Source organism: Lissotriton vulgaris, chromosome 1_1, assembly GCF_964263255.1.
Source record: "Lissotriton vulgaris chromosome 1_1, aLisVul1.2, whole genome shotgun sequence".
Taxonomy (NCBI): domain Eukaryota; kingdom Metazoa; phylum Chordata; class Amphibia; order Caudata; family Salamandridae; genus Lissotriton; species Lissotriton vulgaris.
In genome coordinates this window covers 645827273-645971451 of record NC_141685.1, presented here as the reverse complement: position 1 = coordinate 645971451, position 144179 = coordinate 645827273, and positions in this window count along the sequence as shown.

Below are 144179 nucleotides of genomic sequence, written 5' to 3'. Positions count from 1 at the left end.
TGTACAAGTGCACTACATTCCTAGTGTATTATACATGGCCATGTCTGAATGAAATTATTCTGAATGTAACCCCTTGTGTTACTGTCATTCCCAGGTTGCCCTGCCTGTTGTCCGTTGTTGTCATCTTAGTCCTCCTGCTATTCCTCATGAAGATAGTAACGTCAGCCGAATCAGCGGTACATGCACAGACACGTTGAAATGTCAGTTTGGGTAAAGATCCCAAACAGGCTGTTTTTTGTAGGTATGGTTTCAATTGTGTGGTAAATGTTCATGCGCATGTTGTAGGACCATACATACATGCCACATTACCATGTCTCAAATTTCATGTTGCCCCACTCCCATAACAGGACAGTCACCCTTCTTGACAGTCATCTGTAGTTGAGTTTTGGCACTGGTGAATGCATCAATGTGTGTTAACCTTGACCCTGACACATTGCAGATACCACGGTTTGACATTGTGTGGGACATCACAACCACGGCCTCTGTAGGGAATTGCAGCCTCACTGTGTGCAGCAGGATGTGCCTGGATCATCCCCTCAACCTTGTGGGCCAGTACAGTTTGATTTCCAAAAAAACATGTTGTGTAGGTGTGGGCCAGTGTATGTCCCACATGTACATTCAACTGTCCTGTGAGTCTGTTTTCATAGATGCATTGCCCCTTGTGCCAGTATGGCATGTCACTGTCATGTCGTTACCTCAGTGTCAGTGGACAACCCTGCTTTGCTAGCCTTCTCTGTGAGTTGATGTTAACTTTCCATTCCCATGATGCCAGGTATGTTGTCCTCATGTCATCACAACCTTGGGCTGCAGTAAATGTTAAATCTCTGTGGCACCAGTCGAGTGAGGTTATTCACAGGATTATCTTGTGCCGTGCAGCATCTCTTGGTCACGGTAGGCTCATTTTTGTGGCTTGTTCCTCATTACTCGCTGTTGAGTTTGGTCCCACCTGCTTGTCATGTTTAGCATAGTGGGGCACAGTTGCAAGAGCCAATGACTGGCTCCTGCGGGGCTTCCTTGTGTTCAGGTCATTCCCTTCCTCATTGGAGGAGCTGCTAACGGATCTTGCGGGTGATGTCTATTTTCCCGTCATGGCCCTTACGGATTCACAGGGCTAAATACGGATTGTTGGCTTTGTGTCAGTGGCACTGCTATACATTAAATTTTCTGAGATTAGGACCCTCAATCATACACTGTGACTTAGTTGATGGCCGCATGGATCTAATTGCATAGTAGCAGCCTTGTGAGCGTTACAAATGCTTTGTTTAGGTGACAAACTGTACTACCTTTCATGTGTCCGTGTTCAAGCATCTGATTTAGTCTCATTGCAAAATATGTGATCACACATAGGGTACAGTGGCAGTGGTTACATTTCAGAGGTGTGACTGGTACAGTGTGGGTCTGGAGGTATTCTGTGATTCTGTGACAAAAGTATGGAATCCTTATGCTTGTTTTCCTTTGTTTCAGATCTCCCTCCCTGCAGTTCCCATCCTCATTTCCTTCGCCTGATCTCCCATTTGTGTGAGTCATTTGTACTCAGACCACGGGGCTATTTGGAGATGGAACCCTTTCAGCTTCGCCCCACTCTGATGATCAAAGGTACGGACAGTCCCTGGCAGTCGTGCGGAGAATCTTTCACCAGCATTACAAGTAACACAATTGTTATGTTATGTTATGTTAGGGTAAGTTTTATATAGCGCTCAGCTACTCCGAGGAGTGTCCTGGCGCTTCAGACCTAAAACGGAAAAGGGACAGGCAATGGATGACAGGACTACTGAACAAACAGCCAGGATTTAAGATCTTTCCTTAAGGCTAGCAGATTGACATTCCATCTCAAAGGCACTGGGAAGGTGTTCCACAGCTGTGGCGCCAGGCGTCTGTATGAACGGCCTCCAATGCGCGCTCTCCTAATACCAGGGACAGATGCCAAGGCCAGCGAAGCTGACCTAAGTGATCTGGAAGGCTGGTAAAAAGCCAGCCACCTTCTGATATATTTAGTGCCAGTATCATGAAGAACTTTGAAGGCAAGTGTGAGCGCCTTAAAAACTATTTGTTTCCAAATTGGGAGCCAGTGAAGAGTTTTCAAAAGATCAGAGGCTCTGGCTCTCCGATGGAGGCCAAAAATGGCTCGCGAGGCCGAATTTTGGTCTATTTGCAAGCGTGAAAGGAGATACTCCGGAAGTCCGAGGTAAAGCACTTTGGCATAGTCCAAGCGAGAGCCTATTAGTGCCTGCACAGTAATTTTTCTGTGGGCCTGAGAAAGCAAAGGAAGACATTTACTGAGCATTTTGAGGAGGCCAAAGCATTTACTTGCTCGGCCGAGAATCTGGGGCTTCAAGGAGAGGCCATTGTCGATATTTACTCCAAGGTTCTTGGCCATGGATGAAGAAGCAGAGGGAGGGAACATGGCCGAAGGCCACCAAGACTGCCACCTAGGGTCAGAAGGGCAGGCAAAAAACAACACACCGGATTTATCAGAGTTGCACATGAGGCTATTAAGCTGAAACCAATCAAACACAGCCCCAAGGCAGCTTTTGATACTTTCCCCATTTAAGTCAGACCCCTTTCCACAGGTGAAGAGGAGCTGGGTGTCGTCAGCGTAAGACACAATCTGGGCACCATACGACTCTGCCAGTGCAACCAAGGGAGCCATATATACGTTGAAAAGGGTAGGGCTCAAAATTGAGCCCTGAGGGACTCCTACCTCTAATGGCGGCACCACGGCAGAGAACGGAGGGGCCCAGACTGTTTGACGCCGGCCTGCTAGAAAAGACTTGAACCAGCTGAACACCGCCCCCGCAGACCGACCTCACTAAGTTTTGAGAGGACACCACTGTGGGGGACGGTGTCAAAGGCCGCCGACAAATCCAGCATTACCAACATCGCCTTACCCCCCAAGTCCAAGACCTCCTTGATTGCCTCCATTACTTCCAGCAGCGCTGTCTCCGTGCTCATATTAGCACGGAATCCAGACTGAGTGCAGTGCAAGATGTTGTTAGTCTCAAGGAAATTGGAGAGGGAAGAGTGAACATGTTTCTCCACGACCTTGGCAAAAGCTGGAAGGAGAGAGATAGGCCTTTAATTCGTGTGTACCAAAGGGGTCCATATTAGGCTTTTTCAGAAGCGTTATGATAAGGGCCTGCTTCCAGACAAGGGGGACCACTCCCGTGCTAAGTGATAGATTGAGCACAGGATTAATTAGGGGGTTGATCACTTGTGACATTTTGGCCAAAAATTTGGCCGGACAGGGATCCAGAGGGGAGCCTGATTTTAGTTTTGTGAGAAGATCCAATGAGGTTGGACAGGAAAGCAGAGGGAATTCAGAAAGAGTGGGGCCCCCACCATTCAGAGGCGGAGAAGGATGGGCACTGATGCAGGAGGCTACCACAACACCAGAAAGCAGAAAAGAGTCCTGAATGGACTTAATTTTATTGGCGAAGAAATCAGCAAGTAGGGTGACCCAAGATTCGGAGTGAGAGCATGTAGACGTGCTCATCAAGGGGGAGGTGAATTCCTTCACAATCAAAAAGATTTCTTTGCTGGTGTTAGTAGCAGCCTCAATTCTTCTGGAAAAGTAGGCTTTCTTCTCCAACATGTCACTGTGGTATGATTTAATAGATACACTGTACGCCATCCTAGCTGTAATATCATAATGGTGAAGCCAAGCCCATTCAGCTTTCTTACACTGCCGCCGCTTCTCAGACAAGGCTGCAGTGAACCAAGGGGCTGAAGCCCGGCAGGCGAGTTTATGGGAGGTGGTCACAGGGGCTAATTCGTCTAGTCTTTCCACAAACCAAGTTTGCAGGAGATCAAGATCCTCCTCTAGACTGCCTGACAACAGGCACGGATGGGATAGAAAAGCTTGAGCTAGCATGTTGGGGGAAACTTGATGATAGGCTAGTGAAGTCTGAAGAGGGCGACCCAACATACTGGACGAATATTTGTCAGAGTGAGAGATTTGGCAGCTCACTAGAAAATGGTCCGACCACAGGACCGGTATTGGGGGGGAGATGCCTATTGGAATAGTGGAAAAAACTTGATCAAGCGTGTGATCTTTGTTGTGCATGGGGACGGAGAGATAGGGGATGAGACCCAATGGAGATGTGGTGTCAAAGATCTTGATAGTGTCAACATCAATCCTTGTGTCCATGTGAATGTTAAAGTCCCCCAATAGGATACAATGCTCAGTTTTTAAGCAAAGTGCCAAGACCACTGCGTGGAGTTCTTCATGGAAAGAGCCGATGGGTTCAGGGGGTCTATAGGTCAATAGCCCTGCGTAGGATTGGTGAGGAGACACGGATAAGAAAAAACCCCAGGGCCTCACACCCATGAATGTCGTCGGTTTGAATGATGGAACAGGTAAAATGCTTATCCACCACCATCGCGACACCCCCACCCCTTCTGTTAGCCCTATCCTTCCTAAGAATAGCATAGTTGTCAGGGATTGCAGCGGCTATGTCCGGGCCAAAGCATTCACCTAACCATGTCTCACTGAGGAAGTGACAAATAGGCTTAGCCTCCACCAGTAGATCATGGAGGTCTAAGGCATGTTTACAGGGCCAGCTCCTCTACAGCTTCCGACAGGTGCACTTGGAGGTCCTGAGGTCTTCGGTGAACCATGCGTCTATCTTGTTGTTGTGATAGGTGGCGGAGGTCATGAGTGTGGTGAGGGTGTCGGCGCAGTCGTTAATCTACTGTTTGAGGTTGATGGCAGGGGAGTTGGCGGGTGGTACCAGGGCGAGGGTGGCGGTCAGTTAGTCCGCGGTGTCCTTGCACCAGCAGCGGCGTAGCATGTGCTGTGTGCGGGGTGTTGTGGTGGGTTTACTGAAGATAAAGTGGAGGCATCTGTGGTCTGTCCAGTAAAGTTCAGTGGTGTGGTTGAAGGAGACGTGTGGATTTGCGGTGAAGATGGGGTCCTATGTGTGTCCAGCGGTGTGGGTGGGTGTTGTCACGACTAGTTTAAAACCGAGTTTGATGAGGTTGTGGATCAGGGCAGTGGAGTTTGCATCATTATTGTTCTCAAGCTGGAAGTTCATGTCCCTAAGGAGGATGTAATCCGTGTATCCAAGGGCGTACGTGCTGATGAGGTCAGCGAGGGAGTTGATGGATTGCGGTTGGGGTCCAGGTGGTCTATCGATGAGTGTTCCTCGGAGGGTGTTGTTGGCGTCAGTGTGGATCTGTAAGTGCATGTGGTAGGTGGTGGGCAGGGTGTCATTGGTGTTGGTAGTGACTCTGGGAGTGTTCATGTGGATGATGGCAATTCCTCCTCCCACTCTGTTGGTGCGGTATCTGCGGGAGATCTTATAGCCTTCTGGGATGGCTATGGCGATGTCTGTTTAGGAGGTGGTGTTCAGCCTGGTCGCCGTCAATGACACCAGCCAGCCCAACTACAGAAACAACCTCTACACAGGTACATGAACCAGACTCCAGGAGTACTTGTGAAAATCCAGGGTGCATGCACACACCTCATCCTCAACATCCCCTGCTACTGCCACATGACCATCCACCTGAGATCCCTACAATTGTCCCACAGTCAACTGCAGGTTCACCTTCATACTCCTCAGCCACACTCAGTAGGCACTCCACAGGCCCAGGCCAATAAAGTAATATGGACGTCTACCATCCGACACCCCGTTGCCCACAGTCCATCCTGCCACCCTTGTCCTGGGCACCATTCATCACAGCCACAGTACAACTGCATACGAATGAAAGTTCCCATACCTCCAAACACAGATCCTGGTACTCCCTCCGTGGACACCTACGTATTACCCATGATCTGTACACCTCCAAGTGACTCTTATGTACCTGTCTGTAATTGCAGTATTGCAAGCCAACCCCCCTTCAGCATTTTGGAACCATCACAGGTGTGTATTGCCATCCATGTATATAGTTGTTGGAATATTGTGACCTATGTGTGTCCTCAATCGGACTCCGAACCCAGTGTGTGGATGGCTGCAGTTTGTTCAACACTCTGGAATTTTATACATGTCCCCACACATATGTTTTGGTTTCTGGGTACAAAACGTCTCCATCAATGCGTATTATGGTATTTCAATTTATTTTGTGATCTTGTACGTGAAACGTGAGTAGGTGCTGAACAAAAAGTGGGGGAATCCAAAGTTCACAGCTGGAGATGTGATGCCTTACAGTTTGAGTCAACAGAGTCCAGGCCACAGTGCTTGGCATCATTGGGCACACTGCGACCAGAAAGTCCATGTGGGAGATTCAATTAGGTGATGCCGTTGCATACAAAGGCAAGATGCCAGACCAGGTGATTTGGGAGTTGTGCATAGCCCACTGCCTCTCGACGTCTTAGCCGTGGATGACCCACCTTCCATGTGGGTCCCTCATGTGCAGACCTTGACGATGCCTGGGACGCTCCGTCAGACAATTCCTCCTCCTCCTCCTCCCTCCCTGTGGCTGGTGTTGGTCTTTGCCTAGATTTTTCGGGTCTGGTGACACAGGGAGGGTGCTGCATGTTGACAGCAATCTGACGGAGTGATTGGCTTATTTCCCTATGCACCGTCAAGAGCTCATCCAGTCTTGCCTCCATCCATCCCTGGTGTCGTTGTTGACTGGCATGTTGCTCGACCTGATGACTTTTAATTTCGTTGAAGGCCTCCACTACCTGGCTGAACTCCCTGGTGTCCCGCCGGTATGCCTCCATGATGTTTCGGAGTTCTGCCACACCGGGCCCTGCAGTTTGCTGGTCAGATTCTTGCCTCCGCCTTGCGACACTCCCACCACCCCTACCAAAACGAGCCTGGCCTGCACTTGTGGGCACATTGGATCGACGGGACCTATGAGTGATGGCAGTGGTGGTGTTGTCTGCCACCTCCTGGGTGCCAGGCGAACCTTGTCCCTCATTGTCAGACTGGCTCTGTTGGGAATTATGGGCAGGGCTCCGAGCTGTCTGCTGGGATGTGGTGGGAATGGGTGTGGTGGTTGTCACAAATGTATCTGATCCAGCTGCTGCACAGGTTTGGGATCCAGAGTGGCCAGGTTGGTTGGGGTCATTCACGGTGTGTTGAGAGGCGTCGCTGTCGGTGGGGTCAGGGTCCTGCTGAGCCTGGGAATGGGATCCATCTCCCCCCTGGTTGGGGGTGGTTTTCACACGTTGACCTGTGGGTGTGAGAGACAGACACTGGTAATGCACTATCATGCAACATCCAAATTTGATATCCATTGTTGTTCGCACTGTTCCACCTGCTTTGGATTGTTGTCATTGTTCACTTGTGTATGGGTATGTTGTGGGATCATATTGACATGTGCTCAGGGGTCATTGACATGTTCAGTACAGTTTTCGATGACTGGGACAGCCAATGCTGTGGCTTGTGTCACCAGCACGACACAGATCAAGCTGTGATCTGTGTGCCCCAATCTGCACAATGCAGTGTCAATCCTTATGCCTGGTTCAAGCATGCACAGGGTTTAAATGCAGCATGTTTATGATACAGACTGAGTGGAATTTTTCTGATTTCAGTCAGCAACTTTTGTGAGGTGTTGCTGTGCCGTGATGGCCACCCACTGCCAACCCCCCTGGACCAGTACACCTACTTCTGGCACAGGGCTTTAGAACGTGGCACTTCTCCAAGATGCATCACCTTGTCAATGCCCACGTCCATGGTGCTACTTAAGTGCATCCACAGCGTCCAAAAGCTGTGGCTACAGTATAGTGTGAGAGGCACAATTGACTTGTGATTCAGCACTGTGCATTTTTTGCTTGGATGCGTCATCAGATCAGTATTTGTTTTGTTGTGTTACATGACGATTGTGACAGTGGTGCACTCCATTGTCTGTGCCCAGAGGCTCTTTTTCTGTAAGGGGTGTGTGACAGACCAGGCTAGTAGTTTGAGTGTGATTTGCAAGTGGCCGTCCCTCATGGTGTGTCTGCCTCCCCATGAAGCATGCTGCCATGATGGTGGTTGTGAGTTCCTGTGCAGGATATCTGACCTTGTCCTGGTGTTAGTGTGTGCACTGGTCACAGGAGAACCTTGTGATGCCTACACCAGGGCCCAGTGTTAGCTATCTTGTCAGCATTTTCACACTCCCTGGGCATTGGCATGGTGCATGGGTGTGTACCTGGGCCATATGGGATGAGTGCAGCCTCTCACCCTCCTCCTTCCAGCCTTCTGGCACTCCCCTTGCACCCACCCCGTACTGTTAGGCAATGCTGGGAGACCTCTGCACCACCCAAATACCATCCCCATACTGTTCAGCACTGCTGGGAGGCCTCTACACCCACCCATGTACCACCCCCATACTGTTAGGCACTGCTGGGAGTCATTGCCACCCACCCACATACCACCCCCATACTGTTAGGCACTGCTGGGAGTCCTCTGCACCCACCCACATACCACCCCATACTGTTAGGCACTGCTGGGAGTCATTGCCACCCACCCACATACCACCCCCATAGTGTTAGGCACTGCTGAGAGTCATTGCCACCCACCCCATACCACCCCCATACTGTTAGGCACTGCTGGGAGTCATTGCCACCCACCCACATACCACCCCCATACTGTTGGGCACTGCTGGGAGTCATTGACACCTACCCACATATCACCCCCATACTGTTAGGCACTGCTGGGAGTTCTCTGCACCCACCCACATACCACTCATACTGTTAGGCACTGCCAGGAGTCCTCTGAACCCACCCACACCATACCACTCCCATACTGTTGGGCACTACTAGGCGTCATTGCCACCCACCCAGATACCACCCCCATACTGTTAGGCACTGCTGGGAGTCCTCTGCACCAACTCACATACCACCCCATACTGTTAGGCCCTGCTGGGAGACCTCTGCACCCACCCACATACCACCCCCATACTGTTAGGCACTGCTGGGAGTCATTGCCACCCAGTCACATACCACCCCCCATACTGTTAGGCAATGCTGGGAGTCCTCTGCACTCACCCACATACCACCCCATACTGTTAGGCACTGTTGGGAGTCATTGCCACCCACCCACATACCACCCCCACCCACCCACATACCACCCCCCTAGTGCAAGGCACTGCTAGGAGTCATTGCCACCCACCCACATACCACCCCATACTGTTGGGCACTGCTGGGAGTCATTGCCACCTACCCACATATCACCCCCATACTGTTAGGCACTGCTGGGAGTTCTCTGCACCCACCCACACACCACCCCATACTGTTAGGCACTGCTAGGAGTTCTCTGCACCCACCCACATACCACTCCCATACTGTTGGGCACTGCTAGGAGTCATTGCCACCCACCCAGATACCACCCCCATACTGTTAGGCACTGCTGGGAGTCCTCTGCACCACCCACATACCACCCCCATACTGTTAGGCACTGCTGTGAGTCATAGCCACCCACCCACATACCACCCCCATACTGTTAGGCACTGCTGGGAGTCCTCTGCACCCACCCACATACCACCCCCATACTGTTAGGCACTGCTGGGAGTCATTGCCACCCACCCACATACCACCCCCACACTGTTAGGCACTGCTGAGAGTCCTCTGCACCCACCCACATACCACCCCCATACTGTTAGGCACTGCTGGGTGCCCCCCCATGTTACATGAGTTGTTTGCATACTCACCAGGCTCCACGGCTCCTTTGATTCCGTGAACTCCCACCAGTGGTAGCAGGGCCATGACTTTCTCCTCCCAGGGATGGTATTGTGCAGGTCGGCGGGGACCACCACCTCCAGTGTGGTGTGCATGGGCGTAGTCTTCGTCCATCTTCCTCTTGACCATCCTCCGCAGATCGTTACACCTGGCCTGGCAATCCCTCCTGGTGTGCCTGATGGGTGCAACAGCATTGACCTTATCGACGATCCTCTCCCACGGGCGTGTTTTCTCTGCAATGCTGGTCTGTCTGACCAATGCACCAAACAGCTGTGGCTCAACTCTGATGACTTCATGTGTAAGGACCTCCATCTCCTGGTTAGTGAACTTTGGATTCTTTGGTGTGGTCATGGTGTGGGGTGTACGTGATTGGGGGGGTGATGGTGTGTATGGATGAGGGTGTGTGGGTCTGATTGTTAAGGGGGTGGTGTGGGTGTGAATGAGATAGGGTGTATGTGTGAAGGTGTATGGGTGCAGTTGTTGGTATCCTGTCAGTGTCTTTGCGCAAATAGGTATATTGCAAAGGATGATGGGTTGTATGTGTGGGCCCTTTTATTGGTCCATTTGTGGGTGTGGATTATTTTGAATTTTTGTTGGGTGTGTTGTAAGGGGTGGATGTGACTTGGGCCCTCTGTTTGCCTGTTTGGATGTGGCCAGGACACTGTTCTCAAATGGTGTGTACACAGGAGACATGTTTTGTGGTGTTGCGTGACTCATTTGCACCCTCCTTCTGCTGGTTTTGGGGTTCGCGTGCGCTTTATTAGTGGGGGGTGTGCGGTTCGTATTTGTTGGTGCTGCTGGCTCATACGGGACGTTTTTGGGGTGTTCGCGTAAGCTTTATTGAGTGGTGTGCGGTTCGTATTTGTTGGTGGGGCTGGCTGATACGGGCCGTTTTCGGGGTGGGGGTTCGCATACGCTTTATTGAGTGGTGTGCGGTTCGTATTTGTTGGTGCGGCTGACTGATACGGGCGGCTTTAGAGGGGGAGGTTCGCGTACGCTTTATTGATTGGTGTGCTGTTCATATTTGTTGGTGCGGGTGACTGATACGGCCCCTTTTAGGGGTGGGGGTTCGCGTACACTTTATTGAGTGGTGTGCGGTTCGTATTTGTTGGTGCGGCTGACTGATACGTCCGTTTTAGGGGTGGGGGTTCGCATACGCTTTATTGAGTGGTGTGCGGTTTGTATTTGTTGGTGCGGCTGACTGATACGGGCCGTTTTCGGGGTGGGGGTTCGCGTACGCTTTATTGAGTGGTGTGCGGGTCGTATTTGTTGGTGCGGCCCGCTCATACATGATGTTTTCCGTACGAATCATGCTTCAGGCGCGACTACGTTTGCCCGTACAAATCGCGTACTCGGTCCCCGGTCTGGATCGTACTTGTTTGGTCGTACGGCATGTTTACAAATCGTACGGTTATAGTTCCGACCCCATTTCGTACAGGTATTCCATTATGGTTTGTATGGTTCGTTGATATTCGGATGTATTTTCAGGATACGGATGATACTACGCAATTCGGAAGGTCTTTTTTCATTCGTACGGAGACGGCTACGAATACGAATCGTACAACATTTTTTTCTCCCGAATCGGAATCGGCCCCATTGAGAATTAAATCAATATTGCAAATTGAGAAAATGTAGTGAACTGTGCAACATGTTTCCTTTATAAAAGAAGAAAAATTACTTACAAAGGAACAACTAGGCCCCTACTGAAACTTAAGGCCACCCACCACAATAAATTAAAAAAAATTGATGAAAAGTACAAATAAATCTAGGTGCTAGGCCCCTATCAAACAAACACACTAGTTTTCCAACTTAGGGCCCGATTCTGATGCAGTTTTGGAAACTTCCCGATGGAAAGGGTTTGAGAATAGTTTCCAACCAAATTTGATCAGGAGAGACTAACTGACCGAGTAAGATGCATTCGGATGTTTCCAGATACGATTTGGTTGGACTCCCATTGACTTCAATGGGAGCCTTTGTTCGGACCAAATGCATATACTCCCATTGAAGAAAGGGGTGGCTGGGGAAAATCAGGCACTCTGTGGCGGGCCCCCCATGGTGTCTGCCACAGAGTGCATGGCTGGTAAGGTGGGACCCATGGGTATCCCCACTGGCCTGATTGGGAATGCTCTAGGTGCAAGGGGGACACTACAGGACCCCAAAGTCGGATTCTGACTGCCGATTTGAGTCGGACGGCATGATTCAGAAAGGCTGTCCAAATCCAGCATTGTACTCTGTTGTTCGGAAACGTGGCCCGCAGAGACGTACTATTCTGCTCCGTACAACTCGGTCATTCCAAATACCACCAGATTGGGTTAGGGATATTCCTAATGCCTAACTCGCATAATACTCGGTCAGTTGGGCACCTTTCCGAGCTCGTCAGAAAGACACGTTCCAGATCCTATTTGGACGGAGAAAATTTGAGAAGTTTTTCTACTCTAAAATTTCATTTTGAGAAGGTTTTGATGTTGCTCAGAGTGAGAACCTTCTCCAGATTGCAGTTGCGGTAGATTATGCGTGAAAATGACATTTTAGCAACCGCAAACTTTCGGCCATTCGGCTGCCTAGCAAATCTCCTGGCTCTCACGAATTGCTCAGAAATCTCGTCAGCGTTTGCGGGCACCCAGGAAGTTGCTACGGTGAAGAAAACTCAGTTTGGGCATGCCAACACAAAAAAAAACTCTACTCCGTTGTCTGGAGACAGTTCTGATGTCCAAGCAGTGGGCAATGATCCTTGAACAGGTGAAGCGCATGTCCTGCAGTGCCCACCTGAAGTTCACTCAGTTGAACTACCTCCATCCCAAATATCTTACACTGCAACAGGGGGTGGCACGTGTGTTCCCCGATGTGGTCATCAAGACGCAACCTTCTTAAATATGGTGTGGGAATGCCCCCCTCAGCACAGGTGTGGACACAAGTGATGGACCATACTTCAGGAGTGATAGATGTCAGCCTCCCTCCTGACTAACCCTGGGCGTACTTTGCTAAGCAGCACAATGCGTAGGTACGCGAAGTGCACTTCTCACCGCGCAAGCTACGCGTAGCTACACGAATTGCGTAGTGCACTGTGCAAAATGCTGTTCGCACTGATTGGACAGTGCCGGATGCTTGTCCGCACTGTGCAATCAGTGCAAACTGCATATTGCACAGTGCAAGAGGTCGTTTTCTGCCGCTCGAGTAGATTTATACTCGAGCTGCAGCTTTCTCAACGCAGACTGGTAGTTTCTCATCGCGTGCCGTCGCGAGCATACGCGACCACTCGCAATGAGAAACCTGACCTCCCCGCATTGAGAAGCTCGCCAGGAGGTTTATTTTCCACCCTGGCGATCTCAACTTGATGTTGCTGATCCAGAACGAGGAAAAAGTCTCACCGGGATGTAATTTTGCTTGCCCTCAGTCGTCAACTTGACATTGAGGATGCGAGCAAGCAAAAAATTACTGCTGCATTACGCTAGGTGTGTTTGCACTGTGCTACGTGCAATTCGCGCAGTGCGAGCATAGCTTAGTGCTTTGCCCAGGCTTACTCATGACCATCTGTTCTGCTTGCTGAAAATCACCAAACCTACAAAATGCACTAAGTATTATCTAAGACTTGCTGATCTAGCCATGGCCCTCTTTAAACCCCTGATTGCCATGTCTTGGAAGACGGGCCAACAGTTGTCGATTAGCTGCTGGCTTAGGGTTGTACATAAGTGGGTGACTGCTGAGGCTGATGCCCTGGCCCATGACTCCCAGGTGCGAGAGATTGAGGGTGCTGTCACCCTTCGGAACACCTATGTGCTCAAGTTACAAGAAAAGGTGGATGCCCTTCAATGATCAATGCCACGTTGTCGGGAATTCATAGGGTTCTTCTGCCACTGGGCTCGCCATTGGTGTATGAATCTTGAGAAGCAAACCCCCTGGGTTTTGACTAGACCCTTCATTAGTCTCTGTAGAGGACCCCTCTTTAGGCGTCATGGGGACATGCTGGGTAGATAGTGGACTACCTCACAGCCACACTTTGGAACCTCTGACACTAACCCCCCTGTGCCCCTTTGTTACCTGTTCATACTCAACTTACACTGTCAAACATTTTCTGATGACACAGAACTCTCAAATAGTTTTTTATTTCTTTCACCTTGTTCAGTGTTTATGCTGTTTTTGACTATTTCTTTACAGATGGCAACACCTTGAGGGATGTGCTGCTTTAGCCCACCTTCCTTGTCCGAGGACTATAATTTTTGGTATACGTCCGCAAATATGTACCACTCGATATTGGTATATATTCCTTCACTACTGTACCTCAATTGTCATTGATTTAGGTACTGAAATACTCATTGTCATCTACAAGTGCCTTCATTATTGCTGTAATGTCTTAAAAATGGCAATAAAGAAATGTATATATTTTTTAAAAATGCATATATCTGTATGGTGTCTATAAGAATAAGTTATGCAAACAAAATTGACGGGGCTGTTCCTAACGGGGGCGGGGAAGTAGGGAAGGGGGTGCAGGGTTGGGTTGTACAGGTATCCTGGTCAAGGAAACAGTGGTGGTAATAAGGTATTGACCTCCCACTGGGTATCCATTATGTTGGACATGTTGGCCTCACACACCCTTGCAGGTGTCATGCTTCATCATCGGCGGTTGCTCCTCGTCGGGTAGGCGGTGCAATTCCCAACGGGCTCACCTCATAGAGGGGCTCTTTGTCGGAGATCTTTTGGGTCCAACTGCCTATTGGTGAAGTGCGGGTATGGGGCCAGTAGGTTTAGTAGACAGCAATGTGTGGTTAAAATGTAGCATAGGGTACCTGAGACTAATGTATTCGGGCGGTCCCTAGTTACAGTTAAAAACGTGTATCTAGACTAGAATAGCTAGAAAAATGATGTTTCTTTATTCTAGACTAGGCTAGAGATTGGAGAGGTTGGTCGACATGTTTCTCGCTATGTACAGTGACTGCGATTCATCAGGACCTATTATTTGTTGTCTACCTTAAGAGTTGCCTAAATCAACAGTGTTGAATTATTAAACAGCATATGGGTAGAAGTATTACCTCACTGGTGATAAGTCCTTGCCTAAAGGTCAAGAATTAACTGCCTCATCAAAACTCGGCGGGTTGTATAGCGCGTGAGCATGCCTCTGTCATAGGAGGCTATTTGACTCCGCGTGGTAGGCGTGTGTCCTACCCCTCTTACCGCCGAGCTTGTTAAGAATAACACAGTCTCTAATTTTCTTCTGCTTCCCTCATGACAGCTGGTGAAACCATAAATTGAAAAGGAATATTTGTGAAAAACATATTTTTTTATTTCATTTTTATGGATGTGCCTTTTATCAAAGAGCTGTCAATATTAAGGGGGTCACTACGATAGCGGTGAATCTGCCACCAGCAGCCTGCCGGTGGTGGATTCACCGCCATTGTGCAGCCATTCCCTGCCCACCAGATGAGGATGGCGGGCGGTTTGCTGGCAGATGGAAAGTCATGGGCCAGGGCATCAGCCATGGGTCTGACACAGGCAATCATTATGTTTACCTGTTGGACCAATATGCATCCACAAAGTGGTGGAAGTGCCTAGCAGGCACCGTCTACCAGAATAGGATGCTGCATCCTCGCCAGCCTGTGTATGGCAGTACAACCTCCATTTACAGGCTGGTGAGATGTGCTTTGGGGGCCCGTTCCGGGCCCACCTTTTGCAGGGGCATTTTAGTTGTGCACTTGGGGGTGCACCCAAGTTGGTGGTGGAAGAGAGAGATGACGCCTCCTACCCAGGCAGGCTATTACTGCCTTGATGTACCATTTCACTACGGACCAGTCGGTCTATTTTCTACTAAATGGCCCATGAGTAGAGACCATATGTCCTCCATAAGGGTAGTCTCCTGGGCGGACCATGCGAGCTACCCCACAATAACCAACCAGTGGGGAGTGGGTAGGACTGACGAATTCACAAAGGGGCATAACCTACCCTTTTCTACTTGCAAAGACAGAATATTTCTATTTCACGTTGTTTGCAAATAGAAAATACCTCAAACGAAACAATTCCTGGGACAACAATGTCCAGGCAACCAACCAACCAATGGGGAGAAAAACAGGCATGACGGATTACAACGGGGACAAATGTCTGCATTACCTGCCCTTCGCTATCCATAAAGGGAACAGAATATTCCTATTCGTCTCTGTTTGTGGACAGGGAAGATCTCAAAGAACAACAATCGATTATTAATCGACTTCAAACAATTCAGTGGGGAGAAAAGTAGGCATGACGAATTACAACGGGGGACAAAAAGTCTGCATTACCTACCCTTCTCTATCTGCAAAGAGGGACGACGTTCCTATTCGCCGCTCAAAAGAGAACCAATATGTCAAGTAGCCTTCAAAGCTAAATGAACCAATACCAACAATATCAGTATACAAATACCGACTTTCAATACAAACAATCAATCAATCAGGTGGATAGAGCCACCCTACCAATCAGGCGTAAAAACACCCTACTTAATCTTACCCGGACCGGACCATACGGACAGTTCTTCGACTCCCTCCTCCAGCGCCCGATCGTTCTCTTACTCCATGTAGCATTCCTGTGGGATTCCAGTCAGGACAATAGGTCACTCAAGAGAGGTCCGTTCAGAATTGGTGAAGTTCTGTCGATCGGCAGCCGGGCTAGGGCCCTCTCAAGGCAGGTATACTCCGATCATTTTAGACGTTCACTTCTTCGTCTGGATCTCTCTTACCGAACCCTATGTCACTGATGGACCCCGCGTTGGGACGCCAATTGTGGAAAGTGAGCCCATAATTCTATCGATGCCCAGGCTGCTGGCGCAAACCGCCTCTTAGTTCCCATTCTGAATAGTTACCAAATAAAGAGACGGGCGCTGGAAGCAGGAATCAAGAACAGAGTTTATTTCTCATGAGGAGAGCCAGTCATTTCGGACACGAAACACAGTGTCTTTCGGGAGGTGCTCTAACAAGTGAGCTTGAGACTCTTGCTTTTATACCTTGCAAAACATTTGATGGTACAATCAGGACAGTATGACGCAAAAGGAAGACATCCCTATAATCCTCGTGATGATCCTACTCCACATACGTTCACAATGGGGACCCTTGACCTGCTGATAAGAGGGGAGGGCAATCACGCAGCTGAGTGTTTCGTAGGATGTGTACGCCTGATCATGGCCCAGGGGGTGGGGTGGCTAGGCATACAATAAGGGCAGTAAATGGTATCTCCTGGCTTAGGCGATGGCCTCGGACATGTGTGGTCAGCCGGACTCGGGGGAAGGGGTCATCAAAGGAGTGGTATTCATGCCTGCGTGGACAATCGAGCGTGGAGGGAGGGCTTGTCAGTAGAGGGGCATTCATGGAAGGGAAGGAGGTGCTGGTCAGGCGCGGCCGTGACTCTCAAGGACAGGGCCTTGCGGAAGAAGAGGGTTTATGACTTGCTCATATGAGGAGAAGGAGGGGGGTCAGGGTGCGTGCAGGGCCAGAGTCGCGCAGAGAGAGAGAGAGAGAGAGAGATCTTATGACCTGTACATGAGAGAACAGGGGCAGTCAGATACAACTGGGGGGGGGGGCTATGTCAGCTGAGGCGAAGGATGCTTCTTCGAGAGGGAAATGGGGAAGGCCTGGGTCAAGCAGGAGGGTTACCTTTCACATCAGGATCGCGCAAAGGGAAAGGGTTTCATGGTCTATACATGAGAGAGGGGGTGCAAGATGCGCGCAGGAGGGAAGCTGGGGATTCCAATGGGTAAAAAGGCCATGGTGCCTAGAATGGCTGTACATATGCATAGGGGTACGGGTTCTTACTGGCAGGGTGATACGGTCAATAATTTACAGTATCCATGGTGCCCACAGGGAGAGGAGTGGGAGAAGAAGGGAAATGAATGCTGTCTATGTACATCAATTTCGTCAGATTTCACAGGCAAGCCTTTGTTTCTGACTCCGGGGAGTGTTCATACCTCCTGGCAGGGGATGAGATTCCTGTCTTTGTGGCAGCTGCTGCAGGTTGTCTGCCAGGGCACAGGAAAGGATGTGGCAACCATGTGGGCAACCTCTAAGGTAGCCACCTGGATGCAAGCTACATTAAATCTGACTATGGAAAAAAATTGGATTTGATTAGACAAGTTGTTTGATGTCAAACACAACACCTTTCAGTGGGACCATAATGGAGCTGACAACTTGAGAATGCCCATGTATTTGCCCATTTTATCCTATGGCCGACTAAACACATATAGTAGCCTCTAATGGAAGATGGCTACTATCGGGCCTTATAAACTTGCACTGATATGTCCACAGCGTTAATGTAATGCACCCTGCCTCCTGGGCTCAGGAGGCCTACATTAGATCTGACTGACATATATTAAAAATATTACTGCAACCTTGCCACTCATAGTGAGGGCCAGGTTGAGTTTGAGCAGTGTGCACTGCTCCTGCAGTCTGCAATTGCAAGCCTGCTGTCATGTATATACTTGGGTCACTCAGCTTGGCGCAATCAGTGCTGCAAGCCATGGTTACTCCTTTAACTCTCATGCCCAGGTTCTACTGGCAAAACTTATCAGGGACTTAAAACGAAGGTTAAAGCCCTTGCCAATCTGAGTTACCAATTCACATGCATCCTATTTTAGGAGAGGCCACTGGCACTGTAGCCTGGTTAGCTGACTTCAGTGCCCTTTCAGAGTCAAAAACCATTAATAATGGAGATTAGAGTAAGGGGGTGACCATACAAAAGGGACACTCTCCTACAGGTAGCTAATCCTCCAGAAGGTCTGCCAATTTGAAGTTTTTATTACTGACATACAAAACACTCAAATCCTGATAATGTAATGTCCTCTTTGCACCATGTTGCTTGTGTACATATGATATAAAAATTATAAAGAAAATAATAAAACTCGTTTTTTCAGAGGGAGTTCCAGCTAACAATATTTTATGAGCATCACTGACATATATGTTAATTTGCTTGCTTATTCCACATTATTAAGGTTAGGCAGATGGCAACATGTGTGCATTGCAAGGGACTAGTTTTTTGCTTGTCTATCGTGCTCCTAGAAACAAGACTAACTCTGTTTATTAGAGTTTCCTTTGGTCCTGAATGTGCAACTATCAGAGCCCAACGTATTCAAGGTGAACGTTTTTTGATCAGCAATAGAAGTAATTTCTTTTGAGTCTCTACTTGGTGTTACTAATCTTATTCTTTTAGCTCCATGAGAACTGTTATCAAGGTTTTGGGGGACCAAAGAACTGTATACTGCTCAAAAACATTGCGGGTGACTACAATTCACCAGTTAACAAATGAAGATTTTTTCATAAGCATCACTTTGCTTCTGCCTTTGGCTGCAAACATTAATTTAAGATATTCCTGCTTATTAGCCTCTGACAAATGAACTACGACAACACTCAAGAATACATTAGTAAGTATTGATAGTTCTGGAATAAAGCTTAACAATTTAAAAATATTGCCTCTGTTTAAGATGTCAAAAGGCCAGTTTGGATGATATTGTGAAATTTAAATTGAGCTTCTGGAGAGTTAATGTGATGTTCCTAGGAAGAAGTCATGAGTAAGACAACTGTGCTAGATTTCTGCATGTTGCTGCTTCCTTGACATGGTCTCTTATGACTTTATTTAATGATGGCGTTTAATTACTGGGTGCTACAATTAGTATAGTTTGGTTTGCCTTGAAGAAAAGTTTTGGACCAGGCCCTTTCTTCAGGGTCACCCCAGATGTTTGCCTTACTCTGCCTTCCTTTGCTGAATCCATGGTAACATTGGCCTACATCTAATTGTTTATTTAAGTTACTTTGTTTATCCCTAGTACATAGTACTACAGGTACCCAGGACCTGTAAAAATAAATGCTACTAGTGGGCTACAACACTGATTGTGTCACTCACTAAAGTAACCTTTTAAAACATCTGTCTCAGGCCTGCCACTATATCCTCCACTGCAGTTTTAAAATCTCATTTCAACCTGGCATAAAACTTTTTTCCTGGCCTAAACCTTTCTTCCACGTACACAAAAGAAACCTTCGCTCTGCCGACCTCACCCTAGCAGAGACCCAATGCATCCGCAGAACAAGAGCAGGAGAAAGACCCTTCTCATACGTCACAGCCAAGGCCTGTAAAGAGCTCCCAGTCAAAATTAGACACTCCCCCATGCTGTACACCTTCAGGAAGAACCTCAGGACCTGGCTTTTCGTCTGACCCGGAGCTGCACCCCCCAGTGCCTTGAGACCCTCACAACAGGTGAGTAGTGGGACAAATTGGCCTGGCATATGCTGTCTACTATTCTAGTGGGTAACTTGCACCTGTACAAACGACCCTTTATTGATGGGAGGTTAAGACAACCTTTATTGAAAGCTACCCGAGTGGTAGCTGTGGAGAGCAGCCTTCAGGCTAAGTCTCGGAGGTAAGTAAAGCATCCTATTTTACCAGTCTATAATCTTGTGAATTACCAAATGAAAGGAGAACCACACCAGGTATAGATATAAAATATATGTATTTATTCTAAACACATCCCACTAGACTTCAAAGAGACTGAAGGCAAACGCACATAAGTAAAACTTAATAGCACACAGTAAATTAGCACAATATATGTTGATCCCTAGGGGCGTACCAAACCATACATTAAGAAAGTGGGATAAGAACCACGACTTGCATAGACACAAGATCTAGAGCATGTAGAACTGCTGGGGCCACCAGGAACCACCCAAGGTAGTGACACAGGGGACCCACGGGGGACGCGTGCAGTGTGTGAACACAACTGCAAATCACCTTTAACTTCCATGGGAAAAGTCGCAGTTGGATTTTTAAAGATAAAGGACACTTAGTAGAGGACTTGGAGCAAACCCCTTTAGAACTAGGGGGTTCTAGAGCACACACCGACAGAGCAGTGGAGTACTCGTATTACCTCACCCAGGGAAGCCAGGTGCATAGGTGTCTTCTGGTATCAGGTTTCGTCGTAGTTTTCATGGCTATCTGCTGCAAAGGGCTGCTGGCGTCCAAGCGGAAAGTGTCCGGTGTGATTCAAGCCAGGATAAAAGTTGAGAAGAACCTGAAAGCAGAGGAGACAGAGTCTGGGTCACTTGCCAGTGGCCAGGAGCATGATAGGCGGATGTATGACATCACAACGCATTCTTTTACATCGCATGCTTTTACATCGCAAGTTTTACAACGCATGCCTTTACAACGCATAGTGTTGAGGGGTGCTGGATAGTGAATAGTTTAATTTACTAATCTAACTCCAGTCCCCGTGGATAGTAGGGAAGGTGTTGGATAGTAAATTAAATCTATTCCCTATCCTAGAGTGCCCCCCAGCACAATGCGTTGTAATGGTTTGCGTCGTAAAAATTGCGATGTAAAAGCACTGCATGGTAAAAGTTGCATTGTAAAGGATGTTTCCCCGATAGGCAGATGCCCACCAATGTCGGGTGGTTTCAGGTGAAGAAGGTGAAGCTTTACTCTTCAGCCACGAGGGCTAGGATGCGTCAACGATGACCAGGATCTGGATTCAATCTGTCCCACAAAGGATGTCGAGTGCTGTGGTGTCGGTTTCTGGATTGGACCATAGAAGCCTTGGCAACAGCAACCCTATCAGGAATCAAAGAAATGCTTTGGCGCAGACCAGCAAGGTCTGAGGGACTCACCAAGTGGTGGAGAGTCAGGGCACGTCTACCAGGGAAGCCCAAGGAAAAGTAGAGTTACCTTCAAGGAGACCCACCAGTCGACGGACCAGGGATCGTGAAGGAGCCTAAAGCAAAATGCAAGAAGCAGGCTCACGGAACTCTTGTTCAGTGTAGGCCCACAATCTTCACTGCAGATGGTGCTCGGGGCTTGAGTTATAAGTACCCCAAAGCACAACTTCAAGAAAGCTCAGGAAGGTAATGCACTTAGCAAATGTGCATGGTGTCTAGAGGTTCTGGTTCCACATCCCTCGTGAGGGCTGCGGGTCTCAGCTTTGCTGGGGACTCATGTCGGCCTCTGAGAAGTCTGGAAATCCTCTTTCTGGGCTGAAAATACTTCGAAGTCCGGTGGGAGCTTCGGAAATGCAGACCGGCAAATGCTTTGTTGGTGCCTGCATTACCAGGGAGTCACTCCTTGACCCGAAGGGAGATTCTTCCATCCTCTAGTCTTTAGTGGAGCATCAAAGTTCCAGGATTCAGTTTCAGAGTTTCTCCCAGGTTTAATCTAAAGTCCTTTTGCAAGGGGTCCCTTACTTGTACTAAGAAAGGGGGTTGGACATAATTTGGGGACCCACCTATGGGAGGGTTTGGAAAGAGGGGTGGCTACTCCCATTTCCTTTGTCCAATTTCACACCAGAGCAGGGTGTAGTGTAGTTCCTATTTTCCCAATAGGTTCTGCGCATTGGCATAACATAAACAGCAGTGTAGACATAGGACTTAGGACATCTAAGTCTCTACTGACTATGTTAAACTTAATTTAGGTTTGTGCCAGCTAGCTCAGAGGTCACTGTAAACTTTCTTGAATGAATAGGGAGGGACAAGCTCCACTGGCTCAGACAAGAAGGGATTCAGTTTCCGACAACCGCATAAAGATGACAACTTTGCTCCCTCCGAATAAGAGTGTATCTCTAGAGTCGTGTGAAAACAATAGACAGCTATTTCACTCAGTCAGCAGTGCATACTTAGTTTCACCAGAGTGCAGAGAAATAGAGAGACGGGCATTTTCAATAAAAAGGTGTTATTTATTGAGCAGTCTTTTTTCTCATGCAAGAGAAATGAATTGCCACAATTGCAATACTTAAAGTAAAGTAAAATGCGTACAGTAAAAGTAGTATTATGAAATAATACTGTAAAAGCATTTATATGGTTTCTTAGCCATATGATACTTTAAAATGGATAAAATATATACATACATAAATACATTGACAAACGTACTCAACTGGTGCTTCTAACTAAGCCTACCCCGGTGTACCTAACCTAAGCCTAATACGTGGGAAGGGATGAGTAAGTAGCAGTTTTAAGTTAAGTTGGTCAAGATTATTTTGCCAGGAATTCTCTTAAGGTTTTAGTCAGCTCCGTACCTTGGTAATAGAATGTGGGAGGTCTGGTATCTCTTTTCCTCAGGACTCGATATTCCAGCAACCCGCAAGGGTAGGCTGGAAACACCGGAGCTGGATTTTCTTGGCTGGAGAAAAAGACAGCGTCTCTCTCAGTGCGCCAAACAGGAGGGGCGACTTCCGTGGGCTTCTCGCATCAGCTGGGCTCTCTGGCAAGTAGATGGCCGCTCTGCTCCAAACCACAGTGTGTTTGCTTAAGGCAACTGTTGGTATTTTATACCTGGAAGGTGCCGGGTTTGACGTAAGGTTGGACATAAGATGTCACTAAGAACTAACAATTCCTTCTGGACTTCAGGAGTTCTTGTTCAAATCAAAACAAAAGCAGGGGGGATTTCCCAGGCTGCTGGAGGCTTGGTTTGTTTAAAGAACGTGTTGTGCTTTCTAGGAGTCGATGGGAGTAGCCGTGCTGTGCTTTGGACTGCATGGGCTATTACTGAATTTGGATCTGATTCTTATGCCTTTATCAGGATATTATTGATTATAACCTCACAAGGGCATAAATCGGGAATATAGAATTAGGGTCCTAGATATAAACACGACACCCACTCCACGGATTGATGTCCATCTTACTAAAAAACTAAGCAATAGTAAACATTCAATGATGCATGTGTGTTTTCCAACCCACCCCAAAATATATATTTCGCATTTGAAATGGTATAAGGTAAATACACAAAAAAATGAGTGTTGGTACTGTACGCTTTTCAAGCAGTGTCATCATTCAGATAAATGCATATATATATCAGCTGAATGAATTGCGAAAATTACACATGAAATGGCTCTAAATACAGAAAAGAAGGTCGAGACCATTTCATCACATATTTATACAAATTGCTGTATATGTGCTAGAGGTTGAGGTAAAATATTGTCTCTAGTATCCTAAAATAGAAGCTCTGTTCTCTAAGAATAGTTCTACTTTAAGCAGAGTACCATGTGCCAAAATAAAGGGTAAATATTTTGAAAAATGGGCAAAAATAATTTCGCTTTCAGGGGAAAAAGTTCCAAATATTTTCTGTAGCTTTGTTTATCAAAAACTGAAGGCCGAATTCAGAGTTTAGGGAACGCTGTGTGCTCATTGTTTTTATTAAGAGTTATTCTCGTTGATTGGAGAGAACATTATTTCAGACAGACCTGCAAAAAATTGGTCTACCACATCAGGTGAAAGTTTGGCTAAGTTCGAAAATACTGCAACTGCGCAGTACTCTGTGTGAGTGCTATCATCGCTGGTTGGATCAGCAATGCTCACAGAAGACTGTACCTGTTCGGTGCTGCTTTCCTCTCGTACCTCACCGCCACCTACTCGTAGAGGTGAAGTCTCAATGAATGCCGTCATCAGAATCGGTAGCCGCTGGGGACAACACGGTGCATGAGTCAATACAGGACCTAGCAAAGTATCGATTTCCATTGGTACTGCTGATTGTAGTGTAAGACAGACGTCCAACACGCATTCTTCTCCGCATAGCAGACATCGAAGCACAGGTATGATGCAATCTTGCCAGATCGGTCTGAATGAAAGAAACCAGGTTGTACTCTCTTAGCCGGGTCAATACGAGGACCTTAGTGATACGGTCTCGGTATCGTATTGCTAGGACCGTTTCTTCCATCGTTGCCAGAGTCTTGTCTGTGGATTGGCTTGCCATATCGGAGCAGAAGGAGCAAAAATAAAACTCCTGCCACGAGTCCCAAGATTAAGGGTAGCCCGCCGAAAACAGAATGGAAAAAAATCAGGAGATGCCCAGAACTGTTTCAAAGGGTGCTAACAGTCCCAAAAAAAATGTCTTAAATACATGTGCGATGCCACTGGTATCAGACATGTTTAAGATTTGGCTTAGCACTTCTACGAAATCTACGGGGCAATTTGTTGATAAAAGGGTATGTATCTCTGCTGCTGTCTTGGCAACTTGCAAATTATATGTTTCTTTTGATGACGTTAAAGGCACAGTTGTTTGTAAAAGAATAGACTTCATTCTGCTTAAAGTATCAATTCGAATAGAAGAGATATTCAACCGAGGCCATAACGCAGCCCCCATATCTGGATTGCTGTCTGGATACAATACTTGCATACAGCAAATGGCCCTAGAAGTTACAGTTGTCAGATAGGCTTTTCCTGGCAGCATGCCACAACAGCTGTGGTCACTTATTAAAATGTAACTACCGTTAGAAAGTGGTCTAAAAAATGGCTATATCTGCTTTGCAGGCGTGCCATGCAGGTGACATGAAAGGTTGTTTGAAGACCCTTCGCAGGCTCCATGCAAATTAATACCTTGACACAGAAGTGTACCGCTTAGTGATTTTTTACAAATTTTACCACTAAGAAATACCTTCTTGTTTCCTTCACTATAACATCTGTGTGTATAAGGTAAATCCCAGGTTGATTTGATGTATTCTTTACCCAACCTTTCATACTGGCCTGCTGGTATATACTCTTGGCAGTATTTAAACTGGAAAGTTGTAATCGGAATTGTAATTGTTCCATGTATTATCCATTCAATGATAGGTCTCTCTGACATTGTCAATGGTAATCTCTCGAGTTTTTCAATGCTCAGAATCGTGTAGTCTGCTCCTTTTTGTGCCAAACTGATTTGTTTATCAGTAAGGTTAAAGACAGAAAATAATGACGTTGTATTGAAAAAACGCCATGGTACGTAGCTTGAACGCAGACTTTGCAACGTCCAGCCAAGCTGTATAATAGAACGTAACTGAGACTGACCATGTTGTAACATTAGTAAGTCCTGCTCTATTATATCAAAAGCAGATGATACAATGCTGTCCAGTGAATATATTCTGGAAGACAGAGTCGTTATCCCATTGTCCACAACAGAAAGTGATGTTTCCAAGTTTATACGATCAATTTCTCATATTTATTTTTGCTGTTTCAATTTGCATTACTTTCAATGCTTCGTTGTACGCAGTGTATATACCGGCCGCTATGAAACGTTTTTGACGCTGTTTGCGTGGCCCCATTATGAAATCACGCAAGTCAGCACCGTCTTTAAGTAAAGTCAAGTGTTGCTTAATTTCAGCCAGTGTGGATATCTGTAGCACTCAAGGCATAGTTTCCCTAGACTGTATGTTGTAACTATCCCTGGATGTTGTCTCTGGGAGTATCTAGGGTCTGGTCTGGTAATTTTGAACCCCTGTGTTTTGTTCAGGAATCTATCTTGACAGTTATTCGTGTCTGTTGGCCAGATCAACCACTTTTTCCAATCAGTATGTGTTCTGTTTTGGTGTAAAATATGAGATACGTCAATCTCCACATCAGTAGTGCTGTCACTATCAGGTATGGGTTTCGGAATAGACGGTGTATTTAAGTCTTTTATCTTAGCTAGGCCAAGACAAGTAGTTTGTTGAATTGTGTCATTCAAGAATATTATTTGTTCTGGGATCATGCAGGCCCTAAATAGTGCTTCTAGGCCTTGTACTTGCCAATCTTTGGAACCCCAGATTTTTTTTGTTTCAATGGTGTTTTTCCAAAATTCGAAACCTAATGTAGACATTTTGTCATAAACTTTTTTCTGAATAAATCAATTTAGTATTTGTCAACATTGTTTTCATTCCTGTTCTAATTAACATTTTAAAATAAAATGTTCCTGGATCACTGTTATTAAACCCTGAGAAGTATTGGAATTTCTCAAAAAATGTTTTCGAACTGCCTTTTGGTGGAGTTGGACAGTGTTCCCACTGGTTATAAGATAAAACATTTCTAGGCTGAGCAGTTTTATGCAAATAGTGATCACCATAATGGTTGTAGCAGTATAGCTCTTCATAATTGGATGAACCCTGTAAGTAATCATGTTCTGTAAATTTGGCTGACATTACTAAATCTGACATCATATTATTAATGTTTTCAAAGTCCCAGTCATCAGAGAATGTACTAAGGGCTCCATTAGGATGACGGGCGGACTTTGCCCGCCCGTCATCCCATCGTGAATCGGGACGCCCACCATAAGGGCGGGGGTCCCGGGGCTGCCATTAGGATGTGCCCGCCACAGTGGCGGGCACATTCTCTATTTTCAGCATTGTTTCGGGCGGTGCTCTCTGCACCGCCCGCCACAATGCTGAAAATGCACTTTAACATTGTCATGTGCGAAGCGGCAGGCACCGCCCGGTGCCTGCCGCTTTGCAAATGACAATGAAGGGGGGTACCACAGGTACCCCCCCACGTGCACCCCCCACCTGTACTTCACTCTAGGGGCCCGCATGCCTTTCCGTGGCGGCATCACCGCTGCGGAAAGGCACTGCACACCAACCATCATAATATGTCTGGCTGTGTCTATTAGACACCGCCACCATATTATTCCTTTTCTGCCCAGGCCGCAAGGTGACCAGGGCGGAAAAGTGGCGGGCGGTGTTTTCCTCCGTTGCATTCCCCCCGCCATTGTAATGTGGCGGGGGAGAAAAGGGTGGCGGGCGGGCATTTCTGTCGGGCGGATCGCCACCGCCACCATGGCGGTGGCGATCCGCTCGACATCCTAATGGAGCCCTAGGTGTCACAAAGTCACTTAATGAAATCTTGAGCTGGTGGGGATACTTCAAGAGCTCGACCGGGCCAAAAATGTCATAATCAGTTCTGTCCCATGCTACCCCACCAGGTATTGGATTGGCTGTGATGTTCACTGATGACAGTTCTCTTTTCTCGATGTGAGAGGATGTGTGAGGCTTTAGGACCAAGTTGATGTTCTGACTTGTTGTGTCCATTGACCTATATTTCCCTTCAATGAATTTTCCCAAACATAGAACCACGATGAGCCAAAGCAGGAGGAAAAGTACACCTAACACAATCCAAAATTCAATCCATGGTGAAATTAGATATGTTTCTTTTAGTTGGTGAAAAAGTTCAATTACTTTGTTTTTAAAGGTTTTTGTTGGAGGCGTTTCTTCATGCTCGCTTGGATCTTCAGAGAAATCGTCAAAATTAATGAAGTAGCCTGATGCAGTTCTGTAAATTGTAGGAATTGCTTCCGGATTTTCCTTTGCTTTTGCATTTTTATTTGTCTCATTTGTATAGTCTGAGGCTACATCCTTGTAGACAGGTGTTTCGTGACGAACTGTAGTTATTTGGGTTTAAAGAGCCACTAATTCCATGGCATTATTGCATAGTCCTTTTGATGCACTATAGGTTTATCAAATGTGATTAGTCTCTCAGTTTGAACCTCTTGGATTGTAGCAAATTTCGGTATTCTGCTATTTCTTGGGAGTCCACTTGGCCTACTACTTATTATCGGCCACATGATTGCGGTTTTACCAGGTCGATGGATACAACTCGGTTCTCCTTTTTACCAGCAAGTGGTGGTAGTACGACTAATCTTGTCGGTTGATAGCTAAGACAGGTACTGCTTTTTTATAAGAAGGCCCAAATTCCTTCTTTACCACGATCTTCTCTCTGACCAGATCCCCAATCTTTGGAATCCAGACAGGTCTTGCTGGGACAGGTGGTTTGTCTTCAGTTGCTGTCGACTGTTGTTTCAACTTCATGTTACTCATGTTTTTTCTTGTTTCATTTAAATCCTGTAAAACAGCCAAACGATCTTTGATATCAAAGGTTTTTTCTTCTACCACTGAAGTGTGACTATCAAGGTCCTGAATATGCATTCTAGTTCCGAACAATAGTTCGTATTGAGTGAGACCTTTTAGAGAGTTTCTTGGCAGATTTTTTTTTTTTATAGTGCTTTATTTGAGTAATTACTCAAAAAGCAGGACATACACAAAATGTTAAAATACAATTAAATTTACAGTCAATCACAAGGACAGTGCACTAAAACATTTCTCACAGTATTTGATGAATAATTAAAAAAGAGATTAATACATTGGTAAAAATAGCAAAGTTATAAAAACATTAATAGTCTAAAAAACAATATTAACAATTTCATGGAGACAAATTTTACAGACAGAGAAAAGGTAATTAACTAGCAGTCTCTGTCTGATCGCCCATGCCCATCCAATATATTTTGCTGTGGCTATTGATATCCATGTAAGTGGGCTTGAACATATGATACGCAGGGCAACAGAACTACAGGTGGTCCCAAGGTTCCTGCACATAGGTGCTAACCAAACACGTCTTGGAGCACAGTAAGCTTTACAAGAAAACAAAAAATGACCAAGTGTTTCCCTCCCCATTCCACAGGCTGGGCAGGTGTCACGCCCCCCTGTTCCCCATTTAGCGGTCAGAGATCTTATGGGGAGGGCTCCAGCTCTCAGTTGCAATAGGAGCTTCCTATCTTCCGGCTTTGAAATAATATCCCAGTACGACTCCAAAGGGGGATACAGTTTGACCTCAAGAAAACCCGCAGTCATAGACCCATTGCTAGAACTACACAGACTCCTACTAGCAACATTTTCCCGAAATATATTTTTTAGGACAGATTTTGTCGGAAATGTTGCACCAGCTGGATCTAGCCATAACAAGCTTAACCCAAGCTCAAACAATATTGCTTTCAGTGATTTGAGCCAGCTAATTTTATGAAAGCAGTCCGCCTTAATGACATCAATAAAACCTTTAAACCTTTAGCATAGTGAAAAAGCTCGGGAGTGGTCCAGAGCCTTCGCCAATACAGAACTGGTCGTAGTCTAGCTAGATCCATGATTTGTTTCCTACCAAGATCATATCTTAAATGCAACAATGGAGTGCTTTTCGGGGTACCAGTGAGTGACCGTAAGAATTTGTTCTCTGGGGCTTGTAGGGTATTCAAATTTTCGAATCCCCACATCTCCGCACCATAAAGTGCGGACCCAATTGCCTTTGCTTCGTAAACCAGCAATGGTGGCTTGACGGGTTTGGTCAAAGACTTTCTGTATTCTGAATTGATGGCACCAGCTAATTGCTTGTGTCGCAGAGTAGCAATGTTTATATGCTGACACCACCTGTTGTTATCCGCAATATGAATACCCAAGTACGTAAATGAATTTACTACCTCAAGAGGCCGTCCACTCATGACAATTTTTGACTTAAAACTGCGGTGCGGCTTAAAAATCATGAGTTTAGTTTTAGTTACATTCACCTCTAGACCGTGTTCCCCAGAAAAAATTTCAAAAATGGACAGAGCACCCTGCAAGCCACTGGGAGTTTTAGATAAAATAAGCGTGTCGTCCGCAAACGTTAAAATAGGAATTTTTAAACCTGAAAGTGAAGGAGCATCTACTGACGCTGATACCATATGAGGGACAACACCATTTATGTACAAAGTGAACAAGGTTGGGGCCATTGAACACCCTTGTCGAACCCCTCGCTCAACGGCAAAGTCAGTTGTGACCATCCCGTGACCGCCCCACTGAATTTTAGCAAAGGTAGACTCATGAAGGCGCATTATCAAGGTCATTAGTTCCACAGGGACCCCCAAACTCCGTAAGACTTGCCACAATTTGACCCGTGGCACCAGGTCGAAGGCAGCCCTTAGATCGACAAAAGCTGCATATAGGCTACCTCCTCCCAGCACCACAGTCTTCCATTGCAGCAGTTGAAAGCGGAATACTTGGTCCACCGTGCTTGTTGCCCTTCGAAAACCCGCTTGGAAGGGTGATAAAATGTTATTGTCCTCTGCCCAGTCAAGGAGCCTGTTTACGACCACACGACCAACTATTTTTAGTACGGTGTCGATAAGGCTTATTGGCCTATAATTGCCTGGGTGTGCACGGTCTCCCTTTTTAAACACTGGGATAATCACAGCGCCCCTCCACGATGCCGGGACCTCAGCACCTTTAACGATGGAGTTAATAAGTGAGTTAATATATTTGCACCATCGCTCTTTATCTTTTAAAAAGATATCGGCGGGGACGCCATCTAAACCAGGAGCACGCCCTCTGTTCACTGTATTTAGGAAAGACATAATCTCTTTATAAGTAAAAAGATTACCTTGGGAAAATGACATAGTAATACTGTCCTCCCCTGTAATCTGAATGTTAACCGCATACTTTGAGCTAAAAAATTGTACCCAGTCCTCTTGTGGTACGTTGTTATTAGGGAGTTCCTCGACTCTCTCACTGCCCCATTTGACGATGTTCCAGAACACTCTGGAATCCTTTCTGTCACTAGCTTTTTTCAGTTTACACCAATGTTGCTCGTCCCAGGATCTCTTGGCTTTCGCTATACAGGCTTTGTAACCCTTTCTGGCTAGGCTGATGGTCTCGGGCTCCCTCATCTTAATGGCATGACCCAGAGCAAGTCGTGCCACCCTACATTCCAAATTATACCATTTTGCACTTTTGCAAGCTCTTGCCCCATTACGCTTAGCAGGTTTCAGAAAGTGTTTTTTGATCTTGCCAAAGAGGGTATCATGGATGTTGACCACATCCCCCAAGCCAGAGGGAGAGACGCTAGTCAATTCCAAAGCTAATATAGCTTTATCAGTTTCTTGGTTGATGTTGTCGATGGCCTGTTGGTTGGTCACTACGCTAGCCCATCTGAGCCTGCGCATATTATTTTCTGGGATGATCAAAGGTGGAACAAGTATATTATGGCTAGTTGAATCAGTCCCAGCGGGCCATCATTTGTGCTCCACACATAGGGGATTGTGGTCACTCTCAGGTCTCACAACAACTTCCATGTCGCAAACAGATGGCCATAGCATCATGCTACACATTACATAGTCAATTCTGCTTTTATGTCTCCCGTTGTCAAAAGTCATCGAGCCTTTTTTATCCAATGCTGTTCTTCCATTCAAAGCTCTCAGACCTTTTTTGAGACACATGGCGTTCAGTTCTATTATGTCCGCAGTCCAACGTGTGACTGGCTTCAGTTCTAACTCAGGGATACCCCAGTGGGAGTCCTCTTCAGCTCCAAGAAAGGCCTCGCCCGTGACCAAAGGCTCAAAAGTCCGATTAAGGTCACCTGCTATAACAATATTATTGTCATGAAAATATGTGTCAAGAAAGTTACCCAAGGCAATTAAAACTTCAGATCGATCAACCTTAGCCCTTCTGGCATATATATTATAAATGTCGAGTGACCCTGAAATATCATTAGTTATCCTGATCAGCTGGATATCATTATGGCTAGTCACTATACTTTTAATTGATCATTTAAGAGACTGTCGGACCCAAATTGTGAGACCCCCATTGGTCTCCCTTTTGGGCCCTTTATTGCTTTCACAGAGAAATTTAAATATCCCAGCACAAAAACAGGTTCACACGCCCAAGTCTCCTGAAATATGCATACATCAAATAAACTAACAAAGCCAAGCCAGTCCCCACAATCTAATTTAGAACACAGCCCGGCCAGATTCCAAGAGATTAGGTTCCCCGTCCCACTCGAAGAACCAGCTAACACTTTAGGAGTAGGGTTCGAATTACTAGCCTCACCCACTACTATCACTGCAGGACTTGCCTGGGCTACATTGCTTATAACATCACTATTACCCGCACACTGCAAGCCACCTACAAAATCACAGCATTCAGAGGATAAGGCCATGACCGTTTGAGGATCCGTCTGGCCGAACCCAGATCTAGGCACCATCATATTTCTATAACAATTGCCCTTCTGGGCAGACAAGCTGCCTATACTCTGATCGGTTGAAACTAATAGTGCGGAACTTTTGCCCCCAGGAAGTCAATCACAATCGTTCAAATTAGAGAAAGCTGAGAACCTGTTCTCAAGATTTAGTCCCCACTCAGTAGATTGGGCACCCCTCCTCTCCTTGGTTGACACCACATTCCATTTTGTCCTTAGTGTACACCGGTTAGGACCCCTCCCACTCCGATAGTAGAAAAAGTCTAAAGTGAGTGGAATAATGTCGGTGGATCTTCGCTGTGGTGGTAGAAGGTTGGGCAGTATGTTGGTTACTACATCTGGGTCTGAAAAATTCAAAACAACACAATCACCCCAAAATCTTTTTGGACTACTTCCAATCCACTCCACCCTCCTGGCCATGACTAATTCTTCTGCCAACTGTTGCTTACCCCAGGGAGTTATCACCATATTGTCAGTCAGCCAGTGTAGGGCCTTGGACAGCAGGGATGTGGTAGTTTCATCCTGTCCTGGAGCCAATGTGGGGACATTGGTTAAACAAGGACTAGAGGGGAAGCCTCAACAATAAGCTCAACCGAGCCTTTCACGGGTTTCGGAGCAGTAGATACAACTGGAGGGGCATCTTCCCCTGACTCACCATTCGCTATGGCTACCTGAGGAGCCACCGGTTGATTAGACAAAGGAATAACTCCCCCACCACCCTCAGATCTAGGGGTTCCCTTCTTTAGTTCCACTCTAGTTGCGACTTCATCAGGCAGTTTTTCTACTTCAACTAGAGTTTTATTCAATGAATCCCCCAATCTGTTTACCTCATCAGTAAGCTTCTCGATCCTGCGTACGAAAGGCTTTACAATGCCCTTAATCTTCGAATCTATCATACCCAACAGCTTCTTAAATTGCTCATTAGTTAAAGACATGCAAACTTCATCAATTGACCCTTCTTCCTCCACCACAACAATGTAGCTAGGTGGAGAAGCAGGCCTTTTCCGGCTCGATCGTAGCCCTCCGCGCTTAGGCTGGCCCTTTCTTACTCCTCTGGTAGTCCGCGGTGCAGGCACTGGGGTTGGGGCTTTTTCCTCAATTGGGTGTAGTTCGACCTCCTCCCCATTATCACTATCTTCTGCTACATAGTTAATCTGAGCCGAAATGGCCTTATCAGCAGGGTCAAATATTGCATCAGTGCTACTACTGTTGTCTAAATCAGGGAGTTGAGCCAGATCAGGGGCCGGCAAGGTGGATTTAGGAGATTTAGGGGATACACCCAACCCCTGTGAGGATCTCCTCTCGCTATTGATTTTAGCTACTACCTGGACTAGGTAGTTGTCCATGGTATTTTTTGCCGGGGATAGCTTTTTACTAGACATAGCTCACCAGTGTACAGTACACTCCCAAGTACACTATGTAGATGCGTGAACAGTGTCTGTCGCAGACCCACAATACAAATTAGCCACAGTTCATATAAAGTCTATAACATATTGAGTCCAAGTTGGGCCTCGATCAATGGCAAAGTCTCACCTTGAGGTTACAGACAGGATAACTGGCCCAGTCCAGTCTCTGACAGTCTCGGACTGTCTAAGACTGTCCACCCTTTGTCCGGGCTTCGTCCGGCGCATCCCGCTCGCGTTCTCGCGGGACGAGGGACCTGCCGGTGCTTTATGCGCCTCCTGGCGCGCTGGTTACTGGCGTCGTCAATTCCCCCTAGGGATGCTGGGGATTGTAGAACGACCGGCGGAGCCAAGCCCGGCCGGTCGATTGCACTGAAGATATGGCGGAGCCAAGCCCGGCCACTGGTGTGGAGGTGAGGTGCCTCAGCAAGTCTGGCAGCAAGCAAGGGACAGAAAAAGAACGGGGAACTCGGCCCCTGCCGGAGCTTTATGTGCCTCCTGGCGCACTGGTTACTGGCATCGTCAATTCCCCCTAGGGATGCTGGGATTGTAGTACGACCAGCGGAGCCAAACCCGGCCGGTCGATTGCAGCGAAGATATGGCGGAGCCAAGCCCGGCCGCTGGTGTGGGAGGTGAGGTGCCTCACAAGTCTGGCAGCAAGCAAGGGACAGATAAAGAACAGGGAACTCGGCCCCTGCTGGTGCTTTATGCGCCTCCTGGCGCGCTGGTTACTGGCGTCGTCAATTCCCCCTAAGGATGCTGGGGATTGTAGTACGACCGGCGGTGCCAAGCCCGGCCGGTCGATTGCAGCGAAGATATGGCGGAGCCAAGCCCGGACGCTGGTGTGGGAGGTGAGGTGCCTCAGCAAGTCTGGCAGCAAGCAAGGGACAGAAAAAGAATGGGGAACTCGGCCCCTGCTGGTGCTTTATGCGCCTCCTGCCGCGCTGGTTACTGGCGTCGTCAATTCCCCCTAGGGAAGCTGGGGATTGTAGTTCGACCGGCGGAGCCAAGCCCGGCCGGTCGATTGCGGCGAAGATATAGTGGAGCCAAGCCCGGCCGCTGGTGTGGGAGGTGAGGTGCCTCAGCAAGTCTGGCAGCAAGCAAGGGGCAGAAAAAGAACGGGGAACTCGGCCCCTGCCGGTGCTTTATGCTCCTCCTGGCGCGCTGGTTACTGGCGTTGTCAATTCCCCCTAGGGATGCTAGAGATTGTAGTACGACCGGCGGAGCCAAGCCCGGCCGGTCGATTGCAGCGAAGATATGGCGGAGCCAAGCCCGGCCGCTGGTGTGGGAGGTGAGGTGCCTCAGCAAGTCTGGCAGCAAGCAAGGGACAGAAAAAGAATTGTTAAGACTACGTTGGACACTTGTTAAATGTTTGACCCACCCATCACCCGAACCTAATACCCTCTCCGTTATAGATTGCTTTATGTCCCGGTTTTTTCTTTCCACAACCGCATTTCCCTCAGGATGGAAGGGAGAAGGGTACCGAAATGCGATGCCCATACTGTTCATGGCCTCTTTGTAAGCTCGAGAGCTAAACGTAGGACCCTGATCAGAATGTAGCATGCCAATTGCGTATGTGCCGATAAAGACTTGCAAATCTTTTATAACAGTTCTGGCGTCAGCCGAGTGCTGGGGTCTACATTTTTAAGTGAATTCAGTCTTAATTATTATGGGGACGCATTTCTCCGAATAGATTTCTGCGCTATAGATAGCCTGATGCTATCTAATAGTGGTATCTGGGCTACAGGCTGGGCCGCTTCACAACTGCAATCTCTGTTGCAGTCCTTGCAATTCTTTGCAAAATAGTAGATATCTATGCTCGTTCCCAGCCACCAGTACTTCGATTGTAGTTCCATCAGAGATTTAGGGATCTCTTGGTGCCTCAGACCCAGCCCCATATGTGCTTCTTGTAGTAAGAAGATTCTCCAGTTCGTGTTTGGAATTACCCTATCCCCCACTCCAGGGATTCGAGCAAACGGAACGGAGTTTGCATCAATTATGTATGTATTACTGAGTGGATAGTTGAGAGGTAATGCTGCATAATTGCCTTTTAATGAGGCTTTTACCGCCAGCATGGTTGCCCAGTCTATGTGTTTTTCTGAACGCTTTTCGGTGGCTACGGAAGCCGGTTGAACCGCTTCTGCTGTGGCTGTGTTAGCCAATGAATTTCCTGCAACGTGAACGCCATCACGTCTATGACACCGGAGATGGATTTTCTCAGCTGGAGAAACAGGAGGGGCGGCTTCCCTGGGCTTCTCGCATCAGCTGGGCTCTCGGGCAAGTAGATGGCCGCTCTGCTCCAAACCACTGTGTGTTTGCTTAAGGCAACTGTTGGTATTTTATACCTGGAAGGTGCCGGGTTTGACGTAAAGTTGGACATAAGACATCACTAAGAACTAACAGTTCTTTCTGGACTTCAGGAGTTCTTGTTCAAATCAAAACAAAAGCAGTGGGGATTTCCCGGGCTGCTGGAGGCTTGGTTTGTTTAAAGAACGCATTGTGCTTTCTAGGAGTCGATGGGAGTAGCCGTGCTGTGCTTTGGACTACATGGGCTATTACTGAATATGGATTTGATTCTTATGCCTTTATCAGGATATTATTGATTATAACCTCACAAGGGCATAAATCGGGAATATAAAATTAGGGTCCTAGATATAAACATGACAAGGGGATGTAGCCCTTGCAACTGGTTCAAATGGGACTATGCACAGGGACACCAAATGTGCCCCCAGTGCAGACTTTCTGGCACTCAGAGAGTGCCCCCACCCAGCCCCATTACACTAAAGCCTGTCTGGCAGGTGGTTACAACTCCCTGTGACAGGAAATCTAAGGTCCAGGCCTCCCCTGCTGGAGTTTTGTCCAGCAGCATTAGGTCAGACGCTTAACTGTGGCTACAGCATTCATTTTGTGATGCTGAGGCTCGTTTAAACTATTACAGGGCAGACCAGTGTGTACATGTCTTTCCCTCTAGAAGGGTAGAATTCAAACCCCGCTGCCAGGACTGGCGGGGGGTAGGATTCCAAAGTGTTTGACACCAAACACAACATATTTCCAAGCAGCTATTACAAAGTTAGCAGTTACCGCGAGGTTATAACACACTTAGGAGTATATGGTCTGGCTGCATCCCAGAACAGCTTCAGAGAATAGATTCTCTAAGCTACAGAGGGGTCCTGCTCATTCATGTGCACCCTCTCACACAAAACCAAGCACTCTGCCTTCAGGACTGATAAGGCCTGCCATAGGAGTGAATGATAGGTTTATATGTGTCAGTGATTAAAGGTAGACACAGGTAACCTATATCTTTAGTAAGGGGTGCATGCACTACCTTACCCAGGCTGCAGTAGCAGTCCTGTAGTGTCATTTTTGAACGCTTCCTATGGGTGGCATAATACATGCTGCAGCCCCTAATAGGCCTCTGGGGTACCTATGCCCTTTGTACCTAAGGTACCATATACTAGGGACTCACAAGTGTACCCCAATAACCAAACTGGAGTGTACCTAAAGTACATGCAATCATTTTAGAGAGGAATCAGCTAGACTGGGATCCTGGATAGCAGGGCCCCAGCCAGACTAAAGTTGAAAAACAGTGAAACACTAGCAAAAAGTGGGGGTAACCATTGTAAGAAGATCCTACTCTCCTACAGGTAACATGCTTTAGAAGCCCCCTGATTAATTGATTGATTGATTGATTGATTAACTGAATAATTTTAAGACTCTACTAAGGTAGGCCCAAAAGATTCAAGTGTCTAAGAACATTCCTGGTTCTGTAGAAGATTGTGAGGAAGGACTGCTCTGCTGCCGTAAGGACCGTCCTTCTGCTTGAAGTATTGCCTTGTTATCTGAAGAAGAAAGATTAGATTTGTTTGCCTTGATCCTAAGCTGCCAAAGATCAGTTGACTGAAAGCCTTGTGAGGTACAGGGACACAACAAGCTTCCAGAGGTCTCCCTGCAAATGGGTAACAAGACATAATATCGAATACAAAATATAGAATGGACAAAATATCGAATGGACACAATATAGTGGTGAAAAATATCGAATTGAAGGTTAGTAATATAATATCGATTTTCAAAATATAGAAAGTCAAAATATCAAAGTATATAATATAGGTATTAAAATATATAGAATTTTTAATATTATTGAACTTTTTAAAGTGTTTTGTATGTTAGTATATGTGTGAAAACTGTATAATATTTTTGTAATTTATTTTAAGTAATGAATTTTATGTTATTTAATTTTTGTGTAATTTAATTCTGTAGCGGGTTGTGTGTTTATAGGGGAATAGGGTGGGAAGTAATTAAATTATATTAAATTAAATATTAATTTTTAGAAATTACTAATTATTTTTAATTTAATTTTGCGTTTTAGTTCTGTAGCGGGTTGTGGGTTTATAGGGGAATAGGGTGGGAAGTAATTTTTTTGTAATTAATTAAATATTTTTATGTATTTATTGGTATTCATTTCTGATTTATTGTTAATTAATTTTCAATTGGTAATTCATTTTTATTAATAGATTTATTGATAATTATGTTCATTTTATTATTGGATTTTCTGTAGCGGGTTGTGGGTTTATTGGGGACTAGGGTGGGAAGTAATTTAATTGTAATTAGGTAAATAATTTGTTTTTATTCATTGTGTTGATTTTTTATTTATTGTTTAATAATTTTTATTTGGTAATTAATTTTTATTAATTGGTATTTAATTTTCATTAATTGATTAATTTATAATTACGATAATTGTAATAATTTATTTCCTACAGCGACTGTGGGTTTATAGGGGAATAGTGTGGGAAGTAATTTAATAGTACCTAATTACATATTAAAAATAATTTTTGTGTATTGATAATTAATTTACTGTTAATTAATAAATAATTGGTATTAATTTGTATTATTAATTAGTTTTTGATATTGAAAATTAATTAATTGTTAATTAATTAGGAATAGGTAATTAATTTTAATAACTAATATTTATTTGTATTTCTTACATAATATTAAATGGTAATTAATTTGAATTAATTTTTTATTGGTATTAATATTAAATTTCTTTTTATTAACATTTTACATCATTACTTTCCCTACTGTTAAACTCACTAGCGTGGGAATAATAATTTTTTCCCCAAGGCTATCCAATGTTTTTCCTACTGTTGCACTCTTTCCCCCTAGGCAGAAAGCCATCTAAACGCCAGGGATTTTTTTACACCATTATTTTCAAGGTGAGGGCTGCCAAAATGGGAATGCACATGCCCCCACCCCTTCCCCCATTACAGCCTTTTTTTTAGGGTGGGGGTTGCCCAAAACGGGCACACTAATGCCTGTTACAAGGAGAGTCACATAGGTTTTTGGCCCTGTGCTCGGCGGTCACATTAGGAAACCTACCAAACCCACACATTTCTGAAAATTAGACACCCCGGGGAGTCCAGCGAGGTATAGCTTGCATGGGTCCCCTAACCATTTGCTACACAGAATCCCCTGCAAACCACAAATTTAGCTGAAACAAAATCACTTTTTTCTCAAATTTCTGTGTGGGAAAGTTCTGGAATCTACGTGGATCCACAAATTTCCTCACACCCAGCGTTCCCCCAGGTCTCCCAATAAAAATTATACCTCACCTGCATGGGTGGGTCAAGTGCCCGCGACAAGCAAGGGCCCAAAACCTATTGATTCAGAAAAGGGGGTGGTGATGAGCAGAGTGTCTGAATTAAGCAGACCACTCTTACCTAGTCCAAAGATCAGGGCTTGACCCATCACCGTTATTTATCTCACTGCACCATCCCAGCTCAGAACCTGGCTGTATGCAAATCAGTCTGTCCCTGGCCCAGTGCATCATGGGAACAGGGCAGACTAAACTACCAAGCCAATTCTTCACCAAAAAGGAGACAAGCTACCGGGGACCGGTTTCTTGCATTTCAGCCTTCTTCGGCCCGGCTTGCTTGAATCCAGATGGTGCAGTGAGAAAGGGAGTCATGTCTGAGTATACCCTGCCACACCTATAGTGGCCAAAAACGATTCAGGAAAGGGGGTGGTGATGAACAGAGTGTCTGAATTAAGCAGACCACTCTTACCCAGTCCAAAGATCAGGGCTTGATCCATCACCGTTATTTATCTCACTGCACCATCCCAGCTCAGAACCTGGCTATATGCAAATCAGTCTGTTCCTGGCCCAGTGCATCATGGGAATAGGGCAGACTAAACTACCAAGCCAATTCTTCACCAAAAAGGAGACAAGCTACCGGGGACCGGTTTCTGGCATTTCAGCCTTCTTCGGCCCGGCTTGCTTGAATCCAGATGGTGCAGTGAGAAAGGGACTCATGTCTGAGTATACCCTGCCACACCTATAGTGGCCAAAAACGATTCAGAAAAGGGGTGGTGATGAACAGAGTGTCTGACTTAAGCAGACCACTCTTACCCAGTCCAAAGATCAGGGCTTGATCCATCACCGTTATTTATCTCACTGCACCATCCCAGCTCAGAACCTGGCTATATGCAAATCAGTCTGTCCCTGGCCCAGTTGTCCACCATAAGCGTGGAAGGGTATACTCAGATGTGAGTCCCTTGCTCATTGCACCATCAGGATTCAAGCAAGCCGGGCCAAAGACGGCTGTAATGCCAGAAACCGTTCCCCGGAAGCTTGTTTCCTTCCCAGTGAAAGAATTGGCTTTGTAGTTTGGTTTGCCCTGTTCCCATCATGCACTGGGACAGGAACAGACTAATTTGCATATAGCCAGGTTCTGAGCTGGGATGGTGCAGTGAGCTAAAAAACGGTGTTGGATCTAGCCCTGATCTCTTGACTAGGTGAGAGTATTCTGCTTAATTCAGAAACTCTGTCCATCACCACCCCTTGTTGTTTAATCAAAACCTATTGAGGCAACATCAAAGTTACATATCACAAAACAACCTGGTTTTGCAAGGGGGGTCCCATGAGTTTTTGGCTCCAGGTTCGGCGGCCGTCTAGGAAAACCTCCCAAAATCTCACATTTCCTCAAACTAGACACATGGGGGAGTCCAGCGATGCATGGCTTGCATGGGTCCCCTACCGTTTTCCTACCCACAAACCCTAGTATCAAATTTAGCAGGAAAATCAAATTTTCTCAAATTTCTGTGTGTGAAAGTTCTGAAATCTATGTGGATCAACAAATTTCCTCCCACCCAGCGTTCCACCAGGTCTCCTGATAAAAATGATACCTCACTCGCGTGGGTGGGTCAAGTACCTGCTATTGGCAAGGGCCCAAAACCATAGTCAACATGAAAATTACCCATCAGAAAGCAATCTGGTTTTGCAAGGGGGGTCACCTGGGTTTTTGGCCCCGGGCTCGGCGGCCATCTTGGGAAAATTCCAAACCCACACATTTCTAAAAAGTAGACACCCAGGGGAGTCCTACGAGGTATGGATTGTGTGGGACCCCAAACATTTTCCTACCTAGATTCCCCAGCAAACCTCAGATTTATCTGAAGTAATCACTTTTTTTCTTAAATTTCTGTGTGGGAAAGTTGTGGATTCTGCATGGATTCACACTTTTCCTCACACCCAGCGTTCCTCCAGGTCTCCCAGTAAAAATGATACCTCACCTGCATGGGTGGGTCAAGTGCCCGCGACAAGCAAGGGCCCAAAACCTATTGAGGCGACATCAAAATTACATATCACAAAACAACCTGGTTTTGCAAGGGGGGTCACCTGGGTTTTTAGCCCCGGGCTCGGCAGCCATCTTGGGAAAATTCCAAACCCACACATTTCTAAAAAGTAGACACCCGGGGGAGTCCTACGAGGTATGGATTGTGAGGGTCCCCCAACATTTTCCTACCTAGATTCCCCAGCAAACCTCAGATTTATCTGAAGTAATCACTTTATTCTTAAATTTCTGTGTGGGAAAGTTGTGGATTCTTCATGGATTCACAACTTTCCTCCCACGCAGCGTTCTCCCAGGTCTCCCGATAAAAATGGTACCTCACTTGTGTGGGTAGGCAAAGTGGCTAAAACAGGAAATTGCCCAAATCGTATTGTGGAAACTTCAAATTTACCTATAACAAAACTCCTGGGTTTTGGGGGGGCACCTGTTTCTAGGGCCCCGGGCTTACCGACATCTAGGGAAACCTACTCAACCCACATGTTTCTAAAAACTAGACACCCTGGGGAGTCCAATGAGGTAAGGCTTGAGTGGATCCTCCAACGTTTCCCTACCCAGAATCCCCTGCAAACCTCAAATTTAGCTGAAAAATATATCTTATCCACATATTTTTGCATAGAATCACCGTGCTGGTACAAATTTCCTACCATCCAGCATTTCCCCTGTTCTCCCGGGTAAAATGATAGCTCACTTGTGTGGGTGTCCAAAGCAGAGCTGGCTAAAAACTTATTTTAAAAAAAAATTAGTGCTTAGAATTCTCAGTGCTATAATCTAAATCCCTATGTTTTGGGCTCTTCCTAGTCACAGGCCTTTGGTCCACTCACACAAGTGAGGTATCATTTTACTCGGGAAAACAAGGGGAACGCTGAGTGGTAGGACATTTGTGCCGGCACAGTGATTCCACGCAAAAATATATGGAAAAAATGATTTTATCATCTAAATTTGAGGTTTGCGGGGATCCTGGGTAGAAAAACGTTGGGGGACCCAAGCAAGCCATACATCGCTGGACTCCCCCGGGTGTCTAGTTTTCAGAAATGTTTGGGTTTGGTAGTTTCCCAGGATGGACGCCGAGCCCGGAGACAAAAACCCAGGTGACCACCCTCGCAAAACCAGGTTGTTTTGTAATAAGTCATTTTGATGTTGCCTCAATAGGATTTGGGCTCTTGCATGTCGCGGGTACTTGACCCACCCACACGAGTGAGGTATCATTTTTATTTGGAGACCTGGGGGAACACTGGGTGGAAAGAAATTTGTGGATCAACTTAGATTCCAAACTTTCCCACTCAGAAATTTGAGAAAAACAGTGATTTTTTTTCAGCTAAATTTGAGGTTTGCAGGAGATTCTGGGTAGCAAAATGTTAGGGGAACCATGCAAGCCAAACCTCTCTGGACTCCCCCAGGTGTCTAGTTTTCAGAAATGTGTGGTTTTGGTAGGTTTCCGTAGATGGCCGCCGAGCCCTGGGCCAATAACTCATGGTTTCCCCCTTGCAAAACCAGTTTGTTTTGAGATAGGTAATTTTGATGTTTCCTCAATAGGTTTTGGGCCCTTGTCTGTCGTGGGTACTTGACCCATCCATCTGAGTGAGGTATCATTTTTATCGGGAGACCTGGGGAAACACTGAGTAGGAGGAAATTAGTGGATCCATGTAGATTTCAGAACTTTCCCACACAGAAATTTAAGGAAAAAAGTGATTTGTCCGCTAAATTTGAGGTTTGCAGGCCATTCTGGGTAGGACAACTTCAGGGGACTCACGCAAGCTATACCTCTCCGGACTCCCCCGCGTGTCTAGTTTTCAGAAATGTATGGGATTGGTAGGTTTCCCTAGATGGCCGCTGAGCACTGGGCCAAAAACTCATGGTTCCCCCTTGCAAAACGAGGATGTTTTTTGATAGGTCATTTTGATGTCGCTTAATACGTTTTGGGCCCTTGCCTGTCGTGGGTACTTGACCCACCCACGCAAGTGAGGTATCATTTTTATCGGGAGACCTTGGGAAATGCTGATTGGGAGGAAATTTGTGGATCCAAGTATAGTCCAGAACTTTCCAACACAGAAATTTCAGAAAAAAGTGATTTTTTTCAGCTAAATTTGAGGTTTGCATGGGATTTTGGGTAGAAAAGCTTTAGGGGACCCACGCAAGCCATACCTCGCTGGACTCCCCCGGGTGTCTAATTTCCAAAAATGTGTGGGTTTATTATGTTTCCTTGGTTGGTCGCCGACCCAAGGCCAAAAACTCATGGGACCCCCTTGCAAAACCAGGTTGGTTTGTAATAGGTAATTTTGATGTTGCCTCAATAGGTTTTCGGCACTTACCTGTCACAGATCCTTGACCCACCCATGCAAGTGAGGTACCATTTGTCTCGGTAGACTTTGGGGAACTCAGGGTTAGTGGAAATTTGTGGGTCTATGCGGATTCCAGAACTTTTAACCACAGAAATGTAAAGAAAGGGTGTTTTTTTGACAATGTTTTAGGTTTGTAAGGGATCCTGGGTAACAGAACCTGGTGAGAGGCAGTCAAGTCTCCCCATCCTGTATTCCTCTGGGTGTCCAGTTTTCAAAAATATATAGGTTTGCCAGTTTCCCTAGTGCCGGTAGAGCTAGGGTTCAAAAACTACAGCTAAGCACTTTGCCCAAAAAGGGTCATTTTTCATTGTGAAATTGTGGCATCCACGTTGCGTTTTGCGCCGTTTCCTGTTGTGGGCACTAGGCCTACCCACACAAGTGAGGTACCATTTTCCTCCGAAGACTGTGGGGAATGCAGGGTGGTTGGAAATGTGTGTATTCACGCCGATTCCAGAACTTTCCACCACTGAAATATGAGGAAAATTTGGTTTTTTTTAACAATTTTTTAGGTTTGCAAGGGATTCTGGGTAATAGAACCTGGTGAGAGGCAGTAAAGTCACCCCATCCTGAATTTCCATGGGTGTCTAGTTTTAAAAAATGTATAGGATTGCTAGGTTTCCCTAGATGCCGGCAGAGCTAGGGTTAAAAAAACTATAGCTAGGCACTTTGCCAAAAAAAAGGTCATTTTTCACTGTGAAATTGTGATGTGTCCACATTGCGGTGTGTGCCTTTTCCTGTTGTGGGCACTATGCCTACCCACAGGTATGTACCATTTTTATCGAGAGACTTAGGGTCATTCAGATTTGAAAAGCAAATGTTATTACCTATTGACTTTCAATGCATTTCTGCCTTCCAAAAGAAAAACAATGTGCAAAAAATAAGTCCTTTTAAAAAATGACCGATAATTCTCATGCTACTATGAGTATTCCCAATTTTGGAAATGTGCAAATATCTACTGTTTCTAAACTCTATATTTTGTTCCCAATTCAGAAATACATAGGTGTCTTTCATACCGATTTTTCCATGTATACATTTTCCCAGAATAATTGCTAAATACTCGGTACATAATAAAAAACCATTGCAAGTCGCAAGAAACCTTGGATCTACACAAATGACCCCTTGCTGAAATCAGGATTTTGTCTACTTTTTAAAAATGTATAGCTTTCCAGGATCCATTATTGCTTTCATACCCATTTCTACCATTAACTGGAAGGAGGTTAAAAGCACAAAAATTGCACAAAAATAGGCTATGTCCGAGAAAAAGGGCAAAACAGTGTAAAACAATTTGGTTTTCTGACCAATGTTTGTAATTCCTTAAAAGCTGGGGAAATTGTGATTTCAGCCCCACAAACCCTTTTTTATACCATTTGCAGGGAAAATACAGACGCTTTAAAGTGCAGCAGTTTTTTCCCATTTTTCCCAAAAAAAACATAATGTAGCTGTATTTTGTCTAATTTCTGGGTCCCCTCCAGAGGAATACACAAACCATGGGTACCTTTAGAATACCCATGATTTTGGAAGAAAAGGACGCAAATCTGGCATGAATACCTTATGTGGTTAAAAACTTACAGGGGCCTAAGCGCGAACTGCCCCAAATAGCCAAAAAAATGCTTAGAGCAGGGGGGAAAGGCCTAGCAGCAAAGGGGTTAGTTAGACCAAAACAACACACTTAAAATATGAGTTTTTTTCTGTGCGCTTTTTTGCAAATGATTATAGCATTCATGCTCTGTTATTTCACCTTCACTCATCAGTGCAACTGAATGCCACTCATCAGTTTAGTATGAGCTACAACATGAAAATTCAAGAATGTGTAACCTCAATGAACAGTTTTTGCACAATAATCCACGTCCCACAACTTCTTTATTTAGCAAAAAAGCCACTTTATTAAGACAGGTGCATAATATCTTATTTTCTAAAAACATCTTACAGGTAAATCATGAATCAATCCCCAAACTTATTTTGACATATCTTCAAATCATAACCCCCAAAATTGATGATCCAAGCCAACCCTGAAGAACTGACTCCTTTTGAGAGATCCCCTTCATTTGATTTTCCTTTCCCCGTGAACTGTATACCCACCTCCCCCCTTTGAGGATAGACAATCCCGCTCAAGACTGCCCACCCCCCCAGAAAAATTCCGCCCTTCAATCTACCTAACTAAATTGAACCTGTCTTAACGTGGCAAAAAGGGGTTTGGACATCTTGGGGCATATTATCAAGGGGTTTTATCTTCGCTTTTTTGGCTTTAAAAGCCAAGAAAGGGGAGATTATATTATCTCCCTATTACCTAGCTGTCGCTAACACCAGTTAGCGACAGCTAGTAGGAGATAGCGACCATCTTGGGCCCCACTTTACATGTCAGTGATATTTATCACTAATGACATGCAAAGTGGGCGTGCCAAGATGTTAGCGACTGGAAACAGTCGCTAACATCGCTATCTCCTATTACCAACTTTTGGTTATATTTGCGCTAAGCGCGAATATCTCCAAAAGCTAACACCTGCCCTGAGCAGTTCTTAGCCATGTTATCCAATGGGAGGTGGATAACATCGCTAAGAGCATTAGCTCGGTAAGGCATGAATATCGCTGACTTTTTAGCGATATTCATGCATTGCGGCCGTTTTTTATCGCATTTGCGATAAACCTTGGTAATAAGCTTTATCTGCGATAAAAATCGCCGCAGCTCAGCGGTAATTTTTTGTCTCTAACCAAGCAATAGCGATAATTATCGCTATTGCTTGGTAATATGCCCCTTAGTTATTAACTAAGGCTGGAAAAAAGGGGGGAAAAGCCTGGGAAAAACAAAATAATAAAGGGAAGGGTGGGTGGGACAAACAAACTTGCCCCTCCACCCGCCACCGTCAGGTACAGAGAGTTCCCGCCCCGCCTCACTTCTATTTATAGCCTTTCCCACGCGCTCACTGTCTCCTAATTGCATTTTACAGCACCTGGGTGGCCGTTCCTATTGTGCAAACCAGCCCAGGGGGAGACCAGCAGGCGCCCAGCTCCCCCTGGGTTCCCCCTTCATCATTACTTACATATTAAAGTAGGGAAATATTGGCGATGAATGTCCACTTATCTGTCAACAAATATCAGACTGACATACCAACGCCCTACTTCTCTTAAATATAGCAATCTGAGCCTTAAGAACGAGCTTTCTTTCCTAAGTGATGTAGTCGGTGCCAACCATACATTAAGACCATTCTATGGAGCCGTCTTACTGTGCTCAATCAACAGGATACCATATTGCAGTTAGTAGCCGCAAATTTGGCCTTTTTCCTAGAGGGAAGGTAGCGGGAAAACGATCTCAAAAGCCCACGGGGAGGCCTTTCGTGTAAGGCCTTACCACGTATTCAGGTACGTGAATTAAAGCCGTTTGCAAGCTCCATTGAGCCACAGTGCATTACTAAAGTCTTTCATTGTTGCAAACCAGATAGGACAATGTCTGCTAATGTAAAATATGTATGGTAAGTCCCATTGAGGGCGTCACAGATGTGGTTGTTATTAGAGGGCAGTGTATCTGGATAGTATCACACGTGATTTTTGGCAGGCTTGGGACTTCCAATTGTTGGCAGATGGAGCCTCTTGGACTGCATGGCTTGTAGCGTGATAAGTGGAATATACAAGGCTTCCACTGCTCCTGAGGTACAATATAAGCTTTTAAACATATTAAAGTACAAACTGTAGCTTTTACATTTGCCTTGCCAAACTTCTGCTTGGATAATATTACTTTTGAAACTGATGACGGAAGTATTGAATTTGTATACATTTAGAAGCATTACTCGGCTTCCACTAAGCATTTATCCACATACGATTCTACTGGCCCCTTTCCAATTGTTTTTTCACGCTATATTTGCGGAGAGCCATTTTTTAGAGGCGTTATAAATCGTAAATTAAGCACAAATAATCATTAGAAGCATGGGAGACTTCCTTACCGATTCTTTAAATTTCACGCTGGTTTTGAGCGTATTTTAGAATCAAGGGTGTGGGGGGGGGACTCTAATACTTATTTCAAAATCTCCTAATGGCGGCACAGCATTTTCGTCATATCACGGTGGATCACAAGACGTGTGGCATTACTTTCTGATCTGAAGAATTGTGCAGAATTTTCCAGGGGCTACGACAACGTTCTCCTGATCACAAAAGCTGCGCACATGCCCCCTGCCTGCGCCGCGCGCTGCCTCCTGACCGGCCACGCTCAACGTTTCTCAGTAATCATTAAACAAACAAACGGGCCCCCTCGAGCTGATTAAGCGTCAGAGCAGGAGCTGCAGGTTAGTATTTCCCTTAATCGGTGCATCCCCTGCCCCGCCTCGTGATGGGAAAGGCTGGCAGTGGTCCAGTGAGAGTGAAAAATACTTTCAAATTAGCCAAGGGCTGATGATAATTGTTAATGACTGGACGTGAACAGGCGAGGACGGAAAATCCATGCGGTGGGAAATGGACGGTTTGCTGTGAGAGGAAGCTGCCAGCCATAGAGCCCACAGGATAAGGCATGTTTGTCTCTTCTCACATTAAAGAGGAAATCCGAGTGGGCAGAGCTGGTATTTTCGTATAAATACGATTAAGATAGGTCTTTATTTAAAGGTAGCAGATAAATACGCATTATTTTGTTAGAAATGTACATAGTTTTGCAGCCGTCTCATAACTTCATCGAAAGGCTTTGGGGGTCCTCTAAGCGGAAATGTTATTTTTTTTTTTTGTGCAAGTCGACTAATTAAACCCTTAAAGTGCGTGTGGCCAATATATAAATGCATTTTTGGCAATAAACGGACGTTTATGGGGGGAAATACTTCCATCTGCGTTTGAAAGGAATTCACAAAAGTATTTCTGGCAGGAGTAAAGGGGTTTACTACTGCTGAAAAAGCTACAATATTTATCTACTTTGTTATTTTACTTTTAGATATCAAGCACACGGCCCACGTGAATCAAAATGCTTTACACACGCGCGTCATACAAATAAAAACGATTATAAGGGATTATCTAAGCAAGTAATGTGTCCGTCTGTAACTCAACTAGTGCACATGTAAAGCGCTCGGATACCTTCGGGTCTAGTTCGCATTATATATAACTCCCCCCCCCCCCCCCCCCCCAAGAAGAAAAAGAAGTCATGACAAATCCAAATGATTACAAAACGAGTATATACATTTGAAAATAGCCGGCTGTTCAAGTCTGCCATTTATGGAAAAAGTTGTTAAGCAGTCTTCGCAAAGGCAGGTGCTGATTAAACTTAAATATTTTAAGCTTGTTTTAGAGCAATCCACATGCAGTAATTGCGAATCTGTGGGAGAATGGCATTCCATTGTCTAGGAACATTGCCTCAGAAGGGTTGTTTCAAAGTTTTAGATGTTCTCATTCTAGACGAGATCTTGGGGGCATATTACCAACAACTAGCGATAATTTTTGTCTCTAACTTGTTTAGAGACAAAAATTATCGCCGCACATCGGCGATTTTTTCCGCAGATAAACCTTGCTATTAGCAAGGTTTATCGCAAATGCGATAAAAAACGGCCGCAATGCTTGAATATCGCTGAAAAGTCAGCGATATTCATGCATTATCGAGCAAATGCTCTTAGCCATGTTATCCACCTCCCATTGGATAACATGGCTAAGAACTGCTCAGGGCAGGTGTTAGCTTTTGGAGATATTCGCGCTCAGCACGAATATCTCCAAAAGTTGGTAATAGGAGATAGCGATGTTAGGGACTGTTTCCAGTCGCTAACATCTTGGCACGCCCACTTTGCATGTCATTAGTGATAAATATCACTGACATGCAAAGCGGGGCCCAAGATGGTCGCTATCTCCTTTTAGCTGTCACTAACTGGTGTTAGCGACAGCTTGGTAATAGGGAGATAATTTTATCTCCGCTTTCTTGGCTTTTGAAGCCAAAAAAGCGGAGATAAACCCCCTTGATAATATGCCCCTTGATTCCTTAAGTTGCACTGGCTTCCTGCGATATGGAGTTGTTTTGCTAAGACGTTGAGAGAACCTTCATGTATGACTCTGCGGGTGAGAAAGGCTAAGTGGGCCTAGCCTCAGAGGAAGTCAGTTTAAAGCGAATAGGATGGAGAAAATATGGCCAGATGTCCTGGTGCCAGTGTCTGAGACCATTCGGCAGCTGCATGTAGGGTTGCTTTCATTGGTTAAGAGTTTTTGGCACCCGCCGCACCCCTACAAGAAAATAATTGCCACAGCCTAGTTTGAGAGGAGGAGAGCCTGTATGCCTAGACGCCACAGCCCCTGACGTTGCCTTCCTCACGGAGACCTGGATGAACGCCTCTTCAGCTCCCGACATCGCCATCGCTATCCCAGAGGGCTACAAGATCGTCCGGAGGGACCGCAACGCCAACCAGATGGGAGGAGGCATCGCCATCATCCACAGGAACACCATCCGTCTCACGACCAGCACCGACAACACCCTGACCAGCGCCGAACACCTGCATTTCCAGATCCACACCAACCCGAACACCACCCTCAGAGGCACCCTGATCTACCGACCCCCTGGACCACGCACGCAATTCAGCGAGGACATCGCCGACTTCGTCAGCCCGCATGCCCTCCCCTCCGCTGACTACATCCTCCTGGGGGACCTGAACTTCCACCTGGAGAACAACAACGACCACAACACCAGCACCCTGCTCGACAACCTCGCCAACCTGGGACTCAAGCAACTGGTGTCCACCCCCACCCACCTCGCCGGACACACACTCGACGCCGTCTTCTCATCCAGCACAGACATCAACTTCAGCCACGCCACAGAGCTTCAATGGACGGACCACAGCTGCGTCCACTTCACCTTCAAGAGAACAACGACCCACCAACACCAGCAACACACCGCCCGCAGAAGCTGGAACAAGATCACAGCAGACCAGCTCGCCACCTCCCTGAGCCAACACCCTCCTGCCAGCTCAGCGAACCCCAGCCAGGCCGCCGATAACATCACGAAGTGGATCAGCAACTGCGCAGACGAACTCGCCCCGCTGAGGACCCCGCCCAGCAGACCCGGCAGCAAGAAGGCCCCATGGTTCACCGACGAACTCAAGAGCTCCAAGAAGAACTGCCGAGCCCTCGAGAAAGTCTGGAAAAGGAACCCGACACCGGACAACAGGACCTCCTACAAACTGGCCACCCGGAAACACCACCAGCTGATCCGCGCCGCCAAGAGAACAGCATTCAAGGACCGGTTGGACAACAACGCACACAACAGCAAGGAACTCTTCAACATCGTGAAAGAGCTTTCCAACCCCAGCGCAGGAAACAACGACATCACCCCATCGCAAGACCTCTGCAACTCCCTCGCCTCATACTTCCACAACAAGATCACGGACATACACAGCAGTTTCAACAACCAACCAACGCACACCACGACCGACCTGCCACCCCCCCACCACCACCACCCTCCACGCCTGGACCCCGATCAGCACAGAAGACACCATCCGCACGATGAACTCCATCCACTCCGGATCACCAACCGACCCCTGCCCTCACCACGTCTTCAACAAGGCCGACGCTGTCATCGCACCCCACCTGCGAGACATCATCAACACATCCTTCGACACCGCCATCTTCCCCGAAAGCTGGAAACACGCCGAACTCAGCGCTCTACTCAAGAAACCAACAGCAGACCCCACCGACCTCAAGAATTACCGCCCCATCTCGCTCCTCCCGTTTCCAGCCAAAGTCATCGAGAAGACCGTCAACAAGCAGATGGCCGCCTTCCTCGAGACGAACGGATCCCTCGACCCCTCACAGTCCGGCTTCCGAGCCAAACACAGCACCGAGACCGCCCTCATCGCCGCCACAGATGACATCCGAGCCCTGATGGACAATGGAGAAACAGCGGCCCTCATCCTCCTAGACCTCTCCGCGGCATTCGACACGGTCTGCCACCGCACCCTAACACGGCGCCTCAGCAACATCGGTATCCAGGACAAGGCGCTGGAATGGATCATCTCCTTCCTCGACGGAAGAACACAGCGAGTCCGCCTACCACCGTACAAGTCAGAGGCCTCTGAAGTCATCTGCGGCGTCCCCCAAGGATCATCACTGAGCCCCACCCTCTTCAACGTCTACATGAGCCCCCTCGCGGCCATCGTACGCAAACACCACCTCAGCATCATCTCCTACGCCGACGACACCCAGCTGATCCTCTCCCTGACCAACAACCCCGCCGCCGCCAGAGCCAACCTGCACGAAGGGATGAAAGAGGTAGCCGAGTGGATGACGACCAGCCGCCTGAAACTGAACTCGGACAAGACGGAGGTCCTCATCCTGGGCTCTTCACCCTCCGCCTGGGACGACTCCTGGTGGCCTCCCGCCCTGGGCACCGCACCCAAACCGACAGACCATGCACGAAACCTGGGCTTCATCCTGGACTCCTCCCTCTCCATGACCAGACAAGTCAACAGCGTCTCCTCGGCGTGCTTCAACATCCTACGCATGCTACGGAAGATCTTCTGGTGGATCCCCTCAGAGACCAGGAAGACCGTCACCCAGGCCCTCGTCACCAGCCGACTGGACTACGGCAACGCCCTCTACGCCGGGACCACCGCCAAGCTCCAGAAGAGACTCCAGCGGATCCAAAACGCCTCAGCCAGACTCATCCTCGACATCCCACGATCCAGCCACATCTCCGGACATCTGAGAGACCTTCACTGGCTCCCCATCAACAAGAGAATAACCTTCCGCCTCCTCACCCACGCACACAAAGCCCTACACGACCAAGGCCCGAGCTACCTCAACAGCCGAGTCAACTTCTACGCGCCCAAACGCCACCTCCGATCAGCCAACCACGCCCTCGCCGCCGTCCCCCGCATCCGAAGAGCGACTACAGGAGGAAGGTCCTTCTCCTACCTGGCCGCCAAGACCTGGAACTCCCTCCCGTCCGACCTGCGCCTGACCCAAGACCACCTCTCCTTCAGGAAGAAGCTGAAGACCTGGCTGTTCGAGCAGTAGCGGCACCCCCCCTCCAGCGCCTTGAGACCCTACGGGTATGTAGCGCGCTTTATAAGTGTCATTGATTGATTGATTGATTGATGTTGGGAATTATGTTCTGGTAGGTACTGTTTGATTCCTTTTAGTAGTTTAAACTGGGACTGTGCACATTCAGTAGTTTTGTTGATATGTTCTTGTAGGTTCAAACGCTACAGTAGAAAATACAATGCAATGGGTGGGAAGTGAGCATTACACGGCTTGGTTAGCATTGTAAAGTTGAGGATGCTCACAAATGTGTATGTTTAGGGGCCCTCCCAAACTTTGATCCAAATCTTTTTTACCGTGGAAATGGCTAGAAATGTATTCCTGACAAGGGCTGAAATAACTCCTCTACCTGATTTCGTTAAGGTAAAGGGGAAGGATTTCTCCACAAAAAAAGAGAAAACATGCTGGTTTGCACAGTAGGCTATATTTCTCCTGGGCTTACCTCTACACTATGTAGATTTCAGCACGAGCAAATAGGAGCCCATGGTATATGTCACATGATATTCCCAGTATACACCGGAAATCTTTCACCTGGCGCAACATTCAGTACTGCTGGGAATTTTTGTGAATTGGATAAAATGTAAATGCACGTGCATGTCCTGTTTTTCGTGAATCAGCCCCAAGTATTCATTTCACAGCTTTAAGGCTCATCGGCTATTGCATCATGCAGGTATGCCGGATAAACTCCCTGGGCAAGATCACATAAATTATACCAGTGCAGGATATTATCTCTCTTGTCCGTCCAAGCAGGCAATTATGCAATTTTACACCGGTTTTGGCCATACATTTTTACTGACGACTCGCGCAAGGATTTTCTTTTGCACTCGTAAGTTTTGTGTAAATGAAATTGTTCATGCACTGTTTGTGCAAATGCCAGTGCAAAATTGCTCGGGATCTGTGGAAAAACTTCCTGGCAGAGTGCAAAGTTCACTAGAGCAAGTGCAATTTATGGGAATTTGCTCCATACCTTTTGAAATACAATACTCTTCAAATACCGAAACCAATATACTTCAGTTTTGTGTGACGTTTGTCAGCCGAGCCTCACTTTAATACTTTTCTAAACCCCCAACCAACTCTTCGAAAGCACCTAGATAAATGGTGTGCTAAGTGCAGATCAAGCATGACTTTTACATGAGTTCAAAAAAATCTATAAAATTACAAATTTCGAGCATTAACTATGTATTATAAAGTGATTGTGTAGCTTGAAGGGTGTTCCTTTTTTAAGGATAGTTTTGCTTTTTGCATGAGTGTTTTCAAATATACTTTGAACTTTGTCTCCACTTCGAATTGGTAACTGTGCGTTTTCAGTAACACCATCGGATAAGAGAATCTAATTTCACGAAAAATGCTCGACCAAATCGTAAAACCAGTTTGTAGCACATTTGGCAGCGCTGGATATTCTCCAACAACTTTCATCTCTTAAACTGATTTTAAATTGAATATCCTGTCTACTGTTCCTATGTACTGTTTCTTGGAATTTTAAACAGATCCTCCTAAATGCCATTAGGGCGCTTGGCTAAGGAAGGGACACATACTTAGCCTTAAAGGGATCCAAAAGCTGATGTTTTTCCACATACCAGAATGTGCACTTTTACCGAACCTTGGGCAGGTGATATATCTCCACCTATAATGAATTTGTCAAACATATACTAAGTTAAGATTTTGTCTGCATATCACAAATATGTAATACATTTGAATTCCGCATTAGTGTAGACATTCTACATTTGATATACTTGCAGAAACTGAACTTCTCATGCATCTTTTGTCATATTTGTGTACAACGTATATAACATCCCTTTCTAGACTGAAGGAATATGTTATAAGGATACACATGATATCACTCTCTCTCTCTCTCTCTCTCTCTCTCTCTCTCTCTCTCTCTCTCTCTCTCTCTATATATATATATATATATATATATATATATATATATATATATATATATATATATCTATAACCTACTGGCGGTCGCCAGTAGGTATATATAGTTAGGATTTTTTTGAATAGGGATTTCTGAAAATTCTATGTTGAATAACTTTGACGTTGATGGACGGAATTGGCTGAAATTTTCAGGAAAATGGCACATTTTGTTTCTGAGCGTCCCCTTAAAGTTTAGGGGGGTTTCGTCAAGTGGGGGCCGAGAAAAAAGGGGGGTCCCAAAACGTGTTTTTAACATTGAGTTTTCTATAGGGCGGTTGGACTCACTTTTAGCTCGAACGGCTGAATGGATTTCTATGAAACTTGGCCAAATTGTAGAGACTGTTTGCCCGATGTGCCTTTGCTAGGTCTCAAGATATGTGCTCCAGTGGATTTTGAGAAATTAACGTTCCAAAAAATATATATATCTGTGACAGCGTCCCGGTTAGTGCCCCGGTTCGTGTACCAGATGCGTAACGGAACTTCGCGAGGAGAAGCGGATTGGCTCTCCGGTGACTGTCAACATTCTAAACAGTCCGGAGCGGCCGCCATCTTGTCTCTCGGTAGGATCGAGAGACAAGAGGTGGAAATAAACGAAGGGGGAAATGAATGAAAGGGGGCAAGGTAGACCCCTCCTGACCCTCTAGGATTGATGTGGGGGCTATTAAAGGGCCCCGCGGGGCAAAAAAATAAAATTAAAATATTTTCGATTTTTCGCGGTGGAAGCGCTACCCGGTACGCGAACCGGGTAGCTCACCGGTAGCGTAACGGGAGTCCGCCATCTTGTGTTTCAGACGAATTTAGTCACAAGATGGAGGATAAAAAATGTTGGGAATGGGTATAAGGGGGCACAGGAGACATATCCTGACCCCCTAGGTTTTCTGAGGGTGGCTGAGGACGCCCATATATGCAAAAAAAAACCCCTTTTTTTTCAAATTTTTGCACGGTTAGCGCCCGATCCGCGCACCGGGTAGAGTTCCGGAAAGTGTAACAAGGGGAAAACCAAGGGAAACAGTAAAATAATATTGGTGGGTTATCCTGGAGGTGACGCACCTCAGCAACGCTATATTTGATTGGATGCCACCTCTGCATGTGGCGGTGCATAGTATAGTTTCCAAAACTATACTTTTTGTCTGTGCCTCGGGACAGAACTGCATCGCAAATGAGGCATGTCACCAGCCGGGCAGTGAACTTTTTTTGCCCTCGAGGGTAAGAAAAAAATTGCCATATAAAATGGTCTAAGCGGTGGGATTGCCGGGGCTCTTCACGCAAGAACTGCCTCAGCTCTACCTCCTCTTCCTCTTCTTCTTCCTCTTCCTCTGGGTTTGGAAGGAACTGTGCAGGTGGTCCTTCCTTCCTAGGTGGTTGTGGTGGTGGTGGGGGTCCCACGATTTATAAAACTCAGGAGAAGGAGCTCTGTTTTTTTATATGGTGGTGGGGGTCCACCAGCTGCAGCTACTACAGATGCCATGACTGAACAAGCAGAAACAGGTCTTCCTCTCACAAAGATGAAAGTCAGAGTGAGGAAAAAAGGTGGGGGCTTTCATCATTTGGGAAAAAAAATGTTCTAAACCAATGAAAAGTGTTATTTTCAGGTCACATGACGTGTTACGCTTACGTTACGCGTCCCGCTCGGCGCCCGGAGCGCTTCCGGGGGGCTGCGCTCTGCGCCTCGGGTCGCGCTCCGGAGCACTTCCGAGTGCGCTAATGCGGCGCGTTATAAGACGCATTACGTGGCAACGCGATATGCCGCGCTTACGCGACGCGTCACGGTGTTGTTTTCGAATGCGGCAGTTGCGCTAACAGAACGTTTCCCGGTGCACGGATCGGGTCGCAGCACCAAATTGAGCTAACGGAAAGCTACCCGGTGCGCGGACCGGTAGCGAAAAAAAAAAAATTATATACATAAAAAAATTATATTAAATACATATAAAATATATTTTTCCTTTAAAACAAGAATACATTTTGCAGCTTTTGATATTTGCAAATAAAAAAACACTGAAATTCACTGAAAAAACCATAGGTTATAGACCATATATAGTTAGGAATTAGCATTTACAAAACCTTGAAAATTCACTGAAAAAATCATAGGTTATAGACCATATATAGTTAGGAATTAGCATTTACAAAACCTTATTTTACTCACACAAAACCATTGAAATTCGCATATATAGTTAGTTGCACTAACTATATATCGCGCACCCGCAATCCACTGCTGATGATGCCACATATTACATCATTCATGACATGGTCAGTGACATCACTGATGACATCACTGATGACATCTCAAATGACATCACTGATGACATCACTGATGACAACATCCAGGGACTGTATTGTTAAACGATAAGGAATAAATAAATAAATAAATGAATAAATATTGGTTTAAATACCCATTGGTAACAGTTTTTACAAAAGTCACAATAAAATGTCAATATCTTGTAAACATTAAATACGTAAAAACCTGTAATTTATAAAATATAATTGTAAAGTGCAAAGTATGCACGTTTCACACAGTACAGTTCAGAATATTTTAGGCTTTCAGAGTGAGCCCACTCAGAATCCCAAATAAAGTGCTTTTTATTAACAGATATCTCCACTCTTGTTTCCATGTAAACAATAGCCACTGTAATGCAAATACGCGTAAGTGCAGAGAATTTAAAGTGCACGTGCTGAATCAATTCACCTTTGTGTTAATTTTTTTTATCAGAAAGTAAAAAATTGATCATTGTGTAAATAAGAACATGAATGTTATGATTGTTCAATTGAGCAACTCTAGCATCACTTTAGCCTGTTATTCTCCTCGAGGTTCTTACTATCGGTATCAATACCTCTGTTGTTAATTCTCTATATTTATTTATGCTGTCTATTCCTATCTTATAAACAGGTGTAAAGATCCTCAGTCATATTTAGACCCCCAGGATACATGGTATCTAATTCCAGAATGTATTTTGTTTCTAATCAGTGCTGGGCCTTCTCTCTGTTACTGCCCCTTTTGTGGATAGATATTGTGTCAATTAGATAATATCTGAGGTCACTAGAATTTGAATGTTTTTCTCCGAAATGGCGAGCAACTGGGTACATATGATCTTTATTTTTTTATGGCTCAAATGTGTTGTAATATCCTTTTGTGCCCCTGTAGTTTGGTACTTCCCACATACCTTAAATCACAGGGGCATTCGAGCACATACACCACATGATCGGATTTACAAGTTAGAGCTTTGGTGATATATTTCTCCAGTTTACTGAACGGTGTTTGGTAAGATGATTTGATGATACCATGTTGACAGGTTTTAATGATTTACAATTCCAAAAACATTTTCTCTGGGCCAACCATGTCACAGGCATCTTATCTCCTGGGTTGTTTTGTACCACTTCATCTTTCATGGACGGGGCTCGGCTATTAGTGATAGCTGGTTTAACGGGCAGCTGGTGGCTAATAATCAGATCATTAAGTACAATCGGCCAATTCTTCAGAATAATTCGGTAGATCTCTTTCTCTAGCCCACTGCACCCCAATATCATTCTAAAAGTCTCCCCCATGATGTTTGTATTATCTGTATTTACCGTCAGTATAGGAGAGGGTCCGTGGGAATGATATTGTTTTAAAAAATCAGCCCTTGACACTTGCTGACTTTTTAAAATGGCTGCGTCAATACATTTTATTGTGTATACCCTATCCAGGAACCTTATTTTGCTTGCTTGTTGTGCCTCTTTTAAGTCTTCTGGGTTGCTACAGATACGTTTTAGGGGATACTGTCTATAAGATGTTGTGGATGGGCACTAGTTGCGTGCAACACTGAGTTGCCAGCCGTTGGTTTTCTCTGCGCCCTGGTCTCTATTTTGCCATTTCTAATATATACTTCAACAACAAGAAATACCACAGTTTTAGAACTAATGTGTGCTCTAAATTCTAAGTGTATATCATTATAATTGAGACTTTTGATACATTTTTTTGCATTCGACACGGTCCCGTGCCCGATTAGGAATAGATCATCAATAAATCTTAACCATGTTTTAACATTGTTTTGCAAGATCGAAACATGATTTTTCTGTAGTACCAGCTCCTCCCACCAACCCATATGAAGAGAGACAGGCATAGTTGGGAGAGAAGCTGCCCCCCATTGCTACTCCGCATAACTGCTGGTACAGTGCACTCTGAAATAAAAAGATATTATTGTCCAAGCAAAATTCTATCATATTAATTAACATTTTACTATGCTGCTCATGCATTGCTGGCCTTTATCTTAAGTAGTGATGAATTACTCGTATGCCATCTTTATGATTGATACTTGTTTAGAGTGCCGTAATGTCCATACTTATTACAAGAAAATCCTCTTGCCAGTTAAAATTTGGAATTTGGAAAATCGCCTGTGTCTTTAATATAGGAGGGAAGTTGCTGGACGTACTCTTGCAGGAAATAGTCTACATATCGTGATGTGTTCTCTGTCAGACTTTTGCGTGCGGATATTATTGGCCGTCCTGAGGGCTTGATAGGATTCTTATGTAGTTTGAGGAAAAAATTGATCTCTGGTATATTATTTAAAAAAACATTATATTCATCCATGTTGAGCAAACTGGCACTTTTCCGTGCTAAAAGTTTGTTGTAATACAGATTGTAAGTTGATATAAAAGATAGGTTATCTGTTTTACAATAGCATTCTCGGTCTGATAGTTGCCTGTTAGCGTCTTCTACATATTCCGTTTTCCCCAAAATAACTAAATTGCCTCCTTTGTCTGCGTTTCTTATTATTAACTGGAGATTTTTCTTCAGTTTGTCCATGAGTTGATGGTATGAAATATCTTGTAAGTTATATTTTGCTTTTTTCTGGCCTCTCATCTTGTGGTTTAGTTGCTTTATGCCTGTGATGACCTGCTCGTGAAATATGTCTATCGAATCTCATTATTGGTGTAAATGTTGACTTCGGTTTGAATCTAGCCATTGCTGTGAGCTAGTGTTCATTTCTAGTGACACTTTGTTTTTCCTGTATTAATGAACCAGAGACTCCTATTACTTTAGCCAAGATGTCTTGCACCAATTTCTCTAGGTCTCTTAATGTTGGCATGTCAGCGGCAGTAAGATTGAAAATGGGTGACGTTGGTAAATGTTCAGGTATCTCTATATTTTGTATATCCTGATTTGTTTTTTCCTTTTGCGCATGAAATATTTTGAGTTTAAGTTTCCTTACTCCTTTAAAGATGTATTTTCTGGTTGATTCATAGTCAAAGGTTTTTTTCTGGGGCAGTATGACTAGCCTAGAGTTAGTATTTGTTTTTCTCTGTCACTCAGTTCAATGTTTGCCAAATTTACCAATGTATTGCTAGGAGTTTCAGCCCTCATTGTCTGCATTTCAACTTCCATGTATTTGGTCTTTTTGTTCTACATTGTCTGGCTTGTCTCCTCTCCCTTCTTCTGATTATATCATTTTTCTTTGACTGCTTTGTTGCAGTCAAGGTCTTAGAGACTGCCTGCGTTCTTCGACTAAAAAATCCAATTTCTGTTCTAACAACAATTCAGCTGGAACTTGTACTCCTCTGAAATTTCTTGTTTCACACTCAGTCTCACTCTCCAAGGCTGAGCTTAGTTCCTAGGTAGATTAAGCAGCATGAGCCCCCTAATTACTTTTAGTTTTGACAATATTTGTTCTGCTGTATTTGGATATTTTTAAAGAGTCATACTTCTTTGCGAAGGTGAAGATACGGCCACAGTCGTAATCTGCCTTGTCCCTGTGGAATTTAAAAGTCTTGCATTCCTGGATTTTTTCCTCTTTTTTTTGCAATATTTTACTCATTTCTTCACGCAATTTGGCTTCCTCATCATTTTGATTCATTTTGCTGATCTCATTTAGTTGTTCTATCTGTTCTTATAATTTTAATTGGTCAGCCTCTGCATATTTTACCAGTATCACCACAAGTTTCCTGGAATACTCTAAATTAGTTCCTGCCCACTCTTTCATCATCATTGGGTCTGGGGCCTCATAGCTTGGTGCAATCAAGATTCCTAGCCCCATGGGATTCTTCCCACATCCAGGTACCTTTGGAGGGATTTACCCTCCCACCACTTGCTCTGCTCCCTTTTCATTCTTTTTCCAATCCTCGCATTTTCTTCCTGAGGCTGTTTGCCTTGCCTCTTATTGGTGCATTCTGGGAGACTGAGTCTGTTGCAGGACAGCGTGTATCATCGAATATTTCTAGTGTTGCAGCTTCTCTATCTCTGAGCACGTCGGCTGACATTGCTGTGGAATCAGTTTTTGTTTCAATAATGGACGCGTGTGAGGGATTCTTTGCACCTTTGTGTATGCTTGTCCCTTCTCCCACCCGTCCTGCGCAACTCCTCACCCAACCTTATTTTGCTTAAATCCTACCTTCACTTTTCATGTCGGCATGTCCCCGTGTCCTCCGACTTGAGGCAGCCACACTTCAAGATCAGTTAGATTGTTGTAGCTTGAGCTGGGGGGCAAGTGATTCTGAAAATCCTCCCGGATTAAATTTCTTCCGTCCGTTGCTGGACTTCGACTTCCTTGTCAGCTGACTTGCCCGTTATGAGGAGGGGTCCATGTAAAGCTGGGGAAGACCAACCGGCTTAAAATATCAAAAGCGCTCCACTGCCACTAGCCACGCCGTCAACGTTAAATAATGGAGCACGGACCACGGAATAAGCGCTGTTTAGATTATTTATTCCACAGCGAAGCAACCATGATGTGTTGCAGCCCCGGAGGGCCTTGATCACATGAGGCGCTCATCAGTCTGCCAGTCTGCATGTGATTTTTACCTCGTTTTGTCCCTTTGAATTTTTAAGTGACAGGTGCAAACATACAGCAGTAACTATGAACATGGAAAACATACTGTTTTTCATTATAAATGCTTTTCAGTATTGACTACTTTGCTCATTTTCCACATTTGACCTTTAATATGTATCTATGCTCCCCTATCATTCTATTATTGTTAAACGAGAGGAAATAAATAAATAAATAAATAATGGTTTAAATACCCATTGGTAACAATTTTTACAAAAGTCACAATACAATTTCAGATGGAAGCCCCCTCGGTTCCGCTTACCTATCGGCGAGTTGTCCTTAGCTTCTGCCTCGTTCGTCTCCTTTACCAGGAAGACGCTCCCGGCAGGATGTTTTTATAATGAGCTGATCCCTGCAAATGATAAATGCCAGAAGAATGAATGCTGCTATACATGTGAGAATGAGTGTAAACCCCAAAAAGGTTCCACATTAAAAGAAACGGAGGGTTTGGACACAGATGGAAATGGTGACCAAAGCTCGTACGGGGGGTTGAGAATAGCCCTACTGTGAATCCAGCCTAGAAAAACATGCGCTATACTAGAATGAAAATATATATTCTTTACTGTTTATTGAATCCATATAGAAAATGCTTTGTTGGAATTGTGAAAAGACAAGTCCTGTTAAATTTGAACGAAGGAGTTGGGGTATAGGAAATTAGGTGTTGAATATTAAAATAGAGTTAACCAAAGGAGAGAGTAAGGGAATTAATTCACAAAAGTGAACGGAGAGTACTCCTGATCCCCTGGGAATCAGTAATAAACAAAACAAGAAAGGAGTACCATCAGAGATAGCTTGGATAAAGCAGTCTGAATGGAATGAATGAAAAAAAAAAAAAAGAAAAAAAAAAGAAAAAAAGAAGAGAGTCCTTCCTTTTTTAAGAAACCCCTCACTCACCGACCTAGTCGGTGACATGCTTCATCATCGGGGTCCACCCTGACAGCCGAGTGCCATCAGGGTGTGCTGCGACACCTGGACTACAGTGGAGCGGGTATTTTGTGTGTGAAGTGAAAAAAGTGTTAAAAATTGTCCTGGTATACTTGTGTGGAAAATTTATTCTCAAGGAACTGGACAATATTAAAAGTAAGTGTGTGGATACGTTTAGGTGTTATGACCGTGTGTATCTAGTACCTACTCGCCTCTCCATGCCTCCCCATTCACGGGGAGGCACGGAGAGGCGAGTAGGTACTCAGAACTCTGTAACCAACTGAACTAATATGGCAGCTTGGTTTTTACCTTCCCTCCACCCCGTGAAGTCTAAAAGATCCTAAATAGGAGTCTTTTTGCTTTTAGCTCAACCATTGTTGTTTCTGAGCTTTTTTCACTCTGACTAAATTGTCAGTTGTGCACAGGAATCTAGGGACCGGCAGGGCGTTAGTGTGTCCTGACCACCCATTTTCCTTTTGGTCCTGACGAAAACCCGGTACCTTCCATCCTACGGGTTGAAACATGTAGACCTCACACATAAGTGATACACTCACACATAAGAGATGCACTTTGGATTTTTAATTTATCTTCTTGCGACAAGAAATTATACTTTTATAAAACATTAAAAAGATTGTAAACGTTTACTTTTAGTGTGGGACTCCTTATCTAAAAAAAGTTTATTTACCGTTATAAATATTTCTTTTTCATGCCCTTATAAGGAATGTCTGCTTGATTGGCTAGAACCCATTTAGTGCACACACCAGACTCAGTTTAGCGTACACCCAGGGATTCCTCTTTGACTACATTGTAAAAAGGATGTGGCCTCATTACACCTCTGTGCAATGCAGCCCCCTGGCGCATAGTGGAGGGTCCTGGTGGGCTAGTTGGCCCCCAGGGACCCTCAGAATGCAAGGGGAATTAGTTCTCCCTCTGCAAACGAGGCAGGGGGCTGCGTTGCAGAGAGGTGTAACAAGGGGCATAGCCTCATTACACTTCTGCAATGCAGCCCCCTGGTGCATACTGGAGGTTCCAGGTGGGCTAGTTGGCCCCCAGGGGCCCCCAGTATGCAAGGGGAATTAGTTCTCCCTCTTCAAACATGCACGGGGGCTACTTTGCAGAGAGGTGTATAAAGGGTCGTGGCTTCATTACACCTCTCTGCAATGCAGTCCCCTAGCGCATACTGGAGAATCCTGGTGGGCTTTCAAGTCTTATATAGTTAGGAATTAGCATTAAAAAAACCTTTGAAATTCACTGAAAAACCCATAGGTTTCACACCAGTTATAGTTAGGAATTACCATTTAAAACACCTATGAAATTCACTGAAAAAACCATAGGATTCACACCAGTTATAGTTAGGAATTAGCATTTAAAAAACCTATTAAATTCACTGAAAAAACCATAGGTTTCACACCAGTTATAGTTAGCTGGACATTTTACTGACATAAAACCATTGAAATTCCCACGTTATAGTTAGTTGGACTCACTATAACTTGCGCGCCTGCAATGCACTGCTGATGACGTCACATATTGCATCACTCATGACATGGTCAGTGACATCACTCATGACATCACTGATGACACCATCCTTGTGACAGAGTGAGAGACCTCCTTTCAGTGTAATGTAAGCCTTGAAACACATATTCAAAAATAGTATTTAACATTTTCAAAAAAATGGAGATACCCATACCAGTTACAACAAACAATTCAGTAATTCCACCATCTATATACACATCCACTCATTCACCAACAGTTCTATATAGCCTCTCATACATATACTTACTCATTATATGTAGTGATACACCTACACATCCTGTTACACTTCGACAGTCATCCAAAAGTTACTCACACACATATTCACACATGCAAAAAAACTATTAGAACATCCATTTATTTGCACAAACAGCAATACACACACTACTACTTTACTTCTAAGAAAACTTACACATACTTACTCTCTTAAACAATCACTTATAGAAACACATACTTATTTAAACAGGAACTCTTACAATCTCTCACTCTCACATATACTCACTTATATAAATCAATACTCACATATACTAGATTGAAACATATGTTGTTACTGAAAAAGACAATAGTAAGACAGTTGTTTACTCACTAACATACACATATACATACTCATCCATCCATACAGTTTTGTACATATGCTGTCTTCAAAACACATACAAACAGTGAGTCAGTCACCAACCCATACAGCCACTTATACACAAAGTGAAACACTGATACATACATTTCAATATTTAAAATGTACTTGCTAATATATGTATTCACTAAGATACACTTAATAAGGCAGTTAACCAATCAATTCTTATATTAACAAACATCCATTTACACACTTATTTAACCATTTATTCTTCCATCGTCCTTTACAAATACATATATAAAACATATATGTTTTTTCAGAAAGACACACATTCACTGGATGGTGTCATCAGTGATGTCATGAGTGATGTCACTGACCATGTCATGAGTGATGTAATATGTGACGTCATCAGCAGTGCATTGCAGGCGCGCAAGTTATAGTGAGTCCAACTAACTATAACGTGGGAATTTCAATGGTTTTATGTCAGTAACATTTCCAGCTAACGATAACTGGTGTGAAACCTATGGTTTTTTCAGTGAATATATATATATCGTTATATTTGCAACATACAAGGGCAGCGCAGAAATTTAATGTTACAATGTAACGTCGATACAATATGGATTTGTCATCAGAGATGTCATTTGAGATGTCATCAGTGATGTCACTGACCATGTCATGAATGATCTAATATGTGACATCATCAGCAGTGCATTGCGGGTGCGCGAAATATAGTTAGTCCAACTAACTATATAGGAGCAATTTCAATGATTTTGTATGAGTGAAATGTCCAGCAAACTATAACACCCCTAAAACTTTTTTTGAGTGAATTTCAAAGTTTTTTTTAAAGCTAATTCCTAACTATATAAGGCCTGAAACCTATGGTTTTTTCAGTGATTTTAAAAGGTTTTTTAAATGCTAATTCCTAACTATATAAGACCTGAAACCTATGTTTTTTTAAGTGAATTTGCAAGGTTTTTTAAATGCTAATTGCTAACTATATAAGGCCTGAAACCTATGGTTTTTTAAGTGAATTTGCAAGGTTTTTTAAATGTAATTCCTAACTATATCAGGCGTGAAACATATATTTTTTTTCAATAAATTTCAAAGGTTTTGTAAATGCTAATTCTATTAGCAGATAACGTTTATATATGTTATTATCCTTCTGGTACCACCCGAGCAGCCATCTCATTTCTCAGTAGAACTGAGGCACAAGAGAGCACAAAACAAGAGTGGAAAATGCAAAAAGGGGGGCAGGGTAGAGACCCCTCACCCCCTAGCCCTTCTCAGGTTGTCCCAGGTTGTCCCAGAAGGACCCCCAAGGGCAAAACATTTTTTTATTGAAATCACGGGGTAAGCGCATGTTACGCGTACGTGCACGGACCTGTACGCGTACCGTGCGCGCACCCTGCGATTTTTTTGGTTTTTTTTTTGCCTTTGGGGGTCCTTCTGGGACCCCCTGAGAGGGGCTAGAGGGTTGGGGGGTCTCTACCCTGCCCCCTTTTCGTGTTTTCCACTATTGTTTTGGGCTCTCTTGTGCCTCAGTTCTCCTGAGAAACAAGATGGTGGCCAACTCTTCCTGGTTTGGACAGTTTGGGATGTTGACAGTCGACTGCCAGCCAATCAGGATCGCGCTCGTGCACGCGAGAGTTCGCGCACATACGCGTACAGTACGCGTACGGTACGCATACACTGCATTGACCCGTAAGCTCATATAGATTAAAAACCACTGGAGCAAATTTCACCAAACATAGCAAAGGCACATCTGCGTACCAGTCCCTACAATTTTGCCAAGTTTGGCGTAATTCCGTACAGCAGCTCGGGCTGTAGACTTGTCAGACCGTCCTATGGAAATTAACATGGGGAAAACACGTTTTGGGACCCCCCTTTTTTCTCAGCCCCCACTTCACGAATCCCCCCAAAACTTTCAGGAAAGGAGCGGAGCGCAGCGAGACCATTTTAAGGAAAATTACAGGCAGATCCCTCAATCGGCGCCAAAGTTATTCCCAATAGAATGTTCGGAATTTCCTATGGGAGCCAATCCTAACTATATATACCTACTGGCTATCGCCAGTAGGTAATATATATATATATATATATATATATTACCTACTGGCGATTGCCATTAGGTAGTTATTGTTAGGACCTAATTTCCATAGGAAATCCGCAACATTCTATTGGGAATAACTTTGGCACCGGTTGATGAATCTTCTCGAATTTCTCAAAGAAGATGGCCCGCTCTGCTCCTTCCCTGAAAGTCTTGGGAAGATTCGTCAAGAGGGGGTCCCAAAACGTGTTTTCCCCATGTTAATTTCCATAGGACGATTAGACATGGCTACAGCCCGAACCGCTGAACGGAATTGCACCAAATTTGGCGAAATGGTAGAGTCTGATTCGCAGATCGCCCTTTTGTTTAAATGGTGTAAATCCCTGCAGTAGTTGTTGAGAAAATCGAATTTGAAAAAATGTATATATCTAGGCGGAGCCTAACCACACATCTCATCGCGAGATCTGATTGGCTGCCAGCACTTCATTCAAGAAGTGTTGGCAGCCTTCTTGGGACTAATATACATGATAGCACCTCATTAAAAGCATTGCAGTTAATAGAAGGTTTTAGGACTTTAGTTACATTATAAATCATTTGTTGATGGTACCATACTCATTTTAGGAATTGTGGTGTGTTCTAAGGTGATTTTACCATGTGAAAAAGCCTTCTGCTGGGATATTATGAATCATGTTTGAAAGAAAACTATTATCTCATGCTTTTCCCACGGTGGTTTGGAAGGGGATCTATAGGCTTAACTGAAAGCATATTTTCTGTAAATTCACATTATCTTTCTTAGTCATGTGAGAATGAAGTCTGACATTCTCAGTAAAACATGTACATCCAGCAAGGACAGAGACTGTCAGTTGATTCCTTTGTGTTCTACTGCAGCTTCCTAGAGTGTTCTAAAGAACAACTAGAGCGCTAACAGTCCTACTTATTACAAAGGTATGGCACACCTGAAGCCATCTTGATTGGAATGGTAACTCTTAAAACATTTATTTTAAAAAGGAACAAAATGAGGGGGTATATTTTGCCATAGAAAGTATGGTTAGTGCTGCAGAAAGAAAAATTAGGGCACATTTTAAGTGACTTCTCAAATCCTCTTCTATTTCCTAAAAAAATTCTGACATGCAGTCTCCCAAGATGGCCACCAGAGACAAAAAGTTATTCCCAATAGAATGTTCGGAATTTCCTATGGGAGCCAATCCTCACTATATATACCTACTGGCTATCGCCAGTAGGTAATATATATATATATATATATTACCTACTGGCGATCGCCATTAGGTAGTTATTGTTAGGACCTAATTTCCATAGGAAATCCGCAACATTCTATTGGGAATAACTTTGGCACCGGTTGATGAATCTTCGCGAATTTCTCAAAGAAGATAGCCCGCTCTGTTCCTTCCCTGAAAGTCTTGGGAAGATTCGTCAAGAGGGGGTCCCAAAACGTGTTTTCCCCATGTTAATTTCCATAGGACGATTAGACATGGCTACAGCCCGAACCGCTGAACGGAATTACACCAAATTTGGCGAAATGGTAGAGTCTGATTCGCAGATCGCCCTTTTGTTTAAATGGTGTAAATCCCTGCAGTAGTTGTTGAGAAAATCGAATTTGAAAAAATGTATATATCTGGGCAGAGCCTAACCACACATCTCATTGTGAGATCTGATTGGCTGCCAGTACTTCATTCAAGAAGTGTTGGCAGCCTTCTTGGGACTAATATACATGATAGCACCTCATTAAAAAGCATTGCAGTTAATAGAAGGTTTTAGGACTTTAGTTACATTATAAATCATTTGTTGATGGTACCATACTCATTTTAGGAATTGTGGTGTGTGCTAAGGTGATTTTACCATGTGAAAAAGCCTTCTGCTGGGATATTATGAATCATGTTTGAAAGAAAAATATTATCTCATGCTTTTCCCACGGTGGTTTGGAAGGGGATCTATAGGCTAAACTGAAAGCATATTTTCTGTAAATTCACATTATCTTTCTTAGTCATGTGAGAATGAAGTCTGACATTCTCAGTAAAACATGTACATCCAGCAAGGACAGAGACTGTCAGTTGATTCCTTTGTGTTGTACTGCAGCTTCCTAGAGTGTTCTAAAGAACAACTAGAGTGCTAACAGTCCTACTTATTACAAAGGTATGGCACACCTGAAGCCATCTTGATTGGAATGGTAACTCTTAAAACATTTAATTTAAAAAGGAACAAAATGAGGGGGGATATTTTACCATAGAAAGTATGGTTAGTGCTGCAGAAAGAAAAATTAGAGCACATTTTAAGTGACTTCTCAAATCCTCTTCTATTTCATAAAAAAATTCTGACATGCAGTCTCCCAAGATGGCCACCAGAGACAAAAAAAAACAAATGTGGCCCAAATATCACCCAGATGTAGCCCAAGTATAGCCCAATGACAGAATGTCCCAGAGTGTTCTAAAGAACAACTAGAGCGCTAATAGTCTTACTTATGATAAAAGTATGGCACACTAGAAGCCATCTTGATTGGAATGAAGTGGTAAGTCTGAAAACATTTACTTTAAAAAGGAACAAAATGAGGGGGTTCATTTTGCCATAGAAATTATGATTAGTGCTTCAGAAAGAAAAATTAGGGCACATTTTGAGTGACTTCTCAAATCCTCTTCTATTTCATAAAAATATTCTGACATGCAGACTGAAACATGCACTTTCAATACCAGCAGCAGACTTCCCTGGTGAGCAGTAGCTTTACTACAGTGATCTAATAAGCAACGAGCGTGCTAACATTCTGAATTTATGGCAAATGTGTGTCACATCTGAATGCCTTCTTGATGGAATCAAAGTAGAACTAATTCCTAACTATATAAGACCTGAAACCTATGTTTTTTTAAGTGAATTTGCAAGGTTTTTTAAATGCTAATTGCTAACTATATAAGGCCTGAAACCTATGGTTTTTTAAGTGAATTTGCAAAGTTTTTTAAATGCTAATCCCTAACTATATAAGGCCTGAAACCTATGGTTTTTTCAGTGAATTTGCAAGGTTTTTTAAATGTAATTCCTAACTATATCAGGCGTGAAACATATATTTTTTTTCAATAAATTTCAAAGGTTTTGTAAATGCTAATTCTATTAGCAGATAACGTTTATATATGTTATTATCCTTCTGGTACCACCTGAGCAGCCATCTCATTTCTCAGTAGAACTGAGGCACAAGAGAGCACAAAACAAGAGTGGAAAATGCAAAAAGGGGGGCAGGGTAGAGACCCCCTCACCACACATCTGAATGCCTTCTTGATGGAATCAAAGTAGAAAACCGAAAGTATTTCCTACTGAGGAGACTGTAGTAAATGGGGAAATTAGGAAACTTCATAACAATTAAGTCTCCCAAGACGGCCACCAGAGACAAAAGATCCCAAATGTAGCACAAATATCCCTCAGATGTAGCCCTAGTGTAGCCCAATGACAGAATGTCCCAGAGTGTTCTAAAGAACAACTAGAGCGCTAACAGTCTTACCTATGACAAAAGTATGGCACACCTGAATTCATCTTGATTGGAATAAAGTGGTAACATTTAAAACGTTTAATTTGCAAAGGAACAAAATGAGGGGGTTCATTTTGCCACAGAAATTATGATTCGTGCTGAAGAAAGAAAAAATAGGGCACATTTTGATTTCTCAAATCCTCTTCTATTTCATTAAAAAAATTCTGACTGAAACATGCACTTTGAATACCAGCAGCAGACATCCCTGGTGAGCAGTAGCTTTACTACAGAGATCTAATGAGCAAATAGAGTGCTAACATTCAGAATTTATGGCAAATGTGTGACACATCTGAATGCCTTCTTAATGGAACCAAAGTAAACAAGCATTGACAATGCAATAGATCTCGCCCTTGTTTAAGTTAAAGCAATTCTGTTTGTAATGAGGTGGCTTTTTAGCTTTGGTTTTATTAGTGTTTTTCAACCTTTCATATAAATAACATGCATATGTATGCATACATGTATATGTATGCATGCATTTATATTTGTATTTATATAGATATGCAGATTATATATGTATATATGTATGTATATACCTATATAAACATGCATATATATAAATGCATATGCATATATATCTATATATATATGTATATCTATATATATATATATAGATATATATATATATCTCTATATATATAGATATATATATATATATGTGTGTATATGTGTGTGTGTAGAGAGAGGTAGAGAGGTAGAGGTGTAGAGGTAGAGGTGTAGAGGTAGAGAGGTAGAGGTAGAGAGGTAGAGACTAGTAGAGAGAGCGGTAGAGAGGTAGAGAGTAGAGAGTGAGTAATAGAGAGTAGAGAGTGAGTAGTAGAGAGTAGTAGAGAGCAGTAGAGAGAGTAGCAGAGAGTGAGTAGTAGAGAGTAGTAGAGTGAATAGTAGAGTGAGTAGTAGAGAGTACTAGAGAGTGAGTAGTAGAGAGAGAGTAGTAGAGAGTAGTAGAGTGAATAGTAGAGTGAGTAGTAGAGAGTACTAGAGAGTGAGTAGTAGAGAGTGAGTAGTAGAGAGTAGTAGAGAGTAAGTAGTAGAGTGAGTAGTAGAGAGCAGTAGAGAGTGAGTAGTAGAGAGTAGTAAATAGTGAGTAGTAGAGAGTAGTAGAGAGTGAGTAGCAGAGAGAGAGAATAGTAGAGAGTAGTAGAGAGCGAGTAGTAGAGTGAGTAGTAGAGAGTTAGTAGTAGAGAGTAGTAGATAGTGAGTAGTAGGGAGTAGTAGAGAGAGAGTAGTAGAGAGTGAGTAGTAGAGAGTAGTAGAGAGTGAGTAGTAGGGAGTGAGTAGTAGAGAGAGAGTAGTAGAGAGTAGTAGAGTAGTAGAGAATGAGTAGTAGAGAGTGAGTATTAGAGAGTAGGGGAGTAATAGAGAATGAGTAGTAGAGAGTGAGTAATAGAGAGTAGGGGAGTAGTAGAGAGTCAGTAGTAGAGATTAGTGGAGAATATTCCAAAGTTTGGCACAGCACCACTTGCACAACAAGTCCAATCAAATCAGATCACTTAGAGTCCTTATTGAAGCGCTGAATCTTGGTGTATATTCAAATGCTTTTATTTTGCTTAAGTTTATGTACCACAGCCAGCCAACGAGTAGTAGAGAGTAGTAGAGAGTGAGTAGTAGAGAGAGAGTAGTAGAGTGAATAGTAGAGGGAATAGTAGAGAGTAGTAGAGAGTGAGTAGTAATGAGTGAGTAGTAGAGAGTAGTAGAGAGTAAGTAGTAGAGTGAGTAGTAGAGAGCAGTAGAGGGTGAGTAGTAGAGAGTAGTAAAGAGTGAGTAGTAGGGAGTAGTAGAGAGTGAGTAGCAGAGAGAGAATAGTAGAGAGTGAGTAGTAGAGAGAAGTAGAGAGAGAGTAGTAGAGAGTGAGTAGTAGAGAGTAATAGAGAGTGAGTAGTAGAGAGTTAGCAGTAGAGAGTAGTAGATAGTGAGTAGTAGGGAGTAGTAGAGAGAGAGTAGTAGAGAGTGAGTAGTAGAGAGTAGTAGAGAGTGAGAAGTAGAGAGTGAATAGTAGAGAGTAGTAGAGAGTGAGTAGTAAAGAGTGAGTAGTAGAGAAAGAGTAGTAGAGAGTGAGTAGTAGAGATTAGTAGAGAGAGAGTAGTAGGGAGTAAGTAGTAGAGAGAGAGAGTAGTAGAGTAGTAGAGAATGAGTAGTAGAGTGTGAATATTAGAGAGTAGGGGAGTAGTAGAGAATGAGTAGTAGAGAATGAGTAAGAGAGAGTAGGGGAGTAGTAGAGAGTAAGTAGTAGAGAGTAGTGGAGAATATTCAAAAATTTGGCACAGCACCACTTGCACAACAAGTCCAATCAAATCAGATCACTTAGAGTCCTTATTGAAACGCTGAATCTTGGTGTATATTCAAATGCTTTTATTTTGCTTAAGTTTATGTACCACAGCCAGCCAACGAGTACTAGAGAGTAGTAGAGAGTGAGTAGTAGAGAGAGAGTAGTAGAGAGTAGTAGAGTGAATAGTAGAGTGACTAGTAGAGAGTAGTAGAGAGTGAGTAGTAGAGAGTGAGTAGTAGAGAGTGAGTAGTAGAGAGTAGTAGAGAGTAAGTAGTAGAGTGAGTAGTAGAGAGCAGTAGAGAGTGAGTAGTAGAGAGTAGTAAAGAGTGAGTAGTAGAGAGTAGTAGAGTGAGTAGCAGAGAGAGAATAGTAGAGAGTAGTAGAGAGTGAGTAGTAGAGTAAGTAGTAGAGAGTAGTAGAGAGAGAGAGGTAGAGAGTGAGTAGTAGAGAGTAATAGAGAGTGAGTAGTAGAGAGTTAGTAGTAGAGAGTAGTAGATAGTGAGTAGTAGGGAGTAGTAGAGAGAGAGTAGTAGAAAGTGAGTAGTAGAGAGTGAGAAGTAGAGAGTGAATAGTAGAGAGTAGTAGAGAGTGAGTAGTAAAGAGTGAGTAGTAGAGAGAGAGTAGTGGATAGGAGAGTGAGTGGTAGAGAGTAGTAGAGAGTGAGTAGTAGGGAGTGAGTAGTAGCGAGAGAGTAGTAGAGAGTAGTAGAGAATGAGTAGTAGAGAGTGAGTATTAGCGAGTAGGGGAGTAGTAGAGAATGAGTATTAGAGATTGAGTATTAGAGAGTAGGGGAGTAGTAGAGAGAAAATAGTACAGAGTAGTGGAGAATATTCCAAAATTTGGCACAGCACCACTTGCACAACAAGTCCAATCAAATCAGATCACTTAGAGTCCTTATTGAAGTGCTGAATCTTGGTGTATATTCAAATGCTTTTATTTTGCTTAAGTTTATGTACCACAGCCAGCCAACGCGTTTCGTTCTGTACAACGGAACTTCTTCAGGGCATTCTTATTTCCTTCAAGTTATGTCGGCATCCTGGTGTCATATAACTAGATATTTCTTCCAAATGTTAGACGAGTTGTAAGTACAGTCTTATTCAAAGTGACAAGGTATCAATTTTACCCACACAATTCGGGACGACTTGAGTAATTTATAGAATCCTCAAAAATCAGTCTTTCAAAATTCCAAAGTAAAGGACATGATAATCTAAATCCAAATGTTTCTCAAGAAAAGTCATTTTCAATCATTCGGACTATCGGCATTTGGGCAGATATGACCCACAGACACGGTTTATGACTTTTCTTGAGAAACATTTGGATTTGGATTATCATGTCCTATACTTTGGAATTTTTGAAAGACTGACTTTGAGGATGCTATAAATTACTCAAGTCCATGGATGCCGCTGGGAACGCCCCCAGCAACACTCATTGCACGCCCCTTTAACGCAGGACACTGTGTTAAAGGGACTGATATTTATCAGGCAGGATTACGCCCAAAGAAAGTGGCTTAGTCCTGCCTGATAAATATAACTCACTCTTCTGCGCCACCGGAACATCACAAAAAGTGACGTTCCGGAGGCGCAAGGGGCTCGTAAATAAGGCCTCATAGGTTTCACTCTTGTTATAGTTAGGAATTAACATTTAAAAAAACCTTGAAATTCACTGAAAAAACATAGGTTTCACACCAGTTATTGTTAGCTGGACATTTTACTCATACAAAACCATTGAAATTCCCCCGTTATAGTTAGTTGTACTCACTATAACTCGCACGCCCACAATCCACTGCTGATGATGTCACATATTACATCATTCATGACATGGTCAGTGACATCACTGATGACATCTCAAATGACTAAAACTGGTGTGAAACCTATGGTTTTTCAGTGAATATATATATATATATATATATATATATATATATATATATATATATATATATATATATATATATATATATATATATATATATATAAAATCATGATGTTAGGAATATGAAACATGCGTGTGGTAATATTTTCAAAAAACTGGCATATAGCAACTTAATTAAAAAGTTGGGTGATTACTGTGAGGTCGTTGTAAAAAAATCTGACAAGGGGGGTAACTTTGTACTATGGCCTAAAAAAGATTATGTTGCTGAAGGCAAGAGACAGCTCAGCGATATGATGTGTTATGAAAAATCATATATGCAAGATTATGAAAAAGCCAGAATAGCACTCAAAAACCTATTGTCACAATATAGAAGAGAAGGTCTTATTTCAATGGAGGAGTTTACATTTTTACATAAAGATTTCCCTAAACTCCCCATTTTATACCTTATTCCTAAAATACATAAGGGAATCATGCCTATTCCAGGGAGACCAATAATCTCAGCTATTGACAATGTTGGGGAGAACACAGGTCTATTCGTAGATTCGTTTTTTACAAGAGTTAGTTACATCTCTCCCTAGTTTTATTAAGGACACAGGTGATTTCCTAAAAAAGATCAAGAAGTGATATGGACAGAAGACCTGTATCTTATAACACTTGATATAGAGGCCCTATATACAAGCATACATCATAGACAAGGACTGGAGGCTATTGAATACTATTTGGCTGGTAGATCAATCGAATTCTAAGGTCACAACAAACTAATCATTGAGCTTATAAAATGGTGTCTTAACAACAATTCTTTCCTCTTTAATAACACACTTTACAAACAAAAGAGAGGAGTAGCCATGGGAGCCTGTTTCTCCCCCAGTTTTGCATGCTTGCATGTAGGCTGGTGGGAGGAATGGGTCCTCAGGAGTATACCCAATGCAGCCTTTGATAATCACATCACTACTAGCTACAGATATATTGACGATGTGTTTTTACTCTGGCGAGGAACTAAAGAAGAAGCGGTCAAATTCATAGAAGAGATTAATAATAATGATCTGAATTTGTACTTTACCTTGAATATCCCAAAAACTGAGATTGAATTCCTAGATGTAAAAATAGAGGTAAAAAATGCAATTCTTGAAACCACATTATTCAGAAAGCCTACGTCAGGGAACATTATTTTACACGCTGGAAGTTCCTACCTGAAACATCTAATAGCCAGTATACTGTACGGTGAAATTTTAAAACTCAAGCGTATCTGCAGTAATGATGATGATTTCTTGAGATGTAGAAAAGAGCTATGTGCCCGTTTAAGCTTAAGAGGCTACAGTAATAAAATTGTTGTGGATGCCATTAAAAAAGCCGATGAACGACCAAGGGATACTCTCATCCAAGAAAAAATGAAAGAAATGGCAAGTGAAGATACAATGTAAGACAGTCCTAGACTCATCACTACCTTTTCATGACAAGAGAGAAAGATCAGATCTATAGTGCATAAACTTTGGCCAGTAGTGCTAACAGATAGTATTTTACAAGGATGTGTAACTGGATCACCCACAATCACTTTCTTAAGGGCAGATCAATGGGGACAGATGTAGATAAGAATAGTCCTGAAACCAGACCAAAAACATCATGGTTGAAATCTATTAATGGTTTCAGAAAATGCATATCTTGCCGAGCATGTAAATTTGGCTGCAGTAAACATGTTATATTACCCCCTTTGTTACATCGCCTGTGCCCATTAAAGGCAGCTATAATGGCAAGACGGAATATGCTGTTTACGTCCTGACGTGCACCTGTGGCCTTAACTACGTTGGCAGTACGAAGCTGCAGGTGCATGTCAGGATATTGCAGCATATAAGAGCTATTTTGCACAACGACCCAACGTATTTCCGTGGCACATCACTTCTCTAAATGTTATCATAAAGATATGAACTTCCTCTCCTATTTTGTAATCAGTGCCATTCCAAAATCTAAAAGGGGTGGCAATAGGGAGAGACAGTTGAAACAGCTGGAAACAAAGTTTATCCTTGACTTGGATAGTAAGTGGCCACGAGGATTGAATAATACTGAGGATATGCACACTTTCCTGTAATAAATTTGAGGTTGTGATAAATTTGAACTTATAATCATCCGTCAATATTGCTGCTATTGTATAGAAATTTGACTGATCAGTTTATGGAAATAAAATGTCTCGCATAACACTCTCTCTGAACTTAATGTTAATAGAAATGATTTTAGCAAATCGTTGTTTAACCATGCTTTTTAAAAGAACATTTTTTACTGTGGTATTCTTCCCGGCTGGAGAATTTTATCATTGAGAAGATGGATTGCATGTTTGCTATGAATTTATAATTGTATTAACTTAAGATCTTAAAGTATTTATCATTGCACTTTATTTTTAGTCTCTTATATTAAGAGTTTATTTTGTATAAAAAAAAATAGTTCTGCACATTTCTGTATTGCACTGGAATATAGCATTTGCACTTTGAAAATTATTAACACTTTGACACTTTATGTAGAATATGAATTTGAGATTGTTCCAATTGATAAATTGTGATATTCATAGCACAAATAGGGGGTGGAGACAATAACTTCTTTAGGCATGACTACACAATAATCTGGTTAATGCAATGGATTTATCCAGTTAATTAGCAGCGATTTCCTTTTTTTTGTCTATACATATAAAGGACTGAATTAATATATTTAAATTAAATAACATGTTAATGTAATTGGTGTTTTCTGGTAAAACTATGTCTATTTTTTTATTTTAATAGGCAAACATGCATTATGCAGAGTATATAAGCTTATTCTCCGCGAAAGGAATGTAGTATTTTCTTTATGCCTATGTACACGTAATCAGTGGAAGTGTGGGTGTGCACACAACAAGCATTATAAAAATATTAAAATGGTGCAAGTTAGGCTGAATGTGATCGTGGGCCCACTGTTGGCAAGAAACGCGTCATTGCAGGCTGCTAATCTTTGAATAAAGAAAACTCACCCGACAAGCTGTGTGGTCTGAGTCTCCTTCTTCGCCGACATTAGTTGGAAGTAGTCGGAATTTGCTTTGAATATATATATATATATATATATATATATATATATATATATATATATATATATATATATATATATATATATATATATATATATATTCACTGAAAAAACCATAGGTTATACACTATATATAGTTAGGAATTAGCCTTTAAAAAACCAATGAAATTCACTAAAAAAACCATAGGTTTTAGACCTTATATAGTTAGGAATTAACATATAAAAAACCATTGAAATTCCTCCTATATAGTTAGCTGGACATTTTATTGACATAAATCCCAATGAAATTCCATATATAGTTAGTTGCAATAACTATATATCGCGCACCCGCAATCCACTGCTGATGATGTCACATATTACATCATTCATGACATGGTCAGTGACATCACTGATGACATCACTGATGACATCATCCAGTGACTGTGTGTTTCTGTAAAGTTTAAATATGTTTTACATATTGAAGAATGAGTGAATGTATAAGTGTCTGGATGAAGGATTTAGTAGGTGCGTGACTGACTGAGCGAGTGAATGAATGTGTCTTACTGAATGCATGGGTTAATGACTAAACTGTCTGAAAGTGTGCATCAATATGTCTGTTGTTGTGCAAGCTGCTGCATGTGTTGATCAGTAGCTATATGAGTGGCTATATAGCTTAATGATTGGTTGCCCAAGTATTTGTATGGAAGACTGAGTGTGTGTGTAAGTGGCTGGGAGGCGAGTGACTATGTGCAGATCAATGTGTACTTGTATAAGTAATTGTATAAGAGAGTAAGTATGTGTTAGTATATGTTTGGAAAAGTAAGGTGTTCTGTGTTTAACTGTATAGATGAGGAAATCGAAGTGTGATTGATGCTTTACAGGACTGACTAGGTGTGTGAGTAACTCCATGGATGAGTGGCAGTGTGTGAGTGTCTGCATAGGTGTATGAGTGCATATGACAGTGTTGTAAAAATGAGTGACTGTATGTACGAGTGATTTTATGGGTGAATGAGTGAATGTGTGCGTAGACGTAGGAATCAGTGAGTGCGTATGTAGTAACTGGTATTGGTGTGTCATGATGTCATCAGTGATGTCATTTGAGATGTCATTAGTTATGTCATCAGTGATGTCATTTGAGATGTCATCAGTGATGTCATTAGTGATGTCACTGACCATGTCATGAATGATGTAATATGTGACATCATCAGCAGTGGATTGCGGGTGCGCGATATATAGTTATTGCAACTAACTATATATGGAATTTCATTGGGTTTTATGTCCATAAAATGTTCAGCTAACTATATAGGAGGAATTTCAATGGTTTTTTATATGTTAATTCCTAACTATATAAGGTCTAAAACCTATGGTTTTTTTAGTGAATTTCATTGGTTTTTTAAAGGCTAATTCCTAACTATATATAGTGTATAACCTATGTTTTTTTCAGTGAATTTCATTGGTTTTTTAAATGCTAATATATAGATATGTAAGGGCAGAAACCTATGTTTTTTTCAGCAATTGGTGCCTAAGTGGTAGCTGCAATTTAAAGAAACAGAGTTTAAGTTAAATACCCCAAAAAGCATGTTATATAAAAATACAAAATAGGTAACGGGTAACATGGTCTTATAATGCCGTATATGAGTTCTGTTGACATTTACAAAACACTCTGCCTTTGGCCTCTTGGGTTGTGATGTCACTAGAACACCTTGGTGGCAATATTGGACAACATTCGACTGTTATGTTATATATATATATATATATATCAACGTATTTTCATTTTTAATAAGGGTTATACGGTTAATAGTTAAATACCAATGCCATGAATGCAGTGTTTTCGTTGCTAACGGTAAAAAGAACCAAAAAAGAATCGTGAACAGTTTACTCCTCTTTCATAAAATATTTTTTTTTTAATAAAGTTGATATGAATATTTAAATACCAATGTCATTAATGCAGTGTTTTAGCTGCTAACTGAAACGGATTGATCCACCTTCATCAAAAGCTAAAACAGTTTACAGAAAATATTTCCACAGTACTTTGATTAGGACAGACATTTAAAAATGCCAAATTCTGCCGCATTCAAGACCCGCTTACAGTCTGGCACCGCAGGGATAAGTTGACCGGTGCTGTCGGGATGGTATATCTGTTTCCAAGAACATTTTAAATGAGGGCTTTCCTTGGTGCTTTAAAATCTACGCCCGTTTAAAAGACTGAAGAATAAAGGCAGACCCAGGGTCCAAATAGCAGAAGATACTGTGACCTGCTTGAAACTGGTACACGCTGTTTCATAACGTTCCTTTAGTTGATGAGAAGGCCGACATTTTTTTATAAATATGGCTTTGAGCAATTGCTAGTAATGTGTATGTTGTCTCTGATTGGCTGATAACTTGGTCCAATTAGATTTTTTTTTCAAGCTCATTGGCTGACAGGATGCGAACTGTGAGGCCACCGAGTGCCCCTGTGGACTCTTAGTGCACGGACACAGTGCTCCGAATCCGAATATATTTAGGTGCACAGAAACGCCAACAACAATGTGCACCTAACAAATGTAAGATTTGGAGCGCAAACGGAAAACTCTTACTGCGAATATACAGTAAGAAACATCTCGAATATTCATTTGTTGTTAATGGTTAAATAACCCGCGTTTTCAATTTCTCAAACTGACATTCGTTCTTGAGCCGAAATAAATGTGTGTGTGTATGAGTATGTGAATGGAAGAGCGTGTGTGCGTATGTGCGAACGTGGGGTTTTGTGCGCGTGGCTGTAAGCGAGTCTTTGTGTAGGGCTGTGTTTCTGTGTGTGTACTCTGCGCGAATGTGCATGTTTCTGTATGTGCGTGTACCTGTGCCTGTGCCTGTGCCTGTGTCTGGTCCTTTGTGTGCCTATCTGTATGTGTGCTTTCTCGTTTATGTGTGCGTGATTTTTCGTGCCTGTGTGTGTGTGTGTGTGTGAAGAAACCATTACACAGCAAAGGCTTCCCCCAGGCAGGGGGAAGCGGAAACCACGTCCTCCCGGCCCCGCCCACAACCAGGCGGTGGCCATCTTAAGGCAGCTCGGGCGGCGGCGGTGATCTCGGGGGCAAAACGAGTGGTGGGCACCCTCGAAATTACATTTAAAACAATAAAATGAAAGAGAGAAGCCCCCTAAGCCCCCCCCAAAAAAAGAATCGCGAAAAATCGCAGGGTGCGCGCACGCGTTCGCGATATAGATATATAATTGATTTCTCTTCTAATTTTCTCAAGAACCACTGGAGGGATTTACACAATTTTACCAAAAGCGTGATCTGCATACCAGACACTACCATTTTGACAAGTTTGGTGTAATTCCCTTCAGCAGTTCAAGCTGTAGCTGAGTCTAAAGGTCCTATGGAAATTAACATGGGGAAAACACGTTTTGGGACCCCCCTTTTTTCTCAGCCCCCACTTGACGAATCCCCCCCAAACTTTCAGGGAAGGAGCGGAGCGGAGCGAGCCATCTTCTTTGAGAAATGTGTGAAAATTCATCAACCAGGGCCAAAGTTATTCCCAATAGAATGTTGGGGATTTCCTATGGTAAACTGTCCTAACTATATATACCTACTGGCGACCGCCAGTAGGTAATATATATATATATATATATATAAACACACACGGATTTGGCGTGCTTAAGCCATCTTCAACGGCGGGCTCTCGACGGGGTACACCAACCCCTAATATTAAACACACTCCTGGTTACAATATTCATCCACGAAGGAACCAGAGTCGGAGCCCAAATCTGATGCGGTGCTGTCAAGTTTATTCAGCAAAGGAAGGGGGTGTTTCCTTTGCTGAATAAACTTGACAGCACCGCATCAGATTTGGGCTCCGACTCTGGTTCCTTCGTGGATGAATATTGTATCCAGGAGTGTGTTTTATATATATATATATATATATATATGTTGTCTTTCAATTGCCCAAAGCTTCGGAAATGCACACGGTAGCAGACGAACTTTTTAAGGTTCATTTAATTGCAGCACATCAGCATTGGACATCCGGAAATAAATTATCTTTTCCTAACGCGTTTCGTGCACCCTTGCACTTGTTCACAGGATTTGACTTACAGCAAAACAAACAGCCTCGATTTTCTATGCATTTAAACAGCATCCTGCTTGATGATTGGTTTATTCAAGTAAGTTCGAATCTGATGCATTCTGGAACATGATGTTCCAAGGCTGAGTCACAACTTCCAGTGAGTCTTTGTTTTGTTGTTTTAATTTTTGTCTTGGTCGTGTTGCCTTTAGTGGGCCTCTGGACGTCTTGGCTGATGTGAATTTATGCAGTCCGTTACCCCGTGGTAAAGTTAAGGACAGTCCCAACTTCTCCGGTCCTGAGTTTAGGCGGTGCTACTTCCACGGCTGGACTGCCGTTTAATTTGTTGTCTTTCAATTGCCCAAAGCTTCGGAAATGCACACGGTAGCAGACGAACTTTTTAAGGTTCATTTAATTGCAGCACATCAGCATTGGACATCCGGAAATAAATTATCTTTTCCTAACGCGTTTCGTGCACCCTTGCACTTGTTCACAGGATTTGACTTACAGCAAAACAAACAGCCTCGATTTTCTATGCATTTAAACAGCATCCTGCTTGATGATTGGTTTATTCAAGTAAGTTCGAATCTGATGCATTCTGGAACATGATGTTCCAAGGCTGAGTCACAACTTCCAGTGAGTCTTTGTTTTGTTGTTTTAATTTTTGTCTTGGTCGTGTTGCCTTTAGTGGGCCTCTGGATGTCTTGGCTGATGTGAATTTATGCAGTCCGTTACCCCGTGGTAAAGTTAAGGACAGTCCCAACTTCTCCGGTCCTGAGTTTAGGCGGTGCTACTTCCACGGCTGGACTGCCGTTTAATTTGTTGTCTTTCAATTGCCCAAAGCTTCGGAAATGCACACGGTAGCAGACGAACTTTTTAAGGTTCATTTAATTGCAGCACATCAGCATTGGACATCCGGAAATAAATTATCTTTTCCTAACGTGTTTCGTGCACCCTTGCACTTGTTCACAGGATTTGACTTACAGCAAAACAAACAGCCTCGATTTTCTATGCATTTAAACAGCATCCTGCTTGATGATTGGTTTATTCAAGTAAGTTCGAATCTGATGCATTCTGGAACATGATGTTCCAAGGCTGAGTCACAACTTCCAGTGAGTCTTTGTTTTGTTGTTTTAATTTTTGTCTTGGTCGTGTTGCCTTTAGTGGGCCTCTGGACGTCTTGGCTGATGTGAATTTATGCAGTCCGTTACCCCGTGGTAAAGTTAAGGACAGTCCCAACTTCTCCGGTCCTGAGTTTAGGCGGTGCTACTTCCACGGCTGGACTGCCGTTTAATTTGTTGTCTTTCAGTTGCCCAAAGCTTCGGAAATGCACACGGTAGCAGACGAACTTTTTAAGGTTCATTTAATTGCAGCACATCAGCATTGGACATCTGGAAATAAATTATCTTTTCCTAACGCGTTTCGTGCACCCTTGCACTTGTTCACAGGATTTGACTTACAGCAAAACAAACAGCCTCGATTTTCTATGCATTTAAACAGCATCCTGCTTGATGATTGGTTTATTCAAGTAAGTTCGAATCTGATGCATTCTGGAACATGATGTTCCAAGGCTGAGTCACAACTTCCAGTGAGTCTTTGTTTTGTTGTTTTAATTTTTGTCTTGGTCGTGTTGCCTTTAGTGGGCCTCTGGACGTCTTGGCTGATGTGAATTTATGCAGTCCGTTACCCCGTGGTAAAGTTAAGGACAGTCCCAACTTCTCCGAACCTGAGTTTAGGCGGTGCTACTTCCACGGCTGGACTGCCGTTTAATTTGTTGTCTTTCAATTGCCCAAAGCTTCGGAAATGCACACGGTAGCAGACGAACTTTTTAAGGTTCATTTAATTGCAGCACATCAGCATTGGACATCCGGAAATACATTATCTTTTCCTAACGCGTTTCGTGCACCCTTGCACTTGTTCACAGGATTTGACTTACAGCAAAACAAACAGCCTCGATTTTCTATGCATTTAAACAGCATCCTGCTTGATGATTGGTTTATTCAAGTAAGTTCGAATCTGATGCATTCTGGAACATGATGTTCCAAGGCTGAGTCACAACTTCCAGTGAGTCTTTGTTTTGTTGTTTTAATTTTTGTCTTGGTCGTGTTGCCTTTAGTGGGCCTCTGGACGTCTTGGCTGATGTGAATTTATGCAGTCCGTTACCCCGTGGTAAAGTTAAGGACAGTCCCAACTTCTCCGGTCCTGAGTTTAGGTGGTGCTACTTCCACGGCTGGACTGCCGTTTAATTTGTTGTCTTTCAATTGCCCAAAGCTTCGGAAATGCACACGGTAGCAGACGAACTTTTTAAGGTTCATTTAATTGCAGCACATCAGCATTGGACATCCGGAAATAAATTATCTTTTCCTAACGCGTTTCGTGCACCCTTGCACTTGTTCACAGGATTTGACTTACAGCAAAACAAACAGCCTCGATTTTCTATGCATTTAAACAGCATCCTGCTTGATGATTGGTTTATTCAAGTAAGTTTGAATCTGATGCATTCTGGAACATGATGTTCCAAGGCTGAGTCACAACTTCCAGTGAGTCTTTGTTTTGTTGTTTTAATTTTTGTCTTGGTCGTGTTGCCTTTAGTGGGCCTCTGGACGTCTTGGCTGATGTGAATTTATGCAGTCCGTTACCCCGTGGTAAAGTTAAGGACAGTCCCAACTTCTCCGGTCCTGCGTTTAGGCGGTGCTACTTCCACGGCTGGACTGCCGTTTAATTTGTTGTCTTTCAATTGCCCAAAGCTTCGGAAATGCACACGGTAGCAGACGAACTTTTTAAGGTTCATTTAATTGCAGCACATCAGCATTGGACATCCGGAAATAAATTATCTTTTCCTAACGCGTTTCGTGCACCCTTGCACTTGTTCACAGGATTTGACTTACAGCAAAACAAACAGCCTCGATTTTCTATGCATTTAAACAGCATCCTGCTTGATGATTGGTTTATTCAAGTAAGTTCGAATCTGATGCATTCTGGAACATGATGTTCCAAGGCTGAGTCACAACTTCGAGTGAGTCTTTGTTTTGTTGTTTTAATTTTTGTCTTAGTCGTGTTGCCTTTAGTGGGCCTCTGGACGTCTTGGCTGATGTGAATTTATGCAGTCCGTTACCCCGTGGTAAAGTTAAGGACAGTCCCAACTTCTCCGGTCCTGAGTTTAGGCGGTGCCACTTCCACGGCTGGACTGCCGTTTAATTTGTTGTCTTTCAATTGCCCAAAGCTTCGGAAATGCACACGGTAGCAGACGAACTTTTTAAGGTTCATTTAATTGCAGCACATCAGCATTGGACATCAGGAAATAAATTATCTTTTCCTAACGCGTTTCGTGCACCCTTGCACTTGTTCACAGGATTTGACTTACAGCAAAACAAACAGCCTCGATTTTCTATGCATTTAAACAGCATCCTGCTTGATGATTGGTTTATTCAAGTAAGTTCGAATCTGATGCATTCTGGAACATGATGTTCCAAGGCTGAGTCACAACTTCCAGTGAGTCTTTGTTTTGTTGTTTTAATTTTTGTCTTGGCCGTGTTGCCTTTAGTGGGCCTCTGGACGTCTTGGCTGATGTGAATTTATGCAGTCCGTTACCCCGTGGTAAAGTTAAGGACAGTCCCAACTTCTCCGGTCCTGAGTTTAGGCGGTGCTACTTCCACGGCTGGACTGCCGTTTAATTTGTTGTCTTTCAATTGCCCAAAGCTTCGGAAATGCACACGGTAGCAGACGAACTTTTTAAGGTTCATTTAATTGCAGCACATCAGCATTGGACATCCGGAAATAAATTATCTTTTCCTAACGCGTTTCGTGCACCCTTGCACTTGTTCACAGGATTTGACTTACAGCAAAACAAACAGCCTCGATTTTCTATGCATTTAAACAGCATCCTGCTTGATGATTGGTTTATTCAAGTAAGTTCGAATCTGATGCATTCTGGAACATGATGTTCCAAGGCTGAGTCACAACTTCCAGTGAGTCTTTGTTTTGTTGTTTTAATTTTTGTCTTGGTCGTGTTGCCTTTAGTGGGCCTCTGGACGTCTTGGCTGATGTGAATTTATGCAGTCCGTTACCCCGTGGTAAAGTTAAGGACAGTCCCAACTTCTCCGGTCCTGAGTTTAGGCGGTGCTACTTCCACGGCTGGACTGCCGTTTAATTTGTTGTCTTTCAATTGCCCAAAGCTTCGGAAATGCACACGGTAGCAGACGAACTTTTTAAGGTTCATTTAATTGCAGCACATCAGCATTGGACATCCGGAAATAAATTATCTTTTCCTAACGCGTTTCGTGCACCCTTGCACTTGTTCACAGGATTTGACTTACAGCAAAACAAACAGCCTCGATTTTCTATGCATTTAAACAGCATCCTGCTTGATGATTGGTTTATTCAAGTAAGTTCGAATCTGATGCATTCTGGAACATGCTGTTCCAAGGCTGAGTCACAACTTCCAGTGAGTCTTTGTTTTGTTGTTTTAATTTTTGTCTTGGTCGTGTTGCCTTTAGTGGGCCTCTGGACGTCTTGGCTGATGTGAATTTATGCAGTCCGTTACCCCGTGGTAAAGTTAAGGACAGTCCCAACTTCTCCGGTCCTGAGTTTAGGCGGTGCTACTTCCACGGCTGGACTGCCATTTAATTTGTTGTCTTTCAATTGCCCAAAGCTTCGGAAATGCACACGGTAGCAGACAAACTTTTTAAGGTTCATTTAATTGCAGCACATCAGCATTGGACATCCAGAAATAAATTATCTTTTCCTAACGCGTTTCGTGCACCCTTGCACTTGTTCACAGGATTTGACTTACAGCAAAACAAACAGCCTCGATTTTCTATGCATTTAAACAGCATCCTGCTTGATGATTGGTTTATTCAAGTAAGTTCGAATCTGATGCATTCTGGAACATGATGTTCCAAGGCTGAGTCACAACGGATCACTGAAATAATATCGAGGGACAAAATATCGACTTGCCAAAATATCGTGGACAAAATATCGACAGTCAAAATATCGAGTTTGTATCTACAAACAGGTAAGTACAAAAATATCGAGTACAAAATATCGTTAACAATAATATAGATGTAAAAAATATCGACTTTATTAAAAACAGTGTTAAATTAAATTAATATTAAATTTTAATTACTAAAATATACTTAAAAATACTTAAATTAAATTATAATAATTAAATAATAAATGTAAATAATAAAAATAATTTTTTACAATCTTATTTGTTGACCCTGAACCCTAAAAATACCCCTTTACCCAAAAACCCAAAACTGACCCTGAACCCTAAAAATACCCCTTTACCCAAAAACTGAAAACTGACCCTGAACCCTAAAAATGCCCCTTTACCCAAAAACTGAAAACTGACCCTGAACCCTAAAAATACCCCTTTACCCAAGAACTGAAAACTGACCCTGAACCCTAAAAATAGCCCTTTACCCATGAACTGAAAACTGACCCTGAACCCTAAAAATACCCCTTTACCCATGAACTGAAAACTGACCCTGAACCCTAAAAATACCCCTTTACCCTAAAACTGAAAACTGACCCTGAACCCTAAAAATGCCCCTTTACCCAAAAACTGAAAACTGACCCTGAACCCCAAAAATACCCCTTTACCCTAAAACTGAAAACTGACCCTGACCCCTAAAAATGCTCCTTTACCCAAAATGTATCAATATTATTTAATTACCAATTAATTATTAATTAACAATAACAATAAAGTAAATATATTAGCACATTAGCTGTAATTATTTTAATAATTAATATTATTTTTTCCCAATTAATTACTTAAAAATAACACAAAATTATATATATTAAAAATTTACTCTAATTAATGTAATTAACTAATTACAATTAATTAAATACCAATTAATTACTAATACAAAATATGTTCAAAATTATATTAATTAATTAACTAATTAATATTAATTAATTATCAATTATGTATTAATTAAAAATATTAACAAACATATATTAATTAATTAATTATTATTAAATTACTTCCCACCCTATTCCCCTATAAACCCACAACCCGCTACAGAATTATTATAAAAACAAAATTCATTTAATAAAATATTTTATAACATTAAGACACACTTTTCACACATATTATTACATAAAAATACACTATAAAATATTATATATTATTAAAAATTCGATATTTTTGCTATCTATATTTTATACAGTCGATATTACTTCACTTACCTGAAAAACGATATTTTTGTAGTCGATATTATGTCCAGTCGATATTTTGTCCAGTCTATATTTAAAACTCGATATTATGTCCAGTCGATATTTTGGAGTCGATATTTTGTCTGTACACCAGTCACAACTTCCAGTGAGTCTTTGTTTTGTTGTTTTAATTTTTGTCTTGGTTGTGTTGCCTTTAGTGGGCCTCTGGACGTCTTGGCTGATGTGAATTTAAGCAGTCCGTTACCCCGTGGTAAAGTTAAGGACAGTCCCAACTTCTCCGGTCCTGAGTTTAGGCGGTGCTACTTCCACGGCTGGACTGCCGTTTAATTTGTTGTCTTTCAATTGCCCAAAGCTTCGGAAATGCACACGGTAGCAGACGAACTTTTTAAGGTTCATTTAATTGCAGCACATCAGCATTGGACATCCGGAAATAAATTATCTTTTCCTAACGCGTTTCGTGCACCCTTGCACTTGTTCACAGGATTTGACTTACAGCAAAACAAACAGCCTCGATTTTCTATGCATTTAAACAGCATCCTGCTTGATGATTGGTTTATTCAAGTAAGTTCGAATCTGATGCATTCTGGAACATGATGTTCCAAGGCTGAGTCACAACTTCCAGTGAGTCTTTGTTTTGTTGTTTTAATTTTTGTCTTGGTCGTGTTGCCTTTAGTGGGCCTCTGGACGTCTTGGCTGATGTGAATTTATGCAGTCCGTTACCCCGTGGTAAAGTTAAGGACAGTCCCAACTTCTCCGAACCTGAGTTTAGGCGGTGCTACTTCCACGGCTGGACTGCCGTTTAATTTGTTGTCTTTCAATTGCCCAAAGCTTCGGAAATGCACACGGTAGCAGACAAACTTTTTAAGGTTCATTTAATTGCAGCACATCAGCATTGGACATCCGGAAATAAATTATCTTTTCCTAACGCGTTTCGTGCACCCTTGCACTTGTTCACAGGATTTGACTTACAGCAAAACAAACAGCCTCGATTTTCTATGCATTTAAACAGCATCCTGCTTGATGATTGGTTTATTCAAGTAAGTTCGAATCTGATGCATTCTGGAACATGATGTTCCAAGGCTGAGTCACAACTTCCAGTGAGTCTTTGTTTTGTTGTTTTAATTTTTGTCTTGGTCGTGTTGCCTTTAGTGGGCCTCTGGACGTCTTGGCTGATGTGAATTTATGCAGTCCGTTACCCCGTGGTAAAGTTAAGGACAGTCCCAACTTCTCCGGTCCTGAGTTTAGGTGGTGCTACTTCCACGGCTGGACTGCCGTTTAATTTGTTGTCTTTCAATTGCCCAAAGCTTCGGAAATGCACACGGTAGCAGACGAACTTTTTAAGGTTCATTTAATTGCAGCACATCAGCATTGGACATCCGGAAATAAATTATCTTTTCCTAACGCGTTTCGTGCACCCTTGCACTTGTTCACAGGATTTGACTTACAGCAAAACAAACAGCCTCGATTTTCTATGCATTTAAACAGCATCCTGCTTGATGATTGGTTTATTCAAGTAAGTTTGAATCTGATGCATTCTGGAACATGATGTTCCAAGGCTGAGTCACAACTTCCAGTGAGTCTTTGTTTTGTTGTTTTAATTTTTGTCTTGGTCGTGTTGCCTTTAGTGGGCCTCTGGACGTCTTGGCTGATGTGAATTTATGCAGTCCGTTACCCCGTGGTAAAGTTAAGGACAGTCCCAACTTCTCCGGTCCTGCGTTTAGGCGGTGCTACTTCCACGGCTGGACTGCCGTTTAATTTGTTGTCTTTCAATTGCCCAAAGCTTCGGAAATGCACACGGTAGCAGACGAACTTTTTAAGGTTCATTTAATTGCAGCACATCAGCATTGGACATCCGGAAATAAATTATCTTTTCCTAACGCGTTTCGTGCACCCTTGCACTTGTTCACAGGATTTGACTTACAGCAAAACAAACAGCCTCGATTTTCTATGCATTTAAACAGCATCCTGCTTGATGATTGGTTTATTCAAGTAAGTTCGAATCTGATGCATTCTGGAACATGATGTTCCAAGGCTGAGTCACAACTTCGAGTGAGTCTTTGTTTTGTTGTTTTAATTTTTGTCTTAGTCGTGTTGCCTTTAGTGGGCCTCTGGACGTCTTGGCTGATGTGAATTTATGCAGTCCGTTACCCCGTGGTAAAGTTAAGGACAGTCCCAACTTCTCCGGTCCTGAGTTTAGGCGGTGCTACTTCCACGGCTGGACTGCCGTTTAATTTGTTGTCTTTCAATTGCCCAAAGCTTCGGAAATGCACACGGTAGCAGACGAACTTTTTAAGGTTCATTTAATTGCAGCACATCAGCATTGGACATCAGGAAATAAATTATCTTTTCCTAACGCGTTTCGTGCACCCTTGCACTTGTTCACAGGATTTGACTTACAGCAAAACAAACAGCCTCGATTTTCTATGCATTTAAACAGCATCCTGCTTGATGATTGGTTTATTCAAGTAAGTTCGAATCTGATGCATTCTGGAACATGATGTTCCAAGGCTGAGTCACAACTTCCAGTGAGTCTTTGTTTTGTTGTTTTAATTTTTGTCTTGGTCGTGTTGCCTTTAGTGGGCCTCTGGACGTCTTGGCTGATGTGAATTTATGCAGTCCGTTACCCCGTGGTAAAGTTAAGGACAGTCCCAACTTCTCCGGTCCTGAGTTTAGGCGGTGCTACTTCCACGGCTGGACTGCCGTTTAATTTGTTGTCTTTCAATTGCCCAAAGCTTCGGAAATGCACACGGTAGCAGACGAACTTTTTAAGGTTCATTTAATTGCAGCACATCAGCATTGGACATCCGGAAATAAATTATCTTTTCCTAACGCGTTTCGTGCACCCTTGCACTTGTTCACAGGATTTGACTTACAGCAAAACAAACAGCCTCGATTTTCTATGCATTTAAACAGCATCCTGCTTGATGATTGGTTTATTCAAGTAAGTTCGAATCTGATGCATTCTGGAACATGATGTTCCAAGGCTGAGTCACAACTTCCAGTGAGTCTTTGTTTTGTTGTTTTAATTTTTGTCTTGGTCGTGTTGCCTTTAGTGGGCCTCTGGACGTCTTGGCTGATGTGAATTTATGCAGTCCGTTACCCCGTGGTAAAGTTAAGGACAGTCCCAACTTCTCCGGTCCTGAGTTTAGGCGGTGCTACTTCCACGGCTGGACTGCCGTTTAATTTGTTGTCTTTCAATTGCCCAAAGCTTCGGAAATGCACACGGTAGCAGACGAACTTTTTAAGGTTCATTTAATTGCAGCACATCAGCATTGGACATCCGGAAATAAATTATCTTTTCCTAACGCGTTTCGTGCACCCTTGCACTTGTTCACAGGATTTGACTTACAGCAAAACAAACAGCCTCGATTTTCTATGCATTTAAACAGCATCCTGCTTGATGATTGGTTTATTCAAGTAAGTTCGAATCTGATGCATTCTGGAACATGCTGTTCCAAGGCTGAGTCACAACTTCCAGTGAGTCTTTGTTTTGTTGTTTTAATTTTTGTCTTGGTCGTGTTGCCTTTAGTGGGCCTCTGGACGTCTTGGCTGATGTGAATTTATGCAGTCCGTTACCCCGTGGTAAAGTTAAGGACAGTCCCAACTTCTCCGGTCCTGAGTTTAGGCGGTGCTACTTCCACGGCTGGACTGCCATTTAATTTGTTGTCTTTCAATTGCCCAAAGCTTCGGAAATGCACACGGTAGCAGACAAACTTTTTAAGGTTCATTTAATTGCAGCACATCAGCATTGGACATCCAGAAATAAATTATCTTTTCCTAACGCGTTTCGTGCACCCTTGCACTTGTTCACAGGATTTGACTTACAGCAAAACAAACAGCTTCGATTTTCTATGCATTTAAACAGCATCCTGCTTGATGATTGGTTTATTCAAGTAAGTTCGAATCTGATGCATTCTGGAACATGATGTTCCAAGGCTGAGTCACAACGGATCACTGAAATAATATCAAGGGACAAAATATCGACTTGCCAAAATATCGTGGACAAAATATCGACAGTCAAAATATCGAGTTTGTATCTACAACCAGGTAAGTACAAAAATATCGAGTACAAAATATCGTTAACAATAATATAGATGTAAAAAATATCGACTTTATTAAAAACAGTGTTAAATTAAATTAATATTAAATTTTAATTACTAAAATATACTTAAAAATACTTAAATTAAATTATAATAATTAAATAATAAATGTAAATAATAAAAATAATTTTTTACAATCTTATTTGTTGACCCTGAACCCTAAAAATACCCCTTTACCCAAAAACCCAAAACTGACCCTGAACCCTAAAAATACCCCTTTACCCAAAAACTGAAAACTGACCCTGAACCCTAAAAATGCCCCTTTACCCAAAAACTGAAAACTGACCCTGAACCCTAAAAATACCCCTTTACCCAAGAACTGAAAACTGACCCTGAACCCTAAAAATAGCCCTTTACCCATGAACTGAAAACTGACCCTGAACCCTAAAAATACCCCTTTACCCATGAACTGAAAACTGACCCTGAACCCTAAAAATACCCCTTTACCCTAAAACTGAAAACTGACCCTGAACCCTAAAAATGCCCCTTTACCCAAAAACTGAAAACTGACCCTGAACCCCAAAAATACCCCTTTACCCTAAAACTGAAAACTGACCCTGACCCCTAAAAATGCTCCTTTACCCAAAATTTATCAATATTATTTAATTACCAATTAATTATTAATTAACAATAACAATAAAGTAAATATATTAGCACATTAGCTGTAATTATTTTAATAATTAATATTATTTTTTCCCAATTAATTACTTAAAAATAACACAAAATTATATATATTAAAAATTTACTCTAATTAATGTAATTAACTAATTACAATTAATTAAATACCAATTAATTACTAATACAAAATATGTTCAAAATTATATTAATTAATTAACTAATTAATATTAATTAATTATCAATTATTTATTAATTAAAAATATTAACAAACATATATTAATTAATTAATTATTATTAAATTACTTCCCACCCTATTCCCCTATAAACCCACAACCCGCTACAGAATTATTATAAAAACAAAATTCATTTAATAAAATATTTTATAACATTAAGACACACTTTTCACACATATTATTACATAAAAATACACTATAAAATATTATATATTATTAAAAATTCGATATTTTTACTATCTATATTTTATACAGTCGATATTACTTCACTTACCTGAAAAACGATATTTTTGTAGTCGATATTATGTCCAGTCGATATTTTGTCCAGTCTATATTTAAAACTCGATATTATGTCCAGTCGATATTTTGGAGTCGATATTTTGTCTGTACACCAGTCACAACTTCCAGTGAGTCTTTGTTTTGTTGTTTTAATTTTTGTCTTGGTTGTGTTGCCTTTAGTGGGCCTCTGGACGTCTTGGCTGATGTGAATTTAAGCAGTCCGTTACCCCGTGGTAAAGTTAAGGACAGTCCCAACTTCTCCGGTCCTGAGTTTAGGCGGTGCTACTTCCACGGCTGGACTGCCGTTTAATTTGTTGTCTTTCAATTGCCCAAAGCTTCGGAAATGCACACGGTAGCAGACGAACTTTTTAAGGTTCATTTAATTGCAGCACATCAGCATTGGACATCCGGAAATAAATTATCTTTTCCTAACGCGTTTCGTGCACCCTTGCACTTGTTCACAGGATTTGACTTACAGCAAAACAAACAGCCTCGATTTTCTATGCATTTAAACAGCATCCTGCTTGATGATTGGTTTATTCAAGTAAGTTCGAATCTGATGCATTCTGGAACATGATGTTCCAAGGCTGAGTCACAACTTCCAGTGAGTCTTTGTTTTGTTGTTTTAATTTTTGTCTTGGTCGTGTTGCCTTTAGTGGGCCTCTGGACGTCTTGGCTGATGTGAATTTATGCAGTCCGTTACCCCGTGGTAAAGTTAAGGACAGTCCCAACTTCTCCGGTCCTGAGTTTAGGCGGTGCTACTTCCACGGCTGGACTGCCGTTTAATTTGTTGTCTTTCAATTGGCCAAAGCTTCGGAAATGCACACGGTAGCAGACGAACTTTTTAAGGTTCATTTAATTGCAGCACATCAGCATTGGACATCCGGAAATAAATTATCTTTTCCTAACGCGTTTCGTGCACCCTTGCACTTGTTCACAGGATTTGACTTACAGCAAAACAAACAGCCTTGATTTTCTATGCATTTAAACAGCATCCTGCTTGATGATTGGTTTTTTCAAGTAAGTTCGAATCTGATGCATTCTGGAACATGATGTTCCAAGGCTGAGTCACAACTTCCAGTGAGTCTTTGTTTTGTTGTTTTAATTTTTGTCTTGGTCGTGTTGCCTTTAGTGGGCCTCTGGACGTCTTGGCTGATGTGAATTTATGCAGTCCGTTACCCCGTGGTAAAGTTAAGGACAGTCCCAACTTCTCCGGTCCTGAGTTTAGGCGGTGCTACTTCCACGGCTGGACTGCCGTTTAATTTGTTGTCTTTCAATTGCCCAAAGCTTCGGAAATGCACACGGTAGCAGACAAACTTTTTAAGGTTCATTTAATTGCAGCACATCAGCATTGGACATCCGGAAATAAATTATCTTTTCCTAACGCGTTTCGTGCACCCTTGCACTTGTTCACAGGATTTGACTTACAGCAAAACAAACAGCCTCGATTTTCTATGCATTTAAACAGCATCCTGCTTGATGATTGGTTTATTCAAGTAAGTTCGAATCTGATGCATTCTGGAACATGATGTTCCAAGGCTGAGTCACAACTTCCAGTGAGTCTTTGTTTTGTTGTTTTAATTTTTGTCTTGGTCGTGTTGCCTTTAGTGGGCCTCTGGACGTCTTGGCTGATGTGAATTTAAGCAGTCCGTTACCCCTTGGTAAAGTTAAGGACAGTCCCAACTTCTCCGGTCCTGAGTTTAGGCGGTGCTACTTCCACGGCTGGACTGCCGTTTAATTTGTTGTCTTTCAATTGCCCAAAGCTTCGGAAATGCACACGGTAGCAGACGAACTTTTTAAGGTTCATTTAATTGCAGCACATCAGCATTGGACATCCGGAAATAAATTATCTTTTCCTAACGCGTTTCGTGCACCCTTGCACTTGTTCACAGGATTTGACTTACAGCAAAACAAACAGCCTCGATTTTCTATGCATTTAAACAGCATCCTGCTTGATGATTGGTTTATTCAAGTAAGTTCGAATCTGATGCATTCTGGAACATGATGTTCCAAGGCTGAGTCACAACTTCCAGTGAGTCTTTGTTTTGTTGTTTTAATTTTTGTCTTGGTCGTGTTGCCTTTAGTGGGCCTCTGGACGTCTTGGCTGATGTGAATTTATGCAGTCCGTTACCCCGTGGTAAAGTTAAGGACAGTCCCAACTTCTCCGGTCCTGAGTTTAGGCGGTGCTACTTCCACGGCTGGACTGCCGTTTAATTTGTTGTCTTTCAATTGCCCAACGCTTCGGAAATGCACACGGTAGCAGACGAACTTTTTAAGGTTCATTTAATTGCAGCACATCAGCATTGGACATCCGGAAATAAATTATCTTTTCCTAACGCGTTTCGTGCACCCTTGCACTTGTTCACAGTATTTGACTTACAGCAAAACAAACAGCCTCGATTTTCTATGCATTTAAACAGCATCCTGCTTGATGATTGGTTTATTCAAGTAAGTTCGAATCTGATGCATTCTGGAACATGATGTTCCAAGGCTGAGTCACAACTTCCAGTGAGTCTTTGTTTTGTTGTTTTAATTTTTGTCTTGGTCGTGTTGCCTTTAGTGGGCCTCTGGACGTCTTGGCCGATGTGAATTTATGCAGTCCGTTACCCCGTGGTAAAGTTAAGGACAGTCCCAACTTCTCCGGTCCTGAGTTTAGGCAGTGCTACTTCCACGGCTGGACTGCCGTTTAATTTGTTGTTTTTCAATTGCCCAAAGCTTCGGAAATGCACACGGTAGCAGATGAACTTTTTAAGGTTCATTTAACTGCAGCACATCAGCATTGGACATACGGAAATAAATTATCTTTTCCTAACGCGTTTCGTGCACCCTTGCACTTGTTCACAGGATTTGACTTACAGCAAAACAAACAGCCTCGATTTTCTATGCATTTAAACAGCATCCTGCTTGATGGTTGGTTTATTCAAGTAAGTTCGAATCTGATGCATTCTGGAACATGATGTTCCAAGGCTGAGTCACAACTTCCAGTGAGTCTTTTTGTTTTGTTGTTTTAATTTTTGTCTTGGTCGTGTTGCCTTTAGTGGGCCTCTGGACGTCTTGGCTGATGTGAATTTATGCAGTCCGTTACCCCGTGGTAAAGTTAAGGACAGTCCCAACTTCTCCGGTCCTGAGTTTAGGCGGTGCTACTTCCACGGCTGGACTGCCGTTTAATTTGTTGTCTTTCAATTGCCCAAAGCTTCGGAAATGCACACGGTAGCAGACGAACTTTTTAAGGTTCATTTAATTGCAGCACATCAGCATTGGACATCCGGAAATAAATTATCTTTTCCTAACGCGTTTCGTGCACCCTTGCACTTGTTCACAGGATTTGACTTACAGCAAAACAAACAGCCTCGATTTTCTATGCATTTAAACAGCATCCCTCCTAATGATTGGTTTATTCAAGTAAGTTCGAATCTGATGCATTCTGGAACATGATGTTCCAAGGCTGAGTTACAACTTCCAGTGAGTCTTTGTTTTGTTGTTTTAATTTTTGTCTTGGTCGTGTTGCCTTTAGTGGGCCTCTGGACGTCTTGGCTGATGTGAATTTATGCAGTCCGTTACCCCGTGGTAAAGTTAAGGACAGTCCCAACTTCTCCGGTCCTGAGTTTAGGCGGTGCTACTTCCACGGCTGGACTGCCGTTTAATTTGTTGTCTTTCAATTGCCCAAAGCTTCGGAAATGCACACGGTAGCAGACGAACTTTTTAAGGTTCATTTAATTGCAGCACATCAGCATTGGACATCCGGAAATAAATTATCTTTTCCTAACGCGTTTCGTGCACCCTTGCACTTGTTCACAGGATTTGACTTACAGCAAAACAAACAGCCTCGATTTTCTATGCATTTAAACAGCATCCTGCTTGATGATTGGTTTATTCAAGTAAGTTCGAATCTGATGCATTCTGGAACATGATGTTCCAAGGCTGAGTCACAACTTCCAGTGAGTCTTTGTTTTGTTGTTTTAATTTTTGTCTTGGTCGTGTTGCCTTTAGTGGGCCTCTGGACGTCTTGGCTGATGTGAATTTATGCAGTCCGTTAGCCCGTGGTAAAGTTAAGGACAGTCCCAACTTCTCCGGTCCTGAGTTTAGGCGGTGCTACTTCCACGGCTGGACTGCCGTTTAATTTGTTGTCTTTCAATTGCCCAAAGCTTCGGAAATGCACACGGTAGCAGACAAACTTTTTAAGGTTCATTTAATTGCAGCACATCAGCATTGGACATCCGGAAATAAATTATCTTTTCCTAACGCGTTTCGTGCACCCTTGCACTTGTTCACAGGATTTGACTTACAGCAAAACAAACAGCCTCGATTTTCTATGCATTTAAACAGCATCCTGCTTGATGATTGGTTTATTCAAGTAAGTTCGAATCTGATGCATTCTGGAACATGATGTTCCAAGGCTGAGTCACAACTTCCAGTGAGTCTTTGTTTTGTTGTTTTAATTTTTGTCTTGGTCATGTTGCCTTTAGTGGGCCTCTGGACGTCTTGGCTGATGTGAATTTATGCAGTCCGTTACCCCGTGGTAAAGTTAAGGACAGTCCCAACTTCTCCGGTCCTGAGTTTAGGCGGTGCTACTTCCACGGCTGGACTGCCGTTTAATTTGTTGTCTTTCAATTGCCCAAAGCTTCGGAAATGCACACGGTAGCAGACAAACTTTTTAAGGTTCATTTAATTGCAGCACATCAGCATTGGACATCCGGAAATAAATTATCTTTTCCTAACGCGTTTCGTGCACCCTTGCACTTGTTCACAGGATTTGACTTACAGCAAAACAAACAGCCTCGATTTTCTATGCATTTAAACAGCATCCTGCTTGATGATTGGTTTATTCAAGTAAGTTCGAATCTGATGCATTCTGGAACATGATGTTCCAAGGCTGAGTCACAACTTCCAGTGAGTCTTTGTTTTGTTGTTTTAATTTTTGTCTTGGTCGTGTTGCCTTTAGTGGGCCTCTGGACGTCTTGGCTGATGTGAATTTATGCAGTCCGTTACCCCGTGGTAAAGTTAAGGACAGTCCCAACTTCTCCGGTCCTGAGTTTAGGCGGTGCTACTTCCACGGGTGGACTGCCGTTTAATTTGTTGTCTTTCAATTGCCCAAAGCTTCGGAAATGCACACGGTAGCAGACTAACTTTTTAAGGTTCATTTAATTGCAGCACATCAGCATTGGACATCCGGAAATAAATTATCTTTTCCTAACGCGTTTCGTGCACCCTTGCACTTGTTCACAGGATTTGACTTACAGCAAAACAAACAGCCTCGATTTTCTATGCATTTAAACAGCATCCTGCTTGATGATTGGTTTATTCAAGTAAGTTCGAATCTGATGCATTCTGGAACATGATGTTCCAAGGCTGAGTCACAACTTCCAGTGAGTCTTTGTTTTGTTGTTTTAATTTTTGTCTTGGTCGTGTTGCCTTTAGTGGGCCTCTGGACGTCTTGGCTGATGTGAATTTATGCAGTCCGTTACCCCGTGGTAAAGTTAAGGACAGTCCCAACTTCTCCGGTCCTGAGTTTAGGCGGTGCTACTTCCACGGCTGGACTGCCGTTTAATTTGTTGTCTTTCAATTGCCCAAAGCTTCGGAAATGCACACGGTAGCAGATGAACTTTTTAAGGTTCATTTAATTGCAGCACCTCAGCATTGGACATCCGGAAATAAATTATCTTTTCCTAACGCGTTTCGTGCACCCTTGCACTTGTTCACAGGATTTGACTTACAGCAAAACAAACAGCCTCGATTTTCTATGCATTTAAACAGCATCCTGCTTGATGATTGGTTTATTCAAGTAAGTTCGAATCTGATGCATTCTGGAACATGATGTTCCAAGGCGCGGAGAGAGAAGCCCGCAGGGCGGAGGAATGTCGAGTGCCTCCCCAAAAGCTTAGGCACATTGGATAACGAAATTCTTACCGGCCGCCCGGTCGGGGGGACGGCACCATCGACTGCAGCAACGGACACAGAGTGCGGCAGTCTGAGGCAAATCGCTTCCAAACGAGTTGGAGGTTTGAGCACAGGACTCCAGGAGAAAACTAGCGCACTAAACCGTAAACACAGCCTACTAAGGTATGAACATTAGCTTTACTTTTCAAGAAAGACTTAATGAAAATTACATGCATCAAACGGACTACCTATCCCAGAAAGCATGGCACGACGATGTACTGAACACACGCCTACCATGGGTGTGGTTAAAGCAATGCCCGGTAAATATGAATGCATGAACAAACATTTCTTGAAGGCAGCCCCTGATGACGGGAAAAAGTTCCCAGAAACGCGTCGGGCAGATGATATGTGATGTGAAACGGGGAAATGCGCGGAGAGAGAAGCCCGCAGGACGGAGGAATGTCGAGTGCCTCCCCAAAAGCTTAGGCACATTGGATAATGAAATTCTTACCGGCCGCCCGGTCGGGGGGACGGCACCATCGACTGCAGCAACGGACACAGAGTGCGGCAGTCTGAGGCAAATCGCTTCCAAACGAGTTGGAGGTTTGAGCACAGGACTCCAGGAGAAAATTAGCGCACTAAACCGTAAACACAGCCTACTAAGGTATGAACATTAGCTTCACTTTTCAAGAAAGACTTAATGAAAATTACATGCATCAAACGGACTACCTATCCCAGAAAGCATGGCACGACGATGTACTGAACACACGCCTACCATGGGTGTGGTTAAAGCAATGCCCGGTAAATATGAATGCATGAACAAACATTTCTTGAAGGCAGCCCCTGATGACGGGAAAAAGTTCCCAGAAACGCGTCGGGCAGATGATATGTGATGTGAAACGGGGAAATGCGCGGAGAGAGAAGCCCGCAGGGCGGAGGAATGTCGAGTGCCTCCCCAAAAGCTTAGGCACATTGGATAACGAAATTCTTACCGGCCGCCCGGTCGGGGGGACGGCACCATCGACTGCAGCAACGGACACAGAGTGCGGCAGTCTGAGGCAAATCGCTTCCAAACGAGTTGGAGGTTTGAGCACAGGACTCCAGGAGAAAACTAGCGCACTAAACCGTAAACACAGCCTACTAAGGTATGAACATTAGCTTCACTTTTCAAGAAAGACCTAATGAAAATTACATGCATCAAACGGACTACCTATCCCAGAAAGCATGGCACGACGATGTACTGAACACACGCCTACCATGGGTGTGGTTAAAGCAATGCCCGGTAAATATGAAGGCATGAACAAACATTTCTTGAAGGCAGCCCCTGATGACGGGAAAAAGTTCTCAGAAACGCGTCGGGCAGATGATATGTGATGTGAAACGGGGAAATGTGCGGAGAGAGAAGCCCGCAGGGCGGAGGAATGTCGAGTGCCTCCCCAAAAGCTTAGGCACATTGGATAACGATATATATATATATATATATATATATATATATATATATATATATATATATATATATATATATATATATATATATATATATATATATATATATATATATATATATATATATATCCTGAGACCCGGAGACCCAGAGTGCCGAGTTTTGGGATACTCCCTAGTACCTGTCAGGTGTCATCAGCAAATCATAGCAAGACATTTTGTTTAAAAGGTGGACATTGGCGAGCATTCAAGGATTGAAGGCATTTGAAAAAGTTTTATTACGAAACGCGTCATGCCAGAAAGTCGCGCAATAAAGTGTGCTGGACCAGGTTACCTGCGTGTGGCTTTTTCTTCTTCCTGGTGAAGGGGATTTAGACTGTATATGTTGTGCGCGGCCACAGCGCATTTGGAGCCATCACCCAAAAAAGGACGTTCGGTGTTAGCAGTGGCAAGCGCTTTGTTGGTAACGCCTCATTTTCTGGGAAAATGCCGAACCACCACGCTTCACGGGGACAGCCTACCAGTTTTGGACTGTGAACTGCACGAGGGAACTGCCTTCACTGTTGGAATGTTCCGAGTCTGCAACTGTGTTGTGTGGGGGGGTGAAGGCACAGGCCAGCCACTTTTTCCACAAGAACATCCAGGTGCATAGAGGGAGTATAAGCAGTGACCACCCACTGGGGCAGTACAGACGCCTTGTGACTGCCGTTCCTGAGACCCGGATTGCCGAGTTTTGGGATACTTCCTGGTACCTGTCAGGTGTCAGCAGCCAATCGTAGCAAGACATTTTGTTTAAAAGGTGGACATTGGCGACCATTCAAGGATTGAAGGCATTTGAAAACTTTTATTATGAAACGCGTCATGCCAGAAAGCCGCGCAATAAAGTGTGCTGGACCAGGTTACCTGTGTGTGGCTTTTTCTTCTTCCTGGTGAAGGGGATTTGGACTGTATATATATGTATATATATATATCATTCCACAAAAGTGGTCCGTGATTATCAGACGCACACTATCAGCGGGTGCTCAGCGTAAGGGTCGGACCCAGACCCTGAATTCGCTTATTTCTCACCAAGAGACGCGGCACTCAGAGAAAGATGCAATTTGGAAAAGTTTTTCTTTAAAGCTCAACCGACGCATTTCAGCCTCCACGGCTATGCTCACGGTTAGTGAGTCCTTTCTCTATTGCACTATTTGTACACCCACCTGGCCTCAATGTGGCATTGTGGGTAGTGTAGTGCGTATGTTAAAAATTACAAAAGTTCTTGAAAGGAAATCATTATAGACTTTTTACACAAGCAGACATTAGTCAAAATTGATATAGTATCAATTAAAATAACATTCACTGTTGCATAATCGTTTAGTACCTTATTATGTTCAATATCAGATTTGCAGCATCTTTTGTTAGTGCATGATAGATTATAATAAGGGAGTAAGAGGGAAGGGGAATAAAGAGTGAAAGGGAAAAAGAAAAAGAAAAACATTATACAGTATTATTTTATGGATCTAAACTTGTTTCTGCAAGAAAGTATTATTATCAGACATCTTGGGGGTAGGACTTCCACACGCGCGCTCTAGCAGCGCTATAAAAGGGAACCGGAGCATTCTGCAGGTGATTACCATCTGCCTTGAACCTACTTTCCCCTCCTGAGGCGGAAGCCGGGAGGTCTCCCTACTTTTCTTTTATTTAGAACACTTGACTCGTGTATTTTAAAATTTTCATTTTCATTGTGTGCCTCTTGCAGTTTGTGCTCGCGCTTGTGTTTAAAGCGTGCTGGAGCACAGTGCTGCTTATTTCTCGATCTCCCAGCGCTTGTAAGCGCTTTGCTTCCCCCCCCTCCATTGCCTGGGACTCTGAGACCGCCCTCGGCTGAGTATTGACGCCGAGGGCTGGGATCTCATCTTGGCAGACATCTTGGGGGTAGGACTTCCACACGCGCGCTCTAGCAGCGCTATAAAAAGCTCACCTCTCTTTCCGCGCAGCGGACGCGTTCAGCGGCCGCGCCGGATCTGCGCCGGAGTCGTGCCAGAGTCCTGCCCGTCTGCGCCCGTCAGCGTCCGGAGGCGTTCGGCGTGGCAGGTACCTCTGACCACTATGTACCGCTATTCCGCTCAGGAGCTTTTATCGTTGCGCAATAGTTATACTTCATGCCTATCAGTCTTCCCCAGCCGGTATAGGGGTAAGCATAAATGCCCTGCCTGTCTTTGGCATCCTGTTCGCACCCTCTCTTCCCCTTTGCCTGGTAAGGAGAGTAGCTCTAAACATCTTTGTCTACTCCTTAATACGAGGTCATTGCATCGCCACACGCAAGAGATCTTTGATCTCCTGTCAACTATCAGTCCCACATGCCTGATGCTTACTGAGACATGGCTCAATGATTCCTCTAATCCGGACATAGTGGCTGCCATTCCCACTGACTACACTATCCATCGACAGGATAGAGACAAGGGTAGGGGAGGCGGAGTCGCCCTGATTGTGAAGAATTCTCTTCCGTGCACAGTCATGCACACACATACTATCGAAGGGGCTGATTCATTAGCCTTCACCATCGCTCTATCACCACAACAAGCATTGAAGGGTATGATCGTTTACAGACCCCCGGGCCCTGTCGGCTCTTTTTTCGAGGACCTCCAACAGGCCATGTCGGTCCTTGTCTTGAGATCGGAGCAGTGCTTATTGGTAGGCGATTTTAATTTTCACATGGACGACCACAATGATCAAAATGCCATCAAATTGCTGGATATTACATCTACCCTTGGTCTTTCCCCTTATCTTTCTGGTCCCACCCACGATAAAGGCCACACACTTGATCAGGTTTTTTCCACCATACCTATCATGAATGTCACACTCTTGCCAATCGTTTGGTCCGACCATTTCCTGGCCCACTTTGAAATACATTCTATCCCGGCCCCCCCTGCTAGAACCACGAGACAGCAGGGCAGCAACTACAGGACACTGCACAGGGTGACCTCGGACATGCTCACACATGCCTTAATTGATCACCCTGTGGTCTGCACTGGGGATCTGGAGGAAGATCTGGAGAGCTTACAATCATGGCTCCTTGCCAGACTCGATGAGTTCGCTCCCCTCCAGCCACCTAGGTCCGTTGCTCGACGGGTTTCTGCTCCCTGGTTCACGGAGGACTTAGCCATTGCCCGCAGGCATTGTAAAGTGGTAGAGCGTGCATGGAGAGCCCAGTATGAGCTTGAGGCTAAACAACGTTATAAAACAACGATGAAGGCATACCATGATCTTGTTCTTCAGAGCAAGAAACGATATCTCGCCAAAAGGATTGATGACGCTGCCAACTCCTGTAAGGAGATTTTCTCAATCGTGCGTGAATTCACTGGCCCCCGGTCTATCTCCACTCAGAGTGCCCCGACAGAGACCTGGACTAACACTATTGCCAACTTTTTTACCACCAAAATCAGGCAAATCCAGGCCTCCTTTCCGCAGAGAGATCCGGATAATGTGTCTGTGAGGCCGATTGAGGCAGCGCCTCTGTCTCCACCGGGCCCAGTTCTGCTCGATTTTCCTCCTCTCTCGGTTGACACATCTTTAACCTTGATGAGGAACCTTAAGTCGGGCTCACCATTAGATCCTTGCCCGGCAAAATTTCTGGCGAGAGTGGCTGATGCTATAAATCCTATAGCCAATCCCATCCTTAATCTATCTCTGAGCGAGGGCTCTCTGCCTCCGACATGGAAGCAAGCCATGGTCATTCCTCTGATCAAGAAACCTAATCTCGACCCGGAGGCACCTTCCAACTATAGACCAATCTCGCTCCTCCCAGCACTGACCAAGATCTTGGAAAAGCACGTACATGGCGTGCTCTCCAATTTCTTGGAGTCTAATGATCTGCTCCATGAATCCCAATCGGGATTCCGCTCCAACTTAAGCACCGAGACGGCGCTCTTGGAAGTCTCGGAGATCATCAGAGAGGTGCTGGATATGGGAGGCAGGGTGTTGTTAGTCATGCTAGACCTGTCGGCGGCGTTTGACACCGTCCCCCATGAGGATCTCCTCACTAGGCTCCATGACATCGGGCTAGGGGGGACGGTGCTCAATTGGTTTTCTTCCTTTTTGGCCAGCCGCCGCCAGACGGTCTGGGTTCCACCCGGATCCGCCGAGATGCCGCCATTGGGAGTCGGAGTGCCTCAGGGCTCTATCCTGAGCCCCACTCTTTTCAACATCTTGATGACCCCTCTGGCGACATTGGCGGAGTCCCATGGGGCCCGGATCGTCTCTTATGCTGACGACACTCAGCTCCTCTTCACCTGTCGTAAGGGTGAAGAGTTTGATGGTGAAGGGATCCGCGAGTGCCTTGGGGCTGTTTTTAGCTGGTTTTCACAAAACAGCCTCAAGTGCAACTTGGATAAGTCCGAAATACTATTCTTCGGATGCCCCTCTGAACCAGACTGGCGAGGCTGGTGGCCTGCTGACAAGTTCCCTCCCACACAGTCATCTAAGTGGGCCAAGAACCTGGGAGTCAAAATCGATAATGAGCTGTCGCTCAAATCCCAGGTTTCTACCCTTACGGGAACCTGTTTTGGCATCCTCAGAATGTTGCGCAAGTTTTTCCCCTTACTTTCGGAGCAACATCGGAGGATCACTGTTCAGGCCCTCATAGGGTCCAGATTGGACTATGCCAATGCTCTATATCTGGGCCTGCCTGAATACCTCCTCCAACGCCTGCAGATCACTCAGAACGCTGCTGCGCGTGCCATCTTTGGCCTTCATCGTCGGACTAGTGCCTCTAATCTTCTTGCATCCCTCCACTGGCTCCCGGTGCGGAAGAGGATACTGTTTAAGACCATGACTCTCGCCCACAAGGCCTTATATGGCACTGGGGCCAAGTATCTTCAGAGGAGGCTTGATTTTTACCGACCGGCACGCTCCCTTAGGTCAGAAACCTTGGCCTTGGCTCGGGTCCCACATATCAAAAAGGCTCGGCTAGGCGGCCGGTCCTTTAGCTTTCTTGCTCCTAAGCTTTGGAACTCGTTGCCGTTGTCCCTGCGGAGCACTTCTAATCTGCTTGTCTTCAGGAAAAACTTGAAAACTTGGCTGTTTGCCGGATAATTCTCCCCTCTGTGGCCCTTTTCTCTGTTATTGTTATGTTTCCTGTCCCACTTTTGGTTTGGAGCTCAAAGCGCCGGGACACTCCTTTGGAGTAGCCGTTGCGCTATACAAGTCCCAATTTAACATAACATTAACATAACATTATCCTCTAAATATAATGATTATATTAATCTCACTTCATTCACGATTAGTATTGTTGAAGTAATTCCATTCTGGATAATTATGCACAGACAAAGATCAGAAAAGGAAGAGAGAGGGAGAGAGGAAAAGAGAAGAATCAAAGAAGGGGAAGGGAGGGAGGGAGGGATAGGAAAGAGGGGGGAAGAAGGAGAAAGGGAGGGAAAAGAAAGGAAGGAAAATGGGCTGGAAAAAAGAGGGGTGGGGGTTCGGGAAAAAGCATGTTTCAGTCACATAGATTTAGATACTCTATTCCACAGTTCTTATACAAGTATCAGGATAGGGGTTTCTCATTCCAATGGATATACTATGCGCATCTCTACTCAAGATGTACAGAAAGTTCTTCATCAAAGTTCATCCCTGTAGGTATTTTAGTTTTTAGTCTGATAATATATCGGAATTCCAATCGCTGTAGTTCTCTTCTACGATCACCGCCTCGTTTATTTGGAAAGATGGTATCAATTCCATAATAGTTCATGGCCCGCCAGTCTCCATTTTGACACAAGATCATGTGCTTGGCAGTAGCATATGCAATGTTTTTGTTTTTAACAGCTCGGATATGTTCCAAAATGCCCTTCTTTAAAGGACAAGTGGTGCTGCCTATGTATTTTTGGCCCCATTTACATTCTATACCGTAGACCACATTCTGTGTTGTACATGTTATTCGTTGGTTCACTGTCAGTTTGTTATCATTTGGTTCTACGATAGATTTTGTATTCTTTCCGATTTTGCATGCCTTACAAGAATTGCATTTTGTAAAACCATTCCGTTGTTCCTCAAGCCAATTCGCCAGTTCTTTCTTCTTGAAATGACTGCTTACAAGTATGTCCTTTAATGATCGTGTTTTTCTGTATGTCACTGTTGGCTTAGGGCCTATTAGTTCTCTAATATCAGGGTCTTTTTCAATCAGATGCCAATGCCTCCGAATCTTACTCATAATAATTCCACTCTGTTTACTGTAGGTGGTTATAAATCTTGGTATTGTCTGATTGTCATTTTTGGAATCAGGGTCTCAGCCCTCGTCACATAATCTATTTTTATTTTGTTTTTCATCAAAATATGGTCCTGATATCCTCTTTCTTTAAACCTGTGTATTGTTTCCTGCATATTTTTCTCAGCATCCTCAGGGTGCGAACAGTTCCGTTTCATCTGCATTCATTCTCCATACGGAATGCTGTTCAAAAGGGGTTTAGGGTAAAAGCTAGACCCATGTAGGATGCTATTTGTTGATGTTTTCTTTCTATACAAAGTTGAATGTATTTTGTCATTTTTTATATATACAAGTGTATCCAGGAATGGAAGTTCCATCCGGCTCATTTCATACGTGAAGGAGAAACCAAGTTGGTTATTCGTTAGTTTGGTGTAATATTCCTGAAACTGCCTCTCACTTCCATTCCATATCAGGAATAGATCATAAATAAAGCGGACCCATAGCGCAATTCTCTCCAGATCTTCCTGATTTTCCGCATCCCAGGCCACAGTTTTCTCCCACCACCCCATCGTTATGTTCGCATAGTTCACAGAGAAAGAGATGCCCATTGCTGTTCTACACTGTTGTATAAACAATTCTTTGTTGAAATAAAAGATATTGTTCGTCAGGCAAGGCTTCAAGCACCCCAATGCAAGACTTCGAGTTACCTCGTGAAGTGAGTGCAGCTTGCAAAATGCAGGATGTTGGGAATTCTGGTCCCACGTCTCTCGTGTCCGCCCCGGGTCTCAGCTTTGCTCTGAGAGAAGGTCGGTGGTCAGAGTTGTCTGGAAGTCCATGTCCTGTGGTGAGGATTTTTTGGGATGCGGCGTGAGCCTCAAAAATGCAGACCGGCAAAGTTTTTGTTGGTGCCTGTTAAACAGGGCGGTCATTCCATGACCTCATGGGAGATGTCTTCCGTCTTCCAGTCGAAATGGAATGTCAAAGGTTCAGGATATATATTTCAAATTTTCATCCAGGATAATCTAAATTCCTAGAGACTGGGTTCCTATACTTATACTAAGTTAAGGTGCTGGACTACCCTTAAGATCCCTCCTATGGGTGGACCTGGGAAGGGGGTGGTTATACCCCTTTCCCTTTGTCCAGTCTCACGCCAGAGCTGGGGCAGAGTGCCCCAGCAACCGGTTTGAACTGGGAAATGCATGGAGCACCTTGTGTGCCCCAGGCAGTGTCTGGAAAGCATTCACTGAATGCAGCCCTCCCTGCCCCAATACACAAAAGCCTGTCTGGGGAGGTGCCAGCACCTCCTTGGACAGGAAACCTATTGTCCAGGCCTCCCCTGCTGCATTTTTGTCCAGCAACAGGAGGTCAAAATCGTGTCTGTGGAAGCAGCATCCATTTTGTGATGCTGAGGCTCTGTTTATCTTTAACCGGGTAAACCAGTAACTCCATGTCTTCTCCATCTAGAAGGGTGGAATGCTACCCCCGCCACCAGGACTGGCGGGGGGTAGTATTCCAAAATGTTTGACACCTTATATGAAATGTTTTGATAAAGCCAAACCAAAGATAGCATTAACCGCAAGCATTATAATGCACTTAAGAGTATATGGTATATGGTATATGGTATGGCTATATCATAGAACAGCTATAAGGAGATGGTTCCGAAATCTGCAGAGGGGCTCAGTTCATGCTAGGGCACCCTCTGGCATAAAACCAAGCACTCTGCCTCCAGGATTGCCAAGGCCTGTCATAGGAGTGACTTATAGGTGTATATGTGTATATATGTATATATAGATATAGGTATACTATATCTAAGTAAGGGGTGATTACACCACCTTACCCAGGCTGTGTGAACAGACCTGTGGTGCCAGTTTGGAAAGCAAACCAGGGGTGGCACAATACATGCTGCAGCACCTGGTAGGCCTAGGTTGCACCTATGCCCTGGGTACCTATGGTACACTATATAGGGGCTCACAAGGGTGACCCAGTAACCAATCTGGTATGTACCTAAAATACATGGTATCAATGTAGGGAGAGAACAGCTGGGCTGTGGGTCTGATTAGCAGGTCCACAGCCACACTAAAGTAAAAAACCAGAGAATCACAGTGGGGTTAACCATAGGAAGCCGACCCTACTCTCCTACAATTATCATTTCAGGTGGCACTCAATAACAATATGACGCTAAGAGGTCTCTTGCTCTATAGGCCACCCAGGGCACAAACCTCCTTGTTGGATATTCTTAGTCCAATTTTAGAATCTAGTTTGGACGGGCCGGATTTCACAATCCGTGGTGATTTCAACTACCATTTAGAAAATCTTGAAAACAACAAAACAGCCACACTAGTCGACGCCATGACAAATTTTGCCTTAACTCAAATAATTAAAGAAGATACACATGCAGCTGGTCACACGTTGGATGGGATATTTAGTTCCAATCCTAAACTTAAAGTTGACACAATACTGCCTGTTCCGTGGTCAGATCACAAGGCCATTCTGTTCTCGGTAAAACATAGATCAGGGGCAGACAACGCATAGGAAAGAACATAAGCTGATTACTTATCAGGACTGGGCTAATATGGACGCTCCGTTGTTACAAGACATATTAGCAAAAAGTAAACCCGAACCAATATCCAATAGTAATGTAGCTATAGATAGACTCAGTGCCTGGATTGAATCAGCGGTAAATATTTCAGTCCCCACAAAACAATTGACTTCAAGGAGGAAAAATCCGGCCGAACCATGGTTCACAGATTCATTAAGGGCACAAAAACAAACATGCCGAAGGGCCGAAAGTAAATGGAAAACTAATTATGACAAATGTCAAAAAAGGCTGAAATGGCAGAATACCACAAATTAATTATCTGGGAAAAAAACAAGTATTATACTAACAAAATTAATGAGACTAAGAATTCTAGTAGGGAGCTCTTGACCACTGTCAAAAAACTAGCGAACCTACCGACGGCCATACAGATGGAAAGCAGCATAGAGTTCTGCAACACACTTGGGCAGTTCTTTGTTGACAAAGTTACTTACCTCAGTGTATGAATCTTTTAAGAATATTAATAAGCCTATGGACTCAGTTAAACAAGATACACAAGATCTGGGCATTTCACTTCCTAAATCTGGGTTTTGTTTCTTATCTCCCTCATCTGAACAAATTAACCAGGTAGTAAAGAAGGTTAAATCTGGGGGACCATTGGACCCTTGTCCACCCAAGGTGATGTGTATACTTTCGGAATCATTAAGTGAACAATTAAAAACTGTGTTCATATAAATAATTCAGTCAAGCTACTTTCCAGACATGCGGAAGATAGCTTCAGTACTGCCATTCTTAAAAAAAGACAACTTGGACCATAAACAACCTAGCAGCTACCGGCCAATATAAACAATTCCATTCCCAACTAAGGTTTTTGAAAAATTACTCAATAATCAACTATGAACACATTGCTTCGAACGAATTTCTGGACCATCCGCAATTCGGATTCCGAGAATATCACGGAACAGAAACTGCATTAGTTCTGGCAGCTGAGGAATTGAGGATGATTTTAGATGCTGGAGGAAAGGCCGTCCTGATTCTACTGGATCTTTTGGCGGCCTTAGATACCGTGAACCATGAGATATTACTGGTACGTCTAGCAGAACTTGGATTCCAGGACTCGGCTCTCATGCTGATGGCCTCCTTCCACAGCAAAAGGTCCTTCTCAGTAAAAGTAAGAGAATGTACATCTGCCTCTTTTAAATCACCATGTGGAGTGCCTCAAGGATCTTCCTTGAGCCCCACACTTTTAATTGTGTATGTCGCTCCCCTGGCGGATATCATAAGGCAATATGGCTTCACACCAGTGTCATACGCCAATGACACCCAAATAGTGGTGTCAGTCACAGGGAATGTTGAAGAAACAGCAAGGCGTTTTGATGAATGTATGGCACAGGTTGGTTACTGGATGCAGTCATAATGCTTGAAGCTAAATGGAGAGAAAACCGAGGTGATGCTACTGGGATCGCGGGCAGATTTCTGGTCGGCAAGATTGTGGCCGGATAGTCTGTGCAATTGCCGAAATCCAGTGAATAAAGTAAAAAATCTGGGAGTCATTTTTGATAATGGACTGACTTTTAATGACCAGATAAATATCCTTGCATCAACCATTTGGTATATATTGAAAATGATTAGAAGAGTCTGTCCATATATACATCAAGATTCATGCAAAACACTTTTGACGGCATTGGCCTTGACCAGACTAGATTACGGAAATGCCTTGTATTCAGGATTGCAAGTCCAACACCTAGCAAAACTCCAGGGTTTGCAGTATGCCGTCGCAAGGATGGTGCTCAAAGTATAAAGATCGGAACCAGTAGGCCACAGATTGAGCAGCCTTCACTGGCTTCCTATGGGAAAGAGGATTAGGTTTAAATCATTGTGTATGGCTTACAAAGCCTTGCATGGGATGGGACCACAGCTCCTGAGATTTCATCTGATGTGGTATATGCCGGCTAGAAGTTTAAGGTCAGCCCACTCAAAGACTGTGCAAGTTCCTAAATTCAAGCAGATGAGGTGGGGAGGGAGAGGTTTCTGGTTACGTACCATCAAGGACTGGAATCTGCTCCCCATTATGATAAAATGCAGCCCGTCTCTTCTGGTTTTTAGAAAAGCAGTAAAAACATGGCTTTTTACCTGCTAAGACTATGCATGTAAGCATAACTCCTCATTAAGCAAAGGACATAGCGCCAAGACTCCCCAGGGCATTCGTACACTTTAGAAATACCAAATCAAATCAAATGTCACCTGCCCTCCATAGTCAACTTCTGCTCTAGCCCTGCCCACTTGACCCCTACCCTCTCTTTTCCATGTGCAGGCCCCTATCTCCTCCCTCCCACCTTGCTTGGTCCATTGTCATGCTCCTGCCCTTCCATTTCTGTTATGCTGCAACTGTCTCTCTTGTCTGTCCAGTATGGTTAGCTTGCTGCCCTTGCCTGTTTCCCCTTCTGTTCTCTGTTGCCCATGTGCATGGCCCTGTCCCGCCTTATTGCTATCCAATGGTACGTTGTGCTACACTGCCATCCCACTTGGCTTTTGTGGTGTATTATGCGGCTGCAACCCCTGTCACCTGCCCTGTAAGGTCAGTTGGGTTATTCTGTCCATCTACCCCCTTCCCTCGGTTATCCAAGTCCATGTCCCTTCCCCATTCCTCCTGCCCTCAGCGATATAGTATACTATACTTGCCTACATTTAGAACTTGGTAAGAGGGAGATTTTGAAAAAAACTAAAGAGGACTTGATTTTCCCCATTGACTTACATTGAAAAAGAGGAGATTTTAGGCAGGATACAGATAAAATAAATCCCTTTTGTGCCTAAAAACATCAAGAGTCTCCTTCCTGAGTCGGGTCTGTTGGCATGTATGGTTGTGCTGCCACTGCCTCTCCCTTCTGCCCTTAATTATCTGTTATATTACCCCGGCCTCGCTTGCCTTTTCTGCATGGTTGGTTTGTTGGCTCCCCTCCTTTCCCGGCCCTCCATGGTCCGTTATTCTGCCTCTCCTGCCTGTCCAGGGGAGTCAACTTGTTGCTTCTGCACCCTCTTCCCTGCCCTGAATTATCCCGTTCTGTGCCCCTGACATCTGCCTCCCCATAGTATTCTAATGAACAACTAGATTGCTAAAATTCCATATTTATTAGAAAATTGGGGCCCACCAGATGTAGCATAGATAATTGGAGAAAAATATGATTTTTTTAGCAAAATTGAAGGTTTGCAGAGGATTGTAGGTAGGAAAATATTAGGGGATCCATGCAAGTCACACCTCCCTGGATTCCTGGGTGTCTAGTTTTCAGAAATGTTTGGGTTTGGTAGGTTTCCTTAGATGGATGCAGAGCCCCAGGCCAAAAACCCAGGTGCCCCCCTTGCAAAACCAGTTCATTTTGTGATAGGTAATTTTGCTGTCCCCTCAATACTTTTTGGGCCCTTTCCTGCTGCAGGTACTTGGCCCACCAACACAAGCAACCATTTTTATCAGGAGGCTTGTTAAAATGCTGGGTGGGTGGAAGTATGTGGCTCCCCTCAAAGATTCCAGAACGTTCCATCACATAAATGTGAGGAAAAGTGTTTATTTTTTAACAAAATGTGTGGTTTGCAAGAGATTCTGGGTGACCGAACCTGGTGCGAGCCATACAAGTCCCCCACCCTGTATTCATCTGGATGTCTACTTTTAAAAAAGATACAGGGTTGCTACGTTTTCCCAGGTGCCGGTTGAGCTAGGGTCTAAAATCCACAGATGGGCACATTGCTAAAAGAAGTTCCGTTTTCACTAGGAAAATGTGATATGTCCATGTTGCATTTAGGAAATGTTCTTGTCTCTGGCAGTAGGTCTACCCACACAAGTGAGGTGCCATTTTAATTGAGAGACTTAGGGTAACACAGAATTGTACAGCAAGTGTCATTATGATCTCTGGTAGGTGTTTCATGGATATTGACAAACACATATTTAGCGTCTTCAGTTTTCTCTGTTCCAGAGGTCTGGGTCGCTTTTGTTCTCCAGTTCAGGAGGGCATTATGGACTGAAAATTAAACTCTAACATATAGGCTGTTCTGTGAGGAGGTATATGAATATTGAAATATTGTATTCTTATTGCAGCTCGAATTGGTGGATGTCCTTCAGATAACAAGGAAAATCTAGACTTTACTACTGCTAGACTAATTCAGGTTATGCCTGTTATAAGTCAGACACCCACATGCTAACTATTTGTTCTTACTGGAGGCACATTTTAGTGATACAACGCATATATTTAAGCATATATGCCTGTGCTTCTCAAAGACCTACCTAAAAAGTCTTGTCCAGTAGAAAGAGTTTTAATGCAAGTGTGGTTTGGGGAGATGATGGAATACTTTGAAGATTCTGCAGAAGGCACATGAAGAGGAGAGGAGGTTGGAAAGAGGACAGTATGGGCTTCGGCACTATTCCCTAAAGTATCATGATCTGGGAGTCTCCCCTGCCCTCTCTGAAAAGCCTGAGGTGTCACATTAGTAATCCTATGGTGCAAGGAGTTATGCACTAATACAAAATAGAAATCCATTTTGACTGTGACCCTTACACAGAATGTGGGGTTTTTGCGTCCTAATTAGTTCCGGTAAAAGAGTTCAGGGACTCCGTAGAAGTCCAAGCCCTCTTTTGTAAATTAATAACACACTAAAAATAGAACTAAGAAATGGATTAAAACTTTAAAAATTACATTATGTCTCAAATCCAAATATGAATGGTAACCAAAGGTAATGGGATAATAAATGCAGTAATGCATGACATGGCATGACTATCAAAATCAATATGAACAATCCTAACATGGTTAACAAGTTCCTAATATCCTAAAACTACATGGCTACATTTTAGCAGAAGCAGAAAATAGCAAACGTGTAAATGAAAGTTGTTAAGATGGCTCCCACAGCATACTGTTTCTAGTGAAATTAGCTCCATCACCTCTCTTTCCTAAAATGAATAAGCAATGCCGGGATAAAGGACACTTCTCTGCACTGCTCCCAAATCAAATCCATCAAAGGCTTGTTGTCGCTGTAAACTAGCATGACATTGGCCTGATAGTTCTGTTGTGTAGCACCTCCAAATTATAGTCAGGTAACTGAGGTGCATATGTATACGTCCCTATCGGCACAGGAGCTATAGGGGCCTTTCCTTAGGTACAAGGCAGCGTTAAGCCACTTAACGTGGCTTAACGCTGCTATGTACATAAAGCACCCTTTCACGCTATGTTTAGCGTGAAAGGAGCGTGCAGTGAGTGCTGTGGTGGGCGTTCTACTGCAACACCCATTGTATTTGACACTGCCCCCTATGTACAAGGGTGACATACATAGGAGGCAGCACCAAATAAAGACCAGGAAAACCCTGGTCTTGAGGTGGCGAAACGAGGAGAAATGCATTATTTCTGCTTGTTTTTGATGTTTCCGTGTGTGCTGCCTTGTGCAAAATGCCATGGTTTCTTTATGTACAGGAAGATGTCCCTTCTTGTACATAAACATGAAGCAGCACACATGAAAGTTACAAATTTTTATTTTAGGATTGGTTATGTGCAGGAAGGGACACCTTGCTACACATAACCAATCCTCCCCTGCACACAGACACCCTTACACTCTGGTGCAAAGTTGCATGCGTCGGCGCTAATATGTGAAACATAGCGCCATCGCAGAGGGAAAAGCAAGGCTGCATCACATCCTTGTTAATTAGGTGCAGCCTTGCGTTTCCGAAGTGGCGGAGCGTGTTGTTAAGCCCAGGACGCTTATACATGCTCCGCCACTTCGTCATACATCTGACCCTAAGTTTATATATCTGATTGCTGATTTATTCTTATGTGTATAGCATTGGAGAAAATAAAGTCTCAGGAAGACATAACACACATGGCTATAAATGTGTTAACTTGATTTACATGTAGATGTTTTTCTATTATAGATAAAACAATTGAGATATGGCAGCCTTCACTGTAAGACTCCATATTGTTATGAGTTAGACTACAACTAAAATATGTTGCCTTAGATAGGAGGCAAAAATGATACTAACATGTCTGTGCATGTCGAAAATCTCACTCTTTCTAATAGAAAGAGATTAACGAATCTGCAAGCAAGTCCATGATAGGAATAAAAAAGGTTTCAACAGGGCTTGTAACAATGTTCACAACAAGAGGTAGGAGCTGTGCCGAAGGCCTTATGCCAGCTGTAGGAGTTATGGCGAGGCAGAGGATGTGAGAGTAGAATGTCACTGGAAGAATAAGTAGGGGCAAGAAGAGACAAAAAAGTTATGGGAAAGTAGATGAAGGATTCTGTACCTCAGCCACGAAAGGAGAGATGAATAGCATAGATGAAGGATGAGCGCCACTGGAGGAGCAAAGTGTAAGAAAGGCAGCTAGGAGGGGACCTGGTAGTAGAGTAGACGTGGAATGTCAGTACAGGGGCCGTGCTGCACAGAGAGAAGGACCTGGGGCCACTTTGGGTGAGATGAGTAGTTGGGTAAGATAAAGTGGAGGAGCTACAGAAATTTGAGAGTTTGATGGCACTTCTCTAAGTAGGACTGGTAAGAGATTTCAGCGCGGTGAAGTGTTCCTTAACGAGTAAGATCTTACGTTTCCTGAAGCTGAGGTGATTTTAACTGGCGCTGAGTTCCACACCCTTAAAGCACACAACATATTTGAATTTTTGGTCCATGTTTTCTTTTTACAAGGAGCTAAAAATATGTTTTATGTATATTTATATAATATTAAATAATAAATATATAGTACCCTAACACAAATTTCCAACTGTATGTGAAATCAGGTAAAAATTTAAATATAAAAAGTACTCAATTGGCTTTCAAAAAGTGTATTCATGTACAAAATAGTATATGAATGTTTTTAAATGGTCATCAAAATGTTTTTAAAACGAGTTCCTAACTACACAGAATTATAAGAATAACGTTCACAGCAATATATTTTGGCTGTTCTATTGGAAAATGAGTTTCGATGTTCTTGCACCGGTTTCCTAGAGAAGTCCTTCGTTTGTAATATTGATATGAGGTTCTATTTGTGACCTTTACACATATTTTATTTTATGTGTCAAAATCCAGCAGCCACAATTGTAAGTGTTTATTGAGTGTTACCCTCTATTTCATATTGCATTTCGTAGTTTGTGGATGGAAATTCCCTTTTACACAAGAACATCCATCCTTTTAACGTTACTTTTAGAATGCCCTGGATAGAATAAAGAAACGTTCTAAAAAAATTTTTTTCTTGCCTATCATATAAAATATAACACAGAAAAAACTCAAATGCGCTTCATTTCATAAATAAAAGTTATGTTTAAAGTATAATTTTAGTTTTAGCAAACCTATAGGCTTCAAAGAGCAAAGCTACTTTACTCCAAGACTTTTTGATTAAAAAAATGCCTGTTTAGTGGTCCGTGAAACATTTCTAGTTAGGAGACTGCCCCCAAAGAGTTAACGGCATTTATTAAATGAGTAATCAATATTCATTAAAGAAATTCCTTTGGTCAAGGATGCTTTTTTATTGCTGGCAAAACATAAATAAATACACACTTACAGAATCACTCCCCATGACACAGAAGCATTTGCCTTCGAAATGATGAATGGTTTTCGTAAGCAATGAGTGGTTTCCAGCAGTTGCTGCCTTCTCTCACGCCAGTTGCCATCTCCCAACTACCACATTACTTCTCCCCTTTATTCGACCAACACTCCGCTTTTGTCCTGTGTCCAGATGTCCCTCATTACTGAGAGTATTCACTCAACAGGTGTTCCTAAGTCCCAGAATACCAGGGGAAATTTAAAGACGAGCCTAGATTTTTAAGAGAAATAAGCATAGTTTTACATTTTTGCCGAAGTCAGGAAGTTGCACAGTTGCCAGTCAAACCTGCAGTTCTTGTCGAATGAAGACATCTGCCGTGTTTGGCGCGGGCATGGTAATCCGATAGCTGCATGTTTTATAGTGTCCATATCTTCACCAGAGCACGTCAGAATGCGAATTCAGCAGAACAGATGTATGAGAGACTTAGCACATTCCATAAATGCATGAATTAACTCAGTTATGAGTGCATTCATGTCCTAGGAATCTTTGTGCAAAACGAGGGTTGATTTGATTCTCTCCTAAATCCTTCCAACCACAGGGCACCATGCTCAGGTTGTTGGTAAAGTTTGCATAATATTATAAAATAGTGTAACTCATACATAAGAACCAAAGACTGGCCTGGTTTTGCGTATGAGTCGATATTAACTGAATGTGTTTTTTTCCTAAGCCATCAACATATTTCTTTCATTAAGGAATCCCTTTTACCCCTCCCAGTAGCGGTCGGTAGTGGGAGTGCTGCCGGGCGGCGAAGTGGGAAGGGGGAGGGGCAGGGTGGTGGTAGTAAACTACAGAATACGGACAAATACAGGTAAGTAAACATAAAAATAAATAAAACGAATTTCGTTGTGCGCACTGCATTGCATTTGGCGATGTAGTGAACACAACTAAATTAATTTTATTAATTTTTATGTTTACATACATGTATTGGTCCGTATTGCGCACAATGCATTGCAATAGGAGATGCAGTACGCGCAATTAAATTTGTTTTATTTAATTTTATGTTTACTTACCTGTATTTGTCTGTATTCCTTAGTTTACTACACCCCACCCTGCCCCTCTCCACGTCACCGCCCAGCAGCACTCCCACTACTGACCACTACTGCCCCCTCCTACTTGAAATCAAATGGGTTTATTTTTTTCAATTCTAATGAACAAATATCATCATTGTTATAGATTTAATCTCAGAGTAAAAGGGCATCTGGCATTTATAAACACGCTCTATTTTAAACATTGTTAGCTAAAAGCCGAGTCAATTATGACTGTTGGTAAAGTTTCAGATTAAATTACATACATACGTGTGTACATATATATATATATATATATATATATATATATATATATATATATATATATTTATATCTCCCCTTGCCACTGATTAATTATAGTTAGTTCAGATGTTCCATAGGAAGAACATTGTTTGTGTTGCTAATAACTTTGGCCCTGTTTGAGGGATCTCCAGCGAACCTTCTAAAAAGGTGCTACATTTTGACTAGTCTGTTCATGGAAAGTTTCAGGGTGATCTGTCAAGCGGAGGCCTAGATAAGAGAATGGTCCCAAAACACAAAATCCCCATACATTTTCCATAGCCTAGTTTAAGAAGGGCTACAGCAAACCTAACTGCTGAACTGAACTTCAACAAATTTGGCAGGAAGCTTGCTCTTAGTCCACAGATTGTGCTTTTTGTGATGTGGTGTAAATGATCTCAGTAGGTTTTGAGAAATTAAGGTTTCTATCTGGACAGTTGGGTCAGTAATAGGCTCGAGAGACTTCACAGGAGCACCAATTTAAAAATAGAGCATACTGATTGGCCCAGGGAGCTTTATTTCCCTTGGCCCATCTCCCTCCTGCAGGAGTCAGACTCCCCAAGGAGCGAGCGCTCTGACTGGCTGCTAGCAACATGAGAAAAATGTTGTTGGCAGATATTACAGTACCCTGGGACTTAGTCCCCTATCCTGAAGTAAAAAATAAAAAGTAGTATAAGGAGGCGAGGTAGGGATACCCTGACCCCCATAGGCTGTCTGAGGGGTATGCAGAGGAACCACCTCCCAGGGTCAAAAAATACATTTAATCGGCAAAAAACTGCTGTGATCGTGATGGACTCATGCAGGATTGAACAAAATCTAGAAAAGGGTGACTGGGCTGAATTATTTAAATATATGCTCTGGGGAGCCCACCCCCTGGGCTAGTTTCAATATTAAATGGTTGAGGGGGCTTTGTGGCCCTCCTCCCCAAGCCATGAAAGGCCACGGGAGCACACTCGGGGTCACAATTAGTGTATATGGGGAGGGGGCGGCATGGGCCCCTTCCCTGAGACATCAGAGACCCTTGGGCACCTACCCCTGAGGCCAAAATTTGCATATATGGGGAGGGAGCCTGTGCAGCCCCCCACCCCAGATCTCCAGAGGCACTGGAGACATGATCCCCCGGGCCAATTTCAAAATTATAGAGACTGGCATAACTGTGTAAATGGGGAGGAGGGCCGTACAGGGCTCCTCCCCTAGCTTTCATAGGCCCCAGAAAGCCCACCACTCTGGCCAATATTTTTAACAAAGGGGCTGGGGACATGTGGCCCCCTGAGCCATGACAGGCCCTGGGGTCCCCAGCCACGGGAAATGGCTCACATTCTATGTTGCAGGGAGCCCACACCTGTGACATAGCGGTTTCCCTGCCCATACTGGCCTGGGAAGGGATGCCTGTGTTTGCTCCCACTTTGTGAAACATTTTTGAATCTCCCAACAGATGGGAGCGAACACAAAGTCTGCTCCCATTGGACCGGAGCTTTAATGATGTTCCCGCTGGCGGGGAGCAAACTTTGATCGGTTTCCCTACTCGCACTAATGTGGACAGGGAAACTAATCAAAATATTTCTCCCACCATGAGGTATCAGCATTAGTAGCTGCTCTCTGTAGGCGGGTAGAAATGCCGGCTTCCCCTGCTTTGAAAGAGCCAGCTTGGGCAGCACAACCCCCCTCCTCTTTATTTTAAGTTGTGGCCCTGGGGGATGGGATCCTCATGGCCTAGTAAGACAATGGGGATTGTGCGGCCCTACACACACAAAAAGAAGGCTACTACACAGCACTGCTGCCAGCGATGGAACACCCATCTGCAGCGGGTTCATCCAGTACCACTTGATGCCAGCGCGGAGCAGCGTGCTTCCAGACCCGGAACCTGTGGGCAGCCCCGAGTGGAATGAAAGCCTGAGTCTGTCTCTTCTGACCACGGACAGCTAGGAGTGGGGAGCTGCTGACTTGCTGCAGTTCTTGTGACTGCGAGGCATTGATGGTGGTGGGACAACAGAGCACTTGGATCTCCGTACCTGGTGCCCTCCTTTCGAATGACCTGGTTTTATGATCCAGGGGCCTCCCCACCATGATTGCACCATAAAATGAGTGGCCTGCTTAGACTCAGTGAAATGGAGTGACTCCTCCGGGCTTCACCAGGTTCTTTCCTGGGGTGGCAACACATTGGCCTTGCTGTGGGCCTCTGGGGCGCTCTCCCAGCAGGGCTGGAGAGTGCAGTGGAGCACCTTGTGAGGGCCATATGCCTCCTGTGTTTCCCTTCAGCTACGATCCATTTTTGGAATGCCTGAATGTGTTGCGACTGGCTGGGAATGCACAGGGATCATCCCAGGGTCCACATATGAGTGCCCCTGCCACTGCCTAGGAGCCCTCCATTTCTGAATTAAACGTGCCTCACTGTATTGCTCTTACTCAACCCCTGTGCCCTGGATGGATCCAATATTGATGTGCACCCCGCATCTGGCCCTGAGGTGCCTGGACGTATTTGTGGGTTTGTGCCATTGAATTGTGCCTAAAGCCATGATCATTGGGCATTTACATTTCATTGCTTCATTAAGCACTTCATCTAACTGTCTTCTACTGCTTAGGAAGGCCCTTCACATGGATGGTCCTTCTGGGACAGGAAAAAATAAATAAGTAGTATTGGACTCTAGTTCAACAGCTCCTCAGGCTTGTGGAGAACGCACCTCCCTGCCGGTGTCTGTCACGTACTGTTACTCAGGATATTGACCTGTCAAATGCCAGGTGCAGACCTGATATTCATGCATTGTCCCAGCTGCTCCTTGGTTCTTCTGCTGGTTTCCGCAGGCCTTACATTTTCCCTACGGAATGCACAAGCTCTCTCTGCCAGATAGACTACTTGGCCCGACCTGAAAACTGTTTTATTAAATGGAGTCATATACGTCCTCCTTGTTGACTTGAATCGGGGCACCCCGACTGGCAAGCCTGACCCTCAGACCTCTCTGGTGTGGCCAGCAGCGCCTGCCACTCTTGTTTTCTTCTGTGATTGCCTTGACCAGCTCATAATGATGGTGAAGCACAAATCTACTAAACCGGCATCAACTGGCACTGGGGAGCTGATAACTGATCCACAACCAATATATAAAACACTTGACAGCCTGCCTCAATTGGAAGCTAACCTTCAAACTCATTCTACCCAATTTGACAGGGTGCCCCAAGCCATTATGGACTCTAAAACATCTGTTTTCTATGATGTTAATCTGTTGTGATATGACCGCCGCAAGCTGGCCGACAGAGTGGAAGAGGCAGAGTCCACCTTGGTCACGATGAGGCCATAGGTACAAGACCTACAAAAGTGGCTTAAGCCGGTCGGAGGTAAGGTTGCTAACTCACATCGCAGGGCAGAATACAAGAGTGGCAGGTCTGTACGCAATATCATTTGCATGATGGGCTTCCATCACCCTCTGTTGGAGAATCCTCCCCTCATCAAATATGAAAAGAACTCTCCCCTAGCACTTTTCCTCCCCTTCTTAACCCCTGTTCTGCACTCTAAGTCCAACAATGGAGAGCTGATGCTGTGCTGATAGCCACTCTGTGAAAGCCACTTATCAGGATGGATTAAAACTGAGCTGATGTTGTGCTGCAGGTCGCAAATTGAGACCCTCTACAATCAGTTAGAGTCAAAGGCATGGTTGTCTGCTAGGGTCAGTAGACCGTTATATCTGTGTTATTAAATAATGCAATGTCTTTTTAAAAACGCAGCTTGTTTTTCAAAAGCGAACACAGGATGTGTTTCAAAAAGAAAGTATGTACATTTATAAACATTTTTAAAAACTGACAGAGGTCCCAGGGACTAGTGCCTGCGTATAAAACATATTTTTGTCAACATTCACAATGAGGAAGCGGTACCAAGGAGAATGGTTCCCATTTGCAAATAATTACCACAAATTTTGATTTGGTGGTAAAATCAAACTTTTTTGTGACCACATTTAGGTCGTAAAACCATAATACATAAGCCTAAGATTCGTTATTTGGTAGGGACTCCCTTTATATGCCCCTTCCAAACACTGATTCTGTATTTATACTAAAACCCAAAATGTGATACATTAACATGTTACTGAATTTCAATTTTGCTTGTGTGCTTTTAAATTTGACCTTTGTGACTTTAAATCCCTTGACACATTACGCCCCAGGTTTCACATCTGGTGCTGTTTATAGTGATTTCTATGGAAACCACACATGACGTATTTTTAGGTTTCGACCTGGCCGTAGCACCTGCGAAGCAGGTGCTCCGCCCGGCGCGGAATCTAATGATCCTACACTATGGGGCTTCGTCTCTCCTCTGTCTTCCATTGGCTAGCTCCATAAATGGAGGCTAGCCATTGGAAGTGATTGGCTGTCAATCATTCTTTCCCCTCGGAACGCGATTTGGGGGCGTTTCTGTGTCTTTTTTTAAGTCCCGCCCACTCCTCTTCCCATTGGCTGGAATTTTACCTTCCAGCCAATGGGAAGGGGAGAGCACGAAAAACACGCCCCCGCCCTGCGCTGTGCTTTCCGAGCAGCGTCTACCGAGGAAATGAGGTAAGCCTCTGCCCCCCTGTTTGTGCCATTGTTACTTGCCTCTTACTCCCTGTTTGTGCACCCCTTGCCTCCGCCCGCAGCTCTCCTTTGTCCTGCTATAGCCCCCCCTTCCCTCTACCCATGTATTCTTTGCCGTGCTGCATGCTCGTGATGTATACTAAACGACACACTGACGGCCCAAATTTGCTCCTACTGGGTGTCGGAGCCTCATGGTGTGCGGGGGAATCCTCTTGTGCCGTGATCTGTCCAGCCTGCGCCATGAAATCGACTGGAGAATCATACGGCCATGAAGAAACAAAATGTCAGCCCGGCGTTAGATCCTGGCGTATCTCCCGACTCCCGGCACCGTGATTAATTGGCCGAGCCTGGCTGCACACCGCTGGGACTGGATTGGTCGATTATCCTGTTAACGCCGGAGGAGAACGGGCGTCTTGACCGGACCTTGGCGCATCCCGCCTGAATATCCTTCTGCCGGATGCCGCCGCTGAAGTGGGGGGACGAGTGGACCGACGGCTGCCCTGACTATTACCACTGCGGGGTGGAGCGGTGAGTGGCCTGTAACCCTGCTGGGCTATCTGGCCGTGCTGGACGCAGCGCTGCCGGGAGACTGCTTCCTTTCCCGCCCTCCCCCCCTCCATTATCCTGGCTGCATTCCCCCATCTTGCCCCCTGCCCCGATAGTGGTGCGGGCTGGCTTGGTTGACAGAGAAGCGCTCCAGTGACAATCCTAGGCTGGCGACCTGATTAATATCCCGGAGTTTCCCTCAGCTGCTGGCTCCGTGTAAGGGGTGAGGGGACTGATTTCAGGATCCTGCACATGGTGGGCCCGAATTTCTCATTGCCGGCTGGTGGGAGGTGGTCGGGCGGAGTGCCCTGTGGCCCGGGATGACTGCCACTTTGGCTGGAGGGGAGACGGAAGATCCAGCACTAGCTTTGCTCAGGGCTCCCACCAGGCAGTACAACAACTGGGATCAACAGTATTAACCTCCCCGACCACCACCCGTGGGACACCCCTCCTCATCCGCTGGGCGCCTACCGCACTGCTACATATCTACCCGGGCTGTTCTCTCTGCCCCTGCTAAATGGGCACCTTCTCACAGCAGACGGACCACAGCGGTATTTTCGACTAGACGGGGCGCCGCAGTGGTGATGTCCCCCTGCGCTGGGCGGTCTGGTGGCACTGCCTCCTGAGTGTTCTTGCCCCCCAGCGACTTGCGCCCAGCCTAGGGCCCCCATCCTCTTGTGTGTTGCGGCCTGAGGGACTTGAGGCGGCCCTCCGTGGAAAAGAACTACTCATCGCTAAGCTGCACCCGTGCTCCAGTGCCTCACTTGGAGCAATGGTCCTGTTATCTGTAATGGAAATAGCGTCTCTTAGAGGCAGAGTAGCTCTAGCTTCTTTCCGTCTCTCTCTGGTTAAGTAAAAGCTGCTTTCCCACCTCTTGCCTACACGGAGGACTAAAGCAAGTCTGAGTGCAACATAGCTGGATAAATAAAATAAAGACAGTTTTTTAGGTCGGAGCCCACCAGACCGTGTGCTGGCTTCTTGTGGACATGCTGAAAACGGACCAAGAAGTGCACTTTTCCCATTGCTAAACACTGCCTTTTTGTTTTGTCATTCACTTTTCCTTACTTTTTGTTTGCTGGCGCAATGTATTAGCTGGGCCAGCCTGTAATTGTCCCTCCCTTGGACCCTTCTGATTGGCTGCTTCTATGCGTGCGCCAGTGTCTGCTTTTCAGGTTTTCTTTTTTTCTTTTTTCGAAGCACTTCATGAGAGTGCATGTGTGTCCACCTGTTGTCTGTCGTGTACTTTTCTCCCCACTGCTTTCCTCGGTTTCCAGTGTGCTTTTATTTTTCAACTCCGCTTATCTCCCACCTGCCCTCCATGCTTTTTCCCCTACCTGTCCTTCTGTTCTGATTATTTTACTCCTCCTGTCCTTCTTTCACGTCTCACTGCCAAAATATATATTTATTTTTTAAAGCCTATTAGCTTTGCCAATGCTTGTTATTGCTTGCTCCCGTCCCTCTCCCTTTCCATTTTGCTATTGTTGCTGCTTTTCCCTACTCCTCCCGCCTCCCTGTTCGTATGGCCGAGATACCCGCCACCCCCTCTCAACACAATCCCCAAAAGGAGTGAAACCGGAAACAGTTCTTGAAGTTTTTGGAAGTGGGATGGAGTGACCATCCCGGCCGTATTTATTAGAACAAAATTAAAACATTAAACGTTTCATGTTATGTACAATTTCATTACCATATTGCGATGTTTGGCTAACCTTAACAGATTCTCTAATACAGAGGTTCTCCTAGCCGAACTAGCAACCTACAAAACATTTCTTGACATATTGAAATTGTACAACCTAACGTTTAAGGGCCAACGGCAAGGTCATAACCGGTGTCAAGATCCCTAACCAGACTTACCCCTCCCACTTGGGATGGGCGACAGCACGGAGGCGTACCTCAAGTGCAACTACTACCAATTTCCCTTGACTTGACGGGGGCACCTAAAACTCGACGCCAGTTAAAGGTCGTTCGAATACTCGTGTGAGGTATCTAGAAGGTATCGTGGCCCTTATCCCAACCCCACACAACTTACCGCATCTGCCGTCGCAGATGTCACTGGCCCCGGGAAATTCCCCAGGAGGGGGCTGTAACCCCTCCTACAAAGGAAGGGGCCTTGACCGCCTTTCCTTTACTTCTGGCGACCCATCCTTAGAAGGGACCGCCTCCCCATTGAGGGGCCAATGGCCACCTCTCCCGAGCGCTCCCATCCGTGTTGGGTGACGCCCACTCATAGGGATCTACTAATTAGTGCTCACCGATCATGACCTTACCGCCTACCAAAATAAATACGACAGTGCAAATTAACCTAAGAATACATTGGCCACTATGACCGAAAGAGCATACATCAAAATTCAACACTAAACTGAATATCTTTAATGGCAAACATACTCAAAAACGACCATTCTTTATTAACTCAAAATCAACATGGCACTACGACCTGTAAACGAAAACAAAACAAAATTAATCAACTTTATTATACACAACTGGCTGTCTTCAGGGGCTGGTGGGTGGGTCAAAATTGGCTCTTCGTTCTGTCCCGAGCTCACGTGCAGCGAGGAGGTGCAGCTTCAGAGCACAAGAACAAGAGGATGTCTTCTGGTCTTGCGTCCCTTTTTATCCGTCTTCAGGGCGGGCGTATACCCGCCCCTGCCTGCCCCTGAGGGCGTGGCTGGCTGCGTCGGTGTCTAGGCCAGCCCACTCTAGGGCGGGAACGAGCGCGCCCCGGCTACGCCGCTTCGGGCATACCAGCTGAGACGCGCCTCCCGCCCAAAATGGCTTCCCGGGGGGATCGAGGCACTCGGCCATACGTTCGGGGGGACCGATTCGGTCGCCCCTTTCCATATGGCCGAGATACCCGCCACCCCCTCTCAACACAATCCCCAAAAGGAGTGAAACCGGAAACAGTTCTTGAAGTTTTTGGAAGTGGGATGGAGTGACCATCCCGGCCGTATTTATTAGAACAAAATTAAAACATTAAACGTTTCATGTTATGTACAATTTCATTACCATATTGCGATGTTTGGCTAACCTTAACAGATTCTCTAATACAGAGGTTCTCCTAGCCGAACTAGCAACCTACAAAACATTTCTTGACATATTGAAATTGTACAACCTAACGTTTAAGGGCCAACGGCAAGGTCATAACCGGTGTCAAGATCCCTAACCAGACTTACCCCTCCCACTTGGGATGGGCGACAGCACGGAGGCGTACCTCAAGTGCAACTACTACCAATTTCCCTTGACTTGACGGGGGCACCTAAAACTCGACGCCAGTTAAAGGTCGTTCGAATACTCGTGTGAGGTATCTAGAAGGTATCGTGGCCCTTATCCCAACCCCACACAACTTACCGCATCTGCCGTCGCAGATGTCACTGGCCCCAGGAAATTCCCCAGGAGGGGGCTGTAACCCCTCCTACAAAGGAAGGGGCCTTGACCGCCTTTCCTTTACTTCCGGCGACCCATCCTTAGAAGGGACCGCCTCCCCATTGAGGGGCCAATGGCCACCTCTCCCGAGCGCTCCCATCCGTGTTGGGTGACGCCCACTCATAGGGATCTACTAATTAGTGCTCACCGATCATGACCTTACCGCCACAGGCCTGGATAGTTGACCGGCTATCCGGGCCCCCCACAAAAACTCCTAGCTAAAGGTCATGTTCCAACGTTTTTAACCATGCTAAGAAGTCTCCTATGAGTAACTCATTTCCCACCCGAGACAAATGCACACCATCCCCCAGATACATACTGTCATCATTAATATAACCGTGCGAGATAGAATGCAATGTCCTGGAACGGAACAACCTACTCATTTTGTTATTAAGTTTCCTAACAGAATGGTTCAAAGCAGGGATCGAAATAGCCCCCCGCCACACTTTTCGTGGGATCATATGAGACCACGCAATTATGCACCCCGGAACTTTCCTCGCCAACCAACTTACAGTGGAAAGCATTGCCTCCAGGAGAAGTCGTCTACCGGTGGTGACCAAATCATTGCCCCCTAAATGTACTATGACTATAGACGGCGGTGACCTCATCCGCCCTAACAAACCCTCAAAGTATGCCTGAAACTGGTCAATACAGAGACCGCCCCTTCCGTAGAAGGACATCCTGTACCCGTATTCCCCAGCTACGTGAATCATGTCACCTGCTTCGAATACGTCTGCGGCACGCCTCACGTATGAGTGGCCCACGACCCACACCTCCTTTTTCACAGCCGGTGATGTCTGACCGCTGGCCCGGTGTTGGGTCGACTGCATAGTCCGCCCCGCCTCGAAGGCTTGCGTAACTGAAAACCAAACAAAAGACAAGAAGCGTGAGTACATTATTACAGCTTCACAACATGTGCAACCGCACATACCTCTTATAACAATTGGAGGACCAACGCCCCACTCGTTTTACTTGCTCCACATTAAGACCCCTGGCTGCAGCTTCAGTGGCAGCCCCTATCCGAAAGGAATGGGTCCCAAACTCACCCGGGTCCAAGCCCGCTGCGGTAATTGACATCGCGAGCACCCGCTGAAACTGAAACTTCGTCAGTGGGGTGGCGTCCGCGTGTCTCAACATTGTCCCCCCCCATGATGCCACCCTTCGTGCTAGGTAATCCTCTAAACACTTCACCGGACACATGGAAGACCCTGGAATCCTGCGAATGACTATGCAGTCTCCCACCCCACTTTGATCGGTTTTTGACTTGACAAAGGATACCGTCATAGTCTCACCCCTGATCTGAACGTGTTCACGGCACAAACCCCCCGCCACATCCCGCTTGCTCCTTGCCACCAGCTCACTTATCCTCATAGCCCCGTGAAATGCAAGCGTAAAAGCGGCTCGGAACAAACAGGCCTCGAACTGAGACGAGCATATATCGGGGAGTGTGGCCAGCAACTGGGACAACCTATCCAGACCTATCGGGCGCCTCTCATCTACTCTGCGACCCTCAAGGCGTTGCCACCCACGCAGCGCTTTCTGTACAGCAAAAGACGCTGTCGGGTCCTGGATATTATGAGCCCTGGCAACAAAGGAGATGGCAGCACGATGCCTCTGGGCTGTAGCCACCGACTTCCCAGCCTTACGCAAGGACATCAGAAAATGTACTACGCAATCCTCATGCCCCCAAAGTCCCCCTCTCTCAGTCCCCAAAAAGGCTAAATAAGCCCGAAACGCCCCTTCGTATGCCTTCCTCGTCCTTGGTGCTAGACTCTCTCCCACGAGGTAACGAAGTTCGGGGCACCGAGAGACCAGAGAGCTTCGGGAAAGGGTGCTGGCTCGGGGTCCGCTGAGGGAAGGAAACCCGAGAAAGCCTGCATTTGAAAACGAGACAGTGCATCAGCAGCCTGATTCATCACCCCCGGGACATGTTTTGCTCTGAATACCACGTTCAGCTGCATACACAGTAAGACAATTTCTTTAAGCAGCCTCAAAATCATTTTACAACGTGCTGCCTGACTATTGATGCATTCTACAACGGTCATATTGTCAGACCAAAATATGACAGAGTGATTTTTGAATCCATCGGGCCAGGATCTGAGGGCCACCAAAATGGGAAACAGCTCAAGGAAAGCAATATTACTCGTCAGCCCCTCTTCGTGCCACCATGTTGGCCACTTTTGTGCCGACCATTTTGTGCCGAAGATGGCGCCGAAACCCATGCTTCCCGCTGAATCAGTCCATAGACCAAGCTCTTCAGAGGACAAGGCCGGTTTGTTCCAGACGACTCGACCATTGAAATCCGCCAAAAATGCTAACCAAATACGCATGTCTTGGCGGACCTCGGCCGATAACCTCGTGCGATGGTGACCCTCCTTTAGGCCGACCATCGCCTGTGCAATCGAACGGGAGAAGGGGCGGGCCATCGGGATCACCCTTAAGGCAAAATTCAACTTCCCCACCAATTGCTGCAATTGATGCAGCGTAACTTTAGATGCAGTGATACACATTTGCAGGGCTGTCTTGAATTTCGATACCTTGGAAGCTGGTAAACGAAAACAACCCTCACTAGAGTCCAACTCGATCCCGAGGAACTCGAGGCAAGTCGTGGGACCCACAGTTTTACCTGGTGCCAACGGCACGCCAAATTGATTCATTAAAACACAAAATTCAGTCAAGGCCCGGGCACATTCATCATCCCCAGCGGCCCCAAGGAACAGAAAGTCATCGAGGTAATGCATCACATTCCGAAAACCTGTTTTCTTCGTGTAAACCCATTGTAGAAAACTACTGAATTTCTCGAAATAAGCACAAGATATCGAGCACCCCATCGGCATACACCTGTCCATGTAATACAAACCTTGAAACATGAATCCCAAAAAACGTTGGTCTTCCGGGTATACCGGGAGCAAACGGAACGCTGACTCGATATCTGATTTCGCCATCAGCGTCCCGGGCCCCAGGCGATTCAAAATGGCTACGGCCTCATCGAATGATGCGTACCGCACCGAACACATTTCTGGATTAATTGCATCGTTTACAGAAAGGCCATGAGGGGCTGATAAATTGTGAATCAATCGAAACTCACCCGGGTCCTTCTTGGGGACCACCCCTAAAGGAGAACAAACAAAGTTCGGTACCGGGGGGACAGGAAACGGGCCGGCAACCCGACCTCGGGTAACCTCTTTCCGGATCTTATCCTGTACTACAGTCGTATGCTGCAAGACGGAAAGTTGATTTTTGCACGTCCCGACACCCTGAAAGTTACCCACCGGGATGCGGAAACCATATGAAAAACCGTTTCGTAGCACCCCAGCAGAAGTACGATCTGGGTATTCGCTGAGCCAGGGAATCATCGCCAGGGTATCAATCGGGGTTGGTAAAGGCGCCCCTCGGACTATATTAGACCTGTTTAGCGCCTCCTCTACCCCCATTTTCACCCGATTTGGCTCTGCACGAGGACTCAGGATGGGGTGCCCCACAACCACTACATTCGTGTTTGAATTTACAAGATCCCGGGGGCCTGGTGAAGGACTGGGTTCTTTTGGACCCAGCGGTGCCAGGGCACAACACCTGAAACCTTCGTGGGTAACCTGTTCCGGCGTACAAGTCACAGAGACACGGGACACTTCCTTCGGCGTCAAAGAGTCAAGGTTTATTTACTGCAGGGAACACAGAAATCACGGCAAGTACAACGCGTGCAACTTGTGGAGACTGCTTCAAATTGGTTATGTGGATCGCTCCTTTTATACAGTTTTTACCCATAGGCTAACATTGAACACAAAGGTTTACAACTCAGTTCCCACATCTAGCTCCCAGAGGGGTCGCTTTGGTCGCTTTGAAACACATAAGGTCCGGAACATAAGTGCGGAAACATTTGGCGGTTCCCAACTGTAAAAACCCATCTTCCCACCATTAGCAAATTCCAATCAGCAATCAAGTAGATCGAAACAGGAACGAAAACAGGTGCAGAGGAAGACGGAGACAGTGGGGAGATCGGAAAGGGTGTAAAAGGGGAGGTGTCGGGAAGCACGAGATACAGGCATCAAAGGGACGTGCCTAATGAGATGCACGGCTGAGACAATAAGCCCGTGCGGCAAGATGAGCCTCGAGCGGCACCACCTGCCTTACAGTAGCAACCCCCTCGTCATAAAGACACTTTCAAAGAACATGTGTCTTCCGCAAATATCTTGGGAGTCCCAGGGTCGCGAAGCGGACAGCGTCCGTTCGCTGACTACTTGAGGGCAAGAGACAAAATGGATGCCGTATCTAAGATGGAACCCGTGGGTACAGATGAAAAGCCCACGTAACAAACGAACGGTTTAAGTTAGCACAGCGAAACTGCGCACACTTACTAAACTCGTCATTTGCGGTTCATAGATACCAGACTCGACCATATTCGTACGAGTCGAAAACACCACTTACAATTGTCACGGAACCTCAGACGCTCCTTTTGCCCTCATGTAGGCAAGCACTAGTCGGAATCATATTCGATATTCATCAGACCATCAAGATGTCGTTGTAGCATAGCCTTGTCCAACCGAGTCCCCTTGGTAACAGGTGGTTGTCTCATACACGTTGTAGCACAGAGGCCACATAAGGCAGGACCACACTGCACACAAAGGCAACACGTGAACAGGAACACTACCACAACTCCGATGATCATCAGAATCTTCCAACCCCAAGTCGACATCAGGCCCCAAAACCAACCGAGTAGCGTCCAATCCCCTACATCCACGTGTATGGATTCGGAGATCTTATGCAACTTCGAGATGGCTTGATAGACAGTAGGAGCATTATCAGGTATGAAAATGCAACAGCTCGAATGGATCACTTTACATACCCCACCACGATCTGCCAAGACGACATCTAAAACCATACGGTTTTGTAACGTCATAAGTCTCTCCGCCTGAAGTTCTGTGGTGATATTACCAAGGGCACTGGCAGTAACATTAGCTGTCGATTCCACCACTCGAGTCAAATGTCTCAGGTTCCTACTATTAACCATAGGTCCCCAAAACGGGAGGAAACCCTTGAAAAAGTCTCCTGCCTCTTGACCGGCAGTATCCTCTTCGCTAATTACGCCTCGTACAACTCTAGTCTTATGGTAATCGGCATCTACAGTAAACGTCGGAGGCAACAGATTTGCAACAAAACATGAGCCCATGAAGTCCGAGGGCAACCATGTATATGCACGATCATGACAGATGAAGTACGTACCCTTGGCAGCCAGAAACACAGGGATCGGGGACATTGACAGAACGTAACTTTCAGTGCAAGCACTTACTCCAAGTGAGGCTTGCGAACCACGACCCACAAGACAAAGATTACCAGTGTGGGGTACGACCCATATTGGAGGCGAGCTTTTAAGCTGCTTTTCATTAATGAACGTACTATATTCCCCTCTATCCGGTGCCCTATAGGCTTGTACCTCTGCCTTAGGGATGAGAAAAGCATCATAGATCTCATCTTCCAAATCCTGTATTATCATCGATACCACCCACTGCCACGAGGTAGGACCCGGTTTGGGGGAACGTTCTGGAGAGGGGTGGAAACCTAGCGCGCTTCGAAGCATTGTTTGGTATGCTCGAGCTGACCCTTGGGAACTATACGGTAACACCAGATATGGAATTCCCTTACCCGTAGTATGTGGCATCAACCCACACACCCAACAATTAGTAGTGTTAACCACTAACTGATGCTGATGGAGGAGCTGGATAAAGGAATTGTTGCGGAATTCTACACGTCTAGCCTGTTCGTGTTCCGGTAAAATGTGAAAAGAATGGGGAGAAGCAGTAGTAGCAGTAAGAGTAAGATTAGGGTAAGGAGTAGGAGTAGGGGTAGGAAGTAAAAAGTAAGACATAGCGTAATACACCCCACCCGCCAAGAATGCAGAAGCAGTTAAGAACAATACAAACAATTGGAATACAAAACATTTAGTACGACTAAGTTTCTGCAGTTTGACTCTATACGCCTGAGCTCCTTCCAAATCGTTCAGCTTCGAAAATGCCATTTCCCTATGACCGTCCGCAACGTTTCTTGACGCACTTCGTTCTGTGCAGCAATGGTCAATCCCTAGGAGTTCCTAGGAACCGACGGCCTTTAACCTAGCGTCAAGACCTACTGTCCAGAAGGAAGTACGCGCGCGGCCCTACGGCCCTCAATACACAATATGTATTTATTTAACACAATAATTCAGCTGTGGAAGGAAAAAGATACAAGGAAGAAGCTTAATATATGTACAAAACAAGTTTCAACGATACGAAATGTTCAAAGTTGATCAGGGGAACGAGGATATTGCAGTTATCAATTTCAACAAAGCAAGAAATTTTATTAGTCCTTAATGCGAGAACGCAAAGAATATCGATGTTTCCCGGGACGTGTCTGCTCGTCGAACAAAGGATCCGTTGAAGAGACAGCGTCCTGCTGATCAGTTTGTTGATTTGATCTTGAGTCTTTTGCTGACAATGTTCCAACAGTGGCTTTCTGCTGCGCTGAGTGTTCACCAACAAGCTGTGCGTCGCTAAAAGGTACAAACGCCGGCAATGTCTCTGCTTCTGTTGACGCAATGCCTTTCCTCACCCACGGGTCTGCCGGTAAAGGAATAGGGACTCGTTTGCAATGGGTAGCATGTACCCAATTCTTCCGCCCCTCAAGACGAACGGCAGTCCTCGTGGCCAGGAGCACCTGGTGAGGTCCAACAAAACGGGGGTCCAGATTCTTCTTGCGTGAGAAGTTCCGGGTGACAACCCAATCACCGGGTTGGAGCTGGTGGCCTGGACCCTCCGTCTGCGTCGGCAAGGCGTCGTAAACCTGTTGATGAATTAACCTCAGTTTAGCAGTCAAGTCATGTAAGTAATCAATCAACATCGGATACTCAAGATCAACGAATATACCTGGCCTAGGAACCCCCCACACATTCGCAGGACGGCCGAACACTATTTCATAGGGACTAAGCCCTATTCGGGAGTGTACAGTCGCCCTAGTTGACAGTAATGCTAGAGGCAAAGCGTCAGGCCACGAAAGTCCAGTCGTAGCCTGAATCTTCGCTAGCTTTAGTTTAAGGGTGCCATTGTACCCTTCAACCAATCCAGCTGACTGGGGATGATTGGTGCTATGGAATTTCTGATTAATTCCAAGGCCCTTACACACATTCTTCATTACACTTCCAACAAACTCACTTCCGTTATCTGACCACACAACTCTAGGCATTCCATACCGAGGAAAGTATTCCTTCAGTAGGATTTTCGCAGTAGACAAAGCAGTATTGTCTTTGAGGGGATAGGCCTCGATCCATCGGGAGAATGCGCAAACCACAACCAAAACGTATTTCAGGTTATTGCATCTCTCCATATGGATAAAGTCCAATTGAATCACCTCAAAGGGATACGAAGGAGGAGCAAAACTGCCAGGGGGAGTTGGGGTTCCTTTGCCAGGATTGTACATTATACACACCATACAATTCTTCACCAGACGTTCAGCACACTTTGTAATACCATCATTCTTCCACACAGGCGACAACAACTTGTAAATGCCTTTCGCGCTGATATGTGCTAACCCATGTGCCATTGTCACAACGGCCAGCACATACGCATCAGGCAACATCCATCTTTTCTGATCCGACAAATCAATCCAACAACCATTCACATCCAACTTTCCCGTACTTTCTTTCCACTTCATCTTTTCCGTATCGGTGGCCTCATTCTGAATTGCTTTCACGCTCTCTATAGTATTTTCACACATACTCGATTCTGTAGGCCACCTAACCGAACTTGTCACATACATTCGAGTACTAAGGTTCCGGGCAGTCTCCTTAGCAATCTCATCTGCAAACGCGTTACCACGACCAACATCATCCGTTACTTTACGATGCGCACTACACTTAACAATCGCAACTTGAGCGGGCAAAGTCAATGCATCCAAAAGATCATTCACAAGCTGGCCATGCTGTATTTTCGTGCCGTGTGACGTCAAGAAACCACGTTCTCGCCACAATCGTCCAAAGCTATGCGCTACACCGAAAGCGTACTGGCTATCGGTGTACACATTCACACGTTTACCTTTCGCTAACACGCATGCTCTAGTAAGAGCAATCAGCTCTGCAGCTTGGGCAGAATTCTGATTCAATCTCGCAGTCTCAACAACAGTATTCAACGTTACAACAGCATAAGCAGTAGTCACATCACCATTCGGCAATTTAAAACATGACCCATCCACATACAAAGTGCCGTCAGGGTCTTCCAATGGGGTGTTTTTAAGGTCCACTCGACCTTTTGTTTCCTCTTCTGTACGCAAGTAGCAGTCATGTTCTGTTACTGCATCTGACTCTGCACTAATTGGTAACAAAGTTGCCGGATTCAGGACATTACAACGTTTTATTTGAATGTGGCTTGCCAAAAGCGTCAATTCGTACCCAGACAACCTCGCACTCGTCAAGTGCTGAGTTTTCGTTCGATTCAAGAGGGTATCGACTGCATGCGGAACCATCACCGTGAGCATATTATCCATGACCAATCCTGCTGATTGTCGGATGGAGACCGCAGCTGCCGCAGTTGCTCTCAAACAACTCGGCAATGCTCTAGCTACTGGGTCTAAGGTCGAGGAAAAATATGCACATGGACGTTGCTTACCACCAAAAGGTTGCGTTAAGACACTCAACGCACAGCCTTCTCTCTCGTGAACATATAACGTAAACGGTTTACTGTAGTCAGGGGTACCTAACACAGGAGCCGAACACAATGAATCACGTAATTCAGAAAAACTTTTCTGACATTCTTCCGTCCATGGTAAAGGAGTTGAAACATCCTTGCACGTAAGAGCCACCAATGGTTTCGCTAGCAATGAAAAATTTGGAATCCACTGCCTACAGTACGACGTGATACCTAGAAAGGCACGCACATCTCTTTGGGTTTTTGGCACAGCCATTCGCGCAATCGCTGCAATTCTCTCTGGGGTCAATCTCCTTCCCTCCTTTGACAATAAGTGACCTAGATAGGTTACTTCTTGACAACAATATTGGAGTTTAGAAGGTGACACCTTGTGATTCAACTCACAGAGATGCTGCAGCAATGACACCGTAGCAATTTTGCAAATGTCCTGAGTATCAGCAGCCACCAATAAGTCGTCGACATATTGAATTAAAGCCGCACCAACCGGCAACCTAAACGCATCCAGTTGACCCTTCAAGGCTTGACTGTAAATAGACGGACTTTCACAGTAGCCCTGAGGAGCGCGTTTGAACCGGAAGCTACGTCCACCAAGAGAGAAACCGAAAAGGTCCCTGCTCTCTTCGGCGATCGGGATGCTGAAAAACGCATTTTTCAAGTCAATCACCGAAAACCATGATGCAGTAGCTGGAATCAGAGTCAGTAGCGCCGTGATGTCAGGCACAACAGGGAATTGAGGAACCACAATTTTATTTACCTCCCGTAAATCGATAACAAAACGATAAACAGGCGGTTTGGTAGGATCAGTACGTTTAAGAATGGGCAGTACAGGGCTATTGCACACGTTTCCCCGAGTCTCCTCAATAACATCTTTCTCGATCAAATCATAGATGATCGCTAACAAAGCTCGTTCACCATCAAGGGAGATACGGTATTGGGGAATACGTGGCAAGCGCACATTCGATTTCAACTGAACAACATAAGGGGAGATATCAAGTAGGCCCACATCGTTTGGACCCGTCGCCCACAAAGACGCAGGAAGAGAATCCAATTCCGGTGGAAGCTTATCGAGGGACAAATACATGGGAGAGACTACTTTCTCCCCAAACGTAAGCTTTACACCCGCAGGAGAACAATACAAAGTTGCATACAAACGTTTAAGCAAATCCAGACCCAAAAGATTTTCGCCACAACCAGTGGTCAAAATCAACGGAGCTTCGAGCTCACGCGGCCCAATTTGAAGGGGCAAAGGGCGTGAAACTGGATTGCTAACGGGGGCGCCAGAGAATCCAACGGATACATTTGTTAAGCCAGACAAAGGTGCGCCAGGGAGTTTCGAATGCATAATGGAACTTTTCGCTGCACCAGTGTCCAACAGAAAAGGCTCAACGACGCCCGATGTAGCAACTGCGACGTAAGGCCCTCTCTGATCAACCGGAACTGATACCACTCCCTCTCCTTGTCTTCGGCTGTCCTAGTAATTACTGTCGTCAGTTCCCTGATCGACGTAATAATCGTCTACATTGTACTGCGCAGATCGTCCTTGAGATGATCCACGTTGGTCGAAACAGTTATTAGAATTTGATGAGTTGTCAGAGCGGTCGTTCTGAGCACCACGACCTCTACCACGTGATGCATTCTGCGAACCACCACGGCCTCCTCTAGACGAATTACCACTATTACGATTATTTAAAGCAGGACAATCAAATTTAATGTGTCCCTCCTGTCTACAATAAGCACATTGATTGTACCCCAACGAAGATCTGTTGAAAGAGGAATCATTACGCGACTGCGATCGATTCGATTGCGACTGTGATCTATTCTGCTGAGACGCATTCTGATTAGAACGCGGCGGATATGCTTGTTGTAACAACACTTTAGTTTTCAGCTCTTTTGTCTTTTTATCAGCTCGGTCATTTTCTTCTTTCTCTCTATTTTCATAATATTGCGCCGTAGCCAGAATCTGAGCTGAGGTAGAAACGGCCCATGCACTTTCTGAATTCTTCAATTTATTGCACAAGTCGGGCAATAAGTTCGACACGAATTTATCCACAAACAGCCTTTGTCCACCCTCAGTACCCATATCCTGTCCACTATGATCAACGAATGTTTCCTCAAACCTCGTAAAGAAGTCTGAAACACTCTCATCTTTCTTTTGCTTACAGGCTGACAACTTGTCCCAATTTACCCTCATAGCTGGCATAAGCGTTTTCATTAAAGTAATGATTCGCTGGGGAAGAAGTTCGATCAACTGATCGGGTTTAGTAGCAGCCGCTTGTCCAGCGTCTGCCGCTGTAATAGCAGCCCAATCACCACCTAATTCATTCGTGTGATCTTGATGACGAATCTTAGCCCATACCGGCTGCGGTACGACGTTGCCAAACAACATGTCAATATCGGCAAGATTCATTACCGTAGCATCTACAAGCTGCGATAATTCTTTGTAATACCCCGCAGGATTTTTGCGAGGATCAGGCAAAGTTTGTTTCACCTGAAGCACCTCCGATCGTTTCCATGGGAGATGTATCCATACTCTCTGGAAATGTGCCGCTACTGGAGCGTTAGCATTAGTATTATCAGCGGGTACCCAAACCGGCGGAACTTCACGCATGGGATATTGGCCAGACTCAGCTTGCTGGCGTTCAAGATCCTCAACAAACAGTGCGTGAGGAATAGGAGCAAGGCGAAAAGACAGCAACTGCTCAATAGCACGTCGGACATTAGTATCGACTATCAGTCCAGTTGCGAACTGAAGCCGAAGATTAGACAGGGCGGTCAGCACCTCGTCAGGCGCAACAGCCGCTATCTGATCATGTAGGAGTTTACACATTTCGTCAAACACATATCTCTGAGTCGGTATGTTGAATTGACTAAATGTATCAAGAACGACTCGGGGTGGATTTCTTTGCGGATTGTCCATCCAACCCATCGCCATATTGTATAGCGCAGCGCGTTCCCTATTACCGGGAAGCTGACTACGTCTCTGAGGTGGACCATCAGAACCAGCGGACCCAAAGACAGGTCCGAGCGACTGGAAAAAATTTGTCGCAATGGGAGAACTACGATTACGAGTAGAGGGACAAGAGTAAGACACAGAACTAACAAGAGGAGGAGTAGAAGCGTTAGCAACAACAGGAGTTAACAACACAGGAGCAGTAGCGTGAGTAGGAGTATGTGGAAGCGGAGGAGCAGTAGGAATAGAAACAGGCACAGGAGCAGGAACAGTCGGAAGAGCGGGTGCAGGTTGAGGAACGGGTGGAGGAATAACAGGTGGAAGAACAGGTACGGCAGGGACCACAGGAGCTGCGGTACCCTGTACGTACGGGGGTGGCGACTTCATAAGATAGGACATTAAAGGATCCTCAACTGCCTCTTCCTTCTTATCCGACTCCGTAGGCAAAGCAGGATAACATTTATCTATGGTCATACGTTGTAGCCTCTCAAACACTTCCTTATCCTTATCCTCCTTATCACGCTGAAACTGCTCAGCTTTCTTCACAATGGTAGCAACATTATCTCGCTCACTACGTTTATTCTGTCTGATCTCTTTCTGTCGGGCTTCTTTGCGCCACAACCGAAAGGCATCAAACATGGCCGGCCTAGATTTACGTTCGAACAACTTAATTTCTAAATTATCTAAGATCGACGCTTCGAAGCTACCGTGAGGTGGCCAACGAAGATCGCCGTCTTTCTTTGTATATTTTATCCAATAATCGTTAAAAGCAATCGGGCCTAGCCCATGTTTGCTATATAAGTCATAAGTAGGAGTTCCAACCGGAGGTATCGGACACGAGTCCTCCAGCAGGGAATCCGCACCACAAGGCCTACAACAACTGAACAAAGTACTGCGACCAGGCATCTTGCACACTAGCCGAGTTTCACAAACTTCAAGGGTTACGGGATTTACCAAGTCCCGGCAAGAACAAAACCCTCGGTCTTTGGCGGCTGCAGTCGTCAAACAAATACAACAACAAAGTACGCTAGCAAAGTGTCACCGACAAAAACACTCACACAGCGTGTACAACAAAGCCACTAGTGTTTACAACAAAGACACTCGCTAAAGTGTCTACAACAAAAACACTCGCTAAAGTGTTTACAACCAAGGATTCTGGGAGCGACCCACAAATACTTAACTCAAAGATCAATGGCGTCCTCAGGAAGGCCCGTCAATCGTCTCGCTATACCAAGGTCTACGCCAGGCGCCAAAACAGGTCTACAGTCAGGGCAGCAGTCCGTCGCAGCCGTCAGGAGGCGGGAATCTTCGCGGGAAAAGTCTTCGGGCCACTTATTTCGACAACAGGATCGATGAAGCGGGGTGCACCTTCCCTCGGAGATTTCACACGAAGTTCCTCACGATCGTCGGGCTTGGACCGGTACCACTGATGCAGCCCCACGTTGGGCGCCAACTGAAGGACTGGGTTCTTTTGGACCCAGCGGTGCCAGGGCACAACACCTGAAACCTTCGTGGGTAACCTGTTCCGGCGTACAAGTCACAGAGACACGGGACACTTCCTTCGGCGTCAAAGAGTCAAGGTTTATTTACTGCAGGGAACACAGAAATCACGGCAAGTACAACGCGTGCAACTTGTGGAGACTGCTTCAAATTGGTTATGTGGATCGCTCCTTTTATACAGTTTTTACCCATAGGCTAACATTGAACACAAAGGTTTACAACTCAGTTCCCACATCTAGCTCCCAGAGGGGTCGCTTTGGTCGCTTTGAAACACATAAGGTCCGGAACATAAGTGCGGAAACATTTGGCGGTTCCCAACTGTAAAAACCCATCTTCCCACCATTAGCAAATTCCAATCAGCAATCAAGTAGATCGAAACAGGAACGAAAACAGGTGCAGAGGAAGACGGAGACAGTGGGGAGATCGGAAAGGGTGTAAAAGGGGAGGTGTCGGGAAGCACGAGATACAGGCATCAAAGGGACGTGCCTAATGAGATGCACGGCTGAGACAATAAGCCCGTGCGGCAAGATGAGCCTCGAGCGGCACCACCTGCCTTACAGTAGCAACCCCCTCGTCATAAAGACACTTTCAAAGAACATGTGTCTTCCGCAAATATCTTGGGAGTCCCAGGGTCGCGAAGCGGACAGCGTCCGTTCGCTGACTACTTGAGGGCAAGAGACAAAATGGATGCCGTATCTAAGATGGAACCCGTGGGTACAGATGAAAAGCCCACGTAACAAACGAACGGTTTAAGTTAGCACAGCGAAACTGCGCACACTTACTAAACTCGTCATTTGCGGTTCATAGATACCAGACTCGACCATATTCGTACGAGTCGAAAACACCACTTACAATTGTCACGGAACCTCACTGGTACATTTACTTCTGTTGAAATTGAAACAGAAACCCCTCTTCCCTGTATTGCCGGCGGGTCTCGGGTAATCGTCTGTACCCGTACCCGACCGAAAGGGTGTCCCCCCATTTTGGCGGGAGGACTCACCAACAGCACTCCCCACCAACGGCACTTTCAACATCCCCGACTCTTTCATCTTATTCCATGTTAAAGAATCGTAACAGTCCCAGGTTAAACTTTTGTTATGCTCCATCGCTTTCCTGAAAAGGTTGTCATAACAGAACCATTGGTTACCTTGGTGTGATGTCGAGTACCCCATAATTCGTGACTGATATACTGGAAATTCAGGGAGCAAATCAGGCCTACGTTCCCCCAAAATTGCCATAAAAATTCCCCAAGCATTACCCCAGTTACCAATATTTTCATTCACTTTAAAGGCGGCCATTTTTGCGCGCCAAACACTCGGATGCATCAGATCCTTTTGACCCTTAACAGTTTCGACCTCATAGTGATCAACGAGCAGGGAGAAAATGTTAACGTATTCCCCCGCCCAAATCTTTTCCTTTATTGGCAAAGGAACATGTTGCCCCAATTTTTCTCTACGAGACGGTGTTGACTCATCCCTTGCAATCGGCAATGGCCGCTTACCTTCGCCGGACGCTGCTTCCGTCCCTCGTGGCTTGTCTATCGCCGCATCCGGCGCGGGCACCTTGGCTGTATCATGTTTCACGCGCAACTGCTTTATGAGTGCTTGCGCTTCGGTAGCCATGGCGCCCCCATTACCGTCCCCCAACCATGCTGCTAACTGTGCCGCCAACTCGGGAGGCATATCTTCGGCAGACGTCGGGGTGACTACCACGGGAATCGGATTCCCCTCATCCGGTACCGGGGCCGGTACCGGGGCTGGCGCCTCGAGCGGGGAACAGGGAACCGGGACGTCTCCCCCGACCGGCCCCCTTCTCGGCCTCTTTGGCTTCCCTCCGGCCGGTGGACGCCCCGATCCCTCCTCGCTGTCTCTCGCTCCGCCAACCGCTTCTTAATTTCGGACATGTCCTTCATGAGGGCCCGAACCAACTGGTCAGTCGACATTGTCTTCGCTCCTTTCTTGGGCATCTTTTCAGACGAAGTATCTAAAAGACAAAGAGAGAGATTAAAACGCTCAAAATTGGCTCTTCGTTCTGTCCCGAGCTCACGTGCAGCGAGGAGGTGCAGCTTCAGAGCACAAGAACAAGAGGATGTCTTCTGGTCTTGCGTCCCTTTTTATCCGTCTTCAGGGCGGGCGTATACCCGCCCCTGCCTGCCCCTGAGGGCGTGGCTGGCTGCGTCGGTGTCTAGGCCAGCCCACTCTAGGGCGGGAACGAGCGCGCCCCGGCTACGCCGCTTCGGGCATACCAGCTGAGACGCGCCTCCCGCCCAAAATGGCTTCCCGGGGGGATCGAGGCACTCGGCCATACGTTCGGGGGGACCGATTCGGTCGCCCCTTTCCATTATTGTTGCTTGCCTTGTAACTTCGACCCCTCCCCTGTTGTTGTGGCTTACCTGTCCATCTTCCCCACAGACACCCTGTTGCGTTCCCACGCCCCTCATTACATTACCTTGTTACTAGCCCTTATCCCTCATGCTCCCTATAGCATTGTTGCTTGTGCTGCTCTGTTATTTGCCCCCTCCCTTCCCACCAGAAACAAAACCATAAGATGCAGCCAGTGCTGGCTGTGTCATGACATTTCTTTCTCCAAAATTTCACACATGCTGCACAGCACCCACACTGCTTCATATGGCTAAAAAAACACTTTCCAAGCCAATAGCAAATTCATTTGTGTCTTTTGTTGTTTATTGGTTGATAATATGTGCATGATTTATTTGTGTGTAACGGGTTCACATCTTCGTCGGATTACTATGACGCTATGACACTGCTGTTGATCTCTGTGGGTAGCTCCACCAGTAGCATTTGGCTGGGGATGGCAGCAGCAGGGAGTTGCTCCAGCAGCAGCAGTACTTTAGACTGGAAGTAGTAGCGACTGGTGGCGGTGGATGCAACAGGTTGCTCTAGGATCCTCTGACATGCTTTGAGCCACTGCCATTGGTTAATTAGTGCCAGTGTTTGCCAATGATCGGCACCGTTGCTTATTTCTAAACACCTGCAATTATTTAGAACAGTAAACCACAAGGGGACGCTGTCTCTCTATTTTTTAGCAAACCAATGCTATGTACTATAAAAATATAAATAAAAATAGCACTTTGGGGCCTTTCCTAAAGCTCGGGGCGACCATGTCAGCTTCTGTAAGTAATGCTGCCACAGTAATACAGACACTGGCATTTGGAGGAGCTGTGGTTAATGCCAGCTGCAGTGGCAGACCTCTGGCCCTAGGACTTTTATTTTTGCAAATGAAACTGGGGTCTCTGTAATATTTGTGATGCAAATTAAAGGCTTCAAAGTATGATGTTCACAATAACCAACACCCTCACATAAGAACATGCTTAAAACGATCCCTACAAATGAAAAGTGATTGTAAGATAACTTATCGATAATATGCTTTTCAGGCATAATTCCAGCCAGAGGAACACAGTGTGTGGGTGAAAGAGTGGTAATTGCCCTGCTTTGAGCAAAATTGAAACATCACAGTTTTTCCATTTTATGCAAACTGCAAGGACTTCCCGTCCATGCTGGCCCTGGAGGGTGCGTCCCAACGGGGGGAGGGGGGTCTGTGTGTGTCTGTGGCTCTGTGTATGTGTGTGTGTGTGTGGCTCTGCGTGTGGCTCTGCAGGTATGGATGTGTGTGGGACTCTGTGGGTTTGTGTGTTTGTGTGTGGCATTTGCGAGAGATTAAGCTATTGGCAATTTAAATGACTGCCATTTATTTATCTGTTTTGAAAATCAACACATAAGTAAAAATGTTGTCATTTACAATGCCAATAGGTCTAACTTTTTCAAAGGCGAAACCGTTGCATTGTAAATGCTTGTTTATATTTACTTATTCCATATCTACGAAATAATTTCTTCTTCATTATTATCTTAATTGGTATTTTTCTAAATTATCTGGCACTTTATTCAATTGGTTGTAATAATGAAATGTCTGTGTAGAGGGCCGCCTTTAGGGTAGTGCGACTGGTGCAGCCACTCTCTGTGGCAGATTTATGAGGCCCTTACGCCTCTTTGCGCCGCAATTGCGTCACTTTATTTGATGCAACGGCGGCGCAAACAATACGCCCTCTTTACAACGTGCCGCATCTAGGAGATGTGTCACGTTGTAAAGCCCTGCGCCATAAGGAGGCGTTCCTGCGCAGGGGGGGGGGGGGCCTTCCTGCGCAGGAACGACTCCTAAAAGTGGCTGAGTGAAATCTATAAGATTTCACTCAGTCACTTTCAGGCCAATGCTGCGTCAAAACCCTGCGCCTGCTTGAAGCAGGCTTAGGTCTTGACGCAGCATTGTGAAGATGGGGCACCCCCGAGCCTTGCTGGAGCTGCGTCGCGCTTGCGACGCAACTCCAGCAATGCGCCACCTTTACGGCACAGATGCGTCACGCATCTCTGCCGTTTTTGCCCCATGGTGCGCCGCATTGTAAATGCGGCGCACCATGGGTGGCGGAGCTGTGGCGCACTGTGACGCACATTAACTGGCGCATCCCTGGAGATGCGCCAGTTAACATAAATCTGCCCCTTAGTGCTGACCTTGAGGGGCGAGGAGCTCCATGCGGCGTGTGCTCATGATGGCGTGGAGACGTCATGCAACTGCCGCTCCGCCCACGCAGCACTGATTCCCCGCCTTTGCGGACGAATTAGTGAGTGGGCGGGGTCATGATGGATCCACGCCGCCATGAAAACATGCTGCCTGTGACTCATGACAGCGTGGAGCAGTCATAAGTATGGGGGCGCCATTCCCCCCTCTAGCCCCACCCGCGCCGCAGCGGAATTTGTGCCGCGGTGAAAAGGTTATAAGCACCTGCTGTAGAGTTCCTTGTGTTTCCAGTCGTTGTCACACGGGCTTAACCAGGGCTAAAGCAGTCTTGCCAGTGTATATATTCAAGGCCACACATCAGGTTGTGATCTTGCACTGAAATGTTTGTACACTGTGCCAAGAAACTAGAGTTGGCAGTGTGATCCTAGGCAGCTTCTTGAGGAGGGATTTACTTTTCGTACTGCAGAAGGCGATGGTGTTTTTCATTTTCTAAAGCCATCATTGAATTCAAGGCTGCAGCGGATTAAAAGAGACATCAAGAATCACATAGGGACAGGACGGAAGCCAGGTTGCTCGCCAGTCCCAGTTGGGATGTCCTGACATAATCAGTGCTCACATGATGTCTTAATGCAGTGGCCCTCGCTAGTCCTACAAAGATGTTTCTTTCAGTAAAGGCACTGACGTGCAATGGCATGAGATAACTCCTTTACATCAATGCAAGCTTCACCCTGCAACAATCACCGTGATTAATGGCACTGCAGGTCTACTG